Source organism: Myodes glareolus, chromosome 1, assembly GCF_982192425.1.
Source record: "Myodes glareolus chromosome 1, mMyoGla1.1, whole genome shotgun sequence".
Taxonomy (NCBI): domain Eukaryota; kingdom Metazoa; phylum Chordata; class Mammalia; order Rodentia; family Cricetidae; genus Myodes; species Myodes glareolus.
The window spans coordinates 66649029-66789548 of NC_142026.1; the positions used below are offsets into that span (position 1 = coordinate 66649029).

The 140520-nt window shown below is 48.2% G+C and overlaps 6 protein-coding genes and 4 long non-coding RNA genes across 17 annotated transcripts in view; 4 read left to right on the top strand and 6 right to left on the bottom strand.

Moving 5' to 3' along the window:
- Nucleotides 1-1657: 1657 nt before the first annotated feature.
- LOC148123422 (uncharacterized) lies at nucleotides 1658-12688 on the bottom strand. Of its 2 annotated transcripts, XR_015738479.1 has the most exons (3): nucleotides 12645-12688; nucleotides 12129-12265; nucleotides 1658-5575 (listed from the first exon to the last, which is right to left on the bottom strand). It is a non-coding gene; the product is annotated as an uncharacterized LOC148123422 (long non-coding RNA). The 2 variants fall into 2 exon arrangements; XR_015738478.1 differs by lacking the exon at nucleotides 12645-12688 and having other exon boundaries at nucleotides 12129-12636.
- Nucleotides 12689-12867: 179 nt separating this feature from the next.
- On the top strand, nucleotides 12868-42675 carry Hif3a (hypoxia inducible factor 3 subunit alpha). 2 transcript variants are annotated; one of them, XM_087908702.1, is made up of 15 exons: nucleotides 12868-12941; nucleotides 19128-19318; nucleotides 20801-20946; nucleotides 23200-23284; nucleotides 23937-24049; nucleotides 24404-24612; nucleotides 25634-25740; nucleotides 25997-26144; nucleotides 29070-29182; nucleotides 29758-29948; nucleotides 31838-31939; nucleotides 32763-33034; nucleotides 34282-34393; nucleotides 36325-36406; nucleotides 37997-42675. In XM_087908702.1, exons 1-15 carry the CDS (start codon nucleotides 12916-12918, stop codon nucleotides 38092-38094), a joined length of 1995 nt encoding a protein of 664 aa, XP_087764828.1. In that variant the 5' UTR covers nucleotides 12868-12915; the 3' UTR covers nucleotides 38095-42675. The 2 variants fall into 2 exon arrangements, with proteins under 2 accessions (XP_087764828.1, XP_048287615.1); XM_048431658.3 differs by lacking the exon at nucleotides 12868-12941 and adding an exon at nucleotides 18760-19005.
- A 3270-nt stretch (nucleotides 42676-45945) lies between these two features.
- On the top strand, nucleotides 45946-71834 carry Ppp5c (protein phosphatase 5 catalytic subunit). Its single transcript, XM_048431660.3, has 13 exons — nucleotides 45946-46150; nucleotides 51199-51440; nucleotides 58399-58546; nucleotides 64855-64976; nucleotides 67589-67654; nucleotides 67944-68042; nucleotides 68742-68847; nucleotides 69147-69289; nucleotides 69391-69478; nucleotides 70147-70187; nucleotides 70281-70459; nucleotides 71141-71222; nucleotides 71309-71834. The coding sequence occupies exons 1-13, from the start codon at nucleotides 46030-46032 to the stop codon at nucleotides 71369-71371; spliced, it is 1500 nt and encodes a 499-aa protein (XP_048287617.1). The 5' UTR covers nucleotides 45946-46029; the 3' UTR covers nucleotides 71372-71834.
- Nucleotides 71835-80520: 8686 nt separating this feature from the next.
- On the bottom strand, nucleotides 80521-84017 carry Ccdc8 (coiled-coil domain containing 8 subunit of 3M complex). Its single transcript, XM_048431661.3, has one exon. It carries the CDS (start codon nucleotides 83220-83222, stop codon nucleotides 81339-81341), a length of 1884 nt encoding a protein of 627 aa, XP_048287618.1. The 5' UTR covers nucleotides 83223-84017; the 3' UTR covers nucleotides 80521-81338.
- Nucleotides 84018-90415: 6398 nt separating this feature from the next.
- Nucleotides 90416-95752, bottom strand: Pnma8c (PNMA family member 8C). Its single transcript, XM_048431662.3, has 2 exons — nucleotides 94621-95752; nucleotides 90416-90732 (listed from the first exon to the last, which is right to left on the bottom strand). Exon 1 carries the CDS (start codon nucleotides 95234-95236, stop codon nucleotides 94622-94624), a length of 615 nt encoding a protein of 204 aa, XP_048287619.1. The 5' UTR covers nucleotides 95237-95752; the 3' UTR covers nucleotides 90416-90732; nucleotide 94621.
- Nucleotides 95753-98198: 2446 nt separating this feature from the next.
- Nucleotides 98199-103160, top strand: LOC125398766 (uncharacterized). Its single transcript, XR_007231527.3, has 3 exons — nucleotides 98199-98342; nucleotides 99776-99848; nucleotides 102874-103160. It is a non-coding gene; the product is annotated as an uncharacterized LOC125398766 (long non-coding RNA).
- On the bottom strand, nucleotides 102950-107772 carry LOC125398767 (uncharacterized). 3 transcript variants are annotated; one of them, XR_007231528.2, is made up of 3 exons: nucleotides 105802-105878; nucleotides 103403-103558; nucleotides 102950-103088 (listed from the first exon to the last, which is right to left on the bottom strand). It is a non-coding gene; the product is annotated as an uncharacterized LOC125398767 (long non-coding RNA). The 3 variants fall into 3 exon arrangements; XR_015003022.2 differs by lacking the exon at nucleotides 105802-105878 and adding an exon at nucleotides 107027-107772 and having other exon boundaries at nucleotides 102976-103113; XR_015003021.1 differs by having other exon boundaries at nucleotides 102976-103113.
- A 1632-nt stretch (nucleotides 107773-109404) lies between these two features.
- Nucleotides 109405-114112, bottom strand: Pnma8a (PNMA family member 8A). 2 transcript variants are annotated; one of them, XM_048431663.3, is made up of 3 exons: nucleotides 113847-114112; nucleotides 112334-113625; nucleotides 109405-111842 (listed from the first exon to the last, which is right to left on the bottom strand). In XM_048431663.3, exons 2-3 carry the CDS (start codon nucleotides 113610-113612, stop codon nucleotides 111826-111828), a joined length of 1296 nt encoding a protein of 431 aa, XP_048287620.1. In that variant the 5' UTR covers nucleotides 113613-113625; nucleotides 113847-114112; the 3' UTR covers nucleotides 109405-111825. The 2 variants fall into 2 exon arrangements, with proteins under 2 accessions (XP_048287620.1, XP_048287621.1); XM_048431664.3 differs by having other exon boundaries at nucleotides 113841-114112.
- Nucleotides 114113-127810: 13698 nt separating this feature from the next.
- Pnma8b (PNMA family member 8B) lies at nucleotides 127811-131889 on the bottom strand. The gene has a single exon (XM_048431666.3). It carries the CDS (start codon nucleotides 131452-131454, stop codon nucleotides 129475-129477), a length of 1980 nt encoding a protein of 659 aa, XP_048287623.1. The 5' UTR covers nucleotides 131455-131889; the 3' UTR covers nucleotides 127811-129474.
- A 5726-nt stretch (nucleotides 131890-137615) lies between these two features.
- Nucleotides 137616-140520, top strand: part of LOC146895967 (uncharacterized) — a 4095-nt gene continuing 1190 nt past the window's right edge. For 2 of the 3 annotated variants that reach the window (XR_015738483.1, XR_015738482.1), the window contains exon 1: nucleotides 137621-138401. This is a non-coding gene — a long non-coding RNA (uncharacterized LOC146895967). Of the gene's footprint in view, nucleotides 138402-140520 lie in introns of all 3 variants that reach the window. The other variant, XR_014998286.2, reaches the window with a different exon arrangement.

Consider the following 140520-nt stretch of genomic DNA (forward strand, 5'->3'; position numbering starts at 1 on the left):
TTGATAGAGCACTCACCCAGCATGCAAGAGGCCCTAGATTGCATTAGTCATGAAAAACTGGACACAGTGGTACATGCCTGTAATCTCAGCACTTTGAAGGCAGAAGGATTGGGAATTCAACACCCTTATGTGTACAGTGAGTTGGAGGTCAGTCAGAGCTACTTGAGACCCTTTGTCAAAAATAATAGTAATTCTGAGTGAACTAACCCAGATCCATAAGGACATATGCTGTCTCTCATATATGGGTGCTAGCTTTGAATCTTCAGATATGTGTGTTTAAATTGAAGTACCCAGAGAGGTCAGGAAAATAGTAAGAGGTGGACAGACTTTCAAGGGAGGATGAGATGGAATACAGATGGTGTAAAGAGGAAATGGGGAGTAATAGAGCAAGAAGGACTACGCGGATCAAGTGAGAGGGCAGGGTAGGCAACAGAGTGGGCAGGGATGTCTGACACTAAAGTCCTTTGTAAAATGCTATGTGGAAACCTACTCATTGCAGGAGTTTACAAAAACTTACACATACATGTAAATAGTTTAAATGGGGTTACCCTATAACAAAGAGACAATGCCAATTCTAGATGTCATAGGTTGTTAAATAAGAAGTCTATTGCCAAGAAAGGGATGCCTCTTTTGCTGTTGCTGATCATTGGGTTCCTATGACCCCTGAATACTACAGGTTGTTGCTATTATTCTTGCTCACCCTCCAGAGCTTGATGGTGAAACCCTATTGCTTCAGATACCAGAGACTTGGGTCACTGAACATGGAGAAGTCAAGCTGGTACTCACCTAGAAGCTTCATCACTGCTGACCAGCTTTCAGTGCTAGAAGGTGTTATACAGGCTACCACAGGAGAAAGGTAAGAATTAATCTTATTCAGCTGTGAATCCCACCAAGTAAAATAGCGACCAGGCTGGCAAGATATGCCAATTGGTACAATAGTGGAATGGATGTCATGAGAGTAACCAACCACTTTCTAATTAGATTTAAGCCCACTCAGCAAGATAGAACCCACGCCAAGCACCATCATTAAGGCCAAGAACCTATTGCTAGATAGGTCATGGGTCATAGGGTAAAACCTACTATGATTATTTTGCTAAAAACCTACTCCCATAAATTAAAACTTCTGTCTTAGTTAGGGTTTCTGTTGTTTGTGAGGAGATACCATGACCACAGCAATTCCTATAAAGGAAAATATTTAAAGGGAAAGCTTACAATTTCAAAAGTTCAGTCCATTATCATCATGGTGGGACATGGCAGCATTCAGGCCAACATGGTGCTGGAGAAAGGAGCTGAGAATTCTACATCTTGATCAGCAGGCAACAGGAAGTGATCTGAGATACTGGGCATGGCTTTAGCATATATGAGACCTCAAAGCCCTTCTCCATAATGACACACTTCCTCCAATAAAGCCACACCTACTCCAACAAAGCCACATCTCCCAATAGTGCCACTTCCCTTGGAGGCCACTTTCTTTCAAACCACCATGGCATGTCTCACCCTTCATCAGAGAAGCTTCTTATAATAGATGGCAATAAGAACAGAGTTCCTCAACCGGCAACATGCAGAGACTAAGAGGCTGCAAAGTGTTCTTCCCTAAATGTGACATCTATATCATTCCCCTCCTGTCAAGGCTGAGGGATCATGGTGGATGACAACGTTGAAACAGTATTGTTTTGTTTATTTGTTTAGGGGCAGTTGCACATATGAACTCACAGAAATTGTGAAAATATGCACAAAACTGAACAACCTCAAATCAGACAAAATTGCAGCATGGGGTGGGGGTGGATACATATTCCCACCCCTAGCAAAGCAGTTGAGAGCTTCTAAGAAAGGGAGAGTCCACTTTCCTTAAGGGTGTGGCCCCTTGTACCATGATCTAGTGGGAGGTCACACACCCAGGACTTCACAGCAACACAAAGTAGACTATCATTTAATTTTTACAGGATCCCATAGAAATAATATTGCCCCCATGACAGCTAGAAGTAATTCTAGAAAATGACATCCCCTCTCCCAGCAAAGTTTGTCCTCAGGGCTAGGGACATTATTAGGGGTTGATAATAACTGGTATATGGTTGAGGTGGAAATGAAGTAGGCTCAAGGATCTCTCTTTTAAAAAGAGGAATGAATTGAATGGCATACTTAGGTAGATTACTGTGAGCTTACACTAATAATAATAGTGAGTAATAGTGAGGTTACTTATTAGCTATTATTTATAGACAATGTTGATACAAATTCAAATTGTATTTCTTATATTGAATATGCTCCTATTCTGTTTACAATATTTGTGCACCTATGCAAAGTTATTTTGTAATATTGTATGCATGCATGTTTGTACATTTGCTTAAGATATTTTGCATATTGATGCAATTTTAGGATATATTTATCATATTGCACTGTACATTTCTACCTATGATTAAGATACTTATATGTTGTTTACATTGTGAGGTCACTGTCCTCATTTGCTACACATTTGTTTAAAGATTGTTTAATTTTTTAGTATGAAGCCTTAGGCTTTAAGCTATAAAGGTATTAAGAATTGTAAGTCAATATTCATCCATGTTTGCCATACTTACAGTTAGACTAGTCAGGTTCTTTAGATGCTTAGAGATTACATTCTGCAGAGATAAGTAATCTTCAAACACTTCAAAGAACTGTAGAATATGGCATTTAAATAACTTAGGATTCTGTTGACTTGAGACACAATTGCTCCTGGCAGCACTGATCTATCCCAGAGAGAATGTTGGACACCAAAGACACTCCACTTGGAGTTTGTTTTCTTCTTGGCAAAACTGGCCTTTGGGCAAAGAATTTCCCCTGCCTCAATCACTGATAAAATGCATGATGTACAGACTGGACAAGCAGGATACAAGCAAAAAGACTCCCAAACCTTGCCAAGACAGTGTAAGATGTTTTTTTCAAATTTTCCTGCCTCTGAAAATGGTCTGTCTGTCAGATACTCTAGGCCTTAACCAAAGCTGGTTGCCCCAACATTGCAAATGAGACTTTGGGTGGTTGGCCAGATAGCCAGTTGTCTCTGTCATCTCTTGCACCTTTTGGAGGTTGCTTGATTGTACTTTACTCAAGTTTACTCAAGTAATATTATTCCTTGAGTAAGTATTTCGTGGGGCTGAAGACTAGATAGTCATAGTTACTTTCCTCTCATGACTTAGCCAAGCCATTTTTAATATAAGACTTAGATTCCTTAGGATAGAATAATTATTGAAACATTTAGCATATGTTTCTGGTTTGATGTTGTTCAAGCTGGTTGTAATTCTAATTTTTATGCATGTTTTTCCCTCTTTTCCCTGGACAATATTTGATATTTGTTCTTATTGTGTATAGTTTTGTATTAGGCTTAGAACTCTCTTATTTAGACAAAGGAGGGGTGCTTTGGGAACTCCTTCAGCCAATAGCCTTTAAGATACCAACCCAGTTTGGGTGTGGTCTCATGTAGTATAAATGCAGATGAAAAGCATGCATGGGTCTCTTGAGTGTTGGATTCAGTTCCAATCCCAGAGGATTGTGAATTGTTACCCTTTCTGTGAGTTTATCCCCAAATAAACAAGCCTTTGTTATACTTCATTCTGAACTATTGTGGAACTCTTTTGCATGCCAACAGATAAGGTTTGCTTTTTTTAAGACACAAATCTGGAAAAGATAAGGAAGTACAGATGCATCTGGAAGAGGGTAGGGAAAGATGTAGGGGGTGAATACCATCAAAATATACTGTTTAGCTGAGCAGTGGTGGCACATGCCTTTAATTCCAGCACTCAGGAGACAAGGGCAGGAAGATTTCCAAGTGTGAGGTCAGCCTGGTCTACAGAGTGAGTTATAGAGCAACCAGGACTACATAGAGGAAACTTATCTCAAAAAAACAAATATAAATGTATATTACATATTTATAAATATATGTGTATATATGTAAATACATTATAAAATTCTCAAAATATTTTTTAAAATTTAGAACAAATGAGGGCTGGAGAGATAGCTCAGTAGTTGAGAGCACTGACTACTCTTCCAGAGTGTAGTGAAAGGAGGGGCGGGCCACTTCCCGCCACCTGGATCCTGGCTAGCTTACACTCAAAATAATTACTCGGAAACTGTATTTCTTTTAAACACTGCTTGGCCCATTAGTTCCAGCCTCTTATTGGCTAACTCTCATATCTTGATTAACCCATTTCTATTAATGTGTGTAGCACCACGAGGTAGTGGCTTACCAGGAAGGATCTTAACCTGCGTCCATCTTGGAGAAAAGAGCTATAGCGTCTAACTCATTTCCCTTCTTCCCAGCATTCTGTTCTGTCTTCCCTGCCTACCTATGTTCTGACCTATCAGGCCAAGCAATTTTCTTTATTAATTAACCAATGAAACAACAGATAGATAGAAGACCCACCTATATCATTTCCCCTTTTTCTGTTTAAACAAAAAAGCCTTTCACTTTAACATAGTAAAATTACATATAGCAAAACAGTTATAAAGCAAGAATTACAATCAAAATATTTATATCTATTTTCTTTTATCATATCTAAGGAAAATTATAACTATAACTAACCATTCTTCAAATCCATCAAAGACTCCAGAAGGATATAATATTACCTAAGTAAACAAGAAGTAAGCAACTTCAAAAACTCCATAAATGACAGAGACATCTTGCTGTCTGGACAGTCACCCAAAGTTCCTGTGTACCATTGGTGCATCCATCTTCAGCCTTCAGGCCCATCATATCCAGCAGACATTTCCATGAAGCAGGAAATTTCAAAGGCAGTTCAGTCACTATCTGCTGTGTCCTGCAGAATGTCTTGCAGACTCTTTCATGAATCAGGAACCCCGAAAGACCATCTCACATTTAGGCAAGTTCAGCAGTCCTCTCTCTGCAGGTTCTTTGTGTCCAGTTTATGCATCAGTCCAGGCAAGGGCAGTTTCTTGCCCGAATGGCTAACCAACTCTATAAGAAGCCTCTTCAATGCCCATTTTCCTCTTGAAGTAGCTTGGTGCTGCCAGGAGCAGACGTGTCTCATTGTCATGAACAAGCCCTAAGATATTAAAACATTAAATGCCATATTCTATAGTCTTTGAAAGATATGAAGAATGCCTATCTAACTGAAATATATCTCTATATATCTAGAAGATCTAACTAACATGACTACAAGCTTGAGTATTATAGATGATTATCCATTAACAACTTATATTTCCTAATTATACATTACATTTCTAAATGAACTATACAATCACAATACCTTAATTAAGAGCAGAAATACATATACATATAACAAAATTGACCTTAAAATCCATACCAATGCAAATTATTCATATCTATATCATATCCCCCTTTAAATGTAAAAGAACATTTATAAACAATATTTGGGAATATGGGCATAGTTATTTCTCTCCAAACTTCTTCCTGCTGTATGGGGGCGCTGTTATTCAAGTCTTTCATGGTATAACCTGAGTGCTAGATTCATTTCAGTCAGCAGTTGAGCAAAGTAATTTCTTGAGGGTGTTCACAGCAATCTTTCAGGAGAGTGTGGTCTATCATACCATATTGGGATAGAAGCAATCCACAGGGTCTCATCCTCTGTGAAAACAAAAGAAGGACCTCCTTTCCAAAGCAACATGAGCAAAATGAGGTTTTTCTTAATGAACAAAATTTCATCATACATTATTAATTTCTACTGTAATCCTAGCACTTGGAAAGCAAGACATAAGATTCAGGAATTCAAAGCCAGCATTGACTACCTGAGACCTTTCTTACAAAAAAACTAAATGAAGCTAAGGATATAGTCAGTTGATAGCATGCTTGCCTAGCATCCACAAAACCCTGGGTTTGACCTTCCCATTTTGGCATAAAATCTGAAATGGTTGTACCAGACTGTGATCCCAGCACTTGGGAGGTGGAGACAGGAGGATCAAAAACTCAAGGTCATCCTCAGCTATGTAGCAAGTTTGATGCCAGCCTGAACTATATGAAGCTCTTCTTTGTTTTTTGTTCTTTAAGGATTTTATACAATATATTCTCCTCTCTGGTGAGGGCATGTTCTCAATGAAGGTTACCTCTTCCCAGATGACACTAGCTTGTATCAGGTTGACAAAAACCACAGTGGGTTAGACACAAACACTGCATCATAACTTTCTGGCCTTGGGCATCAGTGGATTTTGGCCTTCAGGGCTTACTGAAGTGAACCCCCTGCAGTTTCCAAGAAACAACTGCACATTCACCTGTGACAAACATCTACCGGACTCACCTGTGAGGTCTAAGCCTATGTGGGACCACCCTGGTTAGAGCACTCTGGCCTGAAATGAACTTTTTGATGCCAATGGTGAGAAAACAAAACAAAAGAAAGTTCCAGAACATAAGAAGCTGGCAACTGAGAGCAGGAAACCATGAACATAAAGTGCATTTAAACAAACAAACATCCACAGTTCTCTTAGAGTGAACGGCAGTTGAACAGTGGAGTAAACCATGTGTTTAACATGTTTTATTAGTTAAGTTAGCTCTTTGATGCTTTCATGTGTGTGTATGATGCATTCTAGTTATCCCTCCCTCACCCCCATCTTCTCCTCCTTCCCCAACCCCTGACATTTTCTCAGATTCACAACTTTGAGTTTTGCTGTGTGGCCAATTTCATGCAACCAGGACCATCTGCGTGACCACTGGATTGAGATCATCCACCAGTGCCTGGTGGGGCCAGCGATAGTATATCGCCTCCCTCCTCTGTCTGTCCTATACCTCTTCATTCATTCAAGAGGCATCTGGAGCAGTGGCGTGTCACACAATATATCTTTTTGTCCAATCAGCCCCATCCATAAAATATTCATTGCTGTGAGTCATTGGTCTGGTTCACGGTCTCTGGCACACCATCATCACACAGAAACTGTGTTAATCAAATCACTGCTTGTGGCAGATGCCATGGTTCTCCTGCTCAAGACAGACACTGGTTAGACTATGCCAGTAAGCCACAGTCAAGTGGCGATACACATTAAAAGAAATGGGTTAGATCAAGATGTGAGAGTTAGCCAATGGGGCTGGAGAGATGGCTCAGAGGTTAAGAACATTGCCTGTTCTTCCAAAGGTCCTGAGTTCAATTCCCAGCAACCACATGGTGGTTCAAACCATCTGTAAAGGGGTTTGGAGCCCTCTTCTGGCCTGCAGGCATACACACAGGCAGAATGTTGTACACATAATAAATAAATAAATATTTTTTTAAAAAAAAGAAAAGAAAAAAAGTAGGGAGAGTTAGCCAATAGGAGGCTAGAGCTAATGGCCAGGTAATGATTTAATTAATACAATTTCTGTGTGATTATTTCGAGTGTAAGCTAGCAGGGCGGCCAGGACAAATAAGGGGGCCCCGCTACTCATACAACAACTGCTTGTCCCATTAGCTCTAGCATCTTATTGGCTAACTCTTACATCTTAATTTAACCCATTTCTATTAATCTGTGTATTGCCACAAAGCTGTGGCTTACCAGGAAAAGTTCTGGTGTCTATCTCTGGCAGGGCTACATGGCTTCTTCTTGACTCTGCCTCCTTTCTCCTAGCATTCCATTTAGTTTTCCCAGCCTAGCTCTGTGAGCTATAGGCCCAAAGCAGTTCTTTTATTAACCAATGATATTCAATTCACAGTATACAAAGGGGAATCCCACATCAGTGTGGGGAATTCTTTAGAAGAGCATCTCCATCAGGAGTCCCACAGGGGCAAGGGCCTGCCTTGCCTCTCCTGGTTGAGTCGGACACCTGGCACAGGCTCGTGACTTCAACAGACAGCCCAACAAACGAATGAGGCCCTGGGCCCTATTAGCAGTGACTTGGGAATGGGGACTCACCCAGATGAAGTCAGTCTTAGCCTGGCAGAGAGCAGGTGCAGGCCAGAAGGGTGTTTTCCAACACATATCCCTGGGCCAGTAGGAAAAAGCAACCCTCTCAGTGGTCCCTCCAGATGGAAAATTGTTATGGCCCAACAAACCTCTCTGCATATGCAATAATCCAAATCAGACCAAATCAAACTAAATCAGAAAAAGCCCAGGTTTAATGGATGCCAATGCTCCCATGCAGCCTTCCTGGCTCCCCAGGTATGGAAATGGGAAGGAAGACCAGGAAAACCACAGAGAGCGAAAAGGAAGACTGGAAAGACCATGCGTTGGTTCTCTAGGGGGCAATTTAAATACCCTGTGGGAGTGGTCTTGAGTCTCTCTGGGAGGGGTCACCATTTGGCCGGTTTTCTCAGAGGTCGAGTCCGGACTGAGGCAACTCCCAGAGGAGAGCGCCTGGAAAGGAACCCTCCACCTAAACGGGATGCCTGGGACTGGGATGATGCCCCAACCCAAACATTCCAGACTCTTTGAATACAAGAATGTCCGTGGCTGGGGTGAAGCTTCCAACCAAACAGTTAGGAAGGGCCAACCCAAGGCCCGGGATGTGGATCTGTGTGGTAGGTAACTGGGCTGATTGGTCCAGGTCACTGGGACCACCCTCCTCAGGCAAGGGGCTGAGCCAGCTCTCATAGGCCCAAGGTAAAAGGCGGTTTCTTAACTAGTGATTGATGGGGGAGGGCTAACTGTGGGTGTAACCATCTCTGGGCTGGTGGTCCTAGACGCTATAAGAAGCAGGCTGAGCAAGCCATGGGGAGCAAGCATCGGCTCCTGCCTCTAGACTCCTTCCCTGTTTGAGTTCCTGTACTGATTTCCCTCAGTGATGGACTGTCACCTAAAAGTGTAAGTCAAATAAACTGTTTCCTCCCCAGCTTGCTTTGGTCATGGTGTTTCATCACAGCAATAATAGCCCTAACTAGGATAAGCGTTTACTGGAAAAGAAAGTTCACAAAATCAATTTAAAGGAACCCAGCAATTGGATGGCAGTGATGTGAACTGTTGGTTTCTGGTTACCTTGGGGAGGGCAATTCATAAGAATTGCGTGTGGAAGTATTCAGGGACTTGTGAACTATTTCAACCAGGGTAGGGGCAAGGGGATCAGAAAATAGTAAAGAGGATGAAGACATGAGTGAAAACAATAAAACTGAAAACATAGGCTAGTACCAGGAGGGAGTTCCAGTGAATATTGACACCTGTGTTTAATTTCTAATTGCTTAAAATATCCCTGGCCCCAAAAGGTAGGAGTAAGATTTAAAAAAAAATCTGCATTAACATGATACAAGGAAATGAACAGACCAGTTGAAGGTTGTGGGCTACACCCATAGTTAAACATTCTGTTGCTGGGACAAAACAAATCACACTCACACCCTAGACCAAAACCACTCCCAGGGTGGAATCCAAAGTTATCTCCGTAAAGGGAACTGGAACTTAGTTGGATCTTTAGACTTGTTTTGTTTTGTTTTGTTTTGTTTTTCGAGACAGGGTTTCTCTGTGAGTTTGGTGCCCATCCTGGAACTAGCTCTTGTAAACCAGGCTGGCCTCAAATTCACAGAGATCCGCCTGCCTCTGCCTCCCAAGTGCTGGGATTAAAGGTGTGCGCCACCACCACCCAGTAGATCCTTAGACTTTTGTTTGGGGTAGAAATAGAACTACTCTAGGCCTGAAATACAAGGCCTGGATAGAAGCCACACTTGTTGATAATAACCTTGAGAGAACAGAAGTAAGTTCCAACTCTCTGACCTTTAGTCAAGGTGGAAATAGGCTCATATTTCTGGGCCTACATAGTCATAACACTCAGTGTCAAGAATCTTTATCAGCTGAGACATCTCTCCAGAGTCCCCCCAAAAAATCTTTTTATAACGTTTTTGTTTTATGTGCATTGGTGTTTTACCTATATAAACTCTGTGTGGGGATGTCAGATGCCCTAAAATGGTTGTGAGCTGCCATATGGAGGCTGGGATTTGAACCCAGGTCCTCTGGAAGAGCAGTCAGTGCTCTTAACCGCTAAACTATGTCTCCAGCCTCCCCCTCCAAAAAAACATTTTTTTCAAAAAAATCTTAAAATGTAAAATAAATTCTCTAAAAATATGTGAAGTATGTCCATAAATATTTTTTCACAACCCAACAGAACAGAGCACAGTCATTGGCAGAGTTACACCAACTCCCGCCACCAGAGGGCACACAAGGCTTAGTTTAGGGCTCCGTTGCTTCTGAGTTTGGTTCCACCAATTCCTGCACATCCTTTCAAAATATTGAGGACTCCTAAACTGGGTCGTGAAAAGAAGTTGGGCATGGTGGCAAAGGCAAGAGAATCAGGAGTTCAAGGTCATTTTCTACAACAGCATTCTCGACCTGTGGGTCGCAACCACTTTGTCTGACAAATGACCATAATTACAGTTATGGAGTAGCAACTAAAATAATTTTATGGTTGGGGTCACCACAACACGAGGAATTGTATTAAAGGGTCACAATAGGAAGGTTGAGAACTAATGTTCTACAACTTAATTCAAGGCCAGCCTAGGCAAAAGTGACACACACACACACCCCAAAAAAGAAGTTAGTACAGAGATGCCCCACATGGGCTACTTCAAGAAGTCATGGGTTGGGGCTGGTGAGATGGCTCAGTGGTTAAGAGCACTGACTGCTCCTCCAGAGGACCCAGGTTCAATTCCCAGAACCCACATGGCAGCTCACAGCTGTCTGTAACTCCAGTGTGCATAAAATAAAGTTAAATAAAGTTTTAAAAAAAAAAGAAGTCATGGGTTTTTAAATAAAAATCCCAATACCAGGTCCAGGATACCTCCATAGGTATATTGGATGTTGGTCTTGGAGCCTCAGAAAGCTCCCAAAATGATATAGATGTATCATTGCTCTTAGCACCCATGAGAACTAGATAGTAAGAGCCTGCTGCAGAAGACACAAAGAAGTCAAGCTGAAAGCGATCTGAAGTTTCCTTCCTGCTGGTGCTACAGAGGTTGTTCAGAGGAAAAGTCGCCAACGACCTCATTCAGCTGTGGGCCCTGCAGTCTACAGCACCCACCTGCAAGACAAGGTCTACGCACTCACTGTATTTGTAGTATTCCCACAAATGCTCAGGAGTAACCAACTGCTTTCTGCTCAGATCTGAGGCCCGATCCACACAAGGAGTTCCATGGTACTGTAAACCTGGCCCAAAATCTATAGCTATGGGAGTCATAGGCTCTAAGGGGAACCTACTACTGATGGTTCCCTAGATAAACATGTAGTCAAACTGCCTTCTAAACATTTCTGTTTATAGCCACAAACTAATGCAGCTCTCAACCTTGGCCAGATAAGCCTCTTCTGGAAGCAGGCAACAGTTAAAACAGACATTTAAAAATGGTCAAATCGCTGAAAGTAAGTGAGTGCTTAGTGTTCAACACTAAACAAGACATCTCTATCACCTCCCCTCCAAGACCAAGGCAACATTAAAGAAAAGTGGTGAACACAAGGCTGTCCGGACCAGAAGACTGGGAAGAGTCCCAAAATGCTGTCTTCTGTTTATGTGGCTATTACATAATGAACACACAGCAACCATGGCTACCTGCACAGGACCTGCCCCTTTCTCCCCTCTTAAAAGAAAACATGAAAGTAGGAAGGGGGCTAGCTGGGAAAGGGATAGGAGTCAGCAAGAGCAGGAACGGATAAGAAGCGGGGGGGGGGGGGGGGGGGGGGGGTATCTCTGTGAGTTCGAGGTCAGCCTGGTCTACAGAGTGAGTTCCGGGACAGGCTCCAAAGCTATAGAGAAATCCCGTCTCAAAAAAACAAACAAAAAAGAATAGGTCGCTGGTTTGAGGTGGGGAGTCATGTGGATTTCTAGAGAAAAACCATTTATTTTAAACTTTATTACATTTGTGTGTGTATGTGTGTGTGTGTGTGTGTGTGTGTGTGTGTGTGTGTGTGTGTGTGTAGGTCAAAGGACAACTTTCTGGAGTTGGTTCTCTCCTTCCACGATGTGGCGATGTGGGTCCTGGGTCTTGAACGCTGGTCATCAGGCTTGGCAGCAAGCGCTTTTAACTACTAAATAAACCCTCTAACTGAGAGAAAAAGCACTCTAAAGTGAGCGTGCAGCGTGTGTAAAGGTCCTAAAATAGAGCTTGTCCAATAATTCAAACACAGTAAAGTCATTTCTGCCACAGTATGGAGTACGCTCAAGCCTGCATGCGGAAGGAACACTGCTTCTGCACCGGTGTCCATTAGAGCCCCACCCCCTCTCCAGCCTACACAGGAACGTCCTTCCTTACCCAACTGTACCGCCTTCCACCTGTCCGTGGTCACTGCGCACGTCTCTCTCGTTGTTTCTCTGTTCCCTTTACAAGTGGGTGTGATGGAGCTAAAGCATATTTACTTGACAGAAGCTTAATTATTCATCCGCGGGAACCTGAACAGAGAGTTAAAAGAGGCCACGGGGTCAGGGTGGGGTGGAAAGAGGTGGACGAGGAAGGACGGGGCATGGGGGGTGGGCAGAGTGGGGTCACACAGTGGAGTGACAAGGGTTATGGCAAAGCAAGGGTTTGTGAGACACGGGTGGAGATGAGTTAAGGGTGGAGAGGAGAGGTGGGGACTTGATACGTTAAAAAAAAAAAAAAAAAAAAAAAAAAAAGACGGGAAAAAGAGGATGGTGGAGGAAGAGACCCGACTGTGGGTGGCAATAGAGGGAGAGACAGCGGTGGGAGATGGGACGCGGAGAACAGAGTGAATCAAATGGGATGGTTCAGAAGTGTACGGATGGAAGTTCAGAAACTAGAGGGAAATCACACCCGGTGGGCTCCGGACTGCCAAGGAAGTCTGCGGCCGGGGCGTGGCTGGGGGTGTGCTTTACACAGGATTCCCCCACCCCCTTGGAGTTCCTAGTCTTCTCCTTTAGTCCCTCCTCCTCCTTGGGAGTAACAAGCCTACCTTCCAATCAAAGTCGCGGGCTGGGCAAGGAGTAGCCAATGGCATGGCAGGGGCGGAGCTGGGGAGGGGGCTCACACGGCCAGGGGAGGGGGCGCGGGGCATCGAGGGCTCAGGATCCGCGAAAGGCGAGCCATGGCGTTGGGGCTGCAGCGCATGAGGTACAGGGCTTCGGGGATAAAATGATGGGGACTGGGGGCTCTCCTTGAAGGGGGTGTGGGGGAACCCCTCATCTGTGGGGTGTGGCTCAAGTTGAGGACGCTCTGGAGCGCGCGACTGGGGACACATCCCCGACGCACCCTCCACTCTTAGAGGGTTGCAGAGGTTCTGGGATTTACCCCCAGAGCTCCAGCTGTCCCGCCCCCCTCCCCAGAAGCAGCTTTGGGGTTGTGAGCTGCCATTTCCTGATACACCGGGTTCAATCCTCCTTTTGGCTGGGAGTGAAACTCTAAATTCCTATGGATTGGAGGTGGTTGTGTTTGATCAGTGGCCTCTCTTCCGAGAGAGACTTTCCTCGAAGCTACTGAATTGAGTCTTTCTTGGCCGTCAGACGCCACTTGTGACTTCCAAAAGAGAAATCACCTTTATCCTGCCCATTATAACAATCTCCCAAACTTTAAGTTGCCCAAGAAATGACCGGAAAGAATGACTCGTTAGGGGCTGTGTGGGACCCAACCAAGGTCTTTTATCCTTAAAAAAAAAAAGCTGAGATGATAATTGGGGAGGGGAGTTCACGCGTGTAAACCCAGCACTTGGGAAATCAAGTCAGCCTGGCCTACATGGCGAGTTCCAGACCAGCTTTGATCTACACAGAGAACTTGTCTCAACAAAACCGCAACTTAAGGGAAAAAAAAAAAAAGTAGGGTCACCCCTTTTCAATGCCAAAGGAACAAACCTGACCCACTTCCCAAAGCCTGGTTCTGTGTCTCATTCATCTGCCCCCACCCAATCTGTAATTGAGGGAGAAGGGCCCCACCCAAACCCTTTTTGAGGGACATCCTTCAGGAGAGATGCCCTGTCTGATCAAGCGAGGGAAGCAGCGCCCTCCTGTGGCCGGGAACAGCTGGGGTCATCTTGGGAAGAAGTGGTTTCTGTGTTCACCTTGCAACAGGTGCAAAGGCGTAGGGACCATAACCAGGTTGCCACAGAGGACCCCAGAAAACTACCCTACCTTGACAGGCCCTGTCTAAACTGAGGCATCCTTCAACTCTCGCCACAGTTCCTTCTCTCTGGCTTCTTAGGTCTGATTGGTTTTCTCTACACCCTGATTTTACCCCCACCTCAACCCACCCAGGCTCCCTTTTTCCCATTCTCCTGTTCCAATTTCTGGCTCTGAACCCACCAGGGAACTCCATCCCCACCCCTTCTTGGTTAGCCCTTGCCTCGCCCATGATAGTGCCCCCTATGGTTGTGTGAGGGGGCCCCTCTTAACAGAACTAGGATGGCCCCCCTCGACACCTAAGGCCAGCCCTTTCCTGTGGTGTCATCTCATGCCGCTGCACACCCACTAGAAACTCGCACTCGCCTCCCGGTCGAGCTCCGGGCCCCTCCTGCGCCCCCAGGATGGCACTTGGCATCAAAGGGGACTTGGATGATGGTAAGCGGTTCCCTCCGGACCATGTACCTTCTTCCTTCTAGTTTCGGCTTCCAGCCATCTTACCCTTTGGGGGTGGTGTGTTCTTGGGAAATTCATAATGAGCACATTGCCCTGAGTACCCACCTGAAAGCAGGGTTCCCCATAAAACAGGACTGGTGACTGGCATCCCACCGAATAACCAAATGACCATACTGGTGAGAACAAGTTAGATCAAGGTCAGAGAGACTCCTCTCTGACCCCGACCCCAAGTCCTTCCTCTCACCCGAATCTTGGCCCCTGACCTGCCTGCTCACCTCCAAGCAATATCAAAAGGGGTCTCTCCCCAGATATAAAGCTAAATCTCCACCACACCTCAAATCCTCTACAGGTTTTTCCAGCCCACGAATACCAAGCTGAGAGTCAGAAGAGAAGACCAGAATGTGAGAAAGAGGCTCCCTTAATTTCCTAAGCTTTTCAGGGTGGGGAAAGAAATGGGGACTTTTCTCCCTTGGCGAAGGGGCCACTGGGCCCCAAGTCCCCCTTCCCAGGCCTCACCCTGGGCCTCTTGGCCACACCCTCTGTTCTCAGTTAGAACACGGAGTAAGGGTGGCGGAGTTCCAGGCGCACGTCCCAGGCTGGGCACACTGCCAAGGGGTTGGACCAGTGCTGGGCCAGCTAGGAAGATCTGCAGCAGTGCTGGGACAGGAGGAAAAGACTTAGACCACCGGGCAGAAAGGAGCAGGCAGGGGTCCCTTGGCTGGTGGGCACACCCTCCTGAAGAATTAGCATTTTAGAACGTGAACCCAAAGTCAGGGTTCAAATCCCACTTCTGTGCTGTGTGATCTTGGCCCAGAGATTTCCTTCCCTGAGCGCCCACTACAAAGGATAATGGGGGTCAAATCTCTCCCAGCGAGAAAACATGTGCCTCTACACACACACACACACACACACGCACACACACACACACACGCGCGCGCGCATACAATGAGATGCCAGAAGTCAATAGACCTGATTCCGCTAGGGATTATGGTGTGGCCTCAGGTAGGGCAATTTCTATCACCTCTCTGAGACGTAAGCAGAAAGGTAACAATGGGTGCAGGGTGGGTAGGGGACGTAACTGCAGCAACTGAGCAGGGAAGACAGGAGTGGGGAGGACAGTCTAGGAATTACTACCTGAGTGACACAGAACAGGGTGTCATTGCTCTGAACCTCTGTCTCTAATCTGAGACAGGCTGACCTCGAGCTCACTACATCCAGGGGTGACCATGAACTGACCCTCCTGTCCTCACCTCAGTGCCAGACTGGCAAGCCGGTGCCACCACACCCTGAGAGGCAAACGCTCCGCCCACTCACTGAGCTACATACATCTCAGGCCCCATTTCTACCGTTGAAAAAAAACATCACATTCATTTCTTTCTGTGTATGGGGGTGGGGCTGCGTGCTTGCCTTTGGGAGTGTGTGAAAGTCCGGGACACCTTGCAGGAGTTCATTCTCTCCTTCCACCAGGTGGGTTCAGGGTCCAAACTCAAGTGATCAATCAGACTTGGCACTGTTTCTACCTTTTTAAAGGGAGACTGTCACTTCTGCTGCCTGTCATAGTTGTAAGACTGGACTGGAGGAAGGGTGTCTTTACTCTGCTTCTGAGTGTGCAACACCCTGTCACTATCATTCCATTACGTTGAGGCATCCGTGTAAAAGCCGGGTGTGTGATTACACACTCACAAGCATACACATACTTGCATGCATGCACGTGTGTAATTGCACATTCAGAGGCCCATAGGTTACTCCAGGGTACAAGAGACTCAAACTAGAGTCATTTCTTCCTAACACTAGCCAATCGCCACGCCTCACTTCCTAAACCTCTGACATATATTAACTCTTTTAATCTTCAAACCACTGTAGGAATCTGTCATGGTGATGCAGTCCTATGACCATAGCACTCAGGGAAGAGGTTGAGACAGGAGGATCATAAGTTTCAGGCCTGTCTGAACTACCCAATGAGACTTTGTCTCCCAGCCCCACCTCACAAGCACCCAAAACCAAACAAACAAAAACCACCCCTTGGGGAGGAGTGGGGACTATTACTGTGCCCAGGGAGGCTAAGCAACCTACCCAAAGTCACACAGCAAGGGCAATAATGGTGTCTGAACTGGAACCCTGACCCAGAAGAGGCAGCCCCTCCACTCTGTTTCACAGCAAGGCCAGAAAGTCAGCGAGAGGCCCATACTTCCCCTCAGAACATCCGGAGAACAGACTGAGAGGGGAAGGAGGGTCCCTCTACAGCCACCAGCTGGCTCCTTCTATGGAGGAAGAAACTCTGCCACCCTAGCCCAGGAGAGTAGGATTACAGAGCTCAGCTGCCTGGGAGGTGGGGCGCCGGCCCCACCCCCCACCCCATTCCCCTTCTCTCTCCCAGTTCCCTCTGTCCAAGGGCCCCCAGCTCAGTGAGGCCCGCCCACCCCCACCCTCTGGGCAGGAAGACAAACAGGGCTGGAACAGTACAGTACAGGACGGAATGTCCTCTGGGCAGGCAGGACTGAGGCCCCTGCCCCCACCAGCCAAGAGGGAGTTCATGGGGGCGCCCCCTTGGCTCCTCCAATACTAGGCCAGCCTGCCCCCTTCAGGGCCTTACACAGCCTTGCACTAATGGGCTTCCCCACTCCACACCCCCGCCCCCTGCCTCCAGACTGGAACATTTTTATAGCCCTCCCGCCCCCCCAGAAGTGGCCTCTGCTCCCCGACTTGATGACGATTAAGAAAGGACAGTCTCCTGTCCCAGAATCGGCTTCCTGGAGTAGGGGGCCAGCATCACACGGAGTTGACTGGGCTCAGTCGGGTATAGGTTGTGTGATCTCTTGGGCAAAGAACTTCAACTTTCAGAGCCTCAGTTTCCCCCTTTGCAAGGTGGGTTTTAAATTCTCCTTCTCCCCTGTCAACGCCAGGCATAGTGACATGCCTATAGATGTATAATCCCAGAACTCAAGAGATGGAGTCAAGATCAGAAGCCTAGGGTCATCCGGGGCTTAGGCTACATGAGACCCTGTCTCAAACAATAACTGGGTGCAGAGGCACATGCTTTTAATCCCAGCTCTCAGGAGGAAGAGACAGGCAGATCTCTGTAAGTTTGAAGTCAGCCTGGTCTACAGAGTGAGTCCAGGGATACACAAAGAAACCCTGTCCCGAAAAACCAAATAAAATAAATACATAAAGATAAATAATAAACTGGGTGGTGGTGGGATTTCTCTGAGTTCCAGGCCAGCCTGATCTACAAAGTAAGTTTCAGGACAGTCAGAACTGTTACACAGAGAAACCCTGTCTCAATAGACAGACAGACAGACAGACAGACAGACAGACAGACAGACAGACAAATAAATAATAAAGTTCCCTTGGGCTCCCATGAGGGTCAGATAAGTACATGTGACAAACACATAGGACTGATCAACTGCTAACTGTTAGTTTGTGGGTTAGAAATCTTGTAAGCATCAATAATACTGAATATAAGACTGAATATTTCTTCTTTTTGTAAAAGAAGAAAAAAATCAAAAAGAGACATATGAGTCAGTTATGAAGGCACAAACCTATAATCCCTACACTTGGGTGGTAGAGGCACAGGATCAGGTGTTCAAGGCCAGCCTGAGCAACATAGGGAGCTCCTGTCAAATAGACTATAGTGTCAGATAGAGTTTGCGATTTTGTTTGGTTGTTTGCTTGTTTGTTATTGAGACAGGCTCTCACTATGTAGCTCTGACTGGCCTGGACATGTAGACTAGGCAGGCCTCAAATTCGAAGATCTACCTCCCAAGTGCTGGAATTAAAGGCATGCACCACTACTCCCAGGTTTTCTGGATTTTTGTTTTGTTTTAAACAAGTTTTGGGTTGGTTTGGTTTTTCGAGACAGGGTTTCACTGTAGCTTTGGATCCTCTCCTGGAACTAGGCTCTTGTAGACCAGCCTGGCCTAGAACTCACAGAGATCCCCCTGCCTCTGCCTCCCAAGTGCTGAGATTAAAGGTGTGCGCCACCACTGCCCGGCTTACACCCGGAGTTTTAAGTGGGTTTGGCACTTGACAGGGAAAATGATCTAATAGTGAGAACAAATAATTGATAGATATTAATATTACTGGTGATTCTCTCTCTCTCTCTCTCTCTCTCTCTCTCTCTCTCTCTCTCTTTGATAGATATTAATATTACTGGTGATTCTCTCTCTCTCTCTCTCTCACACACACACACACCCTGAAGTCAGGCATTTGAAGTTTATTAAAGGGTAGAGGTGCTGGGCAGAATACAGGGGTTGGTTTGCTGTGTCACCCTTGGTGGGGCCCTGCCCCTCTTAAGGCCCCTTTGGTGTGTCTGTTAGACTTTGAGATATCTCTGTGAGATTCAGCTTGTCAGAGGAGGGGAAACCCGGAGGGAAGGAAGCCTGGAAGGCTACAGGCTCTTCGTGCTCCAACTCTCCTTTGGACTCAGGCCAGCACTACCACCCCCTCCCATCGGGAGGCCTCCCTGTCCCCCCAGGCGGCGTCTCTAGCTCGGGGGGAACGAGCTGCAGATAAATCCTGGAGAGGAAAGAACGCCTTAGGCACATATCCCTGGGGGAGAAGCCTGGAGCAAGGCCCTGCAGGGAGGGCCACATGGGCTGGGACCAAGACAGGTAAAATTTGGGATAAGGAGAGGGGCTTCAAGAGGAGAAGCTCCCGGGGTCAGCGGTGTTGCCGGAACCCCAAGTGGAGGCGTCCCATATGTGACCTATCGCATACAATTTTCTTTCCACAGGTCTAGCACGGAGCTACGGAAGGAGAAGTCGCGGGATGCTGCACGCAGCCGGCGCAGCCAGGAGACGGAAGTGCTGTACCAGCTGGCGCACACGCTGCCTTTCGCGCGCGGCGTCAGCGCGCATCTGGACAAGGCCTCCATAATGCGCCTCACCATCAGCTACCTGCGCATGCACCGCCTCTGCGCTGCAGGTGAGCCTGGAACGCCCCGCCCCCCGCCTCTGCCCAATGCGAAGGCTCCGCCCCCGGGAAGCCTTTCCCCGCCTCCCTGGCCCTAGAATCCGCTCTCTAAGCGAAGACCCGCCCTTCTAGTGCCGGACCAATCGGAGTCCTGGGTTCAGATAGACCCCTTGGGAGGCCCCACCCCTTAGGATCTAAGGAGGCCCCTTGAGGTCTTAGGCTTGGTCTTTGTGGGAGACTAAAGTTTCTACCCACTTAATTTTGTGTTTATTTTCTTTTTGTTTCTTGATTTTTTGGTTTTGGTTTTTTGTTTCTTTTTCTTGAGAGGGGATCTCACTGTGTAGCTCTGACTGACCTGGAACTTGCTATGCAGACCAAGCTAGCCGTGAACTCACAGAGTTCTGCCTTCTCTGCCTACCTACTCCTACCCACCCATTCACCCCGCCTTCAAGTGCTGGGATTAAAGGAATGCACCACCACATCGCCAATTTATGTGTTTGGTTTCTTTTTTGCTATCCTGGATATTACACCCAAATCCAAGAGGTGTGATATCCAAGCCCTCTACCACAAAGTCACGCTCCCCAGAACCCCCCTCACTGGGGGATTCTAGGCAGGCATCCTACGGTAGAACCACATACCCAACCTCTTGACTGTTTTATTTTGACACAGGGTCTTACTAGGTTGCTCAAACTGGCCTTGAACAAGACATGAATTTTTGGTCCTTCTGCCTCAACTTCACATAGTCACCATGCTTTGCCAATCGTGCCCACCCAAGGAGGCTTCACAACCATATTTTCAAAATTCCTTGAAAGCCTCTCTTCATCCTCTGTCCTCTTCTCTAGTTCTGTTTCTTATTCTCTTAGCAACCACCTGAGGAAGCACGTGTGCGCTCTCTCGCGCACTCTCTCTCTCTCACACACACACACATACACAGAGAGAGAGAGAGAGAGAGAGAGACGCCTAGAAATTTGAAAAGGTTTCATTATAGAGGATCTACCCATTAAATCCCCTTGCCCCATAGAAGAGGGGGAGTTTGCCCCTTTTATAATTCCGTCAGCTGTCCTCTGACCTCCATGTGCACAGGAAATAAATAAATAAAATAAAATGTAATGGAATTCTGTGTTCTGGAAGGCCCTGACATTTTAGAATTCCGCCCATCTGGCAGGCTATCCATACCCTCCCCCAAGAACTCTAAAGAACTTGCTCACAGCTCCAGAATTCCGAGCGACCCCAAGCCACATTGAAGTTCAACTTCTCAGTTCACTCTTAAATCTTGGGGGAGTCTATCCCTCTGGAGTCCGTGTTCCTGTTTCCAAAGCGTAGTGGCCTGGCCCTCTTCTTTGGGATTTCAGATCCCTAGAATTTTCTGCCACTCACCTGAGCATTTCTATGAATTCATATGGGCAAGGGAAGATGGAGGGAAGCTAGCTAGGGTAAATCCGTGACTGACCACAGCTGCCCCATCCTCCCCCTCCCCGCCGGCTTGGGCACCAGGGGAGTGGAACCAGGTGGGAACAGGGGGAGAACCACTGGACGCCTGCTACCTGAAGGCCCTCGAGGGGTTCGTCATGGTGCTCACCGCCGAGGGAGACATGGTTTACCTGTCGGAAAATGTCAGCAAGCACCTGGGCCTCAGTCAGGTGAGCTGCCTGCTCTGTATCTGCTCCTCCCCTACTGGTGATGCTGGGGGGTCGGTTCCCCAAAACCTTAGTTCTTCCTTTACCGAAGTTCACAGTATGGCAGAGGGAAGAGAGGAATGTCACCAGACAGGATGGTCAAAGCTGTGATGGGACAGCCTAGATGTAGGAGATGTGCAGCCTGGGGCTGCTTAAAAGAAAGGATATCTTAGTTGAAAGCTGAATGCCTTAGCCAGTCAGGCTGTGAGCAGAGGGGCAATGAGGACCGTGACTGTACATGCCAGCACAGACAAAGGTCCAGTGGGGAGATGAACGTGGAACAGTTTGAAGAAATTACTTAGTTCATCGCGGACAGAGGACAGTGGAAGAAGTTGAGAGGGATAAAAAAGGTCAGACAGTTCGACAGGTAGATAACGTGTGTTCAGTGAGGTTTGTCTCCAAGGCACTGGGGAGCCATAGGAGTCAAAACAAGGGGGAGGTTTGCTCAAGAGGTAAGATCATATTTACAGTTTATAAAGGGAAAGACTAGAGATTAGAGGATCAGCAGGGACTGGGATACCCCCTCAGGCGGGAGGAGAGGAGCTGAGCAAGACATTTGGGGACTAGAACTAGCTTTAATTCATCCTTAAAGTAAACCCTGTATAAGAAAGTTTGTGTTCTTTTTTTCTCTTTCATGTAAATGGCTGTACAGTGGACCTCTGTTCCTTCTCCCTGATGCATAACCCCACTCCTGGTACCAATTTCTCTGTGAGTGTGAACTCTCAGAGTCAAACAAGTGACTGCCCCAAAGTTTCAGACTAGAAAGGGATAGAACCAACTCTCAAACCCAGCTGTAGGGTGTTGTTAGAAGAGTGCAGTGTCGCCCACACATCGGGTTGGATCCCACTATGGATGCTTTTTCATCTGTGTCCCCTCCTCCCAGTACCAGGCTCATTTCCTAAACTGAAACATGTAACAGACTCTTTGACTGCCCAGGAGGGGTGACTTGCCCTTTGCATTTGTGACTCCTGATTTTTATTTTTATTTGTTTTTATTACTAGTAAAAGTTAATTTATCTATTTTATGTATATGGGGGACCTGACTGACTCTGTGTGTGTGTGTGTGGTGTGTGTGTGTGTGTGTGTGTGTGTGTATCACCTGCATGACAGATGGGTCCTGCATATATGTATTGCATCATGTGCATTACAGGTGCCATCAGAGGCTAGAAGTGGACTTGGATCCCCTGAAACTGGAATTACAAGCAGTTGTCAGTCACCTAATATGAGTTCTGGGAACTGAACTCAGGTCCTCTGTAAGAGCAGCAAGTGCTCTTAACCAGTGAACTATCTGTCCTCCATCCCTTTCTTTCTTTCTTTTCTTCTTCTTCTTCTTCTTCTCCTTCTCCTTCTCCTTCTCCTTCTTCTTCTTCTTCTTCTCCTTCTTCTTCTTCTTCGAAGGGGTCTTCCTATGTAGCCTTGTAGCCTTAGCTTGCCTGGAACTCAATATGTAAACCGGGCTGACCTGGAACTCACGGAGATTCATCTGTTTCTGCCTCCTGAGTGTTGGGATTAAAGGCGTGGGTCACCACACCCTGCACAACTCCCATTTTAAAAGAATTCTCTTACTCCAGAGAGCCACAGACTCACTTCACTTACTTTATTGAGCTTTTTCCCTCCCTTGGGAACAGCATCTCATATAGCCCAGGCTAACATCAAACCCACTATGTGACAGAGGATGACCTTGAACTTCCCATCCTCCTTCCTCCACATCCCCATTTCTGAAATGATAGGTACTTGGCACAGTGCCTAGATGCTGTGTCTGATGTCAAATCCAGGGTCCAGTCCAAATTGAACAGGTGTGCTACCCACTTAGCCACATCTCCAGCCCAATACATTTTCTTTTCTCTCTTTTTTTTTTTCAAATGTCACCTCCTCAAAGAAACTATCCAGGGCCACTGTCTTTAAACTAGTATCTCATCATGTGACCTTACCCAGGTGCCTCCCCAGATGCACACATGCATGTCCACCACCCAATAAATATCAAAAGGCAAGGCTCCATCTACGATCTGTCCAATCATTTAGGGAGGCTCCTAATAAGAACTGGGTGCTGAGAACTGGTTGCTGAATGAAGGAATGGCTGAATGAGTGACTAAGGAGGCCAATGACCTCGACCAACCTCCTGACTGGGGCAAAAGTGACCAGCAGAGGGTGGAGGAGTCAGCCCAGGAGTCCTGTTAAGTGTGTCTTCTCTCCACTATAAACCCTGCCTTTTCCCCAGCTGGAGCTCATCGGACACAGTATCTTTGATTTTATTCATCCCTGTGACCAAGAGGAACTCCAGGATGCCCTGACCCCCAGGCCAAGTGAGTGCCCTGTAAGCCCAGACCCCACTTCTCAGGGTAGGAAACTGACCCGGCCCTCCCCTTCCTATCTGGAACACCTGCATAGAGAAAAGTGGAGAGAACTAGCTGTGCCCTGAGTGCTCCCTTCCCTGGGGACTCCCTTCTCTGGGTGCTCCCTTCCCTGGGTGCTCTCATTCCTGGTTCCAGGTCCCAGCTTTGGGGATCAGACTGGGGAGACTTTAAGATTTCATTTCTGAGCCAGACACACCTTTAATCCCAGCATTTGGGAGGCAGAGGCACGTTCGGGGTCAGCTGAGTGAGTTCCAGGACAGCCAGAACTACATAGAGATACCCTGTCATTTCCCCCATTCACACCCCCTCCCAAAAAAATGGAAGGAAGAAAAAAATAAATTTTGTTTTTATTTTAAGTAGGGCGGAGCAGTAGGGAGGGGTGCTAAGAGGTGGGGAGATGTTCATATAGTGCAGGTAATTTCAGAGGCCAGACGTGGGTTTTGGAGTTACAGATGATTGTGAGCTGCCTGACATAGATTCTGGAATCCAAACTCAGGTCCTCTACAAGAGTAATACCAGCTCTTAACAGTTAAGCCACCTCTGAAGCTGGGAAGACTTTCACATTCACTTAGCAACACGTCACCTCTCCGTGCTTTCCCAGGTCTGTCCAAGAAGAAGCTGGAAGCCCCCACAGAGCGCCACTTTTCCTTGCGCATGAAAAGCACACTCACCAGCAGGGGGCGCACGCTCAACCTCAAAGCTGCCACTTGGAAGGTGGGCTGGTACTGGTCTCAGTGGGGTGGGTCCGACCCCGGAAAATCTCACTCCTTATTGGATTTGGGTCTCCCCGGCTAAGAGATTTGCTGGAACTCCTTCAGACAGTCCGATAGGGTATTAGAGCACGTATGAAATTGTGTTTCCTGGGGCTAGACATTAGGATGGCAAGGTCCTCAGCCTCCTGAATTAAGTCTCCCAAGTTTTCCGAGGGTTGGAATGAAGATCCAAGACCATAATCAAGGATCTTTTCTCCCCGGTTCCCTATGGGACCCAGACACAGGTCTCCAGCCCTGTGGGTAGCCTAAGGCTAAAATGGGTACTCACACTCACAACGCCCCACTTCACCCAAAGGTGCTGCACTGCTCAGGACATATGAGGGCCTACAAGCCCCCTGCGCAGACTTCCCCCACCGGTAGCCCTCGCTCCGAGCCTCCCCTGCAATGCCTGGTGCTTATCTGTGAAGCCATCCCCCACCCATCCAGTCTGGAGCCCCCTCTGGGCCGAGGGGCCTTTCTCAGCCGCCACAGCCTGGACATGAAGTTTACATACTGCGACGAGAGGTGGGCAGTGGCTTTGTGCAGACCCACACCCACCCACCATCTCTTCTCTTTGATTTTGCCCAAATTCTCTCTCTCTCTCTCTCTCTCTCTCTCTCTCTCTCTCTCTCTCTCTCTCTCTCTGTGTGTGTGTGTGTGTGTGTGTGTGTGTGTGTGTGTGTGTGTGTGTCTGGTTTTGCCCAAATTCTGTGTGTGCCTGCCTGTGTGTCTGTCTGTCTCTGAATGGCCTTAAACTCCTAACCTCCCTGCCTCTATCTCCCGAGGGAGGGGATTACAGGCATGCTGGGGTTGGAACCTAGGACTCTGTGCATGCTAGGAAAGTCTCTGCCAACTAAGCTACATGCTTGGAAGCAATGACTCTAGGTTCTGATGCCTTGGATTTCCATCCTGGGTCTGTAACACTGCCCAGGTGACTTCGCCTCTCTGCACCTCCATGTCTTCAACTGTCCTGTAGGAGAATAGTGCCCAGCACTCCTCGCATCGCACAGTGCAGAGCACAATGCAAGGGTCTCATTTTCAGTCTGTAATGATTTTCATTCTTTCTTTTTGTCGTTTCTGCTCCAGCTTCATGCTTCTTTCACATTATTTTCTTTATCTTCTTCCTTTTCCACCCTGCTGTATACTCACACCTAATTATTTTCTTTTTCACTTACTTATTTACTTGTTGTTGTGGTGCTAGAGGTGGAATGCAGGGCCTTACATGTGCCTGTCAGGGGCTCTACCCCTGAGCCACACCCCCAGCCCCTCAATGGAAGATTCTAGGCTCTACCGCTAAGGCATGCCCTGAGCCCTTGATTTTTTGAGATATGACCTGGCTGTATTCCAGTTCACAGTCAAATTCACAATCCTGCTCCAGCCTCCTGAGTGCTGTTATTACAGGAGTAAGTTGTCACACTCTTTCCGTTTCTTACCCTCCCCTTACCTCTCTGCTGCTGCCCCATCTCTCATCTTGCTGTTGTTGTCTGTGACACCTGCCCTCTCCCTCCATCTGGGCCTTGACCAGTATCTCTCCATTTTACTACAGGATCGCAGAAGTCGCTGGCTACAGCCCTGATGACCTGATTGGCTGTTCTGCCTATGAATACATCCATGCACTGGACTCTGATGCAGTCAGCAGGAGCATCCACACTTGTAGGTGACCAACATGTCCCCAGGCCAGAGCCAGCTGCTGCATGATCCCACCTAACAGCAATCCCCAATCTCCTGAACAGAAAGCCAGGGTGTTGTGGGACTCCTGCCCCCACCACACCCCCACCCCCCCGGAACCCCAAATGCTAGGTCCTGCATTTTTGTCTTCTATGACGTCTCATTCCTAATTCCAGCTTCCTGAGCTTTCTGTCCTCAGGTGTCCCTGTAAGACACTGACCCCCACCCACCCTTTCCCCAGTGCTGAGCAAAGGCCAGGCAGTAACGGGACAGTATCGCTTCCTGGCCCGGACTGGAGGCTACCTGTGGACTCAGACTCAGGCTACAGTGGTGTCAGGGGGACGGGGCCCCCAGTCAGAAAGTATCATCTGTGTCCACTTCCTGATCAGGTGAGCAGAAGGGTGTAATGTGTGTAGAGGGATGCATTGGCAGACCTGTGTATTGTGCATGTATAAGGAAATGTATATGTATGCCTGTGTGAAACGTGTATGGCCATATGAATGTATATATGCAAATGTGTGTGTTCTTTTTTGTTTTGTTTTTCAAGGCAGGGTTTCTCTAAGTGACCTTGACTGTCTTAGAACTCTATGTAGACCAGGCTGGCCTCAAACTCACAGAGATATACCTGCCTCTGCTTCCCAAATGTTAGGTTTAAAGGTATGCACCACCAGGGCCCCTTGCTAATTTTTTTAAAAAAAATATTGGTGGTAGGTCAGTGGACTGAAGAGATGAGTTAGCAGATAAGAGCACTGACTGTTTTTCCAAAGGACCTGGATTCAATTTCCAGCACCCACATGGTGGCTCACACCCATCTGCAACTCCAGTCCCAGAGGATCAGGCATCCTCCCCTGTGGGTGCTGCACATACATGGTACATAGTCATATAGGCAGGCAAAACATCCATACACATATAAATAAATAAATATATATTTTTCTGGGTGGTGGTCGCACACCTTTAATTCCAGCACTCAAGAGACAGAGGCAGGCATATCTCAGTGTGTTTGAGGCCAGCCTGGTCTACAAAGCAAGTTCCAGGACAGCCAGGGCTGTTACACAGAGAAACCCTATCTCAAAAAAACAAAACAAAAAACATTTGTTGGTGTTTTGAGATAGGTTCTCATGTAGGCCAAGCTGGTATCAAACTCATAGCAATCCTCCTGCCTCGGGCTCTCAAGTGCTGACTAGGTCCAGACCAACAGTTCCTTTCTCATGGTGACTAGTGGTCTGGAGAATGAATCGGCCACTGTTTATTTATCTATGTGCCAGCTGGGGGACTTTGGGCTGTGTCCTGTTTGGGGATTATACAAACAGCCGTTATAAACATTCTCAAGTGGGAGTTTGTGAGAATGAACATTTTCATTTCTCCTGGGTAAGCATCTAGGAGGGGAATGGGGAGGTCATATGTTTCCATGAAACTGAACTTTCTAAGGCACTGAAAACTGTTCTCACAGTGCTGTGCCATTCTGCCTTCCCTCCGGCCTTGGATGTGAGCCCCAGTGCTCCCCATCCTTGCCAACATGTCATATTGCTGCATATTTTCACTTTGGGAATTCAAATTGCTAAAATCTGGAGTAGAGTGCCTGCTTGGAATGGCCCAGTGAGGGGCTGGGGAAATGGCTCAGGGACAGAGCACTTGCCTAATATCCTATAGTAAGGGGTAGGGATGTGGCTCAGTGGTAGAGCCCCTGCCTAGAGCACACCAGTCCAGAGACATTCAGTCACAGGTTTAAAGTCACACAGCTCAGAAATGGCAGAGCTGAGATTTGAACCCAAGATGCTAGCTTCAGAGTTCTTGTTCTCAACCTCTGTGTATTGATGCTTAACTGAGAGGTGTCTGTGGACTGAATAAATGAATGAGCTCCATGTAGCCTGTATGCATATATATGACACAAAGTACATAGAGGTTTTGTGCATGTCCTTTTCCTCCAAATACCTGGGTGTCTACAGGTATTCCTCTATGTTTGTGTGTATCAAGTGTGTGCCTGTGTCACTATGTACATTCTGTCTTTCAGGGGGATAAAGGCAGCCATCTTAAACTGCTACATCCCCAGGATAGGCTTAGTGAGGGTAGAGTCATAACTTCTCCGGGAGCTGCTGGGAGCACCAGATGCACTTGCGATCTGCCCTATGATATGCTTTTGCTAATGAAATGCAAATGAATGCATGGTCCTCAACCTCAGACCCACTCACTCCTCCAAAGCCAATTTACCCAGCCAGCGTTAGGGTTGTCTCCAGAGCCAGAGACTGTGGGATGGGAGGTGCGGGGGACGAAAAAGGATGTATTTATAAACCTGTTCCCTTGAGGATGGAGATGTCTATGAATAGAAGCTTCTCAAATAAATGCTTATTCATAGAAATATAGCTATGAATTCTTCATATTTGGGAATGCAATGAAGAATATGGGTTTGGCTTTTTTTTAAGTTTTTTTGAGACATGGTTTTCTATAGAGCATACCAACATCAAATTCATTATGTAGCTAAGACTGATCTTGAACTCCTGACCCTCCTGTCTCTGCCTCCAAAGTCTTGGGATTACAAGCAGCAGCCATCAAGTCCAACAAGTTCTGTTTTATTTAGTCTTGTTGAGACAGGGTCTCATGGTAGTAGCTCAAACCAGCTTCTCAAACTTCCTGCCTCTCAGCCTCCCAAGTACTGGAATACATGTTGGCTCCACCACTCCAGGCTTTAAGTTTCTTTTCAACACCACTGCAGGAGCCTGGAGGAGGGTTTGCTAGCATGCATAAGGTCCTGAGTTCAATCCCCAGCACAACAAGCAAACACATATCTAGATAGATAGATAGATAGATAGATAGATAGATAGATAGATAGATAGATAGATGATAGATGGATGGATGGATAGATAGATAGATAGATAGATAGATAGATAGATAGATGCCATTATAGATTGAGTCTCCCTTATCATAAATTTGGGAGTAAAAGCATTTCTGAGGGGCTAAGGATGTTACTCAGTTGGTAGGATGCTTGAGCATGCACAAAGCCTGGCGTTCCATCCTCGGACCCCATAACTTGAGCATGGTGGTATGTGCCTCTAAGCCCAGCACTCAGGAGGTGAAGATAGGAGAATCAGAAGTTCAAGGCCATCCCTAGCTGAGGCCAGCCTGGCCGATAGGAGACTCATCTCAAAATAAGCAAAATAAATCCTGGTGAGAAAGCAGCAAATTCCTTTCCCTTCAACTCCTAGATGATAATGTCCTCTGTAGGAAGACATAGAAGAGCAGCCACCTGGGCAGGAGGGTGGGCAAGGACACTCTCTGACTCCCACTGTTTTTTCTCCTGCTCCCCCCTTCCCCCACAGCCGGGTAGAAGAGACTGGAGTGGTGCTGTCCCTGGAACAAACAGAGCAACACACTCGCAGACCCCCTCAGCGGGGCGCCTCTTCGCAGAAGGGTATCCCTGGCAACAGTCTAGGTATGGATCCAGGCCATTGTTTCCTGAGGACCCCTAGAAGGAAGGTCAGATGCATTCACATGGCTCACAGGGCCCTGTGGGACCGTCTGCTGGCTCTCTTCCTGTCACTCGCCCACCAAACCACACTGATTTCCTCTCGGCACTCAGGGCATGCCACACTCTTTCCGTTCACTGCCTTCCCCCGTTTCTCTGCTTAGGGTGCCTTTCCTTCCAGTCCTCCCTACAGCCAAGAGTGAGATGATTGCTTGAGCTTCTTGTCGCCTGCTCTTCCTCCCACTGTGGTTCCCTATCGCTCACACTTCCCTACTCCTTGGGGGCGAGGTGCGTGCCTCCAGCCAGTCTTAACACACAGGAATGCAATGGCCAGAAGCTGTTTGCAGCCACTAAGCCCTTCCCCAAGGTCCCTCCAAGGCTCCATAGCAATCTGCTTGTGAAATGGCCTAGAATGAGGCCTTTTGGCTACTCCTCTCCGGCAGTAAACACAATGGCCATCCTCACATACTAGGCTGAGCACAGCAGAGCAGGGTTTGGCCCTCACCCCTCTGTAATATCACTGTGTCCTGTTCATCCTCCAGACCCACCTGCTCCCCGGATTCTGGCCTTCCTGCACCCTCCAGCCCTGAGTGAGGCCTCCCTGGCTGCTGACCCTCGCCGTTTCTGTAGCCCAGACCTGCGCCGCCTTATGGCACCCATTCTGGATGGGCATCCCATAGCTGCCACCCCCAGCACACCACAGGCTATGCGTCGACCCCAAAGTCCTCTTCCGGTAAGCAGTGTCACCTCCCTGAGCACACAAAGAACCCATTCTGCTTGGGCCTCTAGCTTGAGTCTTGCTGTCCTTTGTTCTCAATGTCTCCATCTCAGGGATGAGATGGGGTTTCTCTAAGACCTAAGTTACAAGGTAAGTATGGTGTCACACACTCAAGATCCCAGTACTTGGGAAGGAGGATTGAGTTCAAGGCCAGCCTAAGCTACACAATAAAACCGTGCCTCAAAAATCAAACAGGCAAGCATGGAAGCACACCCTTGCAATACCAGCACTTGGGAGGTTGAAGCAGGGAGAGTTCAAGGCCAGCCTTAGCTATATAGTGAGTTCCAGACCAGCCTGGAATGAGATCCTGTTCTAGTTTCATTTCTGTTGCTGTGATAAACTGTCCTGACAAAGGGAGCTGGAAAGACTCAGTGGTTAAGAGCGCTTGCTCTTGCAGAGCACCGGAGTTTGGTTCCCAGCGTCCACATTGGATGACTCACAACCACCTGTAATTCCAGCTCCAGAGAATCCAGCAACCTCTTCTGAACTCTGTGGGCATCTGCACTAATGTGCACACACACACACACACACACACACACACTCAAAAAAGCAACTCAGGGGGAAAAGGTTTTATTTTGACGTGTAATTATAGGTTTCATTTTATCTTTGCAGGGAAGTCACGATGACAGGCGCTTGAGACAATAGGTCATATCACATCTATAGTCAGGGGCAAAGAGAAATGAATGAACGAATGCTTTCTTATGCCCAGCATCATTTCTCCATGCTTAGGCAGTTCAGGACCCCTAACTAGGGAATGGTGTCACCCACAGTGGGCTGGGTCTTCTCACGTCAATTAAGTTTAAAGTGTGTGTGTGTGTGTGTGTGTGTGTGTGTGTGTGTGTGTGTGTGTTTGTCTGCATGTATATGTATCTGCACCACATGTGTGCCTGGTTCCTGTGGTAGTCAGAGAGGGCATCAGATGCCCCAGAACTGGAATTATTGGATAGTTTTGAGCCACCATGTGGATGCTCAGAATCAAACTTGGATCCTCTGGAAAGCAACAAATTGCCTTTCTTTCTTTTCTTTTCTTCTCTTTTCTTTTCCCTTGTTGTGTTTTTGTTTTGTTTTGTTTTGTTTTGTTTTGTTTTGAGACAGGGTTTCTCTATGTAACAGTCTTATCTGTACTGGAACTCACTCTGTAGACCAGGCTGGCCTCAAACTCATATATCTGCGTGTCTCTGCCTCCTAAAGGCTTGCACCACCATCGCCCTGCACAACAAATTTTCTTAACCATCAAGCAATTTCTCCAGCCCCTACCTCAATTAACTAATTAAGACAGTCACCCACAGATGTATCCACAGGCCAATTCAGCGTAGACAATCCTCTTTCTAGGTGATTCTAGGTTGTGGCAAGTTGACAAAGCTAACCATCACAGAACCTGCCTCAAAATAATAGATAGATGATAGATAGATAGATAGATAGATAGATAGATAGATAGATAGATAGATAGATGATAGATAGATAGATGATAGAACGAACCAAGAATAATGAGACACACCTGTAATCCCAGAATTTAGGAACTGGAGGCAGGAAGAGTCTAAATTCTAAACCCTCCTCAGCTACATTATGAATTCAGGGGTAACCTTGGACTACCTGAGACAATGTCTCAGAAAAACAAAAACAAAAAATAAAACAACAAAAATAAGCAAGCAAACAAACAAAAACACCTTTGTTTGTATTGCTCTTTGATCCCCTGCAAGCTCCAGTTTAAAAACCTCTACCTCCATGCCAAGATCTTAATTGTGAACACTTCCAAACTCAATCTCTGGTGTTTCCGTGCCAAGATCTTCATTGTGAACACTTCCAAACTCCATCTCTGGTGTTTCTGCTCTCTTTTCCTCCAGGCTGATCTCCCAGATCAGTTGCTTGGGGGCTTAGAGAATGCATACAGACTCTCCACTGCCCGGAAAAACAAGACTGTGGAGGCAGATCTAGATAAAGCTCAGGTGAGTACTGGCATAGAAGAGTCAGCTTATCTGACTTTACAAAAGGGTGATGGGATGGATGATGGGATGGTGATGGGATGGGATGGTGAATGGTAGATGGATGGATGGATGGATGGATAAGTTGATAGAATGACTGATAGATGATTGAACAGATAGACCATTGTTTCATTGGCTGGGGATGGGAAAGGGAAGACAGAAGGACAGGGAAGGGAAGAAAGAGGGGGACAGAAAAAAATAGATGATGACAGAAACAGATAAGGTAAGAGGCAGAGGCAGAAGGACAGAGAAAACACGCATCCAGATAGAGACAGAGACAACGAAAGACAGTGAGGGAGGCAAGACACTTGGAGAGACATAGAGACAATGAAGGGGTAAGATGGAAAGAGACAGGCAGGGAGAGGGACAGACGAAGGATACAAAGACAGAGAAACAGGGGTTAAGAAGAGACAGAAGAAGAAGGGGAAAGAGATAGAGTGAGAAGAGACAGAGACAAAGAAATAGATACAGAGAGACAGGAAGAGAGAGAGACAAAGAAGGGAGAGATAGAAAGGCAGGGCTACAGGCCGAGCTGGAGCCACGTGGTCAAAACCACAAAGACACAGAAAGACACCAGAGACAGAGAATGACACAAATAACGCTGCCACAGCTATCGTGCCCTCCAGCTAAATAGAAAAGGCACACAGCATCCTGTCCTTTTAAACCCGAGTCAACTGACTGACCTCTGAGGAAAAACAGCTCTTCAGGCAAACCCCTCAGAGGACCCGCCCCCTGCTTCACCCCAGGCCGTAGCTCCTGCTATAAACTCCCTCCTGCCCCCTTACAGGACCCTGACACTCTGGACTTGGAGATGCTGGCTCCCTACATCTCCATGGATGATGACTTCCAGCTCAACTCCAGCGAGCAATGGCCCAGAACCCACCGCAGACCCCCTAGGGTGGCCCGCAGACCCCGTGCTCGGAGCTTCCATGGCCTGTCGCCCCCCATCCCTGAGCCCTCCCTGCTGCCCCGCTGGGGGAGCGATCCACGACTGAACTGCTCCAGCCCCTCCAGGGGGGATCCCCCTACAGCCTCCGTGATGCCTGGGACTCGGAAGAGGTGAGCCACAGTGAAAGAGGGATATAACATAGGCATATAGAAGATCCCTGCCCACTCTTATGCATCAGCCCCATCCCTCGGCATGCTTCCTGTCTCCACCTCTTCAGTCAGGCCCACCACGTTCCCCCAATAGCATATGCCAGTTTTATTGCATCCTCTGTAGCCTTTACATAAAGCCCCCTACTGGTGCCCCCTCCAGGGCTCTCACCACTTACCCAACTCCCTCTGCAGCCAGGAATCAATCATGGGGGACACACTTACATACGAATTATTGACACTTTTTGTTTTAATGAGAAGAAACTGGTACTGGGAATATAGCTCTTCAGTACAGAACTTGCCTAGAATTGACCAAGCACCTGCCTGAAATCCCCCAGTGAGGGCCTTGGGTGTGACTCAGTAGTAGAGCACTTGCCTAGAATCCCCAGTGAGGGTTTGGGGAGGTGGTTCAGTCATAGAGCACTTATCTAGAATCCACCAGTCTGGATGCATTCAGTCACATGTTTAAGGTTACATAGCTCAGTCTCTCACTAGGGGATTCTAGGTGCTCAACTACTGAGTGATAACCCCAGTCCCCTCACTGATGGGTTCTAGGCAGGTTCTCTAGTGCTGAGCTATATTGCCATTGTGGGGAGATGGATGGATGGATGGATGGATGGATGGATGGATGGATGGGGAGAAAAAAATCAGTAGATGGGTAGGTGAGTAGGTAAATTGATAAGTGAATAGATAAAATATTAATAGATGAGTGAATGGTGACTGGAAGGTGAATGGGTGATTAGATGGCTGGATGAATATGCGGGTGGAGAGAAGGACAAATAGAAAGATCAGTGGATAGATGAACGGATGGCTGGATGGGTCTTGAGAGAGTTGATTAATCAGTAGATGAATGGAAGTATAAGTGGATCACCAGATGATGAAGAAGAAGATAGGATGATTGCTGGATGAATGAGTGGACAAATAGGTGAGCGGATGGGTGGATAGGATGAGTGAATAGGTGGGGAGAGGAATGAGCAGATGGATGAATGGATAGATGGGGGTGGGGAGAAAGAGAATGAAGGTTCATGTGTGGGAACTTAGGTCCCAGTGCAGATGAATAAGAGGATGGTTGGTGGCTGGCTGGATGAGTGGGTTGGTAGGCATGTATGTCAAGGACTAGACAGTTGTTTGGGGAGGCCATTGGCTTCCAACAAGGGTACCAACACTTGCCCAGGTTTGTTGTATTTTGAGTCTTACCTGTGTCTCTGCAGGGCCCTGGCCCAGAGCTCAGAGGACAAAGGGATGGAGCAGCTGGAAACAAAGCCCGCCAAGCGGTCCCCCAGCCTGGAACCTGGAAGCTTCCGATTGCCTCCCCTCAGCCTGGTAGGTCTAGGAAGTTGCGGGTGGAGGTTCTGCTCTGAAACTAGCAGGTTTCAAACCTATGTTTTATAGACGGAAAAACCAGAGAGGGCCAGAGGCTGGCTGAAAGGCAGACAGAGCATCAGTGGTCCGGCTGCAGACAGGACCTGGATTCTCTTAAGTCTGCTAATGGGCATAAAATGACCTTGCAAATACATAGCTATCACCAAGAAGAGACACAAAGTCGGTCGAGAGGATTAAGGCAGTTCGTCAGATGAGGAGGAATCGTCTCTGCTTCCGTGGTGCCCCTCCAAAATGAGACAGCCTAGGATCTGGAGTACCACTGCAGAGTTTAAAGAATAAATATTGAGTGTGGTGGCCACGCCCATAACCCCAGTGCTAGAGAGACTGAAGCAGGAGGATTAGCAGATTTAGGTCAGCATGAACTACATAGTAAGATCCTGTCTCAAAAAACAAAACAAGAGAGGCTAAAGAGATGGTTCAGTGGTTAAGAGCCCTGATTGTTCTTCTAGAGGACCCAGGTTCAATTCCCAGCACTGTCAGCTTACAACTGTCTCAGATTCCAAGATCTGACACGCTCATACAGACATACATGCAGATAAAGCACTAATACTATAAAATAAAAATAATTTTTTTAAAAAAAATTAGCAACAGAAGTTTTTTAAAAAGCAAGAAAAACATTCTGCACAATAGCAAAATCTGTTTTTTGTTTGTTTGGTTGGTTATTTATTTATTTTTTTTGTAAAGTCACCCTGGATTGTATGACTTCCACAACACCTCCCTATCTCCCAAAGAACTCTGTTCTAGGGTTTGCAAGAAATGTTTGCATATGAAGGGTGTGAGTGATAATATCAATAGCTCTTCATTACTGTGTGCTGATCCTGGCTGCAATAAATATCTCAAAAGATTACCTTATTAATTCCTTTTGGGTACAGTTTAATATTGTTCCATAATAATAAATATTGCCAAGCATGGTGGCGTATGCCTTCAATCTCAGGAGGCAGAGGCAGGTGGATCTCTGTAAATTTGAGGCCAGCCTGGTCTACAGAATGAGTTCCAGGGCAGCCAGGGCTACACAGAGAAACCCTGTCTTGAGAAATGCTTACATAAATCAATGTCATCATTATGGTGAGACAGTTACATGGAGGAAGTTAAGCAGCGTGATCAGTCCGTGTGGGTGGCACACCTAAATGGGATGCTGGGAAGAATTTAACAAGCTTGTGGACGGTGTGAGGACAGTGCAAGCAAGTCCAGGCTGCTGCAGCATCGGGGCCAACAGTAGCCCCTAGCCATTAAGGCCTAACGCCTTCCAGAGTGGGCATAGCCAACCATAGCAGGGAAACAGCTAGAATGTCACCTCCCTCCTCCCACCTGCTAGGGTGGTCCATCTTCTGAGTACAGCATGAAAACACAGCAAAATTGCACAGCAATGGGATCAGCTGCTTGGGTCACAGAGAAAGGGAAAGGCGGGGGGACCACCAAGAGGACATCTAGAACAGTGATTTTTCCCAAAGTCTCTTGGATGACTAGTACTCAGCAGACTCCAGTTAACCGCTGCACCATACTGTCTTGTCAGACAGGTGATGATGGTGGTGGTGATGATGATGATGATGATGATGATGATGATGATGATGATGATGATGGGGCTGTTGTTGATAAGAGTGATGGTAGTGATGATGCTAATGAGAGTGATAATACTGGTAGTGGTGATGCTGATAACAGTGATTATGCTAATGATAGTAATGGTACTGCTGATGCTAGTGATAGAAGTGATATAGATGGGCTGATGATGCTAAAGATCCTGCTGTGGTTGATGCTAATCATGCGTGTAGTGATGCTGCTACTGATGCTGGTGATGATGTCATGGTACTGATAATGACATTAATGGTGATGCTGACGCTGATGGTGACAACTCTGCCTCCCTAACTTCCCAGAGTTTCCTTCTGCAAGGTCGACAATTCCCAGGAAACCAACAGGATCCCAGAACCTCACTCCTGGATTCCCATGAGACCTTGGGTGAGTCAACAACAGCTTGGGTATACAGAAACTTCAAGTCACTTCTACCCTGAATGGTTCCACAAATGATTAACAGAAGAATGGAACCATCTTAGGGGTAGGTGAAGGAGGGTATCTTAGGGTTATTTTTGCTGTGATGAAACACCATGACGAAAAGCAACTTGGAGAAGAAAGGATTTATTTCACTTCCACTTCCACACTGTAGTCCGTCATGGAGGGAGGTCAGGGCAGGAACTCAAGCCGAGCAGGAACCTGGAGGTAGGAGGAGGGTGCTGTGCTGCTTACTGGCTTGCTCCCCATGGCTTGCCCAGCTGCTTACTTTTTTATTTTCCTTTTCTTTTCTTTTCTTTTCTCTTTTTGGGGGGGTTGTTTGTTTGAGACAGGGTTTCCCTAGCTCCCACCCTCCCTCTCTCCCTCTCTCCCTCTCTCCCTCTCTCCCTGATCTCTGCCTGATCTCTACCTCCCAAGTGCTGGGATTAAAGGCGTGAACCACCACCGCCTAGCCTCCCAGCTGCTTTCTTATAGTGCCCTGAACCACCAGCTCAGGGATAGCCCCACCCACCATGGGCTGGGCCCTCCCCCATCAATCATTAATTAAGAAAATGTCCTATAACCGGGTAGTGGCTCATACCTTTGATCCCAGCACTCACGAGGCAGAGGCAGGTGAATTTGAGTTCAGGGCCAGTCAGGTCTACAGATCGAGTTCAAGACAGGCAGAGATACACGGAGAAACCCTGTCTCTAAAAGCAAGAGAGAGAGAGAAAGAGAGAGAGACGGGGGGGGGTGCTAAAACCCGATCTTATGGGGGCATTTTCTCAGTTGAGGTTCCTTCCTCTCAAATGACTCCAGCTTATGTCAAGTTGACACAAAACTATCAAGTGCAGAGGGTGCCATCAGGTAGCCCTTCCCTTCCCTTTCCTCCTGAGCCCTGTGGAGAGAAAGAAAGACCCTAAGGAGGGTAAGAACTTACCACGGCTACCCCTTGGAGTGGACCCAGAGAGAGCTCTTCGAAGCTTGACCTAATTGAAATAACCATACAGGGCAACTCCCAGCCCTGTGGTTTTGGGACAGCTGCTATAAAGCCTCAAGTCCCTTATCTGTCAGTGGGAGCTTATGACTACAGTTCTTACTGGAGGACCTGTTTGGAGAAATGAACTTATGGAGATGCTGCATGGGCAGATTCCACCCAAGAACTGTTGTATAGTAAGTGCTCAAGGGACACCTCCCCTTGTGACTGCAGGGTGGGGCAGTGCTGGTTTTGCAGCCTTCGCTCCTTTGTCTTTTTATGGTGATCCTACCGTGCTGCGATCAAAAGTTTTGTGTGTCTTTTTATGGTGATCTTACCTTGCAGCTATCAAAAGCTTTGGTCTTACTTGAAACTTCAAGTGAGTCCTGAGGATCAAACTCAGTGGTCTGTTCTCGCCCTCCAATATGTGGCTTTTAAGGACAGAACTCAGACGGTCAGGGTTTGCAGCAGGCACCTATACCCTCTGAGCTATCTTGCCAGCCTGCCTCCCTGCTTTTAGATGCAGGTGCATATACAGTTGGGTGCTAATTCTCTCTCCTGATTGACCTTCCCTTTTTCTGCAGGACTAGCTCCCTCGCTGCTCTCTCTCTACCAGCATGAGGAAACTACCCAGCCCAGGAACCACGTCCCACCAGCGGCAGGCTTGGCCCAGGCCCACTGAGTCAGCTCTCTTCCCAGATCCCTTCTTCTACCCCAGAGAGGACTCAACCACACTCCACACCAGCAGCCCACATGCAGGATGGGGCCTCTCTCCTCTGAGTGTCCCTCCACACCCCCGGCCAGTCCTACCTCAGCCCCCCTCACCCTCTGCCTTCACCCATTCAGGGGCTTCTTGGATTATTCGCAGCTCAGTGACCTCTGGGAGGGGGCGTGTGACCCCCTCCACCTCCTCTCAGGACTTCTCTTGGGGTTCTCCACAGTTGGTTACCTCACTATCCCTTTCTCTGACTCTACTTTATTTGGGAGAATAAGGGGTTGGAAGAATCAGGGATTTGCCTCTGATCCTGGCCCCGTGGAGTTTGGACAACCATAATCGCATTTTTTGTTCTTTTGTGTTTTCTTTTGTTTTCCATCACTCTTCTATTAGCTCTACTTTATCCTTTATCCTTCTGGCACTCTGCGATGTGCCCCCCCACCCCCATCCTCGGTGGGTGGCAAAGGTGGGGAGACTCAGGGTCAGAACTCACCCCCAGGGACTTGTGGAGTCTCAGCCTCCCAAGCTGCCACCCAATCTGCCTGCTATTTCTGCTCCTGACTTCCTACCAGCACCAACCTAGCCTAAACAATGTCTTCATTTGTGTTCTTCCTGTTTAGGTATATGCAGCAACTTCCTCCACTCAGCAGACCCATAATCCCCGACCTTTCCTGAATCTAGAATACTTGACTCTTACCTTCACTGTTTGTAGACTGAACAACCTGTTGCCTTCCCAAGTCTTAGGCTATACCACTTTTCATCTTCCCTGGTTCTAGACAGCAAGACCCAGGGCCTTCCTTGTATCTAGACCATGCAGCCCCTGGTCTTTGTTGGTTCTAGATTGTATGCCCTTGGGCCTTCCCTGTTTCTAGAGGCTTGTTGACTCTTTGGTTCTAGAGTTTCTACTTCCCTCTAAAATGCACAATCCATGATTCCATAATCCTCATCCTTTCCTGTTTCTAGACTGTGAAGCCGATGGCCTTCCTTGGCTCTAGACTGTGCCACCATTAGTCTCCTCTGGATCTAGGCTTATGGCCTCTGGCCTTCCTTGTTATAGACACTGTGGCCTCTGGCCTCCATGGTTCTAAACTGTGTTATTCCTGCCTTCTTCAGTTCTAGACTATGCAACCTCTAGCCTTCTCTATTCCTAGTCTGTACATTCTCTGGTCTTTTACCTGATTCTCAGTCTCACACCTTATGACCCCACTGTGGTTCTACACCATGCCACTTTTCTGACCTTTTCTCTGGTTCTAGAGTATAGGCCCTCCAATCTTCTGTGGTTCTAGAGCTGTGGTTCTCAGCCTTCCTAATGCTGCAGCCCTTTATTACAGTTCCTCACATTGTGGTAACCCCAACCATGAAATTATTTTTGTTGCTACTTCATAGCTATAATTTTGCTACTGTTATGAATCATGTAAATATCTGCTATGCAGAATATCTGCTATGCAACTCCCAAAGGTGTTGAAACCTACAGATTGAGAACTGCTACTCTAGACAGTATACAACCTGTGAACATCTTTAATTCTAAGCTACGCTGCCTCTGGTCTTCATTGGTTTCAGACTATATGACCACTAGCCTTCTCTGACATTCCCTAGTTCTAGACTATGCTGTCATTGACTTCCCGCTGACTCCAGACTGCATCACTTCCAACATGGTCTGCTACAGACCTCAGTTTCTTCAAACTCTTCTAATAGATCTCATAGTCTCCAGCTCTTTCTTGGACTGGTTCTCACAGCCCACAATTGTGTCTGTTTTCAAACCTCACAGTGCTTTAAAGTGTGGTTTGAATTACATCATCTGTAAGGCTCTCTGGGTCTAGAACCTACAACCACCAGAATCCTCTCACTAAAAAACTCATTCTGTAATATCCTCCGCTTCTAGACTTCTTCAAAATCCCTGCAGTTCCTATGTCTTCTGTTCCCTGTCATTGCAGACCATTTGTGTGTTGTATGTGTGGTATTGAGTATTAAATCTGGAACTTGCACCTGTTAATCTGCTCACCTCTGCCTCCCAAGTGCTGGGATTAAAGGTGTGCACCACCACCACCCGGCCCCATATTTTATTTCTTTTTTGTTTTTGTTTTTGTTTTTAGTTTTTGTTTTGTTTTGTTTTTTGTTTTTTGAGACCGGGCTTCCCTGTGTAACAGTCCTAGCTGTCCTGGAACTAGGTCTTGTAGACCAGGCTGGCCTCGAACTCACAGGGATTCACCTGCCTCTGCCTCTCAAGTGCTGGGATTAAGGGCGTGCACCACCACCACCCAGTCTTATTTCTTGTTTTGAGACAGGATCTTGTTTGGTAGCTCAGACTAACCTTGGACTCAATCTCTAAACCTAGGTAGGCCTTGAACTCATGATCCTTCAGTCTCATTCTCCCAAGTGTCTAGAAATTTGAGGCCTTTGATACTGAGTTCAGTTGATCTTATAACTACAATTCCTTCTTGTTTCTGGAGCCCACAACTCCAAACTTCTGGTAGGTACCAGTCTTTCTCATCTGTAAGATATTTGGTTTCAAATCCAAATCTCATTTCTAGATCACTTTGGTTCCAAACTTCACGATGCCTGTCTTACTTCTCTCCAAGTTTCTGCACGCAAAGAGTTCAAGATCTGCTTTCCCTCAGTAAGGAGGGGTAAAGCGAGTTTTATGTCTTGAGCTTAGAGCTGGCTCTTCTGGAGCCAGACACCATGTGCCCAATCTCTTGGGTTCTAGATTTCACTACCTCCACCATCCCCAGGTTTTAGATTATACAAACTCTAGACTTGAAACTTCCAGGATTCCCTGTTCTCAGATGACCTGGTGATCTGCCTATTACTGAACTTCAAATATAAAGCCAGGGGGTGGTGGTCCATACCTTTAATCCCGGCCCTTGGGAGGTAGAGGCAAGCAGACCTCTCTGAGTTGAATCCAGACTAGTATACAGAGTGAGTTCCAGGACAGCTAGGGCTACTCAGAGAAGCCCTGTCTTGAAAAACCAAAACAACACAAAACAACAGCAAAAGTAAAACCTTCTGGATTTTGTTGTTGTTTTGACAGTGTCTCAAAACTCAACATTAAATTGCCACGTGGTCAAGAATGACCTTGAACTCACGATACCTCTTCACCCACCTCCCAAGTGCTTGGATTACATTCATGCCTGGTTGTATGTGGTGCCGGGGATTGAACCCAGAATGTCATGCATGCTAGGCAAGTACTGTACCGACTGAGCTACACTCAGTCTCTGTAGATGTCTTCTGATTCTAGACCTTGTGCCATGAGTTCCTTTGGTCTAGATGCCACAGTTGCCCAGTCTTCCTTACTTCAGATCTTTTGACTCGAATTATTCTGAATCTAGAACACATCTTTAAAATATCAGCTGATGTCTTGCCTTATATATTTCTCTAGTTCTAAACCTTAAAACCCAACTCTTTTTCTTCTAGATTGTAAGATCCCAAAAATCTCTGTGGATTCTAGAATTTAGTTTTTGAGTTTTTTTGGGGGGGTGGCAGGATTTCATGTCGCTCAGGATGGCCTCCAACTCACTATGTAGGCAAGGCTGACCTTGAACTTCCGATCCTCTACCCTTCACGTCTTAATGCTGGGCTTGCATGTGTGCACCATCACACTTACCCTATGTGGTGCCAGGGATGAAACCCAGCTGCATATGCATGACGGGCAAGCACTCTACCAGCTGAGACACATGCCCTCTCCCAGGGCCTTTCTAATTCTACCATTACTCATAAATCACTGGAGTTCTAGGCCTCTGGCGTCTGATCCTACTTCTTCAGTTTCTAGAATGCAGCCTCCAGATGGGCTTGTTGTAGAATGTTTCTTGCTGTAGAGTCTAGAATTCATTCTGTATGTTTCCTTGGTCCAAGATCTCACACCTCTTGACTCTTTAGGTCCAAATCTAATCTTCCAGCTCTGTTCTGGGCTTACCAGCCCTCATTGTATGCATCCCAGTTCTTCCCTTCACTCTCAAGTCTTCCCATTCCAGATCTTCTGCTCATGAACTTCATGCTCAAGGACCTCCTGTCTCATAGCCCTAAAAATTATCTACCCTAGCATCTCTTTCGCTCCTCACCCCAAGCCTCCAAGTATGCACTTAACTTTTCTCCAGGACTCTAAAGACCTGGGGCTCCCTCCTCTCCTTGGGGGATCCATAATCCAGCCGCACAGGCACACGCACAGCCCTATCTGCTTATCTTGGGGTGGTTAAAGAGGGCAGGACCCCTCAGCTGTCTCCCACCAGCTATACACCCACCTTACCTGCAGCTCCCTTTCTACAATGGTGCTATTCTTGGTCTTCCACAGGATAAGGCTCCCCTCTCTGTCCCATTCAGGACTCTATGGAAGGTGCCACTCAATCTGTCTTGTCAAGAGGTGGCCTGTCCAGGTGCTACAGGGGAAAGGGTGTGAAACTTCTCTCCTATCATGGGTTTTGTGGGTTCTCAATAGAAGGAACTATCCCGGGTAGGAGAGAGGAAGGACATGGCCCAGTCATGCTGGCTCAGAAACCCAAAAATGTCTCCAAAACCAGCATAAAGACCTCGCCTTAGTAGGCACCAGAGAAACGTGTGTTGACTCATCTGTGGGGTTGCTTTGAAGGGTGTGAGTGCACCATGTAGCTGGTATCATTGGCTGTTTGTCAGAGGCCATGCTAGCCTCAAACTCACTATGTAGCCAAGGATAACCTTCAACTTTGATCCATCTGCCTCCATATCTTAAGTATTGGGATAATAGGGGTGTACCACCACATTTGGCATCCATGTTACCTCTTGTGTGTGTGTGTGTGTGTGTGTGTGTGTGTGTGTGCGTGAGTTGGGATGTGGGTGCCATGCCATATGTGTGAACATCAATGGACAACTTGCAGGAGCTGGTTCTTGCCTTCCACCATATGGATCTTGAGCATCAAACTCTCAGTTCATTGGGCTTGGTAGCAGCATCTTTACTTGCTGATGCTTCACAGTACCCTGTGGAGTTTGTTTGCTTATGTTTGTTTGTTTGATTCGGGGTCTTATATATCCCTGGCTGGCCTTTTACTCACTGTGTAGCCAAGACCTTCTGATCCTCCTGTCTTTATCCCCCAAGTTCTGGGACTACAGGCATGCTTCACCAAACCTGTTTTATTTGGTACTGGGGATTGAATCCAGGGCTTGTTGCATGGCTCGTCAAGCACTCTACCAATCAAACTACATCTCCAGCCTGGCACTGTGGTTTATTTTTTAATGTCTACGTGATGTTGTGATCCTGCATGTGTGTGGGGGACTGTTTAGCACAGCAATTCCAGAAGAGTGTGTGTGTGCGCGTGCGTGCGCGTGCCTGCCTGTGTGTCTGTGTCTGCGTGGGAGACTGTGAGTCTGCAGGTTCCTGCGTGGGAGGGTGTGCCTGCTCTGTTTTGTCTCTGTACGTGTCACTCTTCTATCCCTCTCCCTTGTTCCTCATAGGCAAGAAAACCACTTTCAAGTAGTTGCACTTGCTGTGCCTCCTGCCCTAAATGTCTTTCCTGAGGAAGTACCTTGGCTGATAAAGTGATTGGCTAGCATGCACAAAGGCCTGGGTTCCATCTCCAGCATCACATCAAACAGGGCACGATGGCATGACCTATAATGCCCTCACTTCCTAGCTGAAGGTTGGAGGGTTAGGAGATCAAGGTAATCTTCAGCTGCATGCTGAGTTTAAGGCCAGCTGAAGCTATGTAGGACCTTGTCTTAAAAAAAAAGCCTTTCTCCCCCTATGCTCTCATTTGCTCAACTAACTCATACTTCAGATCTCTGTTCAACACTTCTCCAAGAATCCATTCTTGCCTCCCCCAGTTGGAGAAGGTTCTTCTAAACCTTCCGAAGTCCCCTCGATCCAGCCTATTCACTCTGTTGAACTCAGACTACCTGTAAGGTTCTCAACATGGGGCGTACTTCTCTTCACCTCTCATTCAAGCACTGTAACTCACATGAACTTTTCATTTGGTTGGAAATTTTAGCTGGGAAAGAGAGAGAGAGGGAAATGAAAGCAGGGTCTTACTCTATAACCCGGGCTGACCTGGAACTCACTATGTGCCTCACGCTGGCCTCAAACTCACGGCAATCTTTCTCCCTCAGCCTTTCCAGTGCTGGGACTGCAAGTGTGAGCCTTCAGGCCAGGCTTCTCTCAAACCTCCTCTGCATTTATGCACAGGCACCACAACTATCTCCCTTTTACAAAGGAAATAATAGAAAGGCTGATGGCTTGCCCAAGGTCACAGAGTCTCAGGAAAAGTCTGAGCTGGATTCGAATGTATTAGAACAGATACTGCCTCAAAAAAAAAAAATCAAAAAAAATTCTTTATCCTCTGATTTCACTGGCACTGACAGAGGCAGTCAAATAGAAACTAAGTGCTGGGGAATTCGATTCAGATTCGGACCTTCAGTGAGACTTTTCAGGAGTAAATTCCTGTGAACTTCAGTGTCCTCACGTGTAAAATGGACATGACAACAATACCTACTTTCCAGGGTGATTGGTTGTGGTGATTGGGGGTGGAGGTGGGGAAGCACTTACAGAGTCTAGCCTGAGAGGGAAGGAGTTCAAGAAGCTAGAATTAGGAAGATGGGCAGTATGTGAGCTCTAAAGGGCGTGAGCAGTGCGGACTGGAGATGTTGCCAGGGGTCAGACTAGTCATGGCTTCTCATCAGAAAGATTATGGGTGTTCTCCAAAGGGAGTTGGAGGCATTGAAGGCTGGGGCGGCTGCCAGCCTTACAGTGTTCTAGCAAGATGCCTCTGACTGCCATATGGAAGGTAAACTGGAGGAGGGAGGAGGAACATAAGTAAAGCATCAGAGGAGGCTGAAGCTGTGATCCAGGCAAGGGAAATGAAGACAGCAACCCGAGTGTCATTTAAGAGACTCAGTTGATGTGGTTGGTTGTGTTTGCATCAGGGTCTCATGTATCCCAGTCTGACCTCGAATTTGAAATTCTGATCCTCTTGCCCCCGAGTACCAAGTGTTCAGATTACAGAGAGATTACATCTTTCAGCCTGATTTTGTGGTGCTGAAGATGGAGCTCAAGCCCGGAGGATGCTAGACAAGTACTCAACCAACTGAGCTACATCCCTGGTCCTTTAAAAGATAGTGCTGGGGCCTGACATGATGCTGCAAGCCTTCAATTCCAACAGTTAGGAGGCAGAGGCAGGTAGATCTCTGTGAGTCCAAGGCCAGCCTGGTCTGCACAGCGAGTTCCAGGCCAGTCAGGGCTTCATAGTGAGACCCTGTCTCAAAAAAATAAAAATTATTTTAAAAATGTTTTTGTTGAGCCCAGAACAAACACCACACAATTGATACTTGCCCAAGACTTGAAAATCGGGACGCCCTGTTAATAATCTAAAAAGGCTGATTTGTAAAGTTCAAGCTTTATTTGGTTTCCTTGAGGAACTACACATTTTCCAGAAGGGTCACAGGGGCAACAGGAGGAAGGCTTGTTCAAGGTCACAAAAGTAACAGGCAGCACCCAACTCCGGAACAGGTTCCCGGTTGGGCAGGGTGCTGCCATGAAAGCAGCCCCACCCGCCGATGGCATCGCAACCCAGTCACCAAGTCTAAACGAATCCTGGGTCTCAAGACCCAAGAAACTTCTGCTGCCTCAGAACTAACTTTGGAAGCAGGCGCCCTCCCAGCCTCCCACCCCCGACCCCAGCACTCCCTCCCTCCTCTTTATGATTGGCTCCTTCTAGGAGGGGCGTCTAGATACCCTCTGGTCACCTTGTCCTCTCCGCGCTCTCCGGCGGGGGGGTGGGGGGGGTGGGGGGGTTGACGCCGCGCAGGCGCGTCAGGAGTGCCTTTGGGGCCCGCGCTTTACGACACTTGTGCGGCAGCGGCGGCGGTCACTCGGCGCTCCTTCGCGACGGTTCGGCCTGGTGCCGCGAGCGGCCGTTGCCAGGGTGGGGGTCGCTTTGCGGCATGGCGATGGCGGAGGGCGAGCGGACTGAGTGTGCTGAGCCCCCCCGGGACGAACCCCCGGCCGATGGCTCTCTGAAGCGGGCAGAGGAGCTCAAGACACAGGCCAACGACTACTTCAAAGGTGCGTCCGGCCCGGACGGGGCTGAGGGAGGGTGGACAGCGGCCCAGGCCGTGGGGGTGCCAGGCCCCGCGGGGAACCATGGCAACGCGGAGCGGTAGTCTGGGCGCCGGACAGGCACTGCCGAGTAACCTGGTGCGAGGAGGAGGCTCAGGATGGACGCCAGACAGGGGAGAGCTACAGAGAAGTGGAGTACGGAGCAGAAGCTACTCACTGGGGAGACTGAGGCAGGCTCTGCCAAACGATAGGGGACAAGCAGGGGACCGACATGTGAGTGCTGCCAAATGTGAGACCTGGACAGAGGTGCTAGGTAGAGGTCAGACCTGAAGAGGGCGCTACCAAATAGTGACATGTGTTTAGGGCAGTGATGGCGCTTGCCGAGCGGGGAGACCTGAGGTGACCAACCGAGGAGGGAAGGCCCGACAAGAGAAGGGAACTGTGGGGATGGAAATAGATAATTAGATTGGAAGGCGATTTGAGGTGATCCGAGGAAAAGGAGTAGGGAGTAGAGGTGGAGCGGGAAAGAATCTTAACCCAAGCGCGATCTTGGGTTAAGCGTAAGAAATTCATTCATCCCTTCTGTACATTTGCATTAACGGTCTGTGCTTGACTTGGAGGCTGCAGCAATGAATAAGACACAAGACTTGGTTTTAAGCAAAACCAGTAATTGCTAACTTGTGATGAGCACTTTGGATCAAGGTGACAAAGTAGAGAATGCACGTTAGAGTCTGCCTTAGAGAGTGGGGTCAGGGAATGCCTGGAGAGAGGATTTTTTAAGGAGAATTGGGAAGGAGTTTTACACGTGGGTCAGTTCACCTAAAGGGAAGACCCTGGGGTGGAGAATGAATGAAAACAGACTGGCTTAGTTGGAGCTTGAGCCAGCTGTGGGTGGGAGAGGAAGACTGATACAAGATGAGATTAGGATAAGAGGCCCGAGCAGGCAAAGTCACCGAAGCTATTACAAAGACTAGTTTGAATTTCCTCAGCTCTCCAAAAAAAGACATTAAGTAGGTAGGTGGGCCAGTCTGGACTGGAGAAAAGTTTGGGTGTGACCAGCCTATGGTTGGAGGTTCCTGGGGAATGGATGAAGTCACCATAGTGGGATCTAGAAAGAACCTAGAATGGAATTTTCATGTTTAAAACGGAAAAAGAGCTGCTGAGGAAGTGAGTGAGATAGAAGGGAAACCAGGAAAGGTGCCACTGGCTCAGAGAAGAATAGTCTTCCAGAAAGAAAGCCACAGGCCTGGTCACCTAGCCCCAGGCATTGATCATCAGAGGTCTGGTGGTAATGTTGACAGAGCAGTTGTGAATGAGAAAGCCAGCCCAGAAGACCCTGGCAGGTGAATGCTACCAGCGAGGAACTGGACTCCCACAGGACAAGTGTCTCAGTTCTGAAGGGAAGTGGGGTCAGGTAGCAAGAGGGAGAAGGTGGGGTCCCTAGGAATGCTACTTCAAATATGGCCCAAAGAAAGGTTTAGACCTAGCGAGGCAGATCTGCAAGAGGTGGGGGAGGGGAAGAAAGATCTAGAATCCTAGACAAAGGGGGCCCCCCGTGGGGTAAGTCCAGACATTATGGTGCGTACCTGTTATCCCAGCTCTGGGAAGGCTGAGGCAGGAGAATTTTGAGTTGAGTGGCAGCCTGGAATACATAGCAAGACTGTCTCAAAATAAAGTGAGAGAGAGTTGAAGTGGGAACAGTGGGTAGAGCCTTATAGGCCGGGCGGGTTTATAGATGGCATCCACAGGGTAGCAGGGAGATACGGTTTTAAGAGAGTGGTCCACTTGGCTCTGGGTACAGGAACTGGTGCTCCCTACTGTGCTGAGAATGGATTCAGAGGCCTGACTGACAGAGAGGAGGTCGGAAGGGAGGACAGGTGAGGGGGTGGGGCCTCTGACCATGCTTCTGGGAGGAAATGAGGCTGGCTGCCTGGAGAGGGGGAGGGTAGCAGTTGGCCAATACCCAAAGGTGAATGGAGCCTGGCACCTAGGTGAGTGGGGCCAGAGTGGAGGTAGTTAAAAGCTGAGGCTCTAGAGAACTAAAGCTGGTTCGGATTTGTGCCTTCTACAGACTTGAGGGCAGGATGCTGAGAGCTGAAAGGACTGACTAGGACTGACTCTGCCGGGGAGGGCAGAATTAGTGTGGGGTTGGGCTGCTAGAATGGGAGGCGAGTTACTGGGTGTGAGAGATGCTATCGGGACAGTGTGCAGAGCTTGTGGGGCTTTGAAGGCTGGAGGCTACCAGCACCAGGTGACCAGGCCCAGCTGTGAAATGGTTGGACCTAACAGCCACCCTTTACTGGGTCCTCTAAGAAGCAACCAGAAACTGGGCTGCTGCTTAGGGAATGGGAAGGGGTTAGTCATGGGGAGAGACCCTTCACCCTACCCCCACCTCTCAGGTCCCAAGATTCAGGCTTTTAGGAACCTGGGGCTGGGCAGGCAGCCAGAGGGGCCTGGCCAAGAACTGGCTTGAAGGAGTAGTACCCTTCCTGGTCCAGGCCTCCCACTCCTGTGGGCAGGCAATGGCAAGCTCAGAACCCCAGGCTCAGGCTACAAGAATACCAATAAAAAGAATAATTACATTGGCTTTCATTGTGCCCCTGTGGTGGCCAGGTACTCCTAAACCTAACCGCCTGGGGCATGGGGGTGGTGGTTTATAGAGGAAGCCGACTCAGAGGGAAACTTGTTGCCCAAGGTCAGAGTGAGTGAGCAGAAGACGGATATCCCCTTCCTCCCCACGTGTTCAGCTCTCCTTGTTGGACTCATCTAGCCTCAGTGGAGAGCAGGGTACTCTGGAGGGTGGGGGAGTCTCGGGGACTCAGAAGGCCCGCCTCCAACCATAGAGGGTCCCTCTGTGAGCTCAGCCCTACAGTAAAGGTGGCACAGAGCCTAGTCCCCAGCTCAGGAAGCTTCTGCTTTTTCCCTTTCTCTCTGAGGAAGGAGGCTGTGCTCACCCAGGGGTCTTCGTGGTCTGAGGGTTGTGGGGAGAAGTAGTGCATCGTGGTTCAGGGTGCTGCTCTGTGAACACAGATGGGCAATTGAACCTCAGTATACCTAGAGGGACGTACTGCTGCAGCTGAAGGATGGCCTCAGGCTGGAGTATGACAGCTGGTGACGCCTTCAAGGTGGGGCCCTCGTGTTCTCTGGACTCTTTCTTCCCTCCTCCATTTGACTGTGTGTCAGGCCAAGCCCAGCCTGGTTCTCGGGTTCAGACAAGTGGTCTGAGGGGCTAAGGCTCCAGCCAGTGGCTCTCTCTGCAGTTTTGTGTTAGGAATCTGCACCACTAGGTGCCAGATTGCACACCCTGTGTCACTTGATAAAGTCCCACCCCAACAATTGACTACTAACCAATCAGCAGCCTCTGGAGCCCAACCAGGACACCAAGGAAGCCCTCAGAGGCACTGACATTCCCGGGAGGGACCCTCTGAACTATGCTGCCTTCTTCATCTTCCTGCCTTGGTGGCATCTGGGAAGTTCTAGGTCCTGCAAGTCTAGGAAAGACACAGAGTGACAGAACTGGGGCAGGGAAGTTGGGGGCAGGGTAGTGCCTCGCCCAGACCAGAGGTCAAGTGGAGCTTCCTGAGGGGACATTTGGACCTTGTGACAGAAGTCCAGGAAGGACTGCTGAGCTGCACCCCTAGGCCTGCCCCTCTCTGCCCCCAGTCCCGGCCTTCCTTCCTTCTTCCTTTCCTCTCTCCTTGACCAGTTGCTTCCTTCCCCTTTTGTGGAGTTCTCTTCAGACTCACATTCTCCCTCTTGGGTCTTGGATCAGGCCCTTAGGCTGTCTGAGCCCTGAACGCTTTATCACAGTTGTCTGAGGTCAGATCTGGCTCCTTGATACACCAACAGTCCCTGGAGGGCAAGGCTGTGTCCCCAGGCAAGGCAGGAGCTTGGGGGAAGAGACCAGTCCTAAGGTGTGGGTTGAGCAAACAACACAGCAGTCCTGAGTGCTCTGAGGGCCGGGAAGTGGGGTAGAGCAGGAACTCCCGCTCCCAGGTTGAAAGCTCTAGGAGGAAACTGAAGTTCAAGGACAGAGAGGGTGTTTAAGTACACCCAGCCTAAAAAGAGGAGAGCCAGGCCACCTTCCCATTGACTGAGCCTAGTGCTGTCCCAGGCTCCCACCAGGGCACATGGGGGCGTGGGAGAGAGAATGGAGGAGACACTGCCACTTCTGCCTGCCTAAAAAGTCCTTTCTGCCACTTGCCGTGTGACCTCAAGCATAGGCTTTCCTTCTCTGAACTTGAGCAGCCTTCATCTGGAAATGGGCTAATGTGGCTTTCTCTCTCGGGTGCCACGAGGCCTCTGTTGCAGTCCAGTCCTCCAGCCTGGACAAGTCTCAGACAGCTCAAGGTCTGTTGTTTGTTTAATAAACCCTCTGGAGGAGGGGTCAGGCCTACTTGCCAGCACAGACTGGAACTCTGACCTTGAACTAGACTTCTCTGACTTGGTCAGGTGAACACCAGGTGGTGTTTGAGCTGTGAAGACAGGAGGACCCCACAGGTTGGTGGAGAGCTCGCCACCCAGCTGTGGCCCAATTCAGGGAAAGTCTGACCTTTGGCCCTCAGCTGGGAATTACCCTTGTCCGTCCACACTTTACAGCCCCACTGCTTTGGTGTCTGTCCTACCTTCCCCTGCTGCACCAGGTGGTCTCAGTCCTCTTTGCAGCTTCTTTCCTTTATCCTCCCATTCTCTCCATCTCTGGAGCTGCCTGCTTGTGGCATCTGGACAGCCACAGGCTCAAGCAGTCTCAGGTTGCCTGGCGCTGGCACCCTGAGATGTCCCTCTAGTCCTGGGAGACTTGGGGAATGCTTCCTGAAGCTCTGAAAGTAGCGCCCAACCTGGGCTTTGCTATTCTGCTATGGAATTGGTTCAGGTTCTGGAAACTAGCCTGAACCTCAAGACCTAGGCTATATATAGTCAGATATCGGGGACAGGGAGAAGGGACAGATTCTGTGCTGAACCCCAGTCTTCTCTTTTGTAACAAGGACCACCAGCCTAGGGTGGATTCCTGCCTGTGGCAACAGGGCTTCATGCCTTCTTCTCCTCCTCCACAGCCAAGGACTACGAGAATGCCATCAAGTTCTACAGTCAGGCCATCGAGTTGAACCCCAACAATGCCATCTACTATGGCAACCGCAGCCTGGCCTACCTGCGCACAGAGTGCTACGGCTATGCATTGGGCGATGCAACTCGGGCCATCGAACTTGACAAGAAATACATCAAAGGCTACTACCGCCGGGCGGCCAGCAACATGGCACTGGGCAAGTTCCGAGCTGCCCTACGTGACTACGAGACGGTGAGCCGGGCCTCGGGCATGGGCCAGCTCCCGGTACCCTAGCCAGGTGGATGTGGGGGGGAGCCCCAGGGACAGGGAGGAGCCATTGTGTCTCCTCTATACAAGGGCCCACCCAGAGGATGGCCATGAGTCCTCTAGCCAGTTCCTGTTCCACCTCTCAGCCTTTATGCACTCTGTGACCCTGGGCAAGTCACCTGGCTTCTCCACCTTTCTTTGCCCCTGAGTGTTGAGAACAGTCCCAGCCTTGGGTGGCTGCAGGAGAGTTTTTACGTGTGCATGCTTGGAGCAGTGCGGGCACATAGTCTGTGGTCAATAATAGCTCAGCCTTGTGACTACTGTGGCTGTTATTAGTGGTGGTGATTAGTAATGGTAGCAGTTATTAGCAAGAGCTGTGCAGGCCTTTGACAGCTTGAGATTCTGTGGCAGGTGGGAGCCCCGTGTCACTGAGCAGGCAAGGAAAATGACTGCAGGTACAGAGTAGTACTTCCAGGAAAATAGAACAGGGTGACACACTAGAGGGACAGCCTCCAGGGACAATGAGAGAAGGGACCTAGATGACAGTTCCTCGTCCACCACTGCCTACGGGTGATGTGCTCTGACAGTCGTCATGACAGCGGTAGGGACTGCCAGAGCATCCGCTTGGAACAGGTGTGCTATGTGCCCTTCACAGAGACTGACTGCTGAGTCAGTGTAGGCACCCAGTGGGGGAAGGAGATTGCCCCTGTCACGCAGGTGAGGAGGCTAAGGCCCCAACTGGTAAGTGCCAGTTTTTGAAGCCAGTGTAGCCCTTGACTGCATCTCTCCCCCTCCAGACAGCTCCCACTCAGGGGCTCTGAGTACAGAATGGATCACTACCTACCTTGCTGTGGACTCTTTCTCTTGTGTGCACAGGGCCCCAAGAGGGCTGAGGAGCCATTCCTGCAGCAAGAGGGAGCTGGTCACTCAGTCTGGCCTAGGGTCAGATCAAGTAAAGGCTTAGGCCAAGGTCAAGGGACACTTAGCAAAGGGCAAAAATGTGAAGGGTAAGGATAACCATGGAGGTGGGAAGCAAAACATGGTCCCTGTCCCTATCCTTGTCCCTTGGTGTCCTAATCTGGAATACAGTAACAAGAGCAGTGGCCACCACCTGAACAGCTGGAGCTCTGGTCCAGTGGCGAATAAAGGTCACTGGGGCCAGAGGGCTGAGTAAATGAATAAATAACCACGGACAGGCAGGGTCCACACGGGAAAACAGGACCAGGGGCAGGGTCTTTACCGCTCTGGGCTCACAGAAACATCTTTACTTGGGGGTAAGGAATAGGTTCTTTTGAGAGTGCTCCCAAAGTTGGCAATCTAACTCTGCATTCTCCATGAGACTGGGGGATGGTCGGCACACAGCATCCAAGCTGTACTCCAGGCTTTGTGGATGCCACAGTGATGGGAGAAGTCCATAGCCATCTGCAGAACCATCTTGGTGGAGCCACACCCAGCACCTAAATTATCAGCGCTGGGAAACCCCAGCAGGAACCTGGGATCCTTTCCCATCGAGCCTGAGAAGCTAGCTGGTCTTATGGCAGCTTCTGACCCAAAACTTCCTCCTGGAAGATGCTGGCATTCATGAAGGACATATCCAGGCCCTGGCCTGTGGGTCAGGCCTTGATTGGAACTAATGAACCCTTGGCCCTGCGTCTCTGGCCATTTTCAACCTCAGTATGAACATGGAGGGCTCAGTATAGCTGTGAGCATTGTATATATGTGAATCTACCCCCTGAGTAGAAAGGAGACACCCCTCTCCAAGGTCACGTGGAAGGAATGAGCTGAGACTGGACCCAGCTCCATAGCTGAGTCAGGAGCACTGTCTGCAATCAGCTCTCCATCTCCAGCTCTTTCTGTAAAAAGCCTTGTTTACGTGCATGAGCATAGACGCTCTCCACTGCCTCCAGCATCTGTTTCTTCCTATGGGCTAAAGTCAGGTGTGCAGCCACTGGAGCAGGATGTGAAGGCACGGGCTCCAAGATCTGGATGTCTAGGTTGGTGGCCAGCTCAGCTCAGACCAAGGTATGTGACTTCAAATGCTTTGGGCTTCACTTGTAACCAGGGAACACAAAGGTCTACTTTGGCAATGTCATTGTGAGGGTTGAACAAGTGGGTAAATATGGAGAGGGCCTACCTTTGGCTCTGCATCAGCCATGTTCTCCAGGGTTCCTCAGTAGGCAGCCCATGGTGAAATGGGCCTCCGGCCCGGCTTTTTTCCTGTGCCAGAACATTGCGAGAGCACAAGGACCTGGGTGTGTCTTTGTTTGCTCTCCCACTTGGGGGCACCTTGGGCTCTTAGTAGCAGTCACTCTCCCTTACCACAGGGCTGTGTTGTTGCCCTGCCCACACTTCTCCCAGCTAGCCCTTCTGCATGGGCCCACCCCTTCCTGGGTCACACCTCAATTGGTTCTCACTGCGTTCTTTCCTATGCACTTGGAACACAGTCAGCCTTGCAGACCTAGACCAGCCCTGGGGGGGAGGGGGCAGCGCAGTGGTCTTCCTCTGCTCTCTACCCTGCCTAAGGGTCCTGTGGGGTTTTTTTTGGTTGATGATAGACTTTACCTTTGTGTTTCTTAGAAACACATTTTGTTCCCCTTGATAGAGTGATACAAAAGAAACAGGGACAATCAGAGTTAGTCTTTACCTCAGCACTCACATGCCAGCAACCTTCAGGCCATGAAAGTCATTTCTTCTCCATGGTCCCCTGCACAGCAGAAACCACTGTTATCCCTGATTTACAGATGCGGAAACTGAAGTTCAGAGGTAAGGCAGGTCATTCCCCTGCAGTCTCACAGGAATTCCCAGAAGGTGGTAGCCTATCCCGAGTCAGGCTCCTGACCAGGGCATATGTGCAAGTTCCTGGCACCATGCTGGCCCTTTGGCTGTTAGCACTGGTGATATCTCCGCCTGCTGCATCGAGCAGGTGCTGGGGGTGTTGTGGTAGATTCACTCACTAGAGAAAAGGTGTGTTGTGTATAAGGCATCAGGGCTACCTGACGTACTATCTCTACTATGTGATGCACCATCTGGTTCCTCTGGGCCAAATCTCATTGTCTATGCCCTGCAGGTAAACCATAATGCCCTTTGTTGGTTTTTCTTGCTGGTCCATTGTACTCAGTTCTGATAAGTATGGGCACTTTGCTTGGTATCCACAGCAGGCCTGAATGACTGAAGCTCTAGATTGCTCCTGGGTGGGGGGATTGCAGGACTCATTGCCAGCAGAGCCTTGTGAGTAGTAGTGGAACTGCCTTGAGTCTTCTGTGGGTGTCATAATGGAGTATATATGCCCCCAATGGCTTCTGCAATCCTAGTAAGTCCAAATTCCCAAATATGTGTCCCAGGGCTTTTAGTAGTGACTACCAGTGAACCCTGACAGCTGACAGTGTCATTTGTTGTATTTTTTTTTCAATGCTAAGGATGAAACTTGGGGCTCTGCAAGCACTTTACAACTGAACCACACCCCCAGCCCCTCACTGGGAGATTCTAGGCAGGGGCTCTACCACTGAGCCATGCTCCCATTCTATTCTTTCTGGGGTTTTTGTTTGGTTGGGTGGTTGATTTTTTTGTTTGGTTGGTTGGTTTGGTTTGGTTTTTCAAGACAGGGTTTCTCTCTGTAGCCATGGACTCTGTCCTGGAACTTGCTCTGTAGAGCAGGTTGACCTCAAACTCACAGAGATCCGCCTCAGAGGCGTACATCACCACCACCCCGCCTATTCTTTGTTTTTATAAAGCCCCTAGTCCTTTCAAGGGGGCCTAGCCTCACAACCTCATCTAGTTCTAATTACTTCACAAATATCAAGTGCTGTGCCACAGAGCCGTACCTTCGGTCCCTGAAGATGGCAGCTTTTAAAGACATCTCATTTCTTCAGAAGTGTGGTTGATGACATGCACCTGCCCTATCCCTGTTTCCCCGTGCAGGGTCTGCTTGAAACACATGAACATCACAGGGCACTGCCATAGTTGCAGTAAACATAGAATCATTTGTTGCTTGGTTTTGCCTTTTGAGAAAGTAACTGTGTGACTCAGGCTGTTCTTGAACTCCTAGAATAAAGCCATTCTCCTACCTGGGCTTCCAGAATCCCTGGAATACTGGGCACATTACTGTACCTGACTTCAGATGTCACGTTTTAAAGACATGTCCATGGGCCAGGTGTGGTGATGCATGCCTTTAATTCCAGCACTTGGGAGACAGAAGTTAGAGGCTAGCGAATCTCTATGAGTTCAAGGCCTGCCTGGGCTACGTAGTCTCAAAAAAAGAGGAAAAAAGGAATGAGATATTTAGTGTTGGCATCTAGTTCTGATGGAATGGGTCTCAGGCCCCGAAGAGCCCTGTAGTATAAAACTGTACCTTTGCACTGGAGAGGAGCTTGACAGGGCCCTCTTTCTGTCAGTCATACCTAGCAATCTTTTCAACACCTGCACTGCAGACCTGGGAATTGAGTCCTGATGCCGCTGATGCTGCTGCTGGGTCTGTGGTGGGCCTGGTAGTACAGTCTCACACCGGACTTCTATGGGGTGCTAGCACCAAGCCCTACTTTCTAGAAACTGGGGGTCTTGATTGAGCAGGACACATGCCCTGAGGGCCAGAACCCAGAGCCTGGAGAACTACTCTCTACCTCTGTCCTGGGGGCGGCAGGAAGGAAGCACTTGGCTTCATGTGGGTGGTGACACAAGCTAATCCAGGAGTGCACAGAACCTTGACTTTTGGGGTTAATAATTTTACCACTCTGTGTAGTGGGAATAATACTGGCCACCCCATAGAACTATACAGAGGATATTGTGAGCCAGGGTCATTCACCATAATGGCAGCACCCAGCTCCATCTTTCTTCTTAGCCTGCAGCTCACCTGAAGATGGGTCTGGCTCCTAGGATGTGTTTGCCACCCTTTCTTCCTTTAGGAGGCGTTCATTCTCTAACGAGGACACAGCTCTGTCCCCCCAGTGCCACTTCAAATGGGAAAGACATTGTCCTCAGCCTTCTGGAGGCTTCATGAGGAAGAGGAGCAGAAAGGAGGTTGAAATTAGGAATGAAGTGTGTGAACAAGGGCAGTATGACCAAAAACCCTGAGCTACGGGAAAGGCAGTACCAGGCCACAGAGAAAGAGGGTGGGTCTTGAGGGCCAGGCTTGGAGCCATGTAGACTTTATCCTGGGGAGCAGAGGGAGCCTGGGAAGGGCTCCAAGGGCTGCCTAAAACTGGCAGCCCTTAAGCTTGACGCCACACCCACACCCCAGTGGAGCTGTCTGGCAGGTGGCCCAGTCTGAGCCTGCCCAGCCTGCTGTTGGCCAAGCACCTGCAGGGAGTAGCAGTTGTCTTTGCCTAGGCTCTGACTCACTCAGCCAGCTTTGGGGCTGGGGGAAGCATTTTGAGGACCTGCCCTAGGACTTCCTTCTCTAATAGCACAGAAGCTGTAGAGGGCCCAATCTTAGGATGATTGTATAGGTCATCAGGTGTGTGACAAAACTTTTTGGGAGCACACATGTCTACTTACCCCAGATAGGGATCCCACAACAGACTGTACCTCTACAGTCCAACTTGGTGAACCAGTGAGTTTTATTGGGGTTAGCAGGAGTGTGGATGAGGGGTTACTTACAGGAGGAGAAATAACTCAAAGACAACTGTATCACCAAAGCCAACCCTAGCATTGGTGACAGCTCACAAAGCTGGGGACCTGGAGCACACTGCACAGCCTGCGGGCAGGTCAGTGTGTTAACTGAGTGTCCTTTCCAGATGCCTCAGTTGGTCTAAGCCTCTTGCAAGCACCTTGTCTGGTTTCTGTTTCTTCTAGGCAGCTGGTCTGGTCTCAGAGTCTTCCTTGTGGCTTGACTACTTTTAGCAGTCTTTATTGCTTACTCTGGCAGGGAGGGGCCTAGTGAATCTGGTTGGTTTCAGGGACTTCCTAAAGGCATTTGGAGGTGTTTTCCAGTCTACTTAAAAAAGAGCTTCCCTGTAGGATGTATGGAACAGTCCAATCTCAGGAAACTGTTAAACAATAGCAGGTCAGGCTGAGTCTAATTATAGTTATGGTAGCCAAGCTAAGGCTCAGAGATGAAGTCTGTTGACCAGGGTCTCACTCTGTAGCCCAGGCTCGCCTGGTACTAACAGCTATCCGGCTTCCACCTCCTAAGTGCTGAGATGGCAGACATGTACACCAGACCCAGCTCTGTCTGAGCTCCTGGGATCTGGGCTTGCCGGAAGCAGGACAGAGCAGTATAGCCGGCAGGCTCCCTTTACTGCTGTGACCCAAAGCTGCCTGTGCACAACTCACTGTGTTAAATCTTTTAAAAGTGCTTCCTCATTCGTTTTTACAGCTCTCTCTGAGGTGACACTGGTAACCCAGAGAGGAAACTGAGGCCAGCTCACCTACTGCAGGCTTCCCCAACATCACTGGCTAAGCTGGGACTTGAACTGTGTCTTCTGTCCCATTATCAGAGGAAACAGAGCAACTGGAGCCTCAGTTTCCCATAAAACCCCAAGGGAAACAAGCTGCTGACTGCCACCAGCACAGTCCCCCTTGTGTGCCAAGGCCCTCAGTCCTTCCAACAAACCCCCACTTTATACTAGGGATATTCAGGTGTTAGAAATCCATGCTGCTCTAAGATTAGCCCCTAGTCTGGGAGCCTATGCTGGGAGCCTAAGACCTGTGTACTCAGCTGGGCACCTGTTTGGTTTTAACAGGGTCAGAGTTGTTTAGTGAGGGCACAATGCCCTGGTCTCTAAAACCACCCAGTGGGGCAGTTCAGTGTACCTTGTATGGGGATGTAAAAACTGATCCTAGGTGACAGGTCCAGGGTGGCCCCACTAGCATGTGTGATCTAACTCTGCCCTTTCTTCAGCCTGGGGTTGTGCTGTCCACAGCAATTGTAGTGGCCCTGGTGGCTCATCTGGGCTAAGTGGCTGGCCCTCCAGAGCGTGACACCTCTTCACTCCGTCTTCCTGGCCAGGTGGTGAAAGTGAAGCCTAATGACAAGGACGCCAAGATGAAGTACCAAGAGTGCAGCAAGATTGTGAAGCAGAAGGCCTTTGAGCGGGCCATCGCGGGCGACGAGCACAGGCGCTCTGTTGTGGACTCTCTGGACATCGAGAGCATGAGTGAGTGGCCTGGCCATATACCACATCCTATATACTCATCTCTGTCACATTTGGTGGGTAAAGGCGTGGTTCCAGAGGACATTGGGGAATGTAGGTGTCACCACAGCTGCTGACTGCCTTCAGTAGCCCTCGCTCCTCCATTTTAATTATAAGAATGGGAACCCTGGATTAAGGTTGGGGTGGCTCAGGATGCCTAACAGATGCCCTGCTCTAGTCCATTCTCCTCCAGGTTAGGCTCAGTCAGGATCCATGGTGCCAAACAGGTGTTGGTTTCATCTCTGTCACCAAGTCTTGTGAGTAACATGGCCTTAATCTCTGTCATCCTTGGCTTTCCCTAATGAGATATGGGCACTATCTGCTCCCACTGGGTCCTGAGGAATTCAGGCATAAGGTTTATTTATTTATTTATTTTTGCTTTTTTTTTATTTTATTGAAATTTATTGAGCTCTACATTTTTCTCTGCTCCCTCTGCCTCTCCCCTCCCCCCTTCAACCCTCCCCCAAGGTCCCGATGCTCCCAATTTACGCAGGAGATATTGTCTTTTTCTACTTTCTACTTCCCATGTAGATTAGATCTGTGTATGTCTCTCTTAGTGTCCGCATTGTTGTCTAAGTTCTCTGGGATTGTGGTTTGTAGGCTGGCTTTCTTTGCTTTAAAAACCACCTATGAGTGAGTACATGTGATAATTGTCTTTTTGTGTCTGGGTTACCTCACTCAAAATAATGTTTTCTAGTTCCATCCATTTTCCTGCAAAATTCAAGATATCTTTTTTTTTTTTTTTTTTTTACCTCTGTGTAGTACTCCATTGTGTAAATGTACCACATTTTTCTTATCCATTCTTTGATCGAGGGGCATTTAGGTTGTTTCCAGGTTCTGGCTATGACAAACAAAGCTGCTACGAACATAGTTGAGCACATGTCCTTGTGGCACGATTGAGCATCCTTTGGATATATACCCAAAAGTGGTATTACTGGGTCTTGAGGAAGGTTGTTTCCTAATTTTCTGAGAAATCGCCACACTGACATCCAAAGAGGTTGTACCAGCTTGCATTCCCACCAGCAATGCAGAAGTGTCCCCTTTTCCCCAAAACCTCTCCAGCATAAGTTGTCACCAGTGTTTTTGATGTTGGCCATTCTTCCAGGTGTAAGATGGAATCTCAGAGTTGTTTTGATTTGCATTTCTCCGATGACTAAGGATGTTGAACATTTCCTTAAGTGTCTTTCAGCCATTTTAGATGAGAGTCCTCTGTTTAGGTCTGTACTCCATTTTTTTTTCCCTATTGGATTATGTGATCTTTTGGTTTCCAATTTCTTGAGTTCTTTGTGTATTTTGGAGATCAGACCTCTGTCTGATGTGGGGTTAGTGAAGATCTTTTCCCATTCTGTAGGCTGTCATTTTGTCTTGTTGGCCATGTCCTTTGCTTTACAGAAGCTTTTCAGTTTCAGGAGGTCCCATTTATTAATTGTTTCTCTCAATGTCTGTGCTGCTGGGGTTATATTTAGGAAGTAGTTCCCTATGCCAATGCATTCACGTGTACTTCCCACTTTCTCTTCTATAAGGTTCAGTGTGGCTGACTTTATGTTGAGGTCTTTCCATTTGAACTTGAGTTTTGTGCAGGCATAAGGTTTAAAACCACAGGTAGTACCATGCCTAAGAGTCCACCACAACTCCAGTATTCTGTGACAGTGCTTCAGCGTTGAAAGCGGAGAAGGGGGGCTAAGAATAGGAAAAAACAGTGGGATCATGTGGCTCTCTTGACAAGAGCTATGTGCTCACAGAACCCCCTCACCCCCAACTTCCAGATGACAGAGGTAGATCCAATCACAGGCTCCTTTGGTTTTTCTCAGGTGTGTGAGTCCAGGCTTTTGTATGTATAAGGGGCAGGGACATAAAGGATCTCACTTCTAGTCCAAGCTGGCCTCAAACTCATAATAATCTTCCTGCCTCAACTTCCCAAGTGCTGGGGTTACAAGGGTAAGTTTAGCCAGCCAGTCCTTTGGGTGCCAGTACCTCTTCTCTGGTGAGCTGGCTCCAAGGAGTGTATCTCCCTGCCAGCCAGGGCTTAGATATTATGATCTGTACTGTCGTTTGGTGTGGACAGGTGACAGTTGTCACCCACATCTGTTTGTGCATTGTCCTCTGGTTTTCCGAGCATGCTCTGGCCGTTTGTCTTCCACCTGGGCAAGCAAAGCCACAGTCTCCAGAGACAGTGTCAGTGTCTAGTCTTGTCACAACCCATTTGTAGGCTCCTGAGGCCACCAGCATCTCCCCAACTCACCAGCTATTCAGGATGTTCCTCCACAGGACTCTATCCCATAGCTACCAGCAGTCGAGCTATACCTGAGTGGACACATCTAGACTCCACCATCTTTGCCATGCTGCAGCTCCCATGTCCACTCATTTCCTGGAGCAGGTGGCCTTCTAGCATGAGTACTGGGGATATCTGGAAACTACTGATGGGCATCGACCATTCCTGCTTCAGTGAGCTCCTCCACCCTTCCCTGGTCTGTGTTCCAAATAAACAACCCTTTGTCAGGCCAGGTTTACATTGTCCTCCTCCAAAATGTGTGTCAGCACAGGTACAGATATGGTTTCAATACCGTCTAGTTTATGGTATTGCTTAGCTACCAAGCAGAACTGTTCCCTTGCTTCCCAGCTCCTCAGAGTCAGCCTTGAGGAGAGGTCCCCTGCTCCTGAGGGTCCTTCCCTGCCTTTCCAGATAGTGCTGCCTTGGGTGATGCTTGTGAACCCTGCTGTTCCTGGAGTGGCCAACCAGAAGTTGTGGGTTCCCGGGTTATGCCCCTCAGCACAGGGACAGCTTCAGTCACTGTCCCACAGCAGAGTAGAGAAAGCCTTCACATTGAATTCTTCAGCCAGAGTCTTTGCTGTAAGCCCCAGTCAAGGCTATGCCTAGGGCCACTGCACAGAAATGTGCCCAGGCTAACCCTCCCGTCCATGCTGCACATGGCGTGGCTTGGGCAGCATGCCCAGTTCTTATTTGACACTCCTACCAGAGTGTGGACTCCACACTTGTGTTTAACAGGGAAGACATTGCCTAGTGAGGTACACTGTACATCCCATAATACGCCCCTTCCCTGGCAAGAGGTGTTTTTGTTGAGATGAGTTCCCAACACTCTCCAGCCCCAAGTTTCGCATTCTTTACCACAGTGAACGTGGGCTCTCATATCCAGGGTGTTATGATAGCTCTTCATCGCCCTCTAACTTTTTAATCTACTGCTTGCAGTCCCTGGGTAGAGTGGTGGCATTGAGCCAAGACACCTACTCTTTATCTTCATTTTCTAAATCCTGGTTCTTGCTAACTTCTATTGTTATTAATATGCCTGTTACTCGAGGCGATATCAGACCAGATTTCTTTTTTTCCCCCTCTTTCTTTTTTAAGACAGGGTTCTGTGTAGCTTTTGAGTCTGTCCTGGAACTCACTTTGTAGACCAGGCTGGCCTTGAACTCACAGAGATCCACCTATCTCTGTCTCCTGAGTGCTAGGAATAAAGGGTGTGCTGCCGCCACCACCACCCAGCCTTGTTAAACATTTCCAAAGAAGTGTAAGTAGAGCAGATTTCTGTGGACTCCCTTAATGTTTCGACTCTAGCAAGGACCCCTTGCCCTATCATGTTGTATGGAGAGCTTTTTTTCTCTTTGTTTGGATGTGTGTATGTGTGTGTGTCAGTGCATGATGAGGGCGAAAGTCAGAGAACACCTGGGAAGAGCCAGCTCTCTAGTTGTCTCCGCTATGTGGGCCCCAGGGATTAAACTCAGGTCATCAGATTTGGTGACAAGAGCCTTTACCTGCTGAGCCACCTTGCCAGTCTCTCCTCTTCATTTTCCTTATTCATCTTTTCTCACTGTGAAGCTAAAGAAGGCCTCAGACTTACAATCCTCCTGCCTCAACTTTCCAAGTTTTAGGATTGCATGCATGCACCAGCACATATGGCCCTGTTTTATTTTTTTAGTAACCCTCAGCACTTCTCCCTTCCTGAGATGAACTCCTTCTTTCTTCATGTTCTAGTTTATTTGCTTGATGTTTTTAATAGCATCTCTCAGACCTATAAGAGAAATAGGGAGTCCACCCCCAGAGCAAAACTTCTGAACTGGTTTTGTAAAGTTCCATGGGGTAGAGAGGGTCCATGCTAACACCAGCCCCTTAAAGCTTGCACGAGAAACAAATCAGCTGCTCCTCTGTGGTATCCTTCCACTCAGTGCTAGTGGAGGAGGCAGGCACTCCCATTCAAAGTGAGCAGACATTACAGTAGCTTCTGGTTGACCCACTAGGTAGGCTGTTCCAGCGAAGTCTGTCTTAGTTTCTTTTCTTGTTGCTTTGATAAAATACCTTGATGAGTGATGTAAGAAAAGGGGCGTTGGCCCACAGTTTAAGGGTATAGTCCATCATGGCAGGGAAGCCAAGTAGCTTGAAGCAGCTGATCATATTGCTCCCACGATCCAGGATCCCAGCCAGGGACTGGTGCCACTCACAACTGGCAAGTCTTCCCACCTCAGTTAATACAGTAATCCCCCTGTAGACATGCCCAGAGCCCACTCCTGGTGATTCTGGACTCTGTAAAGTGGGCAACTAGCACTAACTGTCACATGGCCTGGTGTTTATGTCCTCTGCTTTGCAGAACTCTGAGCCAGCCAGGGCCCTACATATTTTCCTTCAGAACCCACTGCAGGAAGGCTACTTGGGAGGCTAATAATGGAGTCACAGACCACACCAGGCCCTCTGCTCTCAGAAGTGTCTTGGTCTTCTTTTACTTTTGGTGATCAGAGGTCCTGCAGATGCTGCTGACGACTGACGTTGGTCTCAGGCCAGCGCCGGACCCGACACTCTCTGCTGCAGTTTTAGCCGTCTTAGAAAGCTTTGACCCAGAGATTGAGCAGATCACATTTTCCCAGTAGAGCGCACAGCACAACTGTGACCCTATACAATGGGTGACCACGTGGCTACCCAGAAGTCAGATTCCTTCCTTTCCTCTCTTATCTTCCTTCTAGACCCATTTCTGTGAGCCAGGGCCATCCTAGCAAATCCCACTTCTGACACTAGTGCCAACAGTATAGCAGCAGAGCAGTTTTTCCTCATCTCTCTCAGCAGTCAGCACAGACTCCTGGTCACCAAGACTGTATGCAGATTTCTCCACCAGTAACCAGACCCTTCAGTCTGTAGTGGGTACCATCAGCAGATTGCTCTGATTCAAATCAGTTCTGACAAAATGAGGTGCAGCCCTAAGCTTCCTCCCCCACGCATACCCTTTTGAAAAACTTTGATTGATTATCATGTCATATGAGCATGCATGTATGTGCCATACTTATGTGTAACCTGCTGCCTCCATGGCATTGCTTGTCCCAAGTCCCAGATTTGTTTTGACCATGCCTCTGACCCACTGGGTATGAATCAGGCCTCCCACGGTCCATTCTTGAGGTTTCATTAGTTTGTCGAGTGACTCACAGAACCCAGAAGGATGCTTCCCAGTCTGTTATGCAGTGTCAACATGAAGAGCTGTAGAGGGAAAGCATGTGGACATGAGAGACACCCTCCAGCAACCTCCGTGGTTCCACTGTCTTGGTCCTAGACTCTAGGAGCTTCCGGGTCTCTGTCTTTGAGTCGGCATACTTTCAGGACTTGTCTACATAGACTAGACATGAGTTAGACATTAGCCATCGTACCACCAGACTTAAGTCCATCTCACCACTGAGAAGCCTGGGAGCCAGGAGTTGGTGGGGAAGCCAACTATATTTGAGGGCCTGCCTCCTGAGAGCATGACAGGAGCTAGCATGTCTTCCTCCCAGACACACCCTGTCAGGGTCTTCATCATTCAGGGGTGTGTCATCATCTTTTCTGCTCAGAGTGGCTACACAGTGAGCCTTGCCTTCTGGAGCCACGGTGCCCACCATCCCTTTGATGTACACACTACTGTGTGGTTTGGCCTAGTAGCAGTCCCCATGCTGTGTGTTGGAGGCACAGGACTAGGAGGAGTGACCCACATTCTGATGTCACCTGAAGGTCACCAGGTGCTCTGGGCTCTGAATCTGAAGAGAGATTATTTGGCAGACACCCTCTTAGCCACTCATTTAGAATGTGGGGCAGAGGACAGGTGCCAAAGGAAGAAGCCACGCTTAGAACTGGCCAGAGAGTCAAGGAGTGTAGGAGCTGTGGACTGACCCTAAGACCTAGGAGCATTGCGGCATCATGGGAATCTTCATTGCCTCATCTCACCTCATCCCTGTAGGCCGGGTTCCCCTTCTTGCCCCTCCATGGCTGAAGCCACTAATTAATCCCCTTGTCCATGCACCAGCCATTGAAGATGAATACAGCGGGCCCAAACTTGAGGACGGCAAAGTGACAATCACCTTCATGAAAGAACTTATGCAGTGGTACAAGGAACAGAAGAAACTGCACCGGAAGTGTGCATATCAGGTAACATACACACCTGAGACCCGGGAATGGGCCTGCCACTGCCAGCTTGGCTCTGAGAATGGTCGTGAATGCTGCCACTTCCTAGGCCAGTGCTGTGTGCTGGGCACCGTGCTGAGGGTTACCACTTGTCCTCATCCAATACCCCAGCACTTCGTGAGTGCCGGGCAGTGCCCTTACACAAGTGCAGACCCAGGCTCAAAGTGAGACCTTCAGGAAGGCACTGGAAAGAGAAGTTCTTGAAGAGCATGACTTCAGTAAGAGAGGACATTCATGGTTGGGAGAGTTCTCAGATAATAGAAGTCATTCCCTTTCCCCGTCCCCCTTCTTAAGCTTTGTTTTATGTATGTGTATCATCTATCTGTATGCCAGAAGAGGGCATCATATCCCACTGTAGATGGTTGTGAGCCACCATGTGGTTGCTGAGATTTGAACTCGGGCTGTCTGGAAGAACAGACATTGACTGCTCTTAACCACCGAGCCACCTCTAGCCCTCAGTAGAAGTCATTTTTATGACAAAGCTAGCCACACATACCACCTCCCCGGTGATAGAATCACAGCCCGCCAGTGGCCACTAGCCTGAGCACCTGTGACCCCACTGCCCCACAAAGAGGCTGCTTGTCAGTGTTGGTGGTGTGTCCTTCAGGGTTCTTTGCATGTGGGTTTTGGGTGGATTTGTTAGTTTTCGTTTTGATTGTGATGTTGACTGTTGGGTTGTTCCTGTCCGTAGGGCAGCAAGAGCAACAGTACTTTGCAGCTTCCTGAGAGACCACCTCCAGTGTTGATTTTGGGTTGTTTGTTTGTTTGTTTGTTTGTTTTTTAATGACACTTTTTCTTTTTCCCACTTTTTATTTTTAAATTGTTAAACATGCGTGGAAGTTGAAAGATGAACAGTTAACAGCCACATGCTTCTCACAGGTGTGGGGCCTCCATCCCTTGCTTTTAACAGAACTAGTTGAGAATCAGTTGCAACCACTATAACCTGTATCCTAAAACAAGAACATCCATCCACTTACAGGACTGTGGTGTATTCACTTGTCCCCGTGATGGGACACTAAACATAACTAATGTGGACAGCCCACAGGCTGTACATAAAACCTAAATCACTGACAAACACACTTGACTTTTCTCAAGGTCGTGTTCAGTGTGTGAAAGTAACATTGACAAATATTCTAGTGTTTTCATTTCTCCTGGGGTTCCCCAAAATATATTTAAGGTTATTGAAGGAGTTGTTGAGACAAGGTCTTACTATATACTTCAGGCTATGCAGGGCCTGGTGGTGCACACCTTTAATTTCAGCTCTTGGGAGGTAGAGGCAAATGCATCTCTGAGTTCAAGCCAGCCTGGTATACATAGACTTTCTAGACTATTAAAGATCCATAGTGAGTGAGACTCTGTCTGAAAAAAAAAATAGAAAAGAAGAATCTGGACTTAGCCTGCCAGGGTTACAGGTGTGTCCCAGGACACCCATTTAGGAGATTCTCAGATTGCCAATATCCACTGCACAGTAGAAGGTCCTCTACCTCCTCTTCTCTGCAGAGAGAGACTTGGGTTTTTGTTTTGGGGTTTGTTTTTGTTTAGTTGGTTTTTTGATTTGGTTTTGTTTTGTTTTCATTTTTTTGAGACAGGGTTTCTCTGTGTAAGTTTTGGAGCCTGTCCTAGAACTCGCTCTGTAGTCCAGGCTGGCCTCAAACTTACAGAGATCCACCTGCCTCTACCTCTCAAGTGCAGGGATTAAAGGCATGCGCCACCACCACCCAGCTGAGAGGCTTGTATTTTAAGGAGCTTTATGACATGTGTCCAGTCTAGCTCTGTGTATTCATGTATGCATCCACCATCCACATGTAATACATGCATGTAATACACACTTGTATTGCACACTTGTATTACACACTTCCATCTGCCGTGGAAGGGCAGATGACAAAAATCTTACTCAACTGGAAACTCACCGGTTCATCCGGGCTGGCTAGCCCACAAGCTCCAGGGATCTGACTATCTCTGCCCCCTCAGTGCTGGAACTACAGATAACACACACACACACACACACACGCACACCCTGAGGATTTGAGCTCAGATCCTTACCAAGCATGCACTCTTACCCACTAAACCATCTTCCTGGCTCTAGGCTGGTTCTTTTTTAAAGTCTCCTGTATTGTGAACCCACTATTGTGTTTCCTAATGCTGGTGAATTTTAAAAGATGAACCAAAATCCTTGTGAAATGATGATGATGTTTAGATTGTTTGCCTGTGTGTCTGTCTGTACACTGCCTGTGTGCAGTATCTGTGGAGGCCAGAAGAGGGCACTGAATCCTTTGGGATTGAAGATGTGGATAGTTGTGAGCCATTGTGTGGGTTCTGGAAATCAAAAATTGATCTGTAAAAACAACCAGTGCTCTGGCTGCTGAGCCATCTTTCAAGCCCCCAGTCATGATGTTTCGTTGGCCACACAACATGTCTTGAGGGCTTGAGGGCCACCTCTGTTCCTGGTTAGCATCCAGCAGGCCATACCTTCCCAGTAGCTCCTGAGCAGCTGAGGCTTTCCCAGGGCCTTGAAAGGGCAGTACCTTGTATGCCCACCCCAGGCAGCTCTACTTACAGCCTGCCCTGTTTTCCAGATCCTAGTACAGGTGAAAGAAGTCCTCTGCAAGCTGAGCACTCTGGTGGAGACGACGCTGAAAGAGGTGCGTCTTAGGCTGTGGGTGCAGGGTGGATGGACGGGAGCATGTAGTCAAGGGGGTGAGTCTGGTAGGTCACCCAGCTCAGAGCCTGAGAAACCCACCTATGCAGTCTTCCCTTCTCTCTGTCCCTAACACCCTCCCGCCTGTCTGCTTCCTCGTTGTCATGTCCCCTACCCTAGTGTCCTGCATGAATTTTCTTGGTCTGTTGTGACCTCTCCCCTCATTTCTCCTTTGCCCCCTCCCCACATCTCTCTCTGGGCCCCTCCCTCTCCGGTGGCCTCTTTTCTTCCAGACAGAGAAGATTACAGTGTGCGGGGACACCCATGGCCAGTTCTATGACCTCCTCAACATATTTGAGCTCAACGGTTTACCCTCAGAGACCAACCCCTATGTATCCTCTGTGTCCCTCATGTGGAGAGGGCAGGGCCCCACTAAGGAGGAACTCCAGGGCCGTCATCTCACTGTTACCGGGGTCACTGCAGGTCCAGGCCCCAGTTCTCTCTTCTGCTGCAGAGTGAGACACCGGCAGTGTCCACCCAGCCCTTCCACTCCCGCAGGCTGTTTCATCTTCTGTACCATGGGGTGACAAGAGTCTTACTCACCCGGTTGTTGGAATGTGGTGAGCAGAGCGAAACCAGCCTCTGGGTGTTTGTCACATTTTTGTATTGTCTCCTTTGGGACTGTTGAGGTAAACTGTAAAGTGTAGCTCCTGATGGGCTTGAGCTTCCTGCCTCCTATCTCCTGCTTGCTAGGATTGTAGACATGTACTGCCAAACCCAGCCTGTACTTGTGTTTGATGCGGGATATTTTCCTGATATTTAGCCACCATGTAGGGCCCCTAGACTCTGTGCTTTTGGGAGGAAGGTCTGTCCCATTTCTCCTTTGGTTTGAGGACTGCTCTCGGGGAAGAGGTGACTGCCTCGACTATGCCATTGGTTTCCCCAAGACAGGTAAGGGTGGGTCCTTGGTGCCATCCTGGGGTGGGTGGCATCAGTCCAAAGGCAGGGCACCGACAAGAGCCTTGGTGCCAAGGAGACAGGCAGGACTGCTCCTGGCCCATCTGCCACCTGCACTTTCCTTAACAAGAAAGATATTTAATGGCGACTTTGTGGACCGCGGCTCCTTCTCTGTTGAAGTGATCCTCACCCTCTTCGGCTTTAAACTCCTGTACCCAGATCATTTTCATCTTCTTCGAGGTGAGGAGGGTTTCACACATACATCCCTCTCTGGGCCTCCAAGTGAGGTTGAATAGCGTCAGGGGAAGGGTGCCTTTTCCTAGTTCACACACAGTGAGTGTGAACAGCTTCCCTGGGGACACTAATCTAACACAAACTCAAGCTGAGTAGTGAAGTGGGCACTTATTTATGAACCATAGTGCCAGCCTGCCATTACTGAGCAGTACCATCTTGTCCCTAAGTCTACACGTGAGAATACCAGGTAGGTATATGATAACCTAGAGGCTGAGGGTCCTCTCCTGTCCCTCTGTTGTGACCAGGCAACCACGAGACAGACAACATGAACCAGATCTACGGGTTCGAGGGCGAGGTGAAGGCCAAATACACAGCCCAGATGTATGAGCTTTTCAGTGAGGTGTTTGAGTGGCTACCACTGGCCCAGTGCATCAACGGCAAAGTGCTGGTGAGGAGCCACAGGCCTTACTACCCCGTGTGGGAAACGTGCTGGTCCAGGGTGGAAGGGTAGAGGGGACTCCTTTCCTCACAGACACATGCTTCCCCCAGATCATGCATGGAGGCTTGTTCAGTGAGGATGGCGTCACCCTGGATGACATCCGAAAGATTGAGCGGAATCGGCAGCCACCTGACTCAGGTGAATGGGCCCCTGGCACAGAGAGGGGCACCTGGGCTCACATAGACTTTATGCCTATGGCAAGCATGGGGCCCACTTTCCCACCTGCATCCTGAATGTGTGGAATTGTGCCAGCTGGTGAACATCAGAGTTCATGACACACCTGTCACTCACTTTCTCCCCTCCCCCTAGAGAGGAATTAAGGTACCTGTTGAAGTCCCAGAGACTGTCACTGAGGACATAGATGATGTGGGTGGCTTCTGCAGGGTGGTGACATTTGAGGTGACACCAGAAGAGAGGCGAGGGTGTGGCCAGTGGGGGAGGACAGCGGAGAGTGAAGGGGTGGAATGGATAGGGCTGACCCTCAGATGTTCCTGCTGAACATAGGCCAGAGGCCGTATCCTAAGAGCATATCCTAAGACCATAGTAGGTATGTGGGCTTTGCTGCTAGGGCAGTGGGGAGTCACAGGAGGCTTTGGGTGGGAAGAGGCCTTATAATGGATTGAATGAGAGATGTTGGGGAAACTGGGACCAGCTCAGAACTGTTGTGCATGCCCTGAGCCCTGGCCACAGTGATGTTCCCGCCAGATCCTACCACCACCACCATCAGTCTGTACTGTGGGGTAGGCACCTGTCTGGTGCAACCTGGGAGACGGACGAGTCTCTGACATTTGCTCCCCGCCCCCCAGGTCCCATGTGTGACCTGTTGTGGTCAGATCCCCAGCCACAGGTGAGCCTGGTGTCTTGCTGTGGGTGTGGGCTGCATGGTGGGTGGGCCAGGCCAGCAGTCACCCAGAGTCTCCCGTTCCCTTGCTCCTACCAGAACGGGCGCTCAGTCAGCAAGCGGGGCGTGAGTTGCCAGTTTGGGCCTGATGTCACCAAGGCCTTCCTGGAGGAGAACCAACTGGACTACATCATCCGCAGCCATGAAGTCAAGTCCGAGGGCTATGAAGTGGCTCATGGTGGCCGCTGTGTCACTGTCTTCTCTGCCCCCAACTATTGGTGCGTCTTACCCTCCCACCCTTTGCCTGTATGGATTATGTATGTGTGGCTTTTGAAACCAGGCCTTACCATACATAGTCTAGACTGGTGTCAAACTCATGGCATTTCTGTTGCAAGCCTCTCAAGTGGTAGGATTACAGGCATAACCACTGTGGCAGGTTTGGGGTTTAACTTTCCTCATGTAAAACCTCTGCCATAGGAAGGACACTAAGAGTGGATACATGGTACGGTAATAAGCACCTATAAGCCCGCATTGCTCCCCAGCCCCAAGTGTTAGATCCTCTTCCCTTGGACAGAGGCCATTCTTTTCTTCTGAGTTCATGTTCTCCCTACTCTGTATGTGTAGAGGAAGCCGTGGGGTTGTATAGGCTCTGGTTCTTGGACTAGGCTGTAACATCCTGGTGGTGTCATGTCCCTCCAGTGGTTAGGGTAGTGGTGAGATGGGTCTCCAGGCTCCCCCACCGCCTATTCCTGCCTCTGCTTCCACCACTTTTCCATGGCTTTTCTCCTTCGGCCCTCTTCAGTGTGGTTTCTTCTCTGCCTCCACCATCTCTCTCTGTGAGATATCTCTCTTTTCTCCACTCCCTGCACCCCCCTCCTGTCTCAGACCTCCCCTCCTCCCTCCTCCTTCTGTTTCCCACCTTCTCTTAATCTCTAGCCCCTCTGCTCCTGTCCTTACAGTGACCAGATGGGAAACAAAGCCTCCTACATCCACCTCCAGGGCTCAGACCTGCGGCCCCAGTTCCACCAATTCACAGCAGTGGTGAGTGACCTGGAACAGGGCACTGCCTGGACAGGGGCTGCATGTGGGCGGATCCTCTGACTGTCCTTCTCTTGCCCCTGCTGCAGCCTCACCCCAACGTCAAGCCCATGGCATATGCCAACACGCTGCTGCAGCTAGGAATGATGTAAAGCTGCCTACAGCAGTGAACCAAGGCCTGCCCAGCTGGATGGCCCTGCCTTCGGCCTGCTGCCCCGCCCCAGGGCAACGTTGGACCCCCTTTACTTTGTAAAGTTTGTATTTATTCCCCTTTAGGTTGCAGAGGGGGTGGGGGCAGCGCGGGGCAGCCGAAGACAGGTTCCTGGTCAGAGGAAGGAGGAGTCCAGACTGGGGTAGGGCACAGCTTGGGCATTTGGAGGAAGGCCAACCTGGGTAGGGGTGGGACCAAGAGGAGGTCCTGCCCCCTCATCTGCATGGCTCCTCCCCTGGTAAAGCAATAGGGCCCTACCATAGGAAGACCCCAAAAGAGGGTCATCAGGGAGGCCTCCTCCTGGTAGCTTCAGGGTGGGGCGAGGCTGGGGCCCATCCCCCAGCTATTTTATGTTCTGTAATTAAATATGTTAAAATAAAATAAAGTCATTATTGTAAGTCAAACCTTATCTCAGACCCACATTAGCCCGTGTCCACCACACACAGACCTCTGCAAGGTAGGTCCAGTTTGGTTCTGGATTCCTCACAGTGAGGTGGGCATTACAGGGCTAAGAGTGACCACAGAAGACAGAACTATCCCCCGACTCTGCTGAGGCCCAAACAGGCTTCGAGACCTCAGACCTGTTCAGAAACCTCTGCACTTAGCTGAGCTTTGCAAGGAACTACTTAATGCATGGAGCTCTGATAGTCTTCTGAACTCTGCTCTCCTACTGCATAGCAAACCTGGCGTGTTCAGTGTGTGGGCCCAACAATTGCTCTGCCATGCTGTGTGCCAGTGGGGAAAGAAGCAAGGACAGGAGCCACAGAGGTGACTAAGGCACTGGGGGGGGGGGGCATCCAGCCTGAGAAGCTATTATTTCTCCACTTGGGGGCTTATTTTAGTTAGGGTTTTAATGCTGCAGAGAGACACTGTGATCACAGAAAGGGAAACATTTCATTGAGGCTGGCTTTAGTCCATTATCTTCATGACAGGAAGCATGGCCGTAGACAGACAGACATGGTGCTGGAGAGGTTTCTTAGAGTTCTACATCTGCATCCACCACAGCAGGAAGGGACTGAGACAAACTGACACAGACTTGCGTTTCTAAGATCTCCAAGCCCATCCCTAGTTAGTGACATACTTCCTCTCCAACAAGGCCAACCTAATAGCGCCACTCCTTATGACCAAGCGTTCAAACACATGCATCTATGGGGTCATTTCTATTCAAACCACCATAGAGCTTCTCTGTTGCTGCTATAGGTCCAGAGACCTCAGTTCAGTAGTGCTAGAATTTAATTCTCCTATAGCTGAGATTATGGCTAGCAGCTGTAACTGGTATTTCTTTACATGCTAGGTGATGGATTATACTTCTAAAAAATTCCATAGCACTCAATGGTCTCTGTAAACCCCTAGCAACCCACCCACAGGACTGCCCCCGTCTATAGTATAGCAAGTGTTGTTTTTCTCCATACTGCAGTGGGACATCCGACAAGCAGCTCAGGGGTGGTTGTCAGTCACAGTTGAGAAGAGAGCTGCATCATGCCAAGAAAGGCAGCGTGGCAGTACCAGGTCAAGGCCACAGGGGTTTACACAGCTCACGTGGTAGGAACCAGAAAGCAGACCAGACTCCAAGCAGAGCCAGCTAGGACGCTCAAGGCCCACCCTTAGGGCCTGCATCCTGTAGCTAAGTCACATGTCCAAAAAGGTCTTCTACCTCTCCACAGCAGCATCACCAGCTGGGGACAACATGTAGAGGACAGTTCCCTTCGAGCTGTACCAGCCTGACCCCACCTTCCCACAGCCCTTTCTGCCAGTTAATGCTAACTCAAGATTGTCAAGGTCAGTGAGATGGCTTGGTGGATGAGATGTTTGCCGGGCGAGCCTGATGACCTGAGTTGGCTCTCTTAGCTGAAATTGAGAGTTGCCCTCTGGTCTCACATGCTGTGGGATACATGCTCCTACCCCGTGTCTCTGTGTGGCCTTGACTGTTCTGGAACTCGCTCTGTAGCCCAGGCTGGCCTCAAACTCACAGATCTGCTTACCTCTGCCTCCCGAGCATGTGTGTCACCGCCACCACCCAGCCACAAGATAACATTTTTCAAGATTGGTCTATGGAAGTTTCTCTGAATGCTTATTCATTCCATGAGCTTCCCATAATTTACACCTTACCTGTCACAGAAACTGTGTGCTATGTCAGCCGTCTCTAAAGGCACAGAATGGGGCATATGTCATAAAGGGGGAAACCTCCACCGTGGCCATCTGCATGCTGAAGAGCCTGAGAGCTGAGTGCATCAACGGTGTGGCCCAGGAAGATGGCTCAGTGGGTAAAGGAGCTTGCCACCAAGCCTGACACCCTCCCTGAGTTCAATCCCTGAGATTCACATGGTGGAAGGAGAGAACCAACACTCTGAATACCCCAGCCCCTCACACACAATTATCCTCCACCCCCACCCCATCCTCACAAATGTTTAAAATGAAAAATAAGGGCAGGCAGTTTTTTCTTCAGAAAAGGCTTACCTAAAAAGGATTTGTGGATGGGCCACCTGCCGCCAGGGTTTTCAATCATTATTTGATCCTCCCCGGAAATAGCCTCAAAGATCTATCCAGAAGCAGGGCTCTTAGTTGACTAGGGTTCTGTCTACGGGGGGCGGTGAAAAATCAGAAGTTAAAAGTCATCCTCAGCCACATAGCAAGTACTGGCAGTCTGGATGCAGGAGACCCTGTCTCAAGACAAAAGTTGGGAAAGTGCCGCCCGAGACTCCAGGACTGGCTCACGATCGCCCCCTACAGTAAAAGTAGTAAAACTACAGTAAAGCTGGCGAAGTAAACGATTACTAGACTGAGCCAAGGTGTAGAAAACAAGACTCGGCTCCACCCATCCATGTGCAGGCTCCTCAGAACATTCACACAGAGGAACACACTCCCAGCCCTTCTGGGTGTGTGACCAGGGCTTAGAACTGCTCACGGGAAGGAATGAAGGTGATGGGAACAAGGAGACCTTCGTCCCTCAACCCCTGCCATGCAAGACCGGAGCACACCACCAGGTGACGCTCCAGGACCTGTTAAAAATCCCCAGCGCCGGCGCTTACTACACAGGTGGAACAAAGCGTCCAGGTCCAGAGATGGGAGGCGTGAAGTTTATACTAGTTACAACCACCACAAAAGCTAATGTTTCTATTTCAGCTGCAATGTTCCACACTCTGTTAAAACCTCCTGCTTAGCCCAGGTTGGGCTGAAACTTCGCATGTAGCAGAGAATGGCTTTGAACTTCTGATCTTGCTACCTCTGCCTCCAGAGTGCTGGTATTTCAGGCATGCACCACCAAGCCTGGGGTATCAGCTGAATCGAAGTCTTCCTGCAAGGTAACAACAGACCTGCTATATACCCAGTCCTAGATGCTCTTATTGTGAGCGTTTTTTTCCAGATGAGGAAACTGGTGGGTGGCTTGCCAAGAGTCACACAGCCCTGAAATAGGAACCCAGTTATCTGACTCATCTGATAGGTGACCCCTTCTTGTTGCCCCCAAACGAGATAGGAAAATGTAGTTATGGGGAGCAAGAGCAAGAAAATGGTCAAATGAGGGGTCAGGAGAGTGGGAATGCATCTATCCTGGACTTAAAGTGGTCTTGGCACACCCGCCCCCTATGGCAGTCATGGTGCAGGGGAAAAAAATGCTGCTGGTTAACATTTGATGGGCAGGGGCAGCAAAGGACAGGAGAGTGTCAGGTGCCACTCCAGCATCTCCATCTTTCTCAAAGATAGCTAAGGGACTGTGATTTCAGATATGTACAAGCCTCAGAAAGAGGATGGGGTGGGGCCAGATGGCAGGAGTGAGGCCAGGAAGCTCTTCCAAAATCCCACACCACCACCACCTGCTGACTCCTATTTCCCAATCTCTTGTCAACCTCTTCTTCCTCAGCTTGGACCTGGGAGCCAAGGATGTTCCCATATTCAATAGGACAGTAGGCTTTTTCTCCCCCTCCACATATGAGTTCTTTTCATGTGTTTTTGTGACAGTGGTTCAGATGAAACTGGTTTGAAGAGCTTGGAGTTAGTTATCTAAGGTGGAGCCCCTGCCTAGAATCCCCTAGTGAAACCCTAAGTATGTAGTTTCATGGTAGAAGGCTTGCCTGGCATGAACAAGGCCCTGGGTTCCACTTCGGAGTTATGAGCTTAATTTTGTTTTGTTTTGTTCTATTTCATTTTGTGAGACATGGTTTTTGCTGTGTAGTCCTGGCTGTCCTGGATTGCCCTCTGTAGATCAGGCTGGCCTTGAACTCACAGAGATTCCCACTCCCCCACCCCCGCCTCTGCCTCCCAAGTGTTAGGATTAAAGACGTGCACCACCACCACCCAGCAAGAGCTTCATCTTTTAAAAAGCAGGGAGGTCAGTATCATGGGGCAATGCAGTTGGATGTGTAATAAATCTTAGAATAATGCTCAGAAATGGACAGTATGAACATGCTCTTAGAGCAGACTATCCTGCCATTTCTGTATTCAATCAATCCTTCCAACAGTGTCTTATGTATCCCAGGCTGGTCTCAGACTCACTATATATAGTCTTCTTTGATGTCCTAATCCTGCCTCTTCATTTTAGGAGCTGATACGTCATGCGTTTGTCTTCATCCCAGACTATGATGTCAGAGGTGCCATCCAGCATGCTCGCTCACACAAGCCCACATGAAAGCCAAGGGTTTCAATCAGTCTGAGGTGGACACAAGTGGCCACCGAGTCCCCCACCTCCTGTTTGATGCAGACTGTCTTTCTGTATGCTGTGAATATGTGTTGCTTTTATTGGTTGATGAATACAGCTGCTTTGGCTATGGCAGGGAAGAATATAGTGGGAAATCTAAGCAGACATACAGGTGGAGAAGGGTAGGGTCAAGGAGATCCCAGCAAGGAGAGATTTCCTCTCTCTCCCTGTGTCTCTCCCATCAATTCTTTTTTTTTTTTGGGTAAGAGCATATTTGTGTGTGTGTGTGTGTGTGTGTGTGTGTGTGTGTGTGTGTGTGTGCACATGTGACATGTGTCAGGTGCCTTGGGAGGCCAATATGATCCCCTGGAGCTGGAGTTAGAGGTGATTGTAAGCCTCTGGATGTGGATGCTGGTAACTGAACTTCTGTCCTCTGCATCACTGAACCATCTCTCTAGCCCTTACCTCAGCCTCCTTATCCGCGTGGTTGTCCGTGTGTTTATCTATGCAGGGTCTCACCTGTTACCCAGGCTGGCCTTGAACTCTCAGAATCAAGTGACCCTCAGTCCCTGGAGTAGCTGACACTACAGGTCAGTACCACCATGCTGCCTAAAATGTGATTTTTAAAAACGAAGAAAAGAAAGCAAGGGGCTGGTTGTTCAGATTCTGGGTCGCATTCATGCCTGTGTCTTCTTTTCTTCAGCTCCATCAGGAAGAAGGGGGCTAGGATGAGGGCAGGAGTTCTCACCCTCATTCCCCACATGACGAACCTTGTGGTCTGAACTCCCTGTTATCCTACCCCGGGGTTCACGGCATGCTCATCCCAGCTACAAAGAAGGTTTAAATGGTACCTGCAAGACCAAGTCCCTAAATTCACACTTTGGTGGTGCAACTTTAAACTCATTTATGAATCATTCTGACTTGGTCATGACTCCTGGCCACAAGTGGTCACAGGGTACTGCCTGTGAAGACCCTCCCTCCCCTCGGCCTCCGAGGCTATATCTGCCCCTTGGTGTGTCCAGGGATGTGACCATGTTCTAGAACGGTCTAGGATGGCTGCAGAAGTAGGCCTTCACTTTAATCCCAAACCAGTCACAGCCTCTTGCCTGAATTAGCCACAGTTCTCATTATGACCAGCAGGTGGCGCTTCAATCCCGCTGGTCCAAACTATGCAGGCGACTAGGCGTCTTGTGTAAACTGGGTGACCTGGGCATGCTCAACATCTCACACACAGTTCAGAAGCTGTGCCTCTGGTTGAATTTGGGAACCGACTAAGCAGAAATCCCATAGGGCTCAGTTGGTAGTGTTTGCTTAGCATGTTTGAAGCCCTGAGTTTGATCCCCAGCACCATATAACTCTAGAGTGGTTGTACATCTCACGTGGGAGTTACAACACCACTTATCCTGTTGGTCTAGGGCAATGCAAGGATTCCTCTCTCACATCTGGGTTCTCTCTGGATGCTCCTGCTTGATAAGAGAGGGAGGAGAACATCGTGTCCACTCAAGGGAGGGGCAGGCTAAAGGTCAAGCTGACCCAGGTTTGTCCAATTTCAAACCGTGGGAATATCTCCCAGGAAGAGGGTCCTCCATAGTGTCAATCCATTCTGCAACAGTCTTCTGGGTTTTGGTGGTATTGCATGTGTCTACAGGGGTGTCTAGCAGCATGGGTGTCGATGCTAACATTTGTAAGTATGGTGGAGCATGTGTGTCAGGGGACAGAGGGTTTCCTGGCATGTGTGGAGACCTGGTGGGTCTGTGATCCTCAGTGTGAATGAACATTGTGTATGTGTGTCCATGGATTTGTGGACATTTTGGGAGGGCTGCCAATGCATTTGTATGGGGGCCTATTCATTTGTGCTTGTGTCAGTGTGGATTAGGTGTGTGTGTGTGTGTGTGTGTGTGTGTGTGTGCACGCGCGCGCACGTGCATGTGTACATGTACACCCGCGCCAGTAAAGTAAAATGAAGTGTCACCAAGGGCAAAGGGTGTCTGGAATCTGTAGTCCTGTGTCTGATCCATCCTCCCTCTGCTGTGACAACACACACCCTTTTCCCTACCTGGTACTCCAATATTGTCCCTAAAGCCCACTGAGCTCCAGGCCCTGTGAGGGAGGCTGAGCACAGTCACTAGGTGATACCGTCCTTTGATGCTTTCCTTTTTACCTTCAAGTGGCTGTGGACAACAAGGACCACCCCAATCTCTACCCCTAACCTGGTCATTCCAGACACATCCAGCCCCCACCAAGACCACTCCTCCAGGTAGGGGTCCATATTTTACCTTTTTGTCAACTCATCAGTGGGAGTTTCTTCTGGACTGGCTGTGAGCTGTAAGGAAACAAGCTTTGCCCATAACCAATACCAAAAGGGGCTATAGCAAGGCCACACTGAGAACTGTGCAGTATATTATGTGACTGTTCCCTTTCAGAACACAGCAGGGAAGGAAAAGAAAGGCGAGTATACAAAGGCTCATTATGGAGCCCCTGCCTAGAATCCCCCAGTGAGGGGCTAGGGTGTGGCTCAGTGATAGAGCCCCTGCCTAGAATCCCCCAGTGAGGGGCTGGGGTGTGGCTCAGTGATAGAGCCCCTGCCTAGAATCCCCCAGTGAGGGCTGGGGACATGATTCAGTGGCAGAGCCCCTGCCTAACATCTGAGCCACACCTATCACTGGGGAATTCTAGGCAGGCTGGCTCTATGATGACCCTTTGTAAAACCCACCTTTCTTTTCCTTCCCTTTTGTATTGTGTTGTCTCCACAGATATCTCTCCACAGGGGGAAAAAAGAAGAAAGAAAGTAAGGGCTCCTAGGACATAATTCTTCAATCACAAGAGCACTGGGTGCTGGATGGTGGTGGCGCACTCCTTTAATTCTAATACTCGGGAGGCAGAGGCAGGTGGATCTCAGTGAGTTTGAGGCCAGCGTGGTCTACAAAGTGAGCTCCAAGACAGAGAAACCCTGTCTCAAAAAAAAAAAAAAAAGAGCAAAAAAATGAAACAAAACAAAAACCACCACAAGAAGGCTGGGCTGCTCTCTCCCACTAACGCTCTTTTTCACTGCTAGTGACTGTAGGCTGTGAACCATCACAGAGAGTCACCCTCACCTTCCTTCCACCCCTGCAGTCCCTGGGCAGCCAGTGTCTGGTCATAAGAGGCAGTTGTGCACACTGCTTCCCCCTTTGAGCATGCTTCTTTTCTAACAGTTAAACCATCCCCAGATGTTTGTAAGCTCAGTCAAAACAGACTGAAGAGGGTGGTGAGGTAAGGACAGGTAAAGCTGATTGCTGCCAAGCCTGATGACCTGAGTTCGATCCCCAGAATCCACATGGTAGGAGAGAGCTGATCCCAAGTTGTCTTCTGACTCCCACAGGCATATCATAGAAACAGAGTGACAGCGACCACAGCAAGAGGAAGCTGGGCAGGGCGGCACACAGTTGCAATCCTGGCATTCAGGAGACAGAAGCAGGACCATACAGTTGAGGTTATATAAGGTGGCCCTGTCTCAGAAAACAGAGAGCAAAAAAATCTCTTCACATTCAAAGGCCACGCAGTCATCTTGGCCTACACCACAGTACAACAACAGGGTCCCAGACTAAATGCTTTGAGTGCTTTTCTGGTGACCTTTTTGTTTGTTTATTTTGTTTTGTTTTCCAAGACAAGGTTTCTTTGTGTAGCCCCAGATGTCCTGGAACTCACTCTGTAAACCAGGCTGGCCTCGAACTCAGAGATCCGCCTGCCTCTGCCTCCCAAGTGCTGGGATTAAAAGCATGAGAACTCCACCATCCGGCATCAGTTTGTGTCTAGGTGTTTGGGCTGCATGTATGTGTTTTATATATTTGCCTGGTGACATATGTGGCATGTATGTATATCATATATGTGCCCGGTGACTGAAGAACAGAAGGCATCTGATCCCCTGGAACTGGAGTTACACATGGCTGTGAATCACCATGTGGGTCCTGGGAATCAAACCCAGGTTCTCTGCAAGAAGCAGTCAGGGCTCTTACCCGCTGAGCCATCTCTCCTGCACCCTACTCCTTGTGGCTTTTCAGTGCCTTGTCGCCAAAATCAGTGTGGTATGTGAAGTCCACAGGCCCTTTAACCTCCAGCCCTCCAGCACTTAGCAGCCTAAACATGGCTGGCAAAGTGACAGCTTAAACACAGGGTCATCGTCATTAAGGAGCCAAGCCAAATCACCCCCAACACCATCCATGACGACTCGGAAACAAGAAACCCCCTTGTTGAGAACCCGTGTTTCTCAACCTGTGGGTCATGACCCCTTTAGGAGTCCAACAACCCTTTCAGGGGTCACATATCAGAGAGCCTTCATACCAGATATTTACATTACAGTTCCTAACAGTAGCAACATTACAGTTATGAAGTAGTAACAGAAATAATTTTATGGGTGGGGGTTCACCCCAAAATGAAGAACTGTATTAAACGGCCACAGCATTAGGAAGGTCGAGAACCACTGTTGTAAACACTTTTATTTGCATATCAGCTTGAGCCCTCTCTTTAAGTGCAAAAGGGGCCGTCCATCAAAGCTAGTTGTAGACAGAAGACATAGGACAGAATAACCCCTCCTCTGCCCATTTCCCATTGCCAGGCTGTGCACACTTAAGACACACAGCGAGACGTTATAGCACCGTCCAGGCAAGCACGCTCGTGGGCTTCTTTCCTTACATTCTCTGAGATGCTATATTCAGTATATTTTTTAAAAAAAAAATCAATGTATTAAAAAAGTCAAGTGTGTCTACAGCTATGTCCCCCTAAAAACAAATGATTTTATCAGAAACCCCCTAAAAACAAATGATTTTATCAGAAAAAAACAAGATCATAAGAGGGCCACAGGAAGGCAGGTTTGGTGGTGGCATGTGCCTTTGGTTCTAGCAGAGGCAGGTGGATCTCTCTGAGTTCGAGGTCAGCCTAAGACACAGTGCATTCCAGGTCAGCCACCCTGTCTCAAACAAAACAAAAACAAAAGAGGTCACGGGAGCCAGATGTAGTGGAACACACCTGCAATCCTAGGGCACAGGATACTCAGACAGGGGCTGCTGTGGGTTTGAGACCAATTATGTACAGCATGCCAGACCCGCAGGGCTGCACAACAAGACTGTCTCAAAAAGAGGAGGGGGGGGGGAGGAGGGAGGAGAAAAGTAATGCTGGTAAAGGCATAGGAGGTGCTGCCTGCCTCAGCAGCCTCCATTTTCAAACATGGAGGTAGAAGGAGCCTACAAGGCACCTTAGCGGCCAGCACAGGGCAGGGTGCAGGGGCCCTGGACACCTCTCACAGCTGTTCCTCTTGCTGTCTGTGTTCCACTTCTGCTCTAGCCTCAGCCCTCAGCACCCTGAGGCTCCTAGCCTCACCTACCCTGGGGACTCTCTTGGGCAGGACTGGCAACCGGGGAGTGTGCCAGAAGGCCCTCCTGCGCTTGTGAAGCCATGAGAACCGTCCTGGGGTCTGGAACCTCACTGTCTTTACCTGTTTCCGGGCCCTAGATCCCGGGGCTGTCCCTAGGGTAACAGAGCTAGCTGAGGCTTGCGCTATAGCCTGAGGTCCAGCCTCCTCCCTCTGGTCGTGGAGGACTCCTGCCCTCTGGTCAGCTGGGGCCTCCACCCTCTCACTTTCTGCACCTCCAGTCTCTTGGTTAATTGGGCGCTCTGCCCTCTGACTACCTATGACTTCTGTCCTCTGATTAGCTGCAGCCTCTGCCCTCAGATTAGCTGCAGCCTCTGCCCTCAGATCAGCTGCAGCCTCTGCCCTCAGATCAGCTGCAGCCTCTGCCCTCAGATCAGCTGCAGCCTCTGTCCTCGGATTAGCTGCAGCCTCTGCCCTCAGATCAGCTGCAGCCTCTGTCCTCGGATTAGCTGCAGCCTCTGCCCTCGGATTACCTGCAGCCGCTGCCCTCGGATTACCTGCAGCCTCTACCTTCGGTTTAGCTGCAGCCTCTGCCCTTGAATTAGCTGCAGCCTCTACCTTTGGGTTAGCTGCAGCCTCTACCTTTGGGTTAGCTGCAGCCTCTGCCCTTGAATTAGCTGCAGCCTCTACCTTCGGGTTAGCTGCAGCCTCTGCCCTCTCTTCAGGTGCAGCCCCTGCCCTTGGATTAGCAGCAGCCTCTGGTCTTGGGTTAAGTGCAGCCTCTGCCCTTGGGTTAGCTGCAGCCTCTGCTCTCGGGTTAGCTGCAGCCTCTGCTCTCGGGTTAGCTGCCCCCTCTGCTCTCGGATTAGGTGCAGCCTCTACTCCACGTTCAGCTGGAACATCTACCCTCTGGTTCTCTGCAGCCTCTGGGGGCCCCTCAGCTGGCAAGTCTGTCCCCTGAGCCGCGAGTGGCGCCTGTTCCTTCCTGCACCGCCTCAAGGAGACCCACTTGATCTTGGGCTTCCAGCGTCTGGTACCCGGTGTCTGGTCGCTCCGGTCTCCTGTGTTTCTGGAGCTATCGTCCCGACTGGTATGGCTACGTCTCAATTCTCCAGCCCTCTCAGCTGCGATGGAGGCCTGCTGGGTCTCGACCATGTCCGAGCCTGATCTGGGTGCCCAGCCCTTCACCCTCTGTTTCAGCTTCCCCCAGGACACCTGGCTGACATACCCTCGCCATCTGTCGGCCTTGGACGGCCGGGGTCCCAGGTTGTCCTCAAACATGGGCACTGGCAGATTGCCTCGGCGACGTGGAGGAGGAGCGCTGGGCTTCTTCTCCCCGCGGCGGAGGAAGGCTTCTACCAACTCCTGATCGTCCTCGCTCTCCACATCGCTGCCCAGGAATTTGCTGCCCAAGTAACTGACTGGCATTTTGCGCACCTTTCTGGTCCTCTGGGAGCCCCTATTGCCTTTGGTTTTGGAGGTCTCGAAGTCACTCAACTCGCTGTCACTGGCGTTGCTGCTGTCATAGGTGCCTACGACCAGCCGAAGTGGAGGAGTGACCATCTGTGGGACTCTCCTCACTCGGCGTTCTTTGGCTTTTTTGGGGGGCTGGGGTGGGTGTGGAGTACTCTTTTCGATGATTCGGGCCACGTCTTCCAGGGTGCGGCCCTCCTCCTGCAGAAACTGAATCAGGCGCTCCCGAAATTCAGCTTCCTTGGTGGCGGGCTTGGAGATGACTCTCCACACGCCCCCAGCCAGCCGGACCTCCCGGGGGATGAGCAGATAGTCAACATCCTCCCCAATCTGCAGCATTCCCACCGTGGAGTCCTCCTCTTTACGGAACACCTTCCCAATCTTCTTAAAGGTGCCCACAGGCCTTAAGGCCTCCACTAACACGTCCAGATCGACATCTTTGCAGACATCAGGGACGCTCCAGAGGATCAGGCAATCGGGAGAGGGGAGGAAGCCCCAGGGGAACCAGCCCCCCACGTGGCTTTTCTCGAGAGTCTTTAAGATCTCCAGAGTGGATTCTGGGGTGGGGGGCACGAAGCCCAAACAAAAAACTTAGCTTCTAGTCTTAGGGAGGGGGCAGGGGAGAGTCCTAGCAACTCTGCTCATGCAGAGTGTCACCTCCCTGCAATTTTCTCCGCAGGCGACAAATCCAAGTTGGATTTTCCCTCACTCCGTCCGAGTTGTAGTGAGCGATTTTCCAGGATGCTTACGTGAACTGAGGCGCGGTCAATCCCGAGGCTAAAAGCTGGGTTCACACGGGAAACGCCAGTGTCCCGGCTCCAAGCTGGGGACGCACGGGCTCGGATCGCTTCTCCCTAGGCCCGGACACTCCGAGTGTAGCAGAAAGTTAGCGGGAGGACTCTACAAACAAAGGCGTCTCAGCGTGGCTGCTCAATATGGCGAGGCGCTTAAAGGCCTCCGCCCAGCCCCGGGGAGGGTCTCCCGCCCCCAGGCAGGCTGCCACCCGCTCCAGGCCGACCTTGTTTCGCAGGCTGCGGTACGCTGTGGAGCAGAGAGCCGCAGGAAGTTTCTGGGCGCCCTCCCCTCCTGGGTGAGGCCCACCTACTCCGTCTCATCTTACACTCTCAGACTGAAAAGACTGGCAGCGGAGCTGTCCACTCCCTTCAGGGCAGCCTCCCTCTCCTCCTCCACAGAGGTGTGGCCGCCCCTCCACCCCTCAGGGCCTCGTTGAGGCCAGGGAGGGAGTCCCACCTCAGCTGCCAAAACTAACGTCTTCAGCTTTCCCTGAAAGTCACTGACTGAGTCTCCAACCTTCTATTCTCGACGCGCAAGACTAAGAGCTACCTACGCTTGCGGCCCGCTTATGGCCGAGATCGTTTGAAGGCCATTGCAGTTACCTGGATGGGACCAGGAAGATTCCTCAATGGTTAAGAGCCTGAGCTGCTCTCGCAGAGGACCTGGGTTGAGTCCCAGGACCCACATGATGGCTCTCAACCCTCTGCAACTCCAGGCCCAGAGGATTTAACACCCTCCTCTGATCTCTGTGGGTACTGCACTCATGTGGTACACACACACACACACACACACACACACACACACCCCGCCTGCAAGACATTCGTGCACATAAAAAACGGACCCACAAGATAACTCATTGGGTAAAAACATGTGCCATGCAAGTGTGACAACCTGAATTCAGTCCCCAGAACCCACATAAAACCAACTCTACAAAGCTGTCTGATCGCCACAGTGCAACCCCACACACAGATTATACATATGCAAATACAGACGCAATGATAAATTTTTAAATTAAAATGTTTTGCTTCTCTGTAGCTTTGGAGTCTGTCCTGGAACTCACTCTGTAGACAAGGCTGGCCTCGAACTCACAGAGATCCATCTGTCTATGACTTCTGAGTGCTGGGATTAAAGATGTGCACCAACACCACCCGGCTAATATTTTTCTTAGAAACAAAAATAAATCTTTAAGATCACAGAGATGTTGTAGTGCCCTTAGTTCTTAACTTACTATGTATCCCACATGACCTCAAACTCTCAACAATCCTCCTGTCTCGCCCTTTGAGGCCTTAGGGGCATGGGCCACCATACCAGGAATAAAGATAATATTTTCAACAGCAACAAAAGCCAAGTAAAGAAGTGACATCAGGATTTGGAGAGATGGCTCAATGGTTAAGAGCACTTGTTATGATTTTCGTCTCTTTAAGAGACAAGCCACGCACACTCCCGGTGACGACCCCCCCCCCATCTTAGCTTCTCACCATTCCTTTTGGCGCGCGCTACCCTCTCCCCTGCTCCCTTCTCTGTCTCTCTCCTCTTCTCATTCTTTCCCTCTCTCTCCTCTAAGTAATAAATACCCAATTCTATTCTGTATGATGTGCCTGTCTATGTGCCTTCTACCCGCCGCCTGCGCAGCCGCTTGCCGCTGGGAAACTGCACCTTCCGGGGACTCCTGGGAGCCAGGACCAGCCCAGCATCTCATGACTGGGTCCTCCTGGGCTGGCAACTCTCCCGGTCAGGGGGCCAGCAGCCTTCTCTGTCTGTGGGCCTGCCTGCCTGCCAGTGCTGGGGATCTTGCAGCATTTTTTAACAACACTGACTGCTCTTTCAGAGGACACGGGTTCAATTCCTAGCACCTATGTGGCAGCTCACAACTGTCTGTAACTCCAGTTCCCAGGGATTCGACACCCTCACGCAGACATACATGCAGGAAAAAACATCAATGAACACAAAAATACAAATCACTTTTTTAAAAAAGTGATTTTAATACCAATACAAAAACATCTTCCAGACCTGGGCTTTATTTAAAAAGTGACTTTAACATGGGGTGTACTCTTGTGATCCCAGTACTTGGAGGCAAGAGGATCAAGAAGGTCAAGTCATTCTGAGCTACAAAGAGAGTTCAAAGCCAGCCTGGGCTACAAGAATCCCTGTCTCAAAAAAACCACACCAGGGGCTGGAGAGATAACTCAGTGATTAAGAACAATTGCTATTCTTGCAAAGGACCTGAATTTGGTTCTCAGTACCCACATGGTGACTCACAGTCACCCAAAACTCCAGTTGCAGGGAATCAGATACATAAGATCCCCAAGAACCAAACAAGCACAGACAAAGACTCGGGCAAAACACGCATGCACAGAAAAAATAAATAAATCTTTAAAAAATTAAAGTAAAATAAATGCTTATGATTGTATTTAACTCAGGAAGACCTTGAAGGCAGATATTAGCAATGAGAGAAGGGGGTAAGGGAGAGAAAGGAAAGTGTCAGAGAGGCTGTTATTGGCTGGGGGGAAGGGCTGAGGTTGGGAGTCTGCTTTGAACCGGTCCTATACTGCCTGCAGCTACAGCTTCCTCTGGGTCAGGGGGCCACTTCCGCTCTTTGCTTAGATGACGTCCCTCCTCTTCACGTGGCTGCACTCTAGCCTCTCCTCCCTCAGTTTGAATGGTAATTACCTCCACAGACTAGCACAAGGAGTGGCCCCGGCTGAGCTTTGTTGAGATGCTGCTAACTTCCATAGAGCAGATACAGAAGCAGCCCCTCCCATAGCCCTCTTCCCCAAAGCAGAGGTGTTCTGCAGTGAACCGCCGAAACCGCCCAGGAGCACTGGATTTAAGTGGCGGCACACGTTGAGTTCTAAACCTCGAGGCTGAGGATTTAGCGCTGTCCGAGGAGCACTTGCCTCGCAAGTACTAGGTCGGAGTTATAAAGAATCCCAAAAATTGGGACTGGAGATACGACTCTGGGAGTTCGAGCACTTCCTACTCTTTGCAGAGGACCAAGTTCAGTTACCAGCACCCACAAGGTGGCTCACAACCATCTGTAACTCCGGTTCCAGGGGATCCAATGCCTTCTTCTGACTTCTAGGGGTACCAGACACACACGTGGCACTCCTATATACACACAGGCAAAACACAGACTTAAATAAATAAAGGTAATTTTTTTTTTGTCTGTTTTTCAAGACAGAATTTCTCTGTGTAGCCCTGGCTATTCTGGAACCAAGATTCACCTGACTCTGTCTCTGAAGTGCCGGGATTAAAACTGTGTACCACCACCACTTGGCTAATAAATCTAATTTAAAAACCTTCTTAAACTGGGCAGTGGTGTTAAGTTGGGAGCGTAGACCCCAGTCTCTCGCATCTATCCCAGTCCCCAGGCCTGAGAGTTGTATTGGTCTGGACTCCAAATCCCAGGATGCCAGGTCCTGACCCCTGTGGGGAGGGGGGGTCCAGAACCACTCCCACAGGGTATTTAAATGAACTCCTGAAAGAGAAACACGTGGTCCCTTTTCCTTCCTCATGGTGGTCAAGGTGGCAGCCTCGCGGCCACCCGAGAGCACAGGAATCCCATTAAACCTGGATATTTTTAAATTTGGCTTGTTTTGATTTTGCTTAATTGGAATTTGCGTCGGCAGAGGGCTCGCGTTAGGAAAAAATGCTAACAGTGGTGTCTCATACCTTCAATCCCAGCACCCAGGAGGCAGGCAGATGTTTGTGAGTTCGAGGCCAGCCTGGTCTACAAGAGCTAGTTCCAGGACAGGCTCCAAAACCACATAGAGAAACCATGTCTCAAAAAACCAAAAATAAAACGTCTTAAACTGGGTTTAATGTCTCATCCAGGCTTCTCTGAAGACTAAGACAGGAAGATCAGAAGTACAGGATTCAATTTCTAAGAATAATTCTCAGAAAAATTATTTATATATATTATACATATTATACACACACATATAAGCAGTAGGACTTTCATTTGGGTCTGCTGCCAGCTCCCAATTAATAATACAGAGACTAATCAATTATGAAAGTTAGGCTTGTTCCTAACTAGCTCATATGACTTAAATTAATCCATATTTTTATTAATCTACATTCTGCCACTTGGTTTTTGCCTCTATCCCATTCTGTGTGTCTGTCTGTCTCATTACGTATTTGGCTAGTTTCTCTGCCTCTCTTCTTCCCAGAGTCCTCCCTGAGCCTGGAAATCCTGCCTATACTATACCTCCTGCCTATCTATTGGCCATTTAGTTCTTTATTAAACCAATCAGAAGGCACCTTGGCAAGGACACATCTTCATAGTGTACAAAAAGATTATTCCACAACGCATGTGTGTGTGTGTCTATTCACACGCACACATATAATAACTTAAAAATGAAAATCCAAGATAGTTGATATTATAAAAATTGCCACTGGTCATTTCTGTTGGAGGTGTTTTAAACCACCCAGTCTGGGGTGCAACCATTATATAACTAAACTTTATACTGCTTAAAAGAATTGTCTATTGTTGCTCAGTGATAGAGCAACTACCTAGAATCTCCCAGAGAGGATTGTGGCCATGGCTCAGTGGTAGAGTCCTTACCTAGAATACCCCAATGAGGGGCTGGGGTGGGGGGGTTGGCTCAGTGGTAGGGCCCCTGTCTAGAATCCCCCAGTGAGGGGCTGGGGGCATAGCTCAATGGCAGAGCCTCTCACTAGAATCCCTCAGCCCAGGGGTAGAGTGCAGGCCTATAGGTAGCATGGCCCTGGGTTGAGTTCAATCTCTAATAATAGCAATTGAATTTAATAAAACTGAAAACTGATGTCTGAACCAAAGTATACCAGAGTAGTGTGAGACTGCGGTGCTGTAGTTTACAGATGAAGGAACCTGGAGAAGTGAGTCATTCTTCCTTCTGTCTGAGAGTTACTGACCTGAGGAAACTTAGGGGAGATTCTCACTGTTCCTTCCCTCTGGCTGCCTCAAGGCAGGACATAAATCCCTTGCCACAGGAGACAGCTGAGATCCACCGTGAGAGAGCTTGGAGGAGTCAACCAACCAACCCTCCTCCAGATTCATATTCGCATTCCATTGTTTCACTTTGAGTCTCTGCCTGTCCTGTCTTGCTCTGATTGCTTTGGGGTAGATCTGTTGCCAGCCATGAGCAAGACCCTGGATTCTCTCTGTAAGCGAGGGTTCTTTGTTTCCAAGGTTTACAAAGTTATCTCGCCCTGCTCATTGCCTTTTGGCTTCCCTTTCCCACGAGGATCCCCAGACACTTAACTTTAAGGGAAAAAGTTCTTTTCTCGCTTCTTTCTCGTTAATTTGATTTTGTAACAATTACAGTCACAAGCCAGACCTTTTCTCTTCAGGAATGAGAACAGATGATTTGACTACCTGAAGAGCTACTTGAGATTTTTTTGGGGGGTGGGGCTGTTTGTTTTTTTGTTTTTTTTTTTTTTTGCCTACTACTCTACAGTGGACAGTGGAAGATTGGGCGCTCTACCCTCTGAGCTGTCTCTCCAGCGGTTGTTTGTTTTTGTAACCCTGCTGTTCAGGAACTTCTAATGTAGATAGACCAGGCTAACCTAGAACTCTCAGAGATCCTCCTATCTCTGCCTCTCAAGTGCTGGGATTAAAAAATGTACCACCAGGCCTAACATGAAGGATAGGACCCATCACTGCTTTGTGGTTTGGTTTAGTTTTTAATTTTGTGTGTGTGTGTGTGTGTGTGTGTGTGTGTGTGTGTGTTTTGATCCATTTATTTTTTTCCATTTCTAAACAAAATTTATTTTCCATGTATGGGTGTTCTGCCTGCATGTGTGTGTGTGTGTGTGTGTGTGTGTGTGTACACTTGCCCACCTGGCAACCAAAGGGGATGGAAGGGGGCAGTGTGTCCCTTAGACATGGAACTGCAGATGTTGTAACTCATCGTCTGGCGCTGGGAACTGAACGCAGGTCCTCTGGGAGAGCAACCAGTGCTCTGAACAGTCGAGCCATCTTCCCTCCCCCATCTCATTTTTGAGACAGAGTGAACTCAATCAGTAGCCAAGAATGACCTTGATTTTTCTGATTCTCCTGCCTCTTCCTCTCAAGTTATGGAATGACAGGTGTGCACTCCCACCCGTTTTTGAAACACTTAGGATGGTACCCAGGGGCTTCCCACAACCCAGCTAGCTAAGCAAGCAATCCACAGCAGAGCTACATAAACAGCCGTGGTTTTGAAGGTTTTGAGACAGGGTTTCTTGTAGCTGAGGCTGGCCTTAAACTCGTCCTTCAGTCTCCCCTCCCAAGAACAGGAATCGCAGCCCAGCACACCCTTCTCTACACTACTTGTTTTTATTCTAAACAAAGTGTTCCACCTTTCACCTCTGCTTTGGAAAACAGCCTGGGGTCCTGGGAAGTCAGCCAGGTGAAAGAAAGCTTGGTGTTCTGTGTTCTCTCGGCCAGTGGCGTCAGATACCATCGCTTTTAAAAACCATGAGGCAAAACTCATCAAAGGAGTCTTTGGAATTTAAAAAATAATGCCTTTGTGTGTGTATGTATGTGTGTGGGGTGGGGGAGAGAGAGAGATGCACATGCGTGTATGTGGAGGTCAGAGAACCACTTGAGAATTTGCTCGCCCCTTCTACCATATGCGAGCTTGGTTGAAAGAATCTATCTACTTAGCCATTTTATTGGCCTAATTTTTTTTTTTTTTTTAGCAACCAGATAATTTTCCCAAACGTAGTCTTGTGTAGCTTCCCCACCTCCCCAACATACTCAGGACACAGTCTGGTTTCATTAGCATCATTATTTATTAGTTCATATGCATACAGTGGAGCATCAACCACAAAGAACAAAGAAGGTTGTTGTAGTTTACTTGGGGATTTCTGCCTGACATCGGCAGCATGGGCGCAGTAAGCACCAAATTGTTCCAGTCACACAACAGCCTGCAGTGCAACGTCAGGAAATGTCACCTGGTCCCAACAATCTCCCTGAGGAAATTGTCTCTGGATTCTGGATTTGTGGGCAGCATTTAATAATGATCCATGTTGCCTGTCACAGATACAGTGGCCATATGAGAAATACCGGGAAATGCATGCATGTCTCAGGCTGCAAAATAAGAAGAAAAAATGTCACATTGTCCTTTATTATACAGCCATTGTGCCTTGATGTTAAACAACATGCATCAAACAGACATGCTGGTGGGTGTGTGACATCTACGTAGGATTAGGCTAATGTAATAATTAGCACAGACACACAGTGTTCTGAGAGTGGGAACATCAAGGCCAGGACTAAAATGGTAAACATGGAGCCAGGAACCTCTTTTTCGTTTGTTTTTTCTTTTCTTTTCTTTTCTTTTCTTTTCTTTTTTGTTTTCAAAAAAACTGTCCTGGAACTCACTCTGTAGACCAGGCTGGCCTCGAACTCACAGGGATCTGCCTGCCTCTGCTTCCCGGGTGCTGGGATTAAAGGCGTGTGTCACCACCTCCTGGCAAGAACCTCTTCTTTATCCACAATTATCTAATAGTGTGTGTGTGTTGTGGTGGGTGCACATGCCCACGGCTCTCATGTGGAGACCTTCTACTACATGGGACCTGGTGATCAAACTCAGGTCCCCTTTCCTGGCTTCATCTCAACAGCATATAGAGCCACAAGCTTCTTGACTGACTACAGATGTGTAAGAAATTCAAAAGTGTTTGTGGAGACAGCAGGAAGAGCTCTATCCTGCTAATCATTGTACTAAAGAAAAGAAATTTGAAGTTGATACCAGAAAGAGCCATCTAGGGAAGTAGATAGAAACCAATGTCTCTTTGAGACTTTAGGTTATGTCAATCAACTAAATTGGAAAACTCCCTTTGGTGTCTTGAAACTACTGAGGACATATGGACAGAATCAGGCTTTTCTGATGGCATGGCTTCCCAGATGGAAAGGTAGACAGCCTTTGGTTCTGACGTTAAGTTGTAACTTCCAAGAAATCAAAGGGGGGACGGAAAAGTCACAGGTAGACCTGCACATATCTGAGCGTGGTGATGCACACCTTTAATTCCCATGCTCCAGAAGTATTTGTAGGTGGATCACAGACAGTGAGGGAAAGATGAGTGAAGGATTCCTACCTATAATGCCAGCACTCTGGAGGCTGAAGGAGTTTGATGCTAATAGAGAACCACAGTATCCCAAAACAAACAAGATATGGCATCTCCATGTTATAAGATAGGAGAAAAATCAATACATAGGCATAGGTACAAGTCTGTAACTCCTACCCCAGGGGGAACTGGGGCAAGAAGACCGTGAGCTAAATAAAGGCCAGCCTGGGATACATAGTAAGTTTCAGCCCAGCAAAGGCTGCATAGCAAGACTCTGCCTCAAAACATTAATTCTGTGTGTAGACATACCTACATGTTTAAAAGAGGGGCTAGTTTATTTACTTGATATGCATTGGTGTTTTTGCCTGTGTGTATGTAAGAGAGTGTCAGATCTTGGAGTCAGATAGTGTGAGCTGCCATGTGGATGCTGGGAACTGAACCCAGCACTCTGGAAGAACAGTTAGTGTTCTTAACCCCTGAGCCATCTCTCCAGCCCCCATAAATTAGTTTTGATATGAAATTCAGCTAGAACCCTCATAGATCCCTGAAGTAGTAGAACTTTGTAGGTGTTCTCTCCACCCGTGCCCAACTGGATTGCACTATTTGTTTTTTTCTGAGGGGGTCCCTGAAGGTGTCATACAGGGAAGCGAACCACTTGAAGAGATAGGAATGAAAACCTGGTGCAGACTGACTTCATCAACATGGATCAGATTTTGGGAAGTCTCATAACAGGTGGTTTATTCCCAATGTATTTAAGTCCAGTATAATTTGGGAAAAAAGCTCCCTGCTGTAAATCAATCCCCGCTGCACAAGGAAGTGTGATTACATTGCAACAACTCAGGATCTGTGCCGTTTTCCAAGAAGAAGGGCTCTGGAGATACACTACTTGTACTAGCTTAAGGGGCTAAGGATCTGGCCTGGTCTCTGTCACACAGACAACACAGAGGCTTTTGGGCTATTAGCCTCCTCTGGTCCTGGTTGTGGGAGCTTGGAGGAGACTCTGGCTATTAGGGTCATTTAGATTACTAGCCTCCTCTGGTCCTAGTTATAGGAGCTGAATATGGCCTGGCCCAACAGAGAACACAACTCACCAGGCTGTTAATGTTAATCACTTCCGGTTCCCAGCTTCCTGGATGGAAGAACAGGTTTCTCATCTTTCCCGTTGGAAAGACAATCCTGTGTGTTCAATATCCCTGGTTTCTCTGGAGATCTGTGGGCTCAGGGACCTTTGTGCTACGCTCCCAATATTTTTCCTCTTTGCCACCCTCACATAATACTCAGTTTATAGACTTGAGAACCAATTATTATTTATTGAGATAGAACACCATGTAGCCCAGACTGGCCTCAAACTTGCTATACAGTCAAGGCTGACCTCGAACTCTTGATCTTCCTGCTCCCACCTCCATGAGCCATCAAGCCTGGCTTAGTCAGTCTCTCTCTCTCCTCTCTCTCTCTCTCTCCTCTCTCTCTCTCTCTCCTCTCTCTCTCTCTCTCTCTCTCTCTCTCTCTCTCTCTCTCTCTCAATGGGAAGTCTGCCCTACCCCCTCCCCACTTTATTTTTTTAAAGAGTGTTTTTCTTCCTCCAAGACATGACTCCTGGGATTTAATTTGGGGATGTTTATAAACACGCCTACCTCAGGTGTCAATCGGGGTTGAAGGGTCTCACCCCGACCCTCCCTTCAGGAAAGGAGAGTTGACATCTATTGAACAATCACAGCTTTTTAGGGACACATGCAGAACAACAGAGCCCTTAGTGGGGCCCATGGGTAGCTCACGTCTCAGCCTTGGCTTCTGAACTCTCTTCAACATCAAGCCTCTGGCGATGGCAGAATGGTGACCCTTGTTCCCAACTAGAGTCTTCAGAACAGGTTCTTCCGGGGTCAGCTCCCGTTTTGGCAAGACTAGCAAAAAACGGTCTCAAAGGCTTGCCATCATGGAGCTTCTCTTCAGGCAATGGCTAGCAGGCACCTGTCCCCTCTGTGGTCTCTGTGGCAACAGTCACATGCACCATTGTGGATTTGGCTCCCTCTGAGGGACTGGTCCTGCTGGCCTCCCAGTTGCTACAAGTTTTTTACAAGTCTCTGGGACCCTTCTCAGTCAGAAGCTGCTTTCCCTTACTCAAGCAATACCCCCTACACACACTTCTGTGCTCCTTGCACAGTCTCAAACGTTATCCACAATTCTTCAAATACAGAATTAGAGCCATGAGGGTAAGACTAAAAATCATTAACCGTGTGTCCCGTACCTGGCACATTCCAGATGTTGGAGAAATTTTTGTTGGTTGAATGAATAAAGTGTCCCCACACTCAACCGTATACGATCCCTTAACTTTATCTAAAGTTAAATGAAAATTTTGCTCTCTTAGATGTATCCAAGTGCTCCCATTATTACTCCCGAGTGTCAAAGACACTTTTGTTGGATTTTTCACCCTTCTTTATTCCAAGATCTAAGAGTCATTTCAGGATACACGTGGAGTAAACAAAAGAGGAAGAGACGACCCACCTCAACCGCATGTTAGCCACGCCCACTCAGCTGCAGTCCACAAATGAGCACAGATGAATGTACCAGGCTCACGCTGCAGCTATAGCTCGCTAACAGAGAGTTTGCCTAGAATCGCCTAGAGAGGGGCTGAGTATGTGGTTTCCTGATAGAGCAAGTGAGCAACATGCTCAAATGCAACCCTCCGCATTGACCAAAATAAGTAAGTTTTCTTCACAGAGTCAAATACCATGCAAAACACTCAGGTGATGTTCAATCTGGCTCAAAAGTTGCCACTCACTGGTCCAGCACCTCCTATTCACTCACTCTCAAGTGCCAAAATGCTATGTGCCCTCCAACTGTCATCCCATTCCCACTCGGATGACTCCCACCCCCCTGCCACACACATTCCCCATCCACAGTCATCCAACATCACCTCACGGCTTCTTATCAGAAGCCTGCTGTCGGCGCCGACTTTTCTTGTTTTTCTTCTTGCCCTTCTTGCCCTCTTCAGCCTTGCTCTCCTTCTCTGGGTCCTTGAGAGGGGGCATCTCATCGGCCTTGGCGGTGGTCCCCTCGTCAGCGTTCTCCCCCTGCAGAGACAGACTGCACTCCCTGGAAGGTAGCTCTCTGGGAGCTACTGTGGTGGGACACAGCTCGCGACTGAGGATGCGGGCCACATCCTCTACCGTCCTGCCCTCTCTCCGCAGGAACAAATTGAGCTTGGTTAGGAATTCGATGTCCTGCCACTTGGGCATGTAGACCACTCTCCACATACCGCCCTTGCCCTTGATCTGCCTGGGCACCACGTCGTAATTGAGGTCCTCTGCCAACCTAATGATAGCTGCCTTGGACCTATCTTCCTCCAGATAGGCCTTCCCAGCCACTTCGAACTTGCCCAGTGGTTTGAGCGGAGTCCGTATGATGTCTTCAAATTCTTGGTGGCTACAGTCCTCTGGGATTCCCAGGATCATCAAGGACTTGTAACTGTCCACCTCCAAGGCCTTGCACCCATGTTCTAACAATGCAATGTCCTGGACTCCAAATACCATCTTGCCCAGCTCCTTGAGGCAGCTGTATGCGCGCTGCTGCGCGGTGGAGCTACCTTGAGAACCCCTAGAAGGATCCAGGGTGCCGAGAGATCTTTCTGAGGGTGATGAGAAAACCGGGCCTCACGGGTGAGGCTACTAATAGAACCAATTGGTCCTACTCAGTCAAGGGGAACCCAGCCTTCTGCAGCCTGCCCCGTCTGAGCTCACCCTTGGAAGTTCCTAGCTACTCACATGGACCACAGAACTGGAGCTGGGTGGTCGTGGCTCCCAGGTCCTGGGCAAGGCCTCTCCAAGGAGTTTGATGATGCGGACTCCCCTGAACTGCTGGTGGCCTTGACAACCGCTGGTCTCCCTGCCGCTGCTATCACCTTAATTGAGTGTCGTAGGTAGCGACTTGGCAGTTTGGAGTAGGTCGCCTCTCACTGCTGGCCCAGAGGTCGCTCTCATGTGCACTGTGACAGAGTTAAAGACCAGGATGTGATGGTGGCGGCTGCACTTGCTCCGGTAGTGACGTCATAGCTTCCTTGTGCGCTGCGGTTTTGCGGTCTCCATGGCAACCTCTAGAGCATCGCCTCTGCCATTGGAGGGCGGGTTCAGCTGCATTGAAATCAGAGACCTAGGCATAGAAAAGTGATACGTGATACCAAGCGAAGGGTCAGCTCCTCGCTTTCTTTCTCAGGCAGGGCGTGGGCAGGGGGGACAAGGAAAATAACAAAGTAAGCCTGCAACTTCGTTAAGGTTCAGAAAGTTAGGAAACAGTAAAAGAATGACAGAACTGATAAGGGCACAGAAGCCAACTTGAAGGGTACCCACCAGCCAATTCAGAGAGTTTTGAGTATCACTAAGAGGCTTCTTTTTTTTTTTTCTTTGATTCTGTCTTTCTCTGTCTCTACCCTCATCTCTAGACGTGATCTCATGTTTCCCAGGTTGATCTTGAATTTGCTATGTAACCAAAATGTTGAACTCCTGATCCTCCTGCCTCCACTTCTTAAGATCCGGGCTAACTACTACATGCCTGCACCACCGTGCCTGATTTATTCAGCGTTAGGGATGGGACCTAGGGCCCCAGCTTCCAGACAAGCATTCTACCAGCTGAGATACACCCGGCTGAGCATTGACGTTAAAAACAACAGACTGTAACACTGCTACTTCCTGAATAAAATAAGAACAGCCGGATCCATGTAAATATACACACGTAGAAAGTTATTTTCAAAAATCTTTCCCTTTTTATTATGTATTTGTGTTTGTGTGTTCTGCCTGTGTGTCTGCCTGTGTACCATGTGTGCCTGGTGCCATGGAGGTCAGAATAGGACATCTGATCCCCTGGAACTGGAAATACAGTTTGAAGCCGGCCCTCCTGAAGACTTCCAACTCAACTCAGATCCTCTGGAAAAACAGGAAGTAGGCCCGGAGTGGTGGCTCAGTGGTTAAAAGCACTGGCAGCTCTTGCAGAAGACCTAGTTTTGGCTCCCAACACCCACATGGCAGTTCACAACTACCTGTAGCCAAGGCTGGTGGCATTCATCTTTATTCCTAGCATTTAGGAGGAAGAGGAAGGTTGATCTCTGTGAGTTCAAAGCCAGCCTAGTTTACATAGCCTGATCTACATAGCGAGTTCCAGTCCAACCAAGGCTACATAGTAAAATTGGCACTAAAGAAACAAATATTAAAAAGTTAATTACTGCCGGGCAGTGATGGCTCATGCCTTTAATCCTAGCACTCGGGAGGCAGAGGCAGGTGTATCTCTGAGTTTGAGGCTAGCCTGGGCTACAAGAGTTGGTTCCAGGACAGGCTCCAAAGCTACAGAGAAACTCTGTCTCAAAAAGCAAAACAAAACAAAACAAAAAAAACCCCTACCTATAACTCCAGTTTCAGAGATATAATGCACTCCCTGGTTCCCTTAGGCACTCACACAAGCATATACACCCACACTTTAAAAAAAATCTTAAACTATTTTAAACATAATTGTACTGTCTATACATTGTTTATGCAACATGAAAGCAAGTGTGGCTCCAGTCCTGAGGACACACGTCCTCTCTCGAATTCCTCAGACACTGAGCTGCGGGCAGAGCTCAACAACAGAGCATTTGCTTCATACCTTCCAGGCCTGGCTTCCGTCACAGCCCTGCCCGTCACACAAAAAGAGCATGGGAAGGGACTGCAGAGATAACTTAACTCTTGTTCTTGCAGAGGACCCGGGTTCGGTTCCCAGCATCCACATGACAGCTCATAGCCATCTGTAATCACATTTAAAAGAAGAGGGCTGCGGGGAGAGAAATCACCTTTGATTCTTCTCTGTAAGCTTTATTTTTATACGTATGTGTGTGCGCCACATGTGTGCATGTCCTCTAGGAGGCCAAAAGGGGTGTCAGATCCCCTGAAACTGGAGTTACAGGGGCTTGTGAGCTGGATCCTGGGAACCGAACTCGGGTTCTCAGCAGGAGCAGGAATCCCTCTTAACCCATATGCCGCTTCTCCCGCCCCACTCCACTTCACTTCTGTGCACAGATAACATTGTGCACTGTAACCCAGAGATGCATTGCCCCTCAAAAGTGAAGTAAAAATGCTGACCCGTAATATTTGCTATTGGGTTTATGAGTCTCTGGCACTTGGCTGCACGGCCCTGGTTTTATTAGACACGTTCCAAATTGAGAGGGCGGCAACAGAATGGCTCATTTATTTGACAGAGCAGTGTTTACTGAGAAGTTATCTTTCGCCAGGCTGCGGGTGACGTGCTGAGCATACATGAGTGTCCAGATGGGACAAACTATGCATTTAGGAGCCTAGATCGTGGTTATGGCAGGCTTGCTCTGTCTGTTTACAGTGGGGGGAGACTGGAGTATTTGGCGCAGAGAGATGAGGCCCCAGTGTGGAGTGAGTAGAATACACTGGTTGGGCTCAGCGATTCTGGAACACATTTTGCTGTCGTTCAGGGGGCGGTGCTGGCTTCATTGCAGTTACGCTGGGAAAGTTAGCACTTGGGACATTATTCTTATTCTTTCTAGTAGTCGATGTGTCCGCTGTCTTTCCAGGCATACAATCCTCTCACCTCTCAGCGTCACAGACACGTCTCCTCCTTGCCAGTGCTTACACCGTTCTTTCTCAGGTATGACTATGAGCCAGGCTTCTTGAATCTTTTACATTTTGATCCACAGTTGGGATCTCTGTCCCTCCTGGAAGCACACAGCCTTCTATATCCACACCATAATTACAGCCAAAGGTGCTATGTTGGTCCAGTCTATGTTGCTCTAACAAAATATCTATGGCTGGTTGTTTACAGAGGAAAGAGGTTTTGTTGCTGTCTTTTAATACAAAGCCTCACTGGGTAGCCCAAGTTAGCCTGGAACTTGTGATATGATTGACTTAACCTAGAGAAAACAGGAATTACAGACACATACCTTCACACTTAGTAGGAAAGGGTTTTTGTGTTCATGGGGTTTGTGATATGGCTCAGTGGGAGAACACTTGCCTAGACTCCCCCAGTGAGGGGATGAAGGTGTGGTTCAGTGTTTAGAGCACCTGCCTAGAATCCCCCAGTGAGGGACCAGGACGTGGCTCAATGATAGAGCATTTACCTTGTTTGCTTGAGGAAGGCCCTGAGTTCTAGCCCCAACACCATACATATATTAAAAAAAAAAGAATTATATTTAATTTTTATTATTTCATGTAATCCATTAGTATTCACATATGAATAAGCATGCATAGACAAATGGATACACAAAAATAAACATATTTACACTATGTACATATACCCAAACATATATAGACACATAGATGCAAACATCCATATATGCAATGAATACATATATATATAAACACAGAGAGACACATGCTGATATATACATAAATATTTTTTCTCTTTTAGAAGGAGAATGAAAATCACTGTGGTCACTGGCTTTGGGGATAAGTAAGGGACAAGCAAAGAGGCCACTGTAATTTCAGTTCTGTACTGTTCAAATGTCTAACACCCCATGTTTCTTATTTTAAAATGTCTCCATACGCTATTTTGGCAATGAGCTTACGGGTCACTTCTTGTGTTTGTCTCCTTTGAAAATAAAGACCAAACCACATGGCCTAAAAATAAAGCATGTTAGAAAGCCAAGACTGTGTTATATGTCACAACCACGGTGTTTCTTGTGCTTTTTCCTCCTCTTTCTCCAAGTCTGACATCAAACGTTTCGTTCATGTGACTTCTTCTTGGATATCAGTCACCAAATAAGACACAGAGGGCCTGGCCAGGACATCCCCACCCCGCAGGAGCATGTCCTTCCTGTGAGGCTGCCCAAGTCAGCAGCTGCCACATGGTGGGCACTTCTCCCTGTCCAAGAATGGACAGAGGCTCTGTCAAGGATGTGTTCACCCTCGATGATGTAAGAGCAATAAAAAAGCACGGCAGTCTGAAATGGGTGTGAGCACACGGCTTACTGTTCTAGAGGTCCAGTCAGGGTGGTTTCCCTTGCAAAGAGAGATTTTGTATTTCTACTCAGAAATAAATATTTTTATTTTAATTTCCCATCACACCACTCTTGGATTTTTCAGGATCTGTGGGACCAAGCTAGAGCCAGCACTTGTCTGAAGACCGGAGCGAGGAAGGGTGGTACCAAAACAAAAGGTAATTTCATTCTTTTTAAAGATGGAGCCTTGGGGCTTCTCTAGCAGAGGACCTGGATTCAATTCGCAGCACCCGCATGGTGCTCACAGCAGTCTGCAACTCTAATCCCAGGAAACCTGACGCCCTTCGCGGACCTCTGTCATCACCAGGCATGCACAGAAATACATGTAGACAACATCGCACACACTAAATAAATATTAAAGACAGCATCTCACTATGGGACATATGCTGGCCTCTAATGCACCGAGAGATGCTCTGCCTCAGCCTCCCACGTGATGAAAGGACAGACATGTGCCCCATGTCGTGGGGATCTAGTTGTCACTGTGGCTAGGGTAAACGTTAGAGTGTGGCAGTTGTTTCTCACCGGGTCTAAGGTAAGGGCAGAATGCAGAGTGTTTGCTGGCGGTACCGAGACCTTGAAATCTCGTCAAGAGCAGTGATTGTTTTCCACGATTTATGGAGTTGTTTTTCTGGGGAGGTTTTCCATCCGTTGCATGGCCTTGGTCACACGTGGTGGTCTTGCATTACTGGGTACAGCGGACAGCTGCAGGATATCATGGTTTCCTTCAGAGAACGTTTGAATATTGAGTATAAAAGGGGCTTTGGTATGAGGAACTTGTCTTACCCCAAACACAACCTTTGTGTACAATCAATAAATACGATTCTGAATGGAGGTCCAAGAGTTAGTTCATAAAAACCGTTCCTCCCTGCTGCCAGAGAGCCTAAAATTACATTCTGGGGTGGCTCTCTTTTGAATGTTCTGCAAAACACAGAAAGCCCAACACCACTAGACTTAACTTACAATTTGATCTTTCAAATTTTAAATTTTATTTATTTATTCAGTAGCACACACACAGAAGACATCCCGAGGAAGACTGTTCTCTTCTCTCCTTCCACGGTGTGGGTTCTGGGGGGTCAAACTCGGTCGTCAGACTTGGAAGCAAGCATCGTTATTCCCTGAGCCATCTCACCAGCCCACTAATTATTTATTATCAATAAAATGTACAAAGTGGGGTTGGAGAAATTGCTAAGTGGCTAAAAGCACTGGTTGCTCTTCCAGAGAACCGGGGTTGAATTCCCAGCACCCACACAGGGACTCACAACTGTCTGTAACTCCAGTTCCAGGGAATTCAGCACCCTCACACAGACATATGGGCAGGCAAAGTTTTAAAAAATGTACAAAATGCTGGGTATCATGACTCACACATGTAATCTACTTCAGGAGGCTGGGACAGGAGGATTGCTGCAAGTTCAAGGTCAGCCTGTGCTACACTCTCAGACTGCCTCAAAACAAAAACAAAATAGTAATAGCTGGTTATAGTGGTGCATACCTTGATGCCAGTGCTGTGAGGCAGAGGCAGGCAGATTGTTGTGAGTTTGAGGCCAGTTTGGTCTACATAGTGAGTTCCAGGATAATTTTTGTTTGAAACAAGGTCTCTACACAGCCTTGGCTGTCCTGGAACTCACTATGTAGTTCAAAGTTGCCAGGCTGACTTCGAACTTACAGAGATCTAACCTGACTCTGCCCTCCGAGTGCTGGATTAAAGGTGTTAGCTCCCATACCCAGCATACACTTTTATTCATTATTGTGTGTGTGTGTTTGCATGCATGTGTGTGCATGTGGAGGTCTGGGACATCTTGTGTGGAGGGGTGTTCTCTTATTCCACATCGTGGGTCCCAGGAAACTAAGATGATCAGACTTGACAGAAAGTTAAGGTTAAGACAGTCTTAACCAGCTAAGCCACTCAGCGCTCCAGAGGCTTCTCTTGCCGTCCTATGTTAAACCCTGGAACTGGATGCAGGAAATGGACAGTTTGGTTTTACATTTACAAACCAATACCAGGGTGGGACAGTGGCTCATGCCTCAGCTGGACAATCAGAGTTCAGTCCCCAGAGAGGGGCACACAAATGCTTGATCTCTCGCTTGCTCGCTCACTCACACCCACACATTCATGCGCGCAGACTGATAACAATAAATAAAGAAGTTAGGGCTTGTCCAAGGATGGTGGCATATACCTTTAATCCCAGTACTGGGCAGGCAGAGGCAGGCGGATCTCTGTGAGTTCAAGGCCACTTTGGTCTACTTTGGTCTACAGAGGGAAATTCTAGGACAGGCTCCAAAGCTACACAGAGAAACCCTGTTTTGGAGGAAAAAAAAAGTTAGGGCTTGAATTCAGGTTGTCAATCTTGGTGGCAAGCACCTTTAACCCACTGAACCTTCTTGCCTGCTCTTATTTTTTTAACTTTTTTTTTATTATTCCCTAACCTTAAGATAAGGTGTTTAACATGAAGTATTATGTCTTCCAACATGAAGTTTAATAAATTTCACCTACATGTGTGAATGGCCCCATAGAGGCCCTTAATTTTTTATTATTTATTTATTTATTTAAGATGTATTTATTACATACACAGTGTTCTGCCTGCATGTGTGTGCCTGCAGGCCAGAAAAGGGCACCAGATCTCATTATTATTACAGATGGTTGTGAGCCACCATGTGGTTGCTGGGAACTGAACTCAGGACCTGTGGAAGAACAGCCAGTGCTCTTAACCATTGAGCCATCTCTTCAGCCTCTATTTATTTATTTATTTATTTATTTAGGAATAATTCTTGGAGCCGACCAGTTGGTCCAGTAGGTAGCGTCACTTACCAGTAGAGCAGGCTATCCTGGAAGTCACAGAGATTCTCTTTCCTCTGCTGCCCCAGTGCTGGGATTAAAGGCGTGTGCCACAACACCCAGCAGGCTGGCTTATTATTATTATTATTATTATTATTATTATTATTATCATCATCATCATCATTTTAACCTTTTCTTATTACTTTAGGTCTGTGGGTGTTTTGCCTGTGTGAGTGTCTGTGTACCACATACATACTCAGAGGCCAGAAGAGGGTGTCCAACTGCAGTTCCAGACAGTTGTGAGCTGCCTCATGGGTGCTGGGAACCAAACCCAAGCCCTCCAGAAAAGCAGTCAATGCTCTTCCCAGCTGAGCCATCTCTCCTGTCCCGATTTCTCTTCTCTGTTCTAGGGCTCCATCCCCTATGGCGAGGCTCCAGTCTGTTTGGCCAGCTCTATGTCGATGGCCTCCATCCCCTATGGCGAGGCTCCAGTCTGTTTGACCAGCTCTATGTCGATGGCCTCCATCCCCTATGGCGAGGCTTCAGTCTGTTTGGCCAGCTCTATGTCGATGGCCTCGGTCGCTCTTACACTTTTTTTTTCTGTTGCTCATTTTGTGTTTTAAACCTGGCGTAAGGTAATAAGAGCCTGTCTTAAAACCAAACAAAAAAAATTAAAAATAAAATAAGGTCTCTGGTACTTTGGGCTTGCTTTTTTCTTTCTCTTTTTTTTTCTAAAACTCCTCTCTGTGTCACATGACTGCAGGCCACTGTGTGACCAGCTTCACGCAGGCTACAGGTGCAAGACTTACAACTTGCCTGCCCTAGGGTGTTTTTCTTTTATACTCTAATATATTGTCTTTGAGCTTGCATTTAAAATCATCCTTAATTTTCCTAAAATTACTTAATAGGCTAATCAATATAACCCACTGTAATACTTACCAATGGCCACACCCTCTCCCCCGGCAACCATTAACTGCCAACATCTTCTTAGCTGGGGTGGGCATCGTGAGCCTCCTTCCTTTCTGGTCATTTAGTTCAGACTTCTCCCTCCTTTTTTCCTCCCTGTTGACAGTTTTAGAAACAGCTTGCCTTGCACTGATAAAAGAAAGCTCAGTTAAGTCTACACAGTCTTGAGAAAGTAACGGTAGGAAATTTTTGCTTCAGACTTAATCTGAAACATTCTGTGATCTTCTCATGGAAGATTAAAAAGCGCAAGAGAAACACCCATCACTGTCCTGGAGCACAGAAATGACCTATAATTGCTGACAATGGTTACACATTTGCCATTGTTCTAGAACATTCCGTCAATATCTGCAGGTGCCACCCCCTCACTTCACCCCTACAGCCATGTGGGTGCTGGAAACCCAGTTAAGGGTCTCTGGAAGAGCAGTCAGTGCTCTTAACCATTGAGCTGTCTCTCCAGCCGGGGAGATAGTTTTTAAAGCTATGTGGCAGCAGATGGTGGTGGCATCCCTTTAGTCCCAGCACTCGGGAGACAGAGGCAGGCAGAACTCTCTGAGTTTGAGGCCAGCCTGGTCTGCAGAGCGAGTTCCAGGACAGCCAGGGCTACACAGAGAAACCCTGTCTCAAAAACCAGAAGAGAAAAAAAAAATGACATATGCTTCAAACTGGACCTGGTGGTGCTGCTATGAGATCCCACACACCCTGGAGGCTGCGGGGATGGGGGGGGGGGGACTCACAGTTCAAGACAGGCTTGGGCAACTCAGTGACTTGGGTGTGGATCCAAGAGCAAGGGGCTAGGGGAGGAGCTCAGCCACAGAACACCTACCTGCCTAGTACCCTAGAGGTCCTGCATTCAATACATAAAATAAATGAATAAAAACATGTGGGTATGGTTCAGCCAGCCATGGTGATCTCAGTACTCAACGGCCTGAAGCAGGAGGATCCTGAGTACAAATCAGTCTGAGCTACATAATGATACTATTGTGTGTGCGTGCGTGTGTGTGTGTGTGTGTGTGTGTGTGTGTGTGATGACATTTTAAAAAACAAAATAAGTGAGCCGGGCAATGGTGGTGCAGGCCTTTAATTTCAGCACTCAGGGAGGCAGATCTCTGTGAGTTCAAGGCCACCCTGGTCTGCAGAGTGAGTTCCAGGACAGCTGGAGATACACAGAGAAACACTGTGTGTCCAAAAAAAAAAAAGTGTGGTGATTTCTCAGAAAATTAGGAAACAACTTTCCTCAAGACCCAGTAATACCACTTTTGGGGTATATATCCAAGAGATGTTCAATCGTGCCACAAGGACACGTGCTCAACTATGTTCATAGCAGCTTTTTGTCATAGTCAGAAACTGTAAACAACCTGAATGCCCTTTGACAGGAGAATGGATAAGGAAAATGTGGTACATTTACACAATGGAGTACTACACAGCAGAAAAAAATGACATCTTGAATTTTGCAGGAAAATGAATGGAGCTAAAAAACCATCATTTTGAGTGAGGTAACCCAGACCCAAAAAGACAATTATCACATGTACTCACTCATAAGTGGTTTTTATATATAAAGCAAAGAAAACCAGCCCACAAACCACAATCCCAGAGAACCTAGACAACAATGAGGACACTAAGAGAGACATACATAGATCTAATATACATGAGAAGTGGAAAAGACAAGATCTCCTGAGTAAATTGGGAACATGGGGACCTTGGGAGAGGGTTGAAGGGGAGGAGAAAGGTAGGGAGGGGAACAGAGAAAAATGTAGAGCTCAATAAAAATTTTTAAAAAGTGTTCCTTTAACCAGGGCCATTTACTCATGTAAGTGATATTTGTTGGGGTTTGAATTTTGGAGGTCTGAGAAATCATTGTTATGAGCCCCCCCCTTTTTTTTAGCTCCCAACACCCAGTAGTGGCTCTCAACCATTCACAACCCCAGTTTGCAGAGATCTGATGCCTTTCCAACCACACACATATGCAAGCAAAACATTAAATAAAATATACATAGAATAATATACACATAAGATAAACCTTAGAATTTTAAGTGTAACATTAAAAGACATTTTTCACGTTAAATATCTTTAAAATTACAAAAAAAAAGAAAAAATTCAGTGCATGTGGTGGTTTGAATGAGAATGGCCCCATAGACTCATATATTGAATGTTTGGTCTCCAGTTAGTGGACTGTTTAGGAAGGATTAGGAGGTGTGGTGTTGGCAGAAGCCACTCATTAGTTCTCAGTTCCTCAGACCCAAAATAATCACACAAAAACTATATTATTTACAATGCTGTTTGGCCACTAGCTTAAGCGTATTTCTAGCTAGTTCTTATATCCTAAACTAACCCGTCTCCATTAATCTGTGCATCACCACGAGGTCGTGGCCTACCAGCAAAGTCTTAGTCCAGTGGAGGCGTCTGTCTGCTGTGGCGGCTACATGGCGTCTCCCTGACTTGGCCTTCTTTCCTCCTCTATCTGCTTGGAATTCCCGTCTTGCCCTAGTCTGCTAAGCTACTGGCTGAAACAGATTATTCATTAACCAGTAAAACAACACAAATACAGGACTTCCCACACCAGTGTGACCTTGTTGGAGGAGGTGTGTCACTGAAGTGGGCATTTGAGGTTTCAAAAGTCCTTGTCAAACTCTCTCTCTCTCTCTCTCTCTCTCTCTCTCTTGCTCTCGTGCTCTTTCTCTCTGCCTCCGGCCTGCAGACTGAGATGTGAATTCTCAGCTTCTGCTCCAGCACCATGCCTGCCCACGTGCTGCCACACTCCCACCACGTGTGCTAACGGAAGATGGAGTGAGTGTAAAAAGTGAAAACGCTCTCACCTTCTCCCTAACATTCCACACAATGAACTCAGTTTAAACATTTCTTTGTCTCCTTGGTATGGCACTAATCGCAAAAGACTAGATTTTGACATCAGGACTGAGGCATCCTCTCAACGTTCAGGAGGTGGGGGAGAAGGATCTGAAGTTCAAGGTTGTTCTCAGCTATGTATTAAGTTCAAGGGCAGCCTGGGCTATGTGAGATCCTGTCTCAAAAGGTATAGAGGGTTGGATATTGACTAGGGATGTAGCTCAGTACTAAAATATTTGTCTAACATGTGTGTGTGTGTGGGGGGGGGTGTCCCTGGTTCAAAACCTCAGCACTGAAAAATATAAACTGGTCATGGTGGTTTACACCTATAATCCTAACACTTGGGAGCCTGAGGCAGAAGAATCACAATGAGTTCAAAGAGAAGTCCAGGCTAGCCTGAGCTACAGAATGAGATCCTGTCCAGAAAAAAAAAAAAAAGAAAGAAAGAAAGAAAGAAAGAAAGAAAGAAAGAAAGAAAGAAAAGAAAAGAAAAAGAAAGAATGAGATCCTGTAACAAAATAAAACAGAATCTGACTCTGGGTCCCCACCCCACCCTCACCCATTCCTGTCACCTTCACCAGCTCCAGAAGGCCAGGACTCTCATCTCATCCCTGGCTGTCAGATAGATGTCTGGCAGCTCTGACCGGCAGGCAGTTTGGCTCTGAGATTGCCTTCATGTGTCCCATACCTGGGTCCTACCCGTGGACCTCCCCACATTAGGCCCAAGGGGATTTTCTCAGTTTCCTAGTGAGTTACCGGATGCCAACAGATGACCATCGTGGGGTTCTTTGAAGACCTTGCCCAAAGACGGCTTTCAAGTCAGCCGACAGATGGCAGTGTTGCAGATCAACTCCTGTACCGCCGCAGGTCTCTGCAGCTCCGGAACACGCCTTGTTTGCTTTTCACAAAAGCCCAACCTTAGCCTCTGGGCCCCACTTCCCCACTGTCGTCCACCTACAGCTCTCCGTCCTTGCACATTACAATCCTCAGAGGTTCGTAAAGACGCCAGTTCTGGGCATCAGGCAGTGACGTACTTCCCGTGCAGGCGTAAGGACCTGGGTGCAAATCTCCAGTACCCACATAAAAAGCCAAATATAGAAAGCCAGATGGAGGTGGTGCACATCTCTAATCCCTGCACTCGGGAGGCAGAGGCAGGTGGTTCTCTGAGTTTGAAGTCAGCCTGGTCTACCGTACAAGTTCTAGGATACTAAGGTCTACATAGAAAAACTGTCTCAAAAACAAATGAACAAAAACCAAACAAACAAAAAAGAAAAAGAAAAAAAAAGAAAAGAAAAAAAAAGAAAAAGAAAAACAAGTACAGCAATGTTAGGGAGGCAGGCATGGGAGGAGCCCCAGAGCTCACTCGATGGCCAGCCTCATCCAATCAGTGAGCTTCAGGGTCAATGGGAGACCTTGTCCTCCAAAATAAGGTGGAAGGCATTTGAGAAAAACATCTAATATCAACCTCTGGCCTACACACACACACACACACACACACACACACACACACACACACACACACACACCAATCCCCAAGATGCTATTTTCAAGACACAGTTCCAAGAAATGCTGATTTCACAGTTGAGGCCACAAAATTGCATTTTAATAGCGGGTGCAGGTGAATCTGGTGTGACAGTCACTTTAATTTAGGAGTCCCAGGCTAGGGGCCTCCAGTAAGAGAAATCTTTAGGGCTGGAGAGATGGCTCAAAGGTTAAGAGAAAACTTTAATCAAAAGACGTTGTTTGCCTTTGTTTTCCAAAACAGGGTTTTTCTGTGTGTAGCCCTGGCTGTCCTGGAGCTCACTCTGTTGACCCCGCTGCTCTCGAACTCAGAGACCCACCTGCCTGGTTCCTGGATTAAAGGCGTGTACCACCACCACCCAGTTAAAAGACTTCTAAGACTCGGCATGGTAGTTCGTATCATTAACCCCAGCAATTGAGAAAGTAGAAGCAGGTGGATCTCTGTGAGCTCCAGGCCAGCCAAGACTGCATAGTTAAGTCTCTGTATCCTCCACCCACACACACATCTCCACTCCAAAAAAAGCTTCTGCCTGGGACAGCTGAAATGGTTGAGCATGTTAAAGGTACTTGCCTCAAGTCAGGTGACCTGCATTAGATTGCAGGAACCCATGTAAAGGTGGAAAGAGAAAATTGGTCCCCCGGTGCTGTCCTCTGTACCGTGTACTGTGCTGGCACACGTCCCCCCACACACCATGCACACGGGCGCACACAGTAAGATTGTTTAAAGCTCTCTGCCTCTGCCAAGGGGTGGGAGGGAAGAAAGAGTTCTCACTTTCCAGATACTTTTATAATAAACTGGCATCAGTCGGGTCTGATAATACAGATCGGTAATTCCATCTACTTGGGAGACTGAAGCAGGAAGGTCACAAGTTCAAAGCCAGCCTGACCTACACTGAGTCCACTGAAACCTAGCTTGAAAATAAAACATAAAAGAGGGCTGGTTGTGTGGCTCAGTGGTAGAGCCCCTGCCTAGAATCCCCCAGTGAGGGGCTGGGGTGTGGCTCAGTGGTAGAGCCCCTGCCTAGAATCCCCCAGTGAGGGGCTGGGGTGTAGCTCAGTGGTAGAGCCCCTGCCTAGAATCCCCCAGTGAGGGGCTGGGGTGTGGCTCAGTGGTAGAGCCCCTGCCTAGAATCCCCCAGTGAAGGGCTGGGGTGTGGCTCAGTGGTAGAGCCCCTGCCTAGAATCCCCCAGTGAGGGGCTGGGGTGTGGCTCAGTGGTAGAGCCCCTGCCTAGAATCCCCCAGTGAGGGGTTGGGGTGTGGCTCAGTGGTAGAGCCCCTGCCTAGAATCCCCAGTGAGGGGCTGGGGGTGTGGTTCAGCAGTAGGGTAATTACCTAGTACATGTGAGGCCCAAGGTTCAATCCCTATTACCAAAACATAAATACCTAAATAAACTGCTACTTTCAGATCATTCAGCCTCACTTATTACCTAGTCGAGAAACCATAACATCATTGGAGACATGGATGACAGCCCACATCAATGAAGAACAAATAACTTCTCTGATGGAACACTAACAATGGTCGTGTGAATCTCTTACTACTTAGCAGGAAAAATCTTCCTCCAAGCTCCCTCCTCCATGCACCCTCCTCCAACAAGACAGACTGCACAGAGACTTCATTTGCACAACTTTATTTTACACTCCCACATTTACAGTCATTGATCGTTGTATCAATGTGCTACTTCCACGAAGGTGTCTCAAGGATTATCACAAGAAAAGTGGCTGGCGACTGACTGATTCACTGACAAATGTTTAACAACTGATCAGTTTCTGGATCAAGAAAACTGAAGTGGGGAAAAGAGCATGTAAACTCACGAGGGCTAGCAATACCAGGTTAGCAAGGACCTCGCTGTCACGGCTGAACAGGAAAGCGAAACACACAGATGCAGATTCATTTTGGATACTGTGTCAAAGGACATGCAGGGGACCAAATCCCTTCCACTCCCTTCCCACCTTTCTTCTCAAAGTTCACACCTACAAGAAACTTAGAGAGTGTGTGTGGGGGAGAAGGGACACACACCTGACACCTCATTAGAAAACTATGTTGCAAGAGGAAGGATCTGAGTTTGATCCCCAGAACCTGTGCAAAAACAACAAACAAACAAACAAAAAATCAACACTATAGCACAGGCTTGTAGCCCCAGTGCAAAGGGGGGCATCCCTGGGGTCCACTGCCCCGCCAGCCTCCTGGCCAGTTTCAGGACAGTGAGAGACTGTCTCATAAAAAGGTGGAGGGTGGCTGAGGAGTGACGCCCAAAGTAACCCTCACACATGCACAGATGGACACACACACACACACACACACACACACACACAGAGAGAGAAAGAAAAATACAACTATATACAAAATACAGAGTCAATGGCTAGTTACAGTTATCATATACACACAAGGGAATAGTTCAATATTTTAGATTGCAACACAGTTGAGTTTTCATTTTTCTATATTTTAAACAAAATGTTCTTATTTACTTATTTATTTTGAGGCAGGGTCTTCCTCTGTAGCCCAAGCTGGCCTTGAAATCATAGCAATTCTCCTGCCTCAGCTTCCACATGCTGGGATTACAGCCACGTGTCACCACAGCTGCTTCTTTTGAATGTTAAAATTTTTTATTATATTTCCTGGGGGCGGGCTTGTGCCATGGAATAATTGTGGAGATCAGAGGCAAACTCTCGGGTGTTGCTTCTCTTTCCACTATGCGGGTGTTGGGGATTGAACCCAGGGACTCGGACTTGGTGGCAAGCTCCTGCCCCTTTTCTTATTGAGTTGTATCTCCAGCATCTCTTTCGTGCTTCTAAACATGAAAAAAGAGTCCCCAAGATGTAGCTTAGAAAACCACAGATGGCGAAGACGCCATTCTCTCTCTTCACACGTACACAGCATGGTACACGGCAACATGGTCAGATTTAATGGCGCTAAATTCAGAGGACAGAAATCCATCCATTTAAAAGAAACTTTTGAAAAGAGAGATTTTCCCTTTCTTCCTATAATGTGAGCATCTGACTTAAGCCTCAATGATAAGGGGTCTCTCTACGAGGTCTAGACACTGATTTTTCTCTACCAACCTGCTTCTCCCCCGCAGGCTTTCTGAGAGGGGTGTTGCTTCATTTGGGAACTAAAGTGCTGTTTTGTTCCATTTTGTTTCTTATTGGTTCTGGAGATTAAACCCAGGGCCTCGCATATGCTAGGCAGAAGCTCTGCCATTGAGCCACGCCCCCAGCTCCTCACTGGGGGATTCCCCAGCCTAGAAGCTCACGGGTTCAGGCCAGCTGGCCAGCAAGTCCTTGGGATCCACCTGTCTCCACCACCAATGTGCTGGTGTTACAGGCACAGGCAGCCACACATGATCTTTTCACATGAGTCCTAAGGATTAGAACTTAGGTCCTTGTATTTACACTGCAAGGCCTCTTTCCCGCTGAGTCGTCTCCCCTGCCCTCTGTTTTCTTTAAAGACTCTGAAATCTGAAGAATTCAAGGGCCAGAAGATGTTTGGTTTTTCTCCAGAACCAACTCTTGGGACCTAACCAACTTCTGGCTAGCTTGCTGAAGGACCGAAGTTGAAGTACGCAAAGCTAGCTTTGGCCTAGCTTACCAAATGCTTACAGCACAAGGGACAAAATGGCCACCCTGCCCTTCTGGACTTCAGGTTCTACAAGAGGCCTGGGCCTCCAGAAGAAAAAGCAGAGGGTAGAGGAAAATAAAGGCTAAATGTGGGAAACCATAACCAAGAGTCCTCTTGTGGGTAAAAGGGAATGAATGTTCTAGCATTTTCTAAAGCTACTTATCATCTCTTCCACCTTTGAGGGTGAGCAGAGGTGACAAGAAGCTCCTACTGAAGGAAAGACACAGAGTTACCCCAGCACACACACCTCCTAAGTCCTCACATCCATTACCTGTGCAGGTCAGAGCACACACACGTAAACAGGCCCCTACACAGTCCAAAGTCACGTTTCATTCAACCACAAAGGAAAAGTTTGCTTCCAACTTGAAACTTCTTTCTCGATGCTCTTCCACCTCCTCAGGTACAGGGTTCCCCAAATCACAGCTTTCTGGAATCTGTGGATGAATCAGAATATCCCCAGAAGGAGAGCAGGATCAGGCATAATCAGATATTTACTGCCTGGGAACCTCCTGAGTCCAGGACCACGCCCACCCCCGTCCACACCCAGTCAGCCCTAGAGACAGCAGCCTTAGAGTCCTGCACCCCAACAAACAACAGAATCTCAAATTATAAACCTTTATGTAGCGCAGGCTGATCGTAGACTCTCAGCCCTCTGCTTCGGTCTCTGAAGTGCTGGGGTTACACGATTACATGCCCCAAACCATTACATTGCTATGGAAGGAAATGGGTGAGATAGTCAGGGGTTGACAGAGACCCGAACGAAGCCTAGCAAGGGTTCTAGGAAGGAGGACTGGGCTCTCACTCACTAACCCTCACCTGGGAGGGGGTTTCAAACACTGTCCCTATGCACTGGGGTCCTGTTAGGGTCCTGCCCCCACACTACACCCCTGTTTTAACTAACCACATCATATCTATATGCACTCACCTTTGGAGACATGAGGGAAGCCTCCTGGCTTGGGCTTCTGAGCACTGGAAACTGAAGCAGGTGCATCAGTAGGTTGGGGCCCCCAAGGAGCCCTTTGAACCAACATGGCCCTTCTAGAACCAGGCCCTTTCTTGGGAATCACGGGCTTGTTCTTGGCAGCTTCAGAATCAATCAGAACATAAGAGAGCGAGCCCATGCCCATCTTCTTCTTCTTCCTCATGGGGGCAGGGATCTTATTTGAGGCCCAGGTCATGGCTTTCTTCTTTGGAGGGCTCTCAAGACCACCATCTTGATCTGAGTCTTCCAGATTCCCAGGGCTCTCTGCTGTGGCCGGTGAACGCCGAGGAAGGTTGGGATCCTTCCAGACTCTTTTCTTCTTCCAAACTGTCTCCTCCTGCTTCACAAGGGGTTTTTTGTTGATCTTGACAGACTCTGGGATCTCTGAGTTTCCGGCAGCTGCAGCTTCAGCGCCTTCCAAATTTGCTTTATTGTAATTGTTGCCTTGGGGTTTTCTCCAGCATATTGGTTCTTGCTTAGGATTTTTTTTCTGCTTCCTTCTCCTGGAGCGAATCTTACCTCCAGTCCTGCGAAATAGAGGTTTTGGAGAGTCCCCACGATCCTCTGCAGTCTTCCAGTGGTTTCGGTCCTCCATCTTGAAAGTCGAGCCCACCTCTACACCCAGCCCGGGTTCCTTCTTTACACTACTCCTCGCTGTTGATGCCCAAGTCGCCATCAGCTCGGCCTCCTCGGCCCTTGCTTCTTCCTCCCGATTACGGATTTCTGCATCCATGTAGAAAATAACCTGTACCACCGCACCCAGGAGCAGCCCCATGGCTTCTGCCCAGTTGGGTGGAGGCTGGTTTGGGTTCGGGAATGATGGATGGCGGTTAAGCCTCAAGAGACGTACCACGTCCTCCCAAGTGCGCCCTTCGGCATCCAGGAATTCGTTCAGATTTTTTAAAAATTCAGCATCCTGGGTGGGGTCTCTGCAGACCACTTTCCAGACACCACCCTTCCCCGGGAACTCGCGGGGTACAGAGCTCAGGTTCACACCCTCGCTAACCTCGACAAGCGCAGCTTTGACGTTCTCCTGCCGCAAAAAAATTTTGTTGAGCACACGGTATGTGCCCAGTGGCAAGAGGACCCCATTCAAGGTCTCCTCGATTTCTGCATGACTACAGTGCTCAGGAATACCAGTAACCAATAGGGACCTGTGGATGTCCAGTCCCATTCCCCTGCACCAGTCTTCCAGCAAGCTCATCGCCGTGGGCTCCGACATCTTCCTGCTCTACCTGTGCATGGAACAAAGACTCTGTGAGGGAGAGGAGTGGAGGTGAGCTGGTTCCCAAATATGAATCTCACAAGGTGACAAGACAGTGAAGTCAGATTCCCTGAAAGATGGACAAAACCATAGATCACCCTTGTCTCTGACACAGATGGCCTTGTAAGAGGCCTGACTCCTCTCCCCTCAAGATTCTCCTCCCTAATCTGGGCCCCCAGTGCTCACGTGTACCGGATATGGTGCAATCGGCCCTGGCCCCTTCCTGGAGTCTGGAGCGCTGCTGGTTCACGGAGATGTTCTGGCCACCCCCGCTTCCGTCAGTCAAGGCAGGCCAAGGACAGGAGGCTAGATTGCGGAGAGCAGGCCCCGGCCCCAAAGAGCAAGGAAGTTGTGTCTATGCCCGGCTCCAGCTCCAGTCTACCCGGGTCAAACGGCCTTGATCCCCCTGAGCCCCACAGAGCTGGCGTTGGCGTTGAAGAGCGCTCATGCGCACTTGGCTTCCTCAGATCTGCATCCCCGGCGGTCTCCATGGCAACCAGGCACTGGTTGCTAGGCATTATTGCTGCCTAGCTGTGGGTTCTGTAGTTGGGCTTAATAAGAAAGATGGACAAAAGATGTGGCCACTGGGACTGTTCAGATGTCCATTGGACAAAAAGTCCGTATCCTACAATCCTCCAGGGCTATTTTTTCTACCGCTGACTATTTTTTTCTCTTTAAATTTATATATATAAACACACACGTGAACGCATATATCTCACCCTCACACCTCAGAAAGGGTCCTATTGTGGAGCCCTGGTTGTCTGTTCTTGAACTTTTTGTGTAGATGAGGCTCACCTGGTACTCACAGAGATCCACATGCCTCTATCTCCAAGGGTGCTAGTATTAAAGGCATGTACCTCTGTGTCTGACAACTTTTATAATTTTTAAATTATTATTTTGGGGTTTTTGGGTTTTTCCTCCTTTTTTGTTTGTTTTGTTTTTGCTAGAATACAAAGTAACGGGGCTGGAAAGATAGCTCAGCCGTTATCGCTGGCAGCTCTTGCTTAGAACCCAGGTTTAATTCCCAGCAGCCAACAGTCCTGGGAATCTTATACCATCTTCTGGCCTCTGTGGGAACTGCATACATGTGGGGTACAGATACACATTAGACAAAACACCCACACATGTCAAATAAATAACTTAAACCTCTGGGTACAACCTGGCAATAGAACGCTCTTGAGCCTCTGGAGTGAATCACAGCACTGTTGGATAAGTAAACAAAGAAATAAGAAAGAAAACTACTGACCTTGCGAAGTCCACTATAACTTAGACGAAAACTCCCAAGACTAGGGTTATGTTTAAATTTAAGCAACCACATCACAAGTACATGTAAAGAAGGCAACTTCTGTTACCCCAGAAACTGAGATTTACCCTATAGACTGAGAATAATCGGAAGACTTTGTCATCAAAAATGAAACTGAAGGCCAGGCAGTGGTGGCACAGGCCTTTAATACCAGCATCAGGAGGCAGAGACAGGTGGATCTCTGAGTTCAAGGCCAACCTGGTCTACTATAGCAAGTTCCAGGCCAGCCAGGGCTACACAGAGAAACTTTAAATAAAGAAAGTGGGGAACAATCAAGAAGATACAAACATTGACCTCTGGCCACCACAAGCATACTTGTGCAAGCAAACCCCACCTCCAAACACACAAACACAAAAAATAATGCATTTGAATTATAGTGTTCCAATGAAATGTGGGCTTGAAAGAAGTTTTATTTCTAAGACTCCGCATTTCAAATGAATTTCATTTGTGAGTATGTGTGTATGATGTGTGTGTCAGGGTATGTGCATCAAGGCACACGTGTGGAAGTTAGAGGACAGCTTGCTTGAGTCGGTGCTCTCCTTCCACATGGACTGAACTCAGGTCCCAGGCTTGTACAGGGAACACTTTTACCAATTGAGCCTCCTCACCATCCCAAAACTTGTGCCTCGTTTGCCATTCTATGCAGTGGTAATAGGTAAAACTAAGAAAATGATTAACTGGAAAACAATAAAAATGAGATGTAAAAATATTTTAAATAAGTGAAAAATAAACCAATATTATGTGTATACATTAAGAGAAAAAATTAAAATGTGCTTATGGCCTGGTGTGGTGGCTCACAACTTTAATCCCAGAATCTGGGAGGCAGAGGCAGAATTCTGTGAGTCCCAGGCCAGACTATGCTATAGATAGTGAGACTCTCACACTGGAGCGGCAGCTCAGTGAATGAAGGCACTGGCTGTTCTTGGGTAGACCCCTGGCTCCATTCGCAGCACTCTATAAGTCCAACTCCAGGGAATATGACTCCCTTTTCTGATCACCCTGGTTACCAAGTGCACATATGTTGCACATACATACATGCAGGTATACAATTATGCACATAAGACAAAAATAAAAATTGGGAATGTAGGATCTCTTGAGTTCAAAGGCAGCCTGGTCTACATAGTGAGTTCTAGGACTACCAGAGCTACACAGAGAAACCCTGTCTTGAAAACAATTTTAAAAAGGGAGGGGGAAAATGTTAATGTAAATAAATTAAATTAAAATGTATTTATAAAGCCAGTCATAGTGGTGTGTGCCTGTTATCCCAGGAGGAGAATCCCAGAAAGTTCAAGGAATGTCAAGGATGCAAATGAAGGATCAGGCTGATAGAGGTTACATAATGACTGCGTCTCAATAATCAATTAATTAATTAACAGTCAGCATATCGGGGCACATCTGTGATCCCTTGGCAGGTGGATTAAGGGTTCAAGGTCAGCTGTTCAGTGATGATGCATCTTTAATCCCAACACTCAGGGAGGAAGCAGAGGCGGGTGGGATCTCTGAGTTCGAGGCCAGCCTGGTCTACAGAGAGAATTCTAGGACAGCCAGGGCTGGCACACAGAGAAACCTTGTCTCAGAGAGAGACAGAGAGAGACAGAGAGAGAGAGAGAGAGAGAGAGAGAGAGAGAGAGAGCAAGCTTAAGGTCATCCTTACATACATGCTTTTCAAATTTGAGGCTAGTCTAGGGTTTGAGAGACTGCCTCGACCAAAAAGTAGATAAATGTCATGTTCATGTAGAAAAAAATACATAAATAGGTAGAGAAACTTTATATATGTGTGTATGTTTATATACACACAGGTGCTTAGTGGCATCAGTTGCCTGCCCGATCTCATGTTAAGGACCCACCCGGATTGCCAGAGGATTTAAAAATAGTTCTAAAGCATCCCTAATAGGAGTCTTACTGTGGTTTCCATGACGACACATAGCCCTTTGGTTTCCATGACAACATTTTGCAGAGTGGTTTCCAAGACAACACATCTCTGCAACTCCAACCTTTCTGTCCATTTCTGCTTTGTGTTTGGGGCCATTTTTTTTTTAATCTTCTTCCTCTCCCTTTAGCCTTGGGTTTCTTTTGTGTTTGATTGGTTTTTTTGTTTTTGCTTGGAAATGAGATGTCATATTGTCCACGCTGGCCGCATACTTGCTATTTAGCCAAGGATGGCCTTGAGCTTCTGATTGCATCGACTCTGCTGCCTCCCTAGTGCTATTGCAGACTTGAGTCAGCATGTCTGGCTCCATTTCTTTTGCTTTAAGACGGATTCTGACTGTGTGGCTCAGGCCGGCTTCAAATTCAAGCGCCCCCCACACACACAACACACACACACAACACACACACACACACACACACACACACACACACACACATCAGCGCCTCGAGTCCTGGAATAGAAGGCTTGTGCCACTTTACCTGACTAGACTTCAGGTTTCTCCTTTACCCTGCTGTGTAGTTTAGTTGAGAACCCATCAAATTTCTAGAAATACCAACTGCAGAGAAAGTTTAAGGGGTCTTAGTTTGTTTTCTATTGCTGTGATAAACGCCATGACCAAAAAGCAACTTGAGGAGCAAAGGGTTTTCACTGAGAAAAGTTGGGACAAGAACCTTGGTCAGAGACTCACAGAGAGGCCATGAAGGAACACTGTTTACTGGCTTGCTCAGCTTGCTTTCTTATACAGCCAGAAGCATTAGCCCAGGGGTGGCACCGCCCATAGTAGGCTGAGCCTTCCCCCACATCAGTTGTCAACTGACTTGCCTCCAGGCCAATCTGATTGGGACATTTTTTCAGTCCAGGTTACCCCTTCTCAGATGAACCTAGCATGTGTCAAGTCAACAGCAACAAATAATAATCATAGTCACAATAAGTAAAAGTAACCAAAACAAGGGTAGATGGGTTCCTCCTAGATTCCCTTTTTTCAAAAAGATGTGCTAACCCACCCACCTTGGGCACAGAGATGGTCGATGGACATCGTCTTGTCCGTGTTCTGTCAGGGTTCCTCTTGTGCTCAAGGCTCTTCCGTTTAACTTGATTCCTCAGAAGCCCAGTGTCTCACCATCTTTCTACAGCTGTAATAAAACACTCTGACCAAGAGCAACTTGGAAAAAGCCTTAGTTAGGGCTGGAGAGATGGCTCAGAGGTTAAGAGCACTGACTGCTCTTCCAGAGGTCCTGAGTTCAATTCCCAGTAACCACACGGTGGCTCACAACCATCTGTAATGAGATCTGGTGCTCTCTTCTGACCTGCAGCAGACATGCAGACAGAATACTGTATACATAATAAATAAATCTTTAAAAAAAAAAAAGACTTAGTTAGCGAGTTGGAGAGGAAAGGATGGACAAGCAGGGCAGGATCCTGGAGGCAGGAACTGATACAGAGGCCGTAGAGGTTGCTGCTTACTGGTTTGCTTTCCCTGACTTGCTCTGCTCCTTCTGATAAAATCCAGGACCAGCCACCCAGGGAGGGCTCCACCCACCACCAGCTGAGCCCTCCCTCAACAATCACTAAGTGAGAAAATACCTTACAACTGGATCTCACAGAGGCATTTCCTCAAGTGAGGCTCCTTCCTCTCTGATGACTCTAGCTTGTGCCCTAACATACTTACTCTGTTTTTAAATTTTTATCGTGTGTGTGTGTGTGTGTGTGTGTGTGTGTGTGTGCATGAAAGAACACATATGAGGTATGTATTGTGAAGCAAGTGTGCACATGTCACAGTGCTTGTGTGAAGGTCATAGATAACTTTGGTTTTTATTACAATCATTCAGGTGTTTGAATATTTTGTGTATGTGTCTATGTATGGGGGCAACTACAGGCTCCAGGGCACACATGTGGAGATCAGAGGACAGCTTTAAAGGAGTTTGGCTTTTCTCGCCCTCGGGAGCCAGGGTTGAAACTCAGGTCACCTGACCTACAGACCAAGCTCTTTAACCTACCGAGCCATCTCACCAACATAGGTCTGCTATTCTATGCTGCATATTTCTGCAAAATGGCATTCTCAGCACGATGGCTATAAAGTCAAAATATTAATTTTGAAAACCGTTGAAGATTCTCTATGTTCTGCAGATCAAATATTCGACTGGGATTTAATTTTTTATGTTAGGATAAGCAAGGATAGTCATCTTATTGGCACTAACCTTTGATTTTTACTTAATAATAAAATATTAGATATATATATATATAACTGTTTTGAAATACATTTTATGATTCATTAACAATAAATGTTGGACTTTTATACTTATTTTATTCATCTTTATATTGGGGTCATATAAAAATGTCTTGGGCAGGGCTGGAGAGATGGCTCAGTGGTTAAGAGCATTGCCTACTCTTCCAAAGGTCCTGGGTTCAATTCCCAGCAACCACATGGTGGCTCACAACCATCTGTAATGAGGTCTGGTGCCCTCTTCTGGCCTGCAGACATACGTACAGACAGAATGTTGTATACATAATAATAAAATAAATAAATGTAAAAAATGTCTTGGGCAAAAGGCAATTACTAGTAGAAACAGTTTAAGAATACTCATTCTTTTTTTTTAAAGCAGAATTTTTAAAATTTATTTATTTATTTAGAATGTATACAATGTTCTGCCTGCATGTATGCCTGCCTGCCAGAAGAGGGCACTAGATCTCATAGATGGTTGTGAACCACCATGTGGTTGGCTGGGATTTGAACTCAAGACCTCTGAAAGAGCAGTCAGTGCTCTTAACCTCTGAGCCATCTCTCTAGCCCTAAGAACACCTGTTCTTAAAATAGATGGTTGTGATGCACACCTTTAATCCCAGCTCTCAGGAGAGAGAAGCAGACAGATCTGCAATTTTGAGGTCAACCTGGTCTACAGAGTGAGTTCCAGGACAGCCAGGGGCTACACAGAGAATGCCTGTCTTAAAAAAAGGAAGAAAGGAAGGGAGTGAGGGAGGGAGGGAGGGATGGAGGGAGGAAGGGAGAAAAAGAAAATAACCCAATGGTTCAGCAGCTTCATTTTGGCAACCTTATCCTGGTCCTTTCTGAGTTTCTTCTCACCGGGTTTCTGTAAATAACTAACAAAATCTGAGGATTATGTGGAGGGAGAGGCTCATGTTACAGCACCAGATGCCAGCCTGAACTGCCTGGGAATAAGTGCTCTGGCTGCTGGCTTGCTCTGGAGCAGCATTCCATAGAGAAGCTGTGGCCACAAAACCAGGAACCCAGGTCAAGCCTTTTGTTTTGTTTTTAGTTCGGATTACTAATGTTGTGATGAAGCACCAGGATTAAAGCAAGTTGGGGAGAAAGGGGTTTATTCAGCTTACACTTCCACATCATTTATTCATCCCCAAAGGAAGTCAGGGCAGAAGCTCATATAAGGCAGGGACCTGGAGGCAAGAGCTGGTGCAGGAGCTATGAAGGGATGCCGCTTACTGACTTGCTTCTCATGGCCAACTCATAAAAACCAGGAACCACCAGCCCAAGGACGGGACAACCCATGATGGGTTTAACCCTCTTCCGCTATTCATTAAAGAAAATGCCTTACAGGGGCTGGAGAGAGGGCTCAGAGGGTAAGAGCACTGGATGTTCTTCCAGAGAACCTGAGTTCAATTCCCAGCAACCACATGGTGACTCACAACCATCTACAATGAGATCTGGTGCTCTCTTCTGGTGTGCAAGCATGTATGCAGACAGAACACTATATACATAATAAATAAATAAATCTTTAGCAAGAAAGAAAGAAAGAAAGAAAAAAGAAACAAAGAAAGAAAATGTCTTACAGGCTTGCCTACAGCACACTCTTATGGAGGCATTCTCTTTCTTTTTTTAAGATTTATTATGTATACAGTGTTCTGCTTGCATGTATGCCTGCAGGCCTAAAGGGGGCACCAGAACTCATTACAGATGGTTGTGAGCCACCATGTGGTTGCTGGGAATTGAACTCAGGACCTCTGGAAGAGCAGCAGCCAGTTCTTTTAACCACTGAGCCCTTTCTACAGCCCTGGAGGCATTTTCTTAATTGAGGTTCCCTCCTCTGATGACTCCAACTTGTGTCAAGTTAACATGAAACTATCCAAAACAACAGCCAATACTATTGCCTTCATACATATTTCAAAAATAGTCCAGGCCACTGTGTTGAGAGAATCACAATTTGGCAATAAGCCCAAGCATTTATAGAAAATTAAGGAAATAAACTCACCACTGTAATATCACCACTCAGGAGACTGAGGCAGGAGGATTGCCACAAGTGTAAGGTCAGGTTGGGCTATATAGTGAGGCTGTACAGCCTGTGCTACAAAAGCAGAAATGTCACAAAAGGCGCAGCCTGGGACAGGAGGGATGTGGAATGAGGAAAGCACACAGGGTCTTCTGGGGCCAGAAAGATGGTGCAGAGGGGAAAGGCACTTGCCACTAAGCCTTATGATTCAAGTTCCATCCCCAGGACCCACACGGTGGAAGGAGAAAATGGACTCTCAAGTCATCCTCTGAGCCAGTCAGTGATGGCACAGGCCTTTAATCCCAGCACTCGGGGACAGAGACTCGCATGTATCTGTGAGTTGGAGGCCAGCCTGGTCTACAGAGTGAGTTCCAGCACAGGCTCCAAAACAGCTACAGAGAAAGCCTGTATGGAAAAAGAAAAGAAAAAAAAAAGATTGTAATAATGAATGCTGGGATTGGGACTGTCCCCATTGTCCATTCACTCTTCCTTGTGAAACGTTACTGACTCCTAAACCAACTGGCACCCAATCCATGACTTTTCAAGTTTGCCTTAGGATTTCTATTGCTGTGTCGAAACACCATGACCAAAGTACAAGTTGGGGAGGAAAGGGTTTGTTTGACTTACACTTCGGCATTGCTGTTCATCACTGAAGGAAGCCAGGACTCAAACTCAAATAGTGCAGGAACTGAAGGCAGGAGCTGATGCAGAGGCCATGGAGGGGAGCTGCTTACTGGCTTGCTTCCCTTGGCTTTCTCAGCCCACCTTCTTTCCCCCGTCCCCGACCTGAACTCACAGAGATCCATCTGCCTCTGCCTCCCAAGTGCTGGGATTAAAAATGTGTGCCGCCACTGCCCAGCCAGCCTATCTTCTGATAGAACCCAGGACCAGCAGCCCGGGGATGACATCACCCACCATGTGTGGGCCCTCCTTCAGTGATCACTAATTGAGAAAATGCCTTACAGCTTGGATGTCATGGAGGAATTTCCTCAACTGAGGCTCCCTCTGATGACTCTAACTTGTGTCCAGTTGTCACACAAAACCAGTCAGTACAAAGTTATTGTGCGTATGTGTGTGTATCTGTGGGTGTATCTGTGTATATGCGGGTGTTTGTACATGTGTGTGCATGTGGAAGCCAGGAGTTGACATAGGTGTGTCTTCCTTAGGGCCAGGTGGTGTCTGAACTCCATAGAAAGAGAGTTACAGAAAGTTGAGAGCCACCTGGCATAGGAGCTGAGAATCGAACCTGGGTCCTCTGGAAAAGCAGTGTTCTTTCACTGGACCCAGAGCCCACTGATTCGGCAAGGTTGGCTGCCCAGCAAGTCCCAGGGTTCAGAACCCTCCTCCCCAGCACTGGGATTACAGGAACACTGGGCTAGGCTTTCACATAGTGCTGGAGACTCAACTCAGCTCTTCGTACTTACTTGGCAAGATCTTTAGCATTTGCCGTTCACCACCACCCCTGCCCTTAAAATTGCCTTCAAGTGACCACAAGTTTGAGGTAACCTTCATGGTTACAGCAGCCAAGTAAATGCTAAAGTCATTTCCTAGAATGTTTCACAGATGAAAACTTGAGCCCCAACAGTGTAAAACACATTGCTAAGAGACTCACTGACCAAATGCACAAAACACAGTCAGGTAGGCTTCTCTCGTTTGTGAGGGCCTGGGGCATGGCTTGGTGGTAGAGCCCCTGCCTAGAATCCCCCAGTGAGGGCCTGGGGCGTGGCTTGGTGGTAGAGCCCCTGCCTAGAATCCCCCAGTGAGGGCCTGGGGTGTGGCTCAGTGGATCCTGGTGGCTCACTGAATAGCCATTCCAGCTGAAACTAGAAGATGCACTTTCAGTGAGAGACCTGATCTTGAAAATCCAAGTGGAGAGCCATGAGGGACAACAACTAATGCAGACTTCCGGCCTCCTTGGCAGGAGGCACACACACCAACATGCACATGCTACATACCTCACCAGCCCTGTGCCTTACATTTGAGTTGGTTGTTTTTTGGTTTTCTTTTCTTTTCTTTTTCTCTTTCTCTCTCTCTTTTTTTCCAAGACAGGGTTTCTCTGTGTAAGTGTCCTGACTGTCCTGGAAATAGTTCTGTAGACCAGGCTGAGATCTGACCGAGTGCTGGGATTAAAGACATGTGCCACCACCGCCTGTGCTTTTGGGTTTTCCAAGACAGGGTTTCTCTGTGTAGCTCTGGCTGTCCTGAAACTTGCTCTGTAGAACAGGCTGGCCTCAAACTCAGAGAGATCTGCCTCCTGTGCCTCCCCTGTGCTGGGATTATAGGCGTATGCCACCACCTCCCAGCCTGTACCTTACTTTTTATGGCAGGGTCTCCCACTAACTGGGAGCGTGTCAATTTGGCTAGACTGTCTGGCCAGGACCAGGAACACTGTCTCTGTGTCCCCCATGCTGGGAGTACAAGCATATGCTGACCACACCCAAATTTTTACCTGGATACTGGGAATCCAAACTTGAATCCTCATGTTTGGATAGCCTGCATTTTACAAATTGAGCCATCTCCCTAGACCTGCAGATGTAGATGTGGCTGGCCTTGAACTCATGAGTTTCCTGCCTCCACCTCTCCAGCATCAGCCTGCTAGAATATGCGGCCACAACGGGCTTGAGGCTTTCTTTTAAAGGTTGTACAGCCTTTAGAAGTCAAGGTCTGACTGCCAGCAGTAGGTCACCAGCAACAGGCTTTGAAGGTCCTATCCCCCTATCTTCTAGCAGTGATATCTCTGCTTCTTGGCTTGTCACCACGGCAACAGGCTCTGTTATTACTCCATGCCGCTATGCCTTTTTCAGCACGATGGACCGAGTTCTCTCTGAAGCTATAAGTCTGAAGCATTTCTCCCATAAACTGTCTCCGAATACTAAGGGTGTTCGGTACTTTGGTCATCTTAGGAGGTGTAGGTGGTGCCTTCAGGCCAGTCCCAAATGCGTGATTGATGCTTCTGGACTTTTAGTTCTGAAAGAAATGGGTGTCCAGGGAGGAAGCCCCAAAAGTCAGGCTCTATCTAATTCATCCTCTATCTGTACCAACCTCAATGCCTCTTGATGTCACCAGAAAGAAAAATGGCACAGAACCCATGAAGAGGAGAGAGCTGTCATCCCAAAAGAGAAAAGACTTCCTGCGTTCTCCAGTTCCCCCTTCTTGTTTTTATGTATTGGAGGGGCTTCCTCATCAAAGCAAACATTTCACTCCTGAAGGAGAACCCAGGTCAGAGCTGAGCCACTGGCTCACAGGACGCTTCTGTAGGGCGCAAGACAGCCCAGTATTTATATAGCTCCTACAGGCAAGGAGTGCATGGCCGTGCGTGGTGGAACACACCTTTAACCCCAGCACTTCGAGATAGAAACAGGTGATCTTTGTGAGCTGGAGGCCAGACTGGTCTACACAGTCAGGACTACATAGAGAGAGCCTGTCTTAAAACGAAAAGGTTCTGTGGTAGTTCTACTAGGTAACTTCGAGTCCAGCATCAGATCTCAAGGTACAGACGGAGACTCAGTCGCCAGAGTAGCCATTCTCAGACTGGCCATGTCCTCACCGTCACCTGGGTAGCTTTTGACAACAGATTTAGGAATCCCATCCGCGAAATGGCTCAGTAGATCCATGGTGGGCCCAGGAATATGCATTTTCTCGCAGATTTCCAGGAGCTCCTGAAGCCGCCAGGCTCAGACCTTGTCTCTGGGTTTCCATGCCAATTGCACGGGGAAATGGTGTGAGCATGTGGTTTGAACCTGCGGCCCCTGAGCGCCCTCTCGTGGTACAATGGGACCTCTGCAGATCTTGTGAGTTGACGCCTCTGTGTAACTGAATGCTAGGAGGAGCATCCTGGGGGAAATGGGAGGACTCTTCACTAAGGATCTGGGCTTTCTGTAGGCACCAGACTTTGGATACCGGAAGCGGTGACGTTATAGGTCCCCAGAACCCTCACTTTCCCTTTATTGCACCTATTCACGACCCTAGAAATCTCCAGCGCTGATGTCCTTATCTGAGGCAGTTGTGAGACAGAATAGATGAGGTGCCAGGCAAAGACATACATCCAGAAAATCTGCGTGGATCACTGCAGCCCGCGCTTCCTCTTCCTAAATTCGGCTCTCTAGAATTCTATTAGCCAGCAGCCCTGCTAGAGCCAGGTGGCCTTTTGTTTTGAAGTTTGCGACGAGGGTTTTTGTTTCCTTGTTTGTTCTTTCACTGTATTTTTGGGGGGTGGGGTGGGGGTGGAGTAGGGTAGGGTGTGTGTGTGTGTGTGTGTGTGTGTTTGGACATGCTCCCGCCATGGCTCACGTTTGTAGGTCAGAGTTCAGCTGGAATAAAACTCAGATTCTATCCTTGTTCACAAGCTCCTCCATGCCTTAGGCCCATTGAGAGCTGGGTCTTGTTTTGCAGCCCCAGCTCACCTGGAACTTCTGCTTCCCCCGCTTTCGCTTCCTGAGTACTCAGATTACAGATGTGCCCCGCTACGTGAGGCTAAATGGTCTTTTGGTGACACTGCTTCCCCCGATGCCCAGCTCTGATCCTTGCACAGAGGGGGTCAGTAATTGCACGCTGATAGTCGCATGCTTGCCTTGTAGCTTTAGCTTTGCACTGGCTGGGGCCTCTCAGCTGATGCTTCTCCCCTCAGGCATGTACCTGCCACAGGCCTCTGTCGCCTCTGCCGTCCACAGGCTTCTGCCTTGGGAGCCTTTTCCAGTCAGAAGCTCTGGACACCTAACACATAGATCTTATCTTTATCTAGCGAGTACGTCACCTGTAGCTTCACCCAGGAACGCACCTGCACCCAGGAACGCAGCCTGGAGGAATCCGCATTGCGCAGCGTGCGCTGTGGTTGCTTTTTCCGCCGCCAGGGGGCAGCCGTGTCCCACCCACCTACGTACTTGGGGCTCCCTGTAGGTTGCACCTGCTCCAGCGCATGCACTATGAATCTGACAGTCCCCCTCCCCCGGGCAACCTCAGGGCCTCCGCTTCACATCTCCTTTTGTTTTTCTTTACTTGACCCTCGGCTCCCTCCAGAGACTTCATGGTTCTGGAACGTTCCTCACCAAGTGCATCTGGGGTCTGGTTTAAGCAAGGCAAAAGTTATCCGTTGTAACCATTCAACAACAGCCAATCAGAACTACACTGTTTGCTGCACATGGTGATAGGCGCTGGGGACGCTGTGGGATACACCCCACTCCCTCTGCTGGGAGCTGACTCTAATAAGCTCTGCTTTCCCTCCATCCACTTTCCCCTAGCCAGGTAGGACCCCAAAGACCTAGCCCCAGGGGGTATTGATCTTGGATGGTGCACTAGGGCTGGAAAAGTTGGGGAGAAAGACTGCTGAATCCTGAAGACAGCAGCAGCAAGCAGCAACATAGACGATCCAAACCCTCTGAACTGTCTTCAGCAAAATGCCTCTGGGTTTGGGGTCTCCAGACTCCAGTGACCTGGGTTCCAGGCTTTTCAGAGGAGGTACCTCCAACCCGGAAGAGAGTTGTTATTTCATCTTGGAGCAGTGTACCCACCCTCGTGTTGCACCCCTAAAAGCGCCCATTTATGTAGTTGGCAAGTGTGTCGAGGTGCAGTCAGAGTTCTCACTATGGAGAGCATCACTTTTTAAATAGGGTCGTCAGGGAGCCCTTCTTGGGAAGGTGACATTTGAAGTGACAGGTCCTAGGGAAGGGCATTCCAGGCAGCTGGAACAGCGTGTGCAAAGGCCCTGAGGTAGGAGCAAGCAATATGTCTTAGGACCTGGAGGATTAAAGTCACTAAAAGACTCAGAAGGGACTGTGGGAAATGAGGCAGGGATCGGAGGAAGAGATACCTAATGTGTGGATCACAATGACAAAAACTTTCAGTAGCCATAGAGATGCCCTGTATCTATAATGAGCAATGTGGCGCCACTGGCCACGTGTAGCACTTGAACCCATGTGGATGGGACTGCCAAAATAATGCAAATGTTTCCCTTTATTTCGTTTAGATTCTTTGTAAATTAAGTGGCTCCTAGGTGACCAGTGGTGACACTGTTGGACAAAGAGGGTCCAGATCTCTGCAAAATATTTGGCTTGGAGGGGCTGGAGAAATGGCTCAGCGGTTAAGAGCACGGACTGCTCTTCCAGAGGACCCAGGTTCAATTCCCAGCACCCACATGGCAGCTCACAACTGTCTGAAAATCCAGTTCCAGGGGATCTGACACTTTCACACCAATGCACATAAAATAAAAGATAAATAAATCATAAAAATTAAAAAAAATATTTGGCTTGGAGCTGTGGTGACATACCAAGCTCTTCTAGGCTGTGAAGAGAGGACTGGCACTACCAGGTGACAGACAAAGCTGCCCAGGCAGTCCCCGTGGGCCACCATGCCCATTCCTGCAGTGTAATGCAGACCAAGCTAAAACCCCAAGCTGTGCTGCAGGACTTTGCTCTGGGGTCCCCGGTAGAGACTGGGACAAGGCTTGGAAACAGGGGACTGAGGACAAATGTGAGCTATATCAGGGCCCATGGCGTGGAAGAGCTCAATAAAAGCGGCAAGATTCAGGGTGAATTGGAGTGTGGAGGGGCATGAGACTCCACATAGGGCCGTGGGATGGAGGGAGAAGGAGCCAGGGATGTGTGTCAGCCATGATGGCAAGGCATGTCACTCAACCCGGTCCACACGCACACCATTGTTCAGACCACAGAGGAAACAACAGCCGAAAGATGCTTCATTATGTTTCACTGGAGGATCCCGGGTCACACGGCACACAAGGACAGGTACCTATAACTAAGCAGGAAGAACTGATACGTGGGTCCCTCCCCAGCCACAGGTTACTCAGGAATTCCACCAGACCCCAAGTCCATCAGCCCACATGAAGAGGCTTCCTCAGTCACAGGCCACACGGGTCTGCTTCTCCATCCGCCCCTTCATCATCACTGGTCCTGGGAAGCAAGGAGAGGGCTGCTTCTGAATACACAGAGGTACCTAAAGCCCTCGCAGTTTCTGTATGTCCCTGTCACAGGGTTGGACTGTCCAGCTTGGGTTGTGAAGGCAGGTCAGAACTTCTCTTACATCCTCGAGGGTCCAGGCACCACGAACTGGTCACTTCCTAGGGATAGGAACTTGGACACACACACGCGCACGCACGCACACACACGAACAAGAGGGTGAAAAGGGCTGCGCAAGGAAAGGCGTTATCTACATAGCGAGACACAGAACTGAGCAGCCAGGCGTCGGCACGTAGCACTACAGGAAAACACAGCTGAAGTGGTTGCTCTCAGGGACAGCAGTGGGCTGCAGCCTGGCCAGGGCCAGCCAGGTTTACTGGGGTGTGGATTCCAGGATGGGGGAGAGCAACTGCTTCCTACAGTAGGGGCACTTGACCCTGTAAGGAGACCTGGGGTATTTACTGCACGTGGTGGTTGGGGGATGGACAAGCGACTCCATTGTCATATTAAGTCAAGAGTTACAAGGGCAAACAGCTGAGGAGTGGCCAGGGACAGCTGGTGCGACTGAGTTGGGGAACCACAGTGGGAGGGGCAGGGCTTGCCCAGAGAAGCCAGAAATCTGGATTTCCTGTGAGTTTTTCAAATCAGAACATATTGGCAGAGTGTTACCAGTTCAACCTTTAGACAAGTGCTGGTGGGGGAGGCTCCGTTAGCTTCCACTTGCAGAGCCTCCGATGGGTGGGCTAATACCACCACCTCTCCTTCTCCTCCTCTCCCTCCTCTCTCTTCCTTTCCTCATCCCCCACCAGCCTTCCTCTCCCTCCTCTCCTTCCTCCCATTTCTATTCCTCCTCCTCCAGCCCCCTCAGACTTACACTTCTGGAGTACCTTCCTTTACACACACACACACACACACACACACACACACACACACACACACACGGCCCTTAGCCCTTCCAAACTCAGCTAATGCCTATAATGCCCAACACTCTCTTGTTTCACCCCCCAGGCCCTGTCAGGCCAGAGGTGGTTCACAGTCAATCCCAGCTGTTTGGCCAGAAGCAGGTTCCTGGAAGAATGGGCAGGTAAGGGTGCCAGGCACCCACACACACTCACGCTGGGGCTCCAAATGTAGAGCAGAGCCCCTCCAGAGTCTTCCAGGACTACACCTCCTCTGCACCCACTGGCCACTGCATCCAAGTGTCTTGTCTCTTTTTTCTTTGTCTTATCAAGGCTTCGGCCATCACGATCGCTCACGCCATCTGTTCATGGAACTAAGAGGGAAAGCTGGGCACCCGTCATAGCCAGCCAGGGACGCGGCAGAACACAAAGCAAATGCACGCGGTTAAGCGAGAGGGGGAAGCAGGGAGGGGAGAGAATAGTAGGAGGGGAAAGGGGTCCACACACAAGAGACAGGGCTCTTAGTGGCATCTGTGGCACTAACGGCATTTAGGCGCCCGCCTTGGGCCCCGACGAGCTTTCTTCCCGCGGGTAGACTTGGGAACAGCAGCTGGCTGTCCCTTGGCTTCGCCAGCCCTGGCACGGGCCCCAGCGCCTGCAGATCCCTTCTTCTTCTTGTTTCCCGCGTGGTCTTCGGGTGCAGCCCCGCTCCCGGCTTTCTTCTCTGGAGTGACGCCCCGGCCACGACCTCGGCCACCCCTGCGGGTTTTACGTGCCCTGGATGCGGTGGAGACCGTGGTGGCGCCGGCAGGAGCCAGGCTTTTGGAGCCGGTACGCGCTCTCTTGGCGCGAGGCTTCTTGGACACGCTGTCACCAGGTTCTGACTCTTCAGAACTGTCAGTGTCGTCGGAATCTCCCTCTGATTCTGTGTCTGAATCCTCGTCCGATTCCTCGTTGGATTCTAGATTTTCCTGGGAAGCCAGGAAAGCCAGGACATCGGATAAGCCACCTTGGCTGTGATCACACTTCCTGCCACCACTGCCACCACCGCCCCACCTGCTGGCTTCTTCCTCTTTCACAGCTTCCACCATATCCTGCGCAGCCAGGAGTGCCACAAGCTCCAAGAGGCCACCCTGGTGGCCCTCAGCGGTCCAGCCTCTGAGGAGACCCAGACCAGATTTCTTTCCCTTGGGGCAGTTCTCTGCTTCGGCCAAAGTAGAAATACATTCCAGAAGATTCCCATCTTCCTCCGCCTTCCTCAGGACCATGGCGTCCACCTGGCGGCCTGCTTCCTCTACCTTCACTCTGGGCCCGGAGGTGTCCTTGGACATGACGGACAGGACTTGAGGAAGGACATCTTTTTTGTCTTTTTTATCGCCCCAGCCTAGGGTCTCGATCACAGAAGCGATTTTTAGCATTTCCTCTCTGGCAGAGGGGTCAGCGGGGTCGGTATAAGCCACGATAGCCACAAACTCGGGGTTGTCCAACCCTTCTTTTCCTCGCTCTCCATTTTCCAGGGATTCGTCGTCGGAATCATCATCATCATCATCGTCATCATCATCCTCTTCCTCTTCTTCGTCTTCTTCATCTTCATCTTCCTCCTCCCCCTCACTGTCTACATCCACGACCGGGGTATCTCTTACAGCCAGGAGCGCAACTAAATCAGGGACTCCACTCTTTTCATCCTTGATGTTTAGGCAGATGGACTCTGTTCCAGGAAGGTCTTTCTCGATCGCTTCCTTCTTAGCTTTGTCGGTGACAGTAACAAGTGCCAAAAACTCTCGGGGGCCATCTCCTTCGTCCTGGTCTCCCCTGAAGGCCCACTTCTTGGTGAGCTCTTTGGCAGCTGCTTGGAGCGTGGCATACAGGGCCCTCTGGTCCTCATCTACGCTCAGGTCCTCCGCATAGATCTCCTCTATGACAATGCCCAGGCTGTCATCAGATGAGTCTTCGGACTCGCTCCTGGCTCGGCGCCCTCCCCGGCCCCTCTTCTTGCCCTTCTGAGCCGTAAACGTGTGGGTTCTAGATCTGCGCTTGCCTCCCCGACGGCCCCGACGGCCGTTCCTGGCTGCCCCGTCGGAGGAGGCAGCTTTCTTGGCCTCCTTCCCCAACCCCTTGGCCTGGGCTTGGGCCTCCAACACCAGAGGGATAGCTATTTCTCTGAAGTCATCCATGGGCCGTTCATCGAGCAACAGGCGCCTCATCTGCCTAAGGACCCGCGCATCTTGCCCGCGGTCCTTACTCAGGATCTTCCAGATACCATTATCTCCCCGGATGTGGATGGGGATGGCAGAGTGATCGATATCTGCCCCAAACTCCACCAAGGCGGCCTGAGCCTTTTCCTTGGTCACTGCTCTCACAGTCCGAAGCCTGTAGTTGCCCAGGGGTTGCAAGTTCGGCCTCAGAGTGGCTTCGATGTCCGCCTGCTGCAGGCGCTCAGGGATGCCGGTGATCAGCAGGGCCCTGTGAACCTCCACTTCCAGCTCCTTGCACCAATCTTGCAGAAGGTTCATGGTCATGGCGCTGCCCAGTAGAGAGGCTAATCTTGGGGCGGGAGGGAGGCCGAGGAAGGGGTGGACTGCAAAATACAGGCTTGGTCAATCCTACTCTGGAAGGGCCACCCACGGGGTTAGAGTTCAGGCTCGGGTTTTGGGGCTCCGGGCTCTAGCTACCTGCCGGCTAGCGGAACGCAATGATCTTCCCTCGGGGCAATCCGAGGGTCCGCAGGGGACTTACGTGTCCGATCTCCCGGCTGGCCCGAGCTGTTTCTCCCTTCCCTTTGTCCCTGACAGCCTGGGTGACCGGTCACCGCTGGTGGGATGAAGGAGGGTGACGATCAACGCACCTGGTGGGCGTGGGGGGTGGGAGCGGCAGCTCGCCTGCGCTCCTGCAAAGTCTGGAGCGAAGCGCGCACCCTGGTCTAGACGCTCAGCGGGGCCGCTGCAGTAAGGCAGCCTCAGACTGCGCCTGCGCAGATCCAGTCCTCCCCCCCCCCCGCCCCCTCCTGCTAGTCACCGTCTCCATAGTAACACTGCAGGCAGCAGCTGGGGTCTCTGCTGTTGTGAACGCAGCATCTGCTCTTAAAGGGCCAGGTGGGAAGGAGTGCTTCAGGACCGAAGCGAAGAACAAGGACAAAGTCACTGGCGCCTACTCACCACTGAAGGGGATCAGTCTCCCTGCAGGGGATAGAGACCGCCTTTGAAAACGTAGATGCTTCCACAGGGGTGTTAACTTTGGTTTTGTTTTTTGAGGCAAGGTCTCCTGTAGACCAGGGTAGCCTTGAATTTGTCAAGTAGCCGTGGATGACCTTGAATTTCAAATTCTCATGGTTCTGCCCTATCAACAAGTACTGAGATTACTGGTCTGTGTGACTTCTTGCCTGCGTTATTTTTTAATGCGTTTCTGGTGGGTTGAGGCCAGGGTTTTCAAGCATTCTGCACAGGCACTCTACCAACTGAACGACATCCCCACTCTCGCGGGACAAATGCAGCTCTGCTTATAAAGCCCCAAACCAAATTATTCTTTAGAGATGTTACCTCACACCGGCTCCATCTTTTTTTTTTTTTTTTCATGGTACAGACGTCTCAATACCAACCAGGGATGCCAAGGTTAGCTGTCCTTTATGAGCTGAGGGTCATCATTTAGGGTGTGTGGTACTCAGTAAATGTGTACCAGACTTAGCGAGGGAGACCACTTTTCACTTATGAATATTCCTATATTCTGTTTGGAAACAGGATCCCACTTTGTAGCCCAGGTTAGCTTCAAACTCACAGAGCTCTGTCTGCCTCTGCTGGGATTAAAATAACACACCTAGATCCTTTTTTATTTTGTGTTTTTGTTTTGTTTTGCTTTGCTTTGAGACAGGGTATCATTATGTAGCCCAGGCTAGCCTCAAACTCCTGACAACCCTCCTACCTCAGTCTCCCAAATGCTGGGATCATAGGTGTGAACTACTGTACTCAGATCTTCCAAAGTCTTTATTTTTAAATCTTTGCTGTATTTATAGTGTGTGTGTAGAGTGTGTGTGTGTGTGTGTGTGTGTGAGAGAGAGAGAGAGAGAGAGAGATGCATGTGTGTGCCACAGCACATGTATGGAGGTCAGAGGACAATTTGCAGGAGGTCAGCTCCCTTCTTCTCCCATGTGGGACCAGGAATTGAACTCTGGGAGATCCATCTCCATGGCCCAGTCTTAAAAAGGCTCCTGAGCCGCCCGTCCCCCTACTCTGTAGTGTCTAGTAGATTAACTGTTGGATTTGTACCCTATCCCTATGGCTTCCCAACTGCCTCTTTAAGAATCTTCTAGAACTTCTCCAGGCCTGTTTGCCCCTCTGACAGCATTTTTCCTCCTCCTAAGGGTTCTCCTAGGGACCCTAACCGACGAGGGGGGGGGGACTGGCTGTGTGTGTTGTTTAAGGAGGCTTGCCATTGCATAAGCATTTGTTAAATAATAAAGAAATAAACAGAACAAACCCCCCTCAGGTTCCCACCCTCCTCTGGCTTTTGTTATTTGTTTTTTTTTTTCTGCAGAGAGAAGGTTGATGGCACAGTTCCCATGGCAACCGGGCGCTGCGCAAACCTGCTCACCTACTCTCTGTTTTCCCTGATTTTCTTTCATCGTCCTGATCCTGAAATGGATGTCCCTCAGACAGAAATGCCATGACAGCCTCAAACGCAAAATACCTGCGTGATGACATTTCACAGTAGCCCTTGTCAGGAAATAAAAAGCAGAAGGAAATTTTACGAATAGATTAGATCCACCCCAAGAGACACACGGTTGTTTGAGTTGAGTTTCCTAAAAGAATTATTTATTTATTTATTTATTTATTTATTCACTGTGTGTGTGTGCGTGCAGATACCTACGTGCCTTGGCAAGTGTGTGAAGCTGAAAAGACAACTGGGGAGTTCTGTCCTTCTAATACTTCTGTGGAACAAGAGTTAAGCTCAGGTCTTCAGGCTTGGTAGCAAGCGATTTTCCCCACTGAGCCATCTTGCCGTCCCTACACTGAGTTTTGTTCATTTGTTTTGAAACAGGCTTTCACTCTGTAGCCCAAGCTGTTCTTGAACTTTCAGCAATCCTCCTGCCTCAGTCAACCGCTGCTGGGATTGTATGAAGTGGCCCACAACACCTGGCTGTAGACTGTTATCATGTGCATGTGTCGTTACACAAAGCAATGAAAGGGCCATTGTACATTCTCTTGTTCATAACGAGTCTCTTTGGAACAGGCAAGGGTTCAGCAGCCACAGATGGCTTCCAGGAATTCATTCTGAGGAACTCATTAGGGATGCATGCGTGTGAACATAGGCACTGGAGTGATTTGCACCCACAGGAACAAGATAAGAATCCTAAGTTGGTGCATTTCCATATCTGCCGAGGATGGCTATGGGTACAACTCATGTGAAAATGGGTGCCATACAACAGATACACTCTCCTGTCTCTGTAGTGTCTGGTAGACTAACTGTTGGATTTGTACCCTATCCCTATCGCTTCCCAGCTGCCACTTTAAGAATCTTCTAGAACTTCTCCAGGCCTGTTTACTCCTCTGTGAAATGGTGACAGCATTTTTCCTTCTTCTACATGATTCACAGCAGGAGAGACGGCCGAGCAGGTAAAGGGACCTGCTGACAAGCCTGAGGACACAGTGGAAGAAGAGAACGTCTTTGCAAGCTTTCCTCTGACCCCCACATCCACTGGCAGTCACTCATGCACACTCACTGGCACACAATAACAGTAAATAAAATTAAAGATTTTTAGTTTAAAAAAAAAAAAAGCCTTCAAGATGGCTCAGCAGATTAAGGCATTTGTCACCAAGCCTGATGACCTGAGCTCCATCCTCAGGACCCACAGAGTGGAAGGAGAAGACCAGAACTCACTCTTGCAAGCTGCCCTTTGAATCCCCCTCAATGTTCTAAGGTACCCATGTATCCCCAAACACATACAAAATAAAGTAAATCAATGAATGAGGAAACAAATAAATGTAATGAATTTTTAATTAAAAATATAAAGTGTCTAAGTCATTGCTTGCATGGTGATACGCATCTGTCAACCTGTCTATATACTAGCTTAAAAGTCTGTGATAAGAGGGGTAACATTGAGTCTGACTACATAGCCCTGGCTGGCCTGGAACCCTCCTGCCTCTGCTTCCCCAGAGCTAGGATTGCAAGCATACATGGATACACTCAGCCTAAGTCTTTGCAATTTTGTGTTGTGTTGTTTTGTTTCATTTAAGACACAGTGTAGCTATGTAGCCCTGGCTATCCTTGAACTCGGGATCCTCCTGCCTTGCTTCCCAAGTACTGGGAATAGAGGTGTATACCACCATGCCTGGGATCTTGGATTGCTTTTTATCTTTCTTAAGTAAGTTTGGGTAGAGAATGAGGGACTCAGAAATTTCCAGAAGGTAAGGTGCGGTACTGAAGAAGCAGAAGCCCCTTCACGTACAAAAATTTCAGAGCATCCGAGAAGGATAGACTTGAATCCTGATCCCTCTAAGCAAAAGTGGGGACCAGCCAGGGACATCCAGAGCCCCACAAATGTCCTTTCCAGCCCACCCCTGGGCACTCATGCTAGAGTCATAAGTGTCTCTGGATTCAGGAAGGACCTGTGACTGCCCTAGTTGCAGCCTGAGGTTCCCATGGAAACAGCTGGAAGAAAGGAGCATATAAAATGTTTTATGAAATTCTCTTCTGATTCCTGCGTTTGAGGAAGGTGAAAATAAACAACCTCCGTATGAGGCCACAAGCCTGCATGCTGGCACCTGGAACCCTGGCACCCCCAGACTGGTGATGGAGGAATGACGATGAGGAACTCATCAAGTGCCAGCCCAGCCTGAGCTACATGAGGCTGGGATTTAAAGGGGTGGGGGCGGTGCTAAAGAGAAGAGTTGGTCAACACAGCACTTACCACAGAGGCATAATATACTGAGTTTGGTCCCACAGCAGGGACATATGAGCTAGCAAGACTGTACACACCTGTAATCTCAGTGCTGAAAATGCAGAAACGGGAGGCTCCCTGGGGCTCGCTAGACGGGCCAATCTGGCTGAAATAGTGAATTCCAGCTTTAACGAAAGACCATGCATTAAAAAATAAAGTAGAGGGCCAGTGAGTTGGATCAATGGGTAGTGAGGCTTGCTGCCAAGACTTAGGACCTGGTTCAATACCTGTGTTCAATATCTGAAGACCACCTCAAAAAAGGAGAGAGCAAGCTTCCGCAAGCTGTCCCCTGACCGCTACATTCATGGTGTAGCACACACACACACACACACACACACACACACACACACACAGATATAAATGTAATGATTTTCTTAACTTTTGTGTTTATTTGTTTTTGTTGTTGTTGTTTGTTTGGCTGGTTGATTGGTTCTTCAAGACAGGCTTTCACTGTATAACAGCTTTGGCTCTCCTGGAACTAGCTCTGTAGACCAGGCTGGCCTCGAACTCACAGAGATCCACCTGTCTCCAGAGTGCTGGCATTAAATGTATGCTCTGGCAAGTTTTCTGTTTGTTTGTTTGTTTGTTTTTAATTGAGGTGGAGAATGATTTAAGGAAGAAACCTGGTACCAGCCTTTGCCTACACATACACACGCACACACGCACGCACACACACGTATGCACACATGCACACAAGCAGGGGTGGGGGGAACACATATGCTGAAGTAGTGGTGAAGTGAGAATTTTCACACAAAAACATTAGCTGCCTTTTTCACTGCCAGTCTCTTCCCAGTGCTCAGTGGAATTTTCCAGAGACTGTGTGGTATTTGATATTGCAGCTGACAGGAGGGAGTAGGTAGGCAGGCTGTGGAATGACACATGAATGAGATTTGCAAAAACATCCTAGGAAAAATTCCCCTCCCAGGCCCAGGAAAAGGGGGAGGAAACATCGCAGGAGCTGGAGAACTGGGAGGAGTGCCCAGAAATGGTGTTTGCGGGTATGACGCAGCCCATGCAGTCACGAACCCACAACCGCTGTGGCTGTGTGCTCAAGACCTGCACAAAAAAGAAAAAGGCTTGAGAGCAGGAGCGGAACTAACTGGAAAGGAGTAGGTCCTATAGGAACAAGAAGGGGAATAAGAGGCAAGGGACAGGTACTCTGGTCACAATACATGGCATCCATGCATGAAATTGCCAAAATTAAATTTAAAAAAAAAAAAGAAAGAAAATGCGCTTTAAGAAATAAAGTTGGAGGGCCTTCACCATTTTTTATGCAGTCAAAAATGTAAGAACAAATATAACTTATTTGAGTCATGTCTCTCTGCATAGCCCAGACTGGCCTCAGACTCAAGCCCTTCAAGCCTCCTAGGAACCGGGGTGGCATGAATAACTGGGTTTGGGGTCCCCCTTTTATTTCTTTCTTAAATTTATGATTCTGTCTCTACCTCTAAAGACTAAGACTGAAGTGCTTTTTGGAAAAAGGTCAAACCTACTTGGTTTTTTGTTCTTGTTTGTGGGGGGAGGGGTGTTAAGACAGGGTTTCTCTGGAGCTTTGGAGCCTGTCCTGGAATTCTCTCTGTAGACCAGTGGTGCGGGAGAATTATCTGTATTCTGTCAATCATGTATTTTAATAAAACGCTGATTGGCCAGGCAGGCAGTATAGGCAGGAAAGCCAGACAGGAAGTAGAGGTGGAGCAAAGAGACTGGGAGTATTCTAGCAAGTTCCCTCTGTCAGTTTTGCCCAGACCACCGGAGAGGAAAGATGTAAGCTGCCCAGCTGAGAAAGGTACTGAGCCGTGTGGCTAACGTAGATAAGGATAATGGGGTAACATAAGTTATAAGAACTAATAAGAAGCCTGACCTAATGGGCCAATCAGTTTATAATCTCGCTCCAGAGTGCTGGGATTAAAGGCGTGTGCCACCACTGCCTGACTTGTTTTGCTGTGTCTCACAACCATCTGTTATCTCTAGTTTCAGGGAATCTGATGCTGCCTTCTGACCTCTGAAGGCACCAAGTACACATGTGCTATATATACATACATACAAGCAAAACATTCATACACATAGAATAAAATAAATCTTGAAGAAACAAAATAGCTCGTGATACAGCTCCACAGGCACAGTGTTTGCCTAGCGTGTCCAAGGCCCTGGGTACCACCCCAGCATCACAAGGTTTAAGGTTCCCCTCAGCTGATCTTGGAGTCTGAGGACAGCCTGGGCTACATGAGAACTCGTCTTCAAAACAATAAAATATAAAGGCAGAGATGGGGGCTGGATGATCTCTGTCTTAGTGGGTAAAGGTTCTTGCTCCTAAGCCTGATCATTTGAGTTCCATCCTGGTGTGTGAAGTCCTTCTGCGTATGTGTTGATTTTATTGGTTAATGAATAAAGAAACTGTTTTGAGCCTATAGCAGGGCAGAACAGAGCTAGGCAGAGAAAACTAAACTGAATACTGAGAGAAAGAAGGCAGAGTCGAGGAGATGCCATGGAGCCACCAAAGGGGAAAGACACAAGGCACCAGCTGGAACCTTGCTGGTAAGCATCATGGTAAAATATAAAGTAATAGAAATGGGTTGCTTTTAGAGATAAGAGTGAGCTAGAAATATGCAGAAGATAATAGGCCAAGCAGTGTTGTAATTAGTATAATTTCTCTGTAATTATTTCGGTTCTGGGCAGCCGGGAACAAACAGGCAGCCTCTGCACTACAGATTGGCACCCAACATGGCTGACTACATCCACATAAAACCTGGGAAAGCTTGGAAAGGAATTCTAGACACTAAAAACCAAAGTTTAGCGGCTTTTTTTATTTTTTATTATTATTATTATTTTTTTTTTTTTTTTGGTGAGATGGGCTCTACTTGCTGGTGGCATGCTGTAGCTCCTTTAAGAGAGGTTTTCCTGATTCAGTGGTAGCAAACAACAACAACAACAAAAAAAAAAACTGAAAAACCCTCGTGGTTTTGAACTGGTGGCTTCCTGAGCCATGCTGCTAACATAAACTCTGACTCTTTAGGGCAGTCCAGCTACAAAGCATTTAAATGGGGTTTGTGGACAGAGTGAATCTGGGATGGAGAGAATGGACCTCCGCCATGTTGGCCTGGACAGAGACAAAAGGCAAAGCAGCCTTAGTCCTAGTAACGCTGCTTAGCATCTTAAGACACACTCCTGGACAGAAAAGGATTTCAGATACACGGTAGGGCAGATTCAGACATTAAAAAAAAAGTACTCTAAATAAGACACAGTGTGTTTAAAAAATGTATGTAGGCTTGGGAGAAAGAAGAAAAATAGTATAGCTATAAAAGGAAGTAAATGGTTTAAAAAATAAAACTAGGTCTTTAAAGAGACAGAGTACAGAGTAAATATAATAAAATAAATATTAAAAAGTAATAGAGTAAAAACAAATAAGCCCCTTAAAGATGGAATATACACAAAAAATCTGAATTATGTATATTATTATGTTTTCTTTGAATTTTTTGACTATAAAGGACCTAAGTACAGAGAGATGTTTCATTGTGCAGGTTGCTAAGCTAAACCAATATGTATATATATATATATATGTTATATATATATATATAAAACATATATATATATATTGAAAGACCACCCTGAGGGTCTTAACCATATGGAGACCCTCGCCCAAGAACCGAGTCCGAGCCACTGGATGCAAAAGCAAGAGGCAATTTTTTATTGCTCACATAGGGCCTATAGGTGCTGCAGTCACCTGGAGAACTGAGCACCCCGGACTGGGTTTTGGGGCAGATTATATAGGGAAGGGGCAGGCAGAAGCGAACATACAGAAGCAAATGCATAGTTACAGGGGTCTCATTGGTCAATTTTAATGAGGCCATGAGGTCATGTCTAAGACAGCTGTTAGTGTTCCGCTGGGTGCCTGACAGTTTGGGGACTCTCCATTCCTCCCTTAATCTTGTTCATGCGAGTGGCATAACTCTTGGTGTCAAACCACAGGCATCCTGTTATGCAGACTTGACGATAACATCTGTGCCTTTGTTATGAGCCCCAAGACCTTGTTATGAGCCCCCAGTGTTTGGTTCAAGCCTTGCTTATAATGGCTTTACAGCAGCTAAACAGCCAGGCGGGGGTCTTTCAATATATATATATATATATATATATATATATATATATATATATATATATATATATATCTTAAAGGTGTCTTGACTTCAAAATATGGATCTAATGATATGTTGCTTTAGAAAAGAGGTTCTTCTTTTGTTTCCACAGAAGATGATAACCTTTGGAATCCTTCCAAACTAATATGGTTTGATTAACCAAGAGCCCCTGAAAGGTTGCCATGAACGCCCCTCAAAAAAATTGCTTTGCTCAATAAAAAGCAGGATGTGGTTTGGAGAGAATTACACCTAAATTCCCAAATATTGTTTATAAATGTTTATTTACATTTAAAGGGGGATATGCTGTAGAGATTTGCATTGGTATGAATCTTGTTCTATTGATACAAATTTTAGGTCAATCTTGTTATATGTATATTTCTGTTCTCGATTAAGGTATTGTGATTGTGTAGATCATTTTAAAATGTAATGTATAATTAAGAAATACAGGTTAATAGATAGTCATCTACAATAGTCAAGCTTGTAGTCATTTTAGTTAGGTTTTCTAAATATAGAGAGATATATTT

Excerpts from the sequence above, each read along its gene's own strand:
- Hif3a (XM_087908702.1), top strand. The coding sequence starts at position 12,916 with ATGGCGTTGGGGCTGCAGCGCATGAG. Across the intron at positions 12,942-19,127 it reads TTGGGGCTGCAGCGCATGAG|GTCTAGCACGGAGCTACGGA; the intron begins GTACAGGGCTTC and ends TTCTTTCCACAG. Across the intron at positions 29,949-31,837 it reads GACCCCAAAGTCCTCTTCCG|GCTGATCTCCCAGATCAGTT; the intron begins GTAAGCAGTGTC and ends CTTTTCCTCCAG.
- Ppp5c (XM_048431660.3), top strand. The coding sequence starts at position 46,030 with ATGGCGATGGCGGAGGGCGAGCGGACTGAGTGTGCTGAGCCCCCCCGG. Across the intron at positions 64,977-67,588 it reads ACCGGAAGTGTGCATATCAG|ATCCTAGTACAGGTGAAAGA; the intron begins GTAACATACACA and ends CCTGTTTTCCAG. Across the intron at positions 68,043-68,741 it reads CCTCAGAGACCAACCCCTAT|ATATTTAATGGCGACTTTGT; the intron begins GTATCCTCTGTG and ends TTAACAAGAAAG.
- Ccdc8 (XM_048431661.3), bottom strand. The coding sequence starts at position 83,222 with ATGCTGCAGATTGGGGAGGATGTTGACTATCTGCTCATCCCCCGGGAG.
- Pnma8c (XM_048431662.3), bottom strand. The coding sequence starts at position 95,236 with ATGGTATTTGGAGTCCAGGACATTGCATTGTTAGAACATGGGTGCAAG.
- Pnma8a (XM_048431663.3), bottom strand. The coding sequence starts at position 113,612 with ATGTCGGAGCCCACGGCGATGAGCTTGCTGGAAGACTGGTGCAGGGGA.
- Pnma8b (XM_048431666.3), bottom strand. The coding sequence starts at position 131,454 with ATGACCATGAACCTTCTGCAAGATTGGTGCAAGGAGCTGGAAGTGGAG.